General features: G+C 43.5%; 1 protein-coding gene across 1 annotated transcript; it reads right to left on the reverse strand.

The window, feature by feature from the left end:
• Window positions 1-36,693: 36,693 nt before the first annotated feature.
• GREB1 (growth regulating estrogen receptor binding 1) lies at window positions 36,694-115,261 on the reverse strand. Its single transcript, XM_066639924.1, has 33 exons — window positions 115,175-115,261; window positions 107,712-107,868; window positions 98,837-98,962; window positions 92,537-92,713; window positions 83,559-83,741; window positions 82,687-82,830; window positions 81,825-81,938; window positions 78,408-78,530; window positions 75,827-75,967; window positions 75,526-75,711; window positions 71,755-72,105; window positions 70,261-70,389; window positions 69,720-69,845; window positions 68,204-68,401; window positions 67,938-68,118; window positions 65,583-65,775; window positions 63,362-63,498; window positions 62,734-63,073; window positions 61,634-61,749; window positions 60,043-60,242; window positions 57,385-57,474; window positions 55,312-55,877; window positions 53,105-53,207; window positions 51,599-51,757; window positions 49,703-49,845; window positions 48,004-48,165; window positions 45,758-45,962; window positions 45,047-45,221; window positions 44,738-44,956; window positions 44,220-44,355; window positions 41,009-41,209; window positions 38,975-39,113; window positions 36,694-37,314 (listed from the first exon to the last, which is right to left on the reverse strand). Exons 2-33 carry the CDS (start codon window positions 107,866-107,868, stop codon window positions 37,151-37,153), a joined length of 5,784 nt encoding a protein of 1,927 aa, XP_066496021.1. The 5' UTR covers window positions 115,175-115,261; the 3' UTR covers window positions 36,694-37,150.
• Between the last annotated feature and the right edge of the window lie 28,918 nt (window positions 115,262-144,179).

Genomic DNA, 144,179 nt, shown 5'->3' on the forward strand with positions numbered 1-144,179 from the left:
AACAACAACAACAACAACAACAACAACAACAACAACAACAACAGTATTTATATACCGCTTTTCAACTAAAAGTTCACAAAGCGGTTTACAGAGAAAAATCAAATAACTAAATGGCTGTAAACCTTGGGTTCGCAGGAACTTTGTACAAATTATCTTACAGCCCAATCCTAGACATGTCTACTCACTTCTACGTCCCATTATTATTAAATGGGGATTACTTCCAGATAAGTATGCATAGGATTGCAGCCTTGGGCCATGGCTGGCCCATTCATGAATTGCTCTGATTCACTTCCTGCAGTAAGGGGGTAGGGAAGAAGATTGCCACTGCTGGGTGCCAAAAAAAGAACTGCACAGAGGGTGGTGATCTGGCCCCCTACCTCCTCACATCTCTTCTTCCTTGCTCGGGTCTTTTCAACTATACAGGAAGTGCAAGAGCTCCCAGCATGTCCCACCTTCCTTGTTTTACTGAAAAGGTTCATGTGATGAGGAAATAGGGACTGCATCACAGTCTTCAGCAGTGGTTTGGGGGGAGTATGGCACCAGGACCTTTGTGTTGAGCAGTGGATCACCTTGGGCCATCCCTACCCTGCACTCTGTACACTCTTATCTTGAAAGCAAGTTTCTTTGGGTAGTATTTTAACCATCCTGTGACAAGTTGGGTACGTTGCCAAGCGTTTGAGGGCACAGTTGAATGCAAGCTGTCACTCCTTCACCATGCAGTGTTATAAATAACATTCAAATGGCATAACAGATATAGAAACCAAATGGCCACATATAAACCCTGAGTATTACAGGGCATGACAGTGTTGGGATCAAGTACTGCCTCACATTTGTAAAGTGAGTCATCTGATGCTTTGAAGATTCATTAGAGAAAAACTGTAAGTAATGTGCATATCCACATTCAAACAGGCAGGCAGCCCAATCCTAATAGCCTGTATTGCTGGCGGGACTAGCATTCTGCCAGTAGGAACTGCCTTATGGCAGTCACAAAAGGCACCTTCCCACTGGTGCTCTGGCACTCATGTGCAGAGGTGCATGCTGCCAGAGCACCAGTGGGAAGGCTGCAGCCACCCTATGTGTGGCATTGGCTCCATCAGGATCCACTGACCAAAGTAAGTTGGTGGGCGAGGTGGGACAAGGTGGGAGGAGGGCAGAATAGGGAGACCATTGGTGCTGCAGGCAGGGAGCAGGTTGGCAGCAGGGGTGGCTGCCAGATCATAGTCCCCTTTCCTGGACTGGGTACATCTGGACCTTTGCAAGTAATTTTTCCTAACTCAGGTCCAAGTTCTCCCTATGCTGCAGAGACATACATAGTGGAATGTATGTTTCTTTACCTAGAGGAGACTGCCAGGACTGCCTCTCTCTCTCTCTCTCTCTCTCTCTCTCTCTCTCTCTCACACACACACACACACACACACACACACACACACACAGAATGTGGTGCAAACAATTTTGGCATGTCTACATCAGTGTGGGGAAGCATAGTATTGGACCTTAAGATACTTAAGTACGTTGTGAAATAAGCATATTTGAGGGCAATATAAAAAGATTTATTTTCACCTACAAGCAACAATGATCATGAACCTCCTATTCTCTACTGGCATGGTATGCATTAGGCAGTGATAGGGAGACAGGAAGGGCAGCATCCTGACAGCCATGCTGGTTGGTCAAAACCTTCAAGACTACTTTTAGTGGTCACCTGAAGATTGATGCTGATTTCAGGAAATTCCACGCCAAACCTGGAGGACTAATAATCTCTTAGTTGTATACGTTTTAATAACACAGTTTTTAAAAAAAAGTTTAACTCTGCTATTTTCAGAATTGTATTTGTTTCTAATGTAATTGTGATGAGGGGGGTGTTTTTGCACATAGTTTGGGGATAAGCTGCTCTGGGAGCCTTGTCTCTTGAATGCTGTGATGTGTACACGTCACAGTGGCTGTGTGTGCACAGTGTCTGTACACTGTGATGTGTACAGTCTACCTTTTGGAACCCCTGTGGACACCGAAACCAGTGGATAATTAAATCCGTTTGTGGGGGCAAGCATCTGCACCCATGAGGTGGTCTGAGGCCCCCAGAACGCCTTAAACAGTTTTTCTGAAAACCAGAAGTGCATTTCTAAGGCCTTCCAGGAGCCTTCAGAAGCCCTTTGAGGCCCAGAAAGGCCATGTGTGTCCTCTCCGGGCCTCAGACCACTTCCCAGTTGTAACCAGTAGACTTGTCTGGTTGTATCCAGGAAGTACAGGTTAACCTCCTGATCAGGACCCACAGTGGGTCAAATACGCAGGTCCCAAATCAGTGGATATAAAGGATCAATCTGTATATCTAATTATGTATGTATATAAAGTGAAGTCCACAGAAGCCTTGAAAAGCCACTTTTGATTTTCTGAAACCAGAAGTGGCTTTCCAAAAACCAGAAGTGGCTTTCCAAAAACTAGAAGTGACTTTCTGAGGCTTCTGCAGGCCATTCTGAGTCCCACAGAGGCCAGTAGAGTGGGTCACCAGCCTGGCACAACCTAGAAGAGGTTGAGTAGTTCCCACTGAGTAGTTCAGCTTCTGAAATGGCTCAAATTTTGAGCCAAACAGGAGCAACGATTGGTGGGAGGTCCCAGGTCATGACCCACAGCATGTGGCCTCATGACCCACCAGTGGGTCATGACCCGCAGTTTGGGAAACCCTTGTTTAATGTATCTTGACCGCCCCCCAGCCCCGATTTGATAGAAACTTGATAGCAACAACTGTTGAGCCTCTTACATAAGACTAATGTCACCATTCTAAGTGCAGTGTCAACAAATGGAATGCATACACGTCAAATAAGACGCAAATCTGAGAATGTTCTAGCAAAATGTATGGCAAGCAATGGTCTTGTGTTGTCAGTAGAAGGAGCTGGCCTACATGACACTTATGATTATTGATAAATTTCTGACAAAGCTGTTTTGTAGGGCTTTATGATGTTATACAGTCATTGGTTAATCCATTTCTACTGTTACAGCATATCCCATGAGCAATGCTGAAACACTGTGCCTTATTCATATCATGTAAACATGGCCATCACTGCACATGACATGACCCCTGCCAGTTCCTTGACATTCCATTGTCAAATTCTTTTTCAAGCTTTACCAGTCATACCTACTCATCTTTATGAGCTCCATGTAACATCCTCTCATAGGAGTGATTGAGTAAAAGAGCACACAGTGGCTTTTGTGGGACATTCCAGACACAAAATACTTAATAAAACTGCATCTTTAAGGAAAAGGAACACAGTGAGATGAAGTGAGACAGGAATGATAATACTGTAGTGGATCCAGCTATTATGTTTGAATTTTCAGTCTGAGAACAATTTAAGGTTAATATTCAGTGGTACCCCAGAAGGAGCCAGGAGATAGATCTGATGGAAGAGTTTGCAAATAATTTGTTTTTCTTCACTGTATTCTCACAAATATGAGCTTCGCAAATTGTGAACAAGGCTTTAAAAATCCAGCAAAGTTTGCGTGGCTTTCAGCCCAATCCTATTGGGCATTTATGACAGCAGAACTCATGTTCCATCATCATAATGCCTCTGCAGCACCATAAATAGTGTTCTGCTTCTGAGTGCATTGGACTTGCTGGTGCAAATGGCCAGCAGCTCTGTGTGTCCGCCTTCGGTAGACTCAGCCCTCTAGAGCAGGCAAGATGGCAGTGGGACAGGTTGTGGGTGGTTTGGGGGAGGTAGGAAGGGAAGAATCTTGGTGGCAATCACAGACACTGGAATTATCCCCCTTCCCAGGACCGGACCTGCCCCCTTCCTCTAATCAGACAAAATAGCTGGCATGGGTCTGAGGAGACCTATTGGTTATCAGGTGGCCTACCAGGAGATAAGTCAAAGTTAGTTTTATGTACCTCTCGCTGGTCATTTGATCATACCCCTACCACAGCATGCACTGTGCACTCTGTTGGCATGGCTGCATGCTACAGACTGTCAAAAGATAGGATTGAGCTGTTAGTGTCCTTAAAAGCACACCAGATTATGCTATGCTGTGGACAAGAGTTGAAATGTATATTCCTTTGGGGGTGAACAATCAATTAAACCTAAAGAAAGTAGAAGATACTTCCTCTAATCACAATTACAATGCATCTCCCTCCACAGGAGGTAACAACCTCCTATAGCTAGTTTTTCTGATATTTTAAAAGACTGAAGAGCGATTTAATTTAGAGATAGCCATATAAATATATAGTAATGGAAACTCTATAAATCCAGACTATTTTAGATTTGGTTGAAACAAAACATGGCTCTTGTTTTCTGGAAGACTCTAGTTCTATGCACATGTTTGAGTGTTTGGAGAAGAGGAAGTGGCAGGCCCCACTACTGGCTTAACTTACATCCAGTAAGCTGTCTGCACAGATCTCATCTGAATACAAACTGTATTGTTGGCTCACCCACATCAGAATCGGGGACTCCATGTTTTGTTTGAAAGTATCCTTTCATGAATTTTTTTGATTAAAAAAAAATATAGCATTCAAGTTGTTGGAGCCTAACACTCCTTGTTGTATTGAATCAAGAGCAACTGTTTATTGCTCTGTGCAGATGTTATTCTCTCATTGTTCACTGAATGCAGAGAAAGATGGATCTGAGTGAATGCAGGGAGTTGCAAATGGGAATGAACTGACTAGCCACCATTAAGCCCATGCCAACACGTTCTCTGACCACAACCCCAAAAGTCCCTGCATTCAGTGCTTGTCTCAATCCCTGTGAAAAAAATTAGGGGTGGGGCTTTGAGTGTACATCAATAGGATGCACTTCCCTCCCCTCTCCATGTTCTTCCACATGTTTTTTCTACAGATCATTGCTGGAACTCATTCTATAACTTTTAAGGGCCCACACTAAGGAAAACATCTATCAACTGGCTTAGGCACATATATACTGGTCAGACAAGTTTGACAACAGAGCTCACCCCAGGTCACCTGTCATGTTTACAAGCTTCAGAAAAGTCTGGGTTGTGAAAATACACACAGGATCTCCAGGCACCAACCAAGAGTGAGAAACAAAAAGCATTCATCACTGCAACGTCAATACTCATCATGTACTGTTCTCGGAACAAGCACAGTGAGTTGTTTGTTTCTGTCCACGTGCACTCTATGGTAAATTTGGCTATGAGTAGAGTACCAGAGAGTTCTGGAAGTGTTAGGACTGGGAGAGGCCCTTCTGATTGTTTTGTAATTGCAAACACAGCTTTATCAATGGTGTTGGGTGGAGAATGTATGATGGGAAAAAGTAAGCAAGGAGGAAGGGAAGGAAAAGAGGGAGACGGATCTGAAAGAGGCTTCAGTTCAAACACTGAAAACCTGAATAAGGGTATCGGACCTTACTGGTGTTTTAATTAGATGCACCTACATGTTTATAGCAACACAGCTATAAACATCACAGAAGCAAATGCAGTGTCTCACCCATTTTCTTATAGGCTTGAACATATGGAAATTGGCTTTAGGCAAACTGTCTAAATACAAATCAGTCCTGTGGTATTTGACAATGTCACTCAGAGAGCTCTGGTGAAGGATTGCAGGAGCAGAGCGAGGTGCCTCGGGCAAGGATAGCCGTGTTACAGCTGACTGGTGTCTAGCAACAGAGACAGGCCACTGTACAAAGCACTGGAGACAGCTGGAGATAAGGAAGTAATCCAGAAGAGTGCATTGCAGCAGTGTAATGAACTTTGTATGCAAATAGGATTTGTATGCAATCGACTAATGACTTGCCTTTTCTCAGTCACTTCTTCAGGACCCAGACACATCTTGTCAGTTTCACATTGAGCCAGTTGGCCTTAAATTATAATATAATTAGGTAGCATTTTGGTTACAGGTCAATTTGCATAAAGATGCTCATTATCCTCTTTTAATGGATTTGGCTGTTCAGATATGCACACCCTTTAATTAGCTGCCACCACCATTATTCCTGGGTGAACTTTTATATATACAGTGAACTTTTTATTATACAGTGAACTTTTTTAATGGACTAATGGGTGGAAGGGGTGTCCATAAATACCAAAATTCCATTAAATCTAACTTCATCAACGTCAAAGGAGGCACGCATGAGCAAAATGTATATTTAGTGAGCAGAAAACGTTGTTTCCCAAGGTTGTTAAATTGTCCAGTAAATTGAGGGTTTATGATATTATTCCACGGGGTGCTGGTTACTTAAAACCTTGTGCTTCATTAAAATTGGGAGAACAGAGAGGGCCCAGGAGAAGTGGAGTTAAAGGTAAGTAGCATCACCGATTAGTGCTGCATTTCATGTAACATGCAGTTTGGCCCCAACGAGATTAGCTAGGGCTTCATAGGAAAGATAGTTTTCAAGATGGTGTTTGAACTAAGGCAGAGAGGGGACCATGCAGGCGTTTGGGGAAGAAGCTATAGGCATAAAGGGCAGCAAGGGAGAATGTCTGCCACCTGCACTGTGTGGTTTCCCACTTCTGTGTGCAGCCATCTTACTGTGAAACTGCAGAATTACTTTGTGAGATTGCTCTGCCTTTCTCATCGTAGAGACTACAGCCAGCACATCCCAAAATCCACCACACATTCTTGGTGGTTCTGTCATTTGTCCCTCCTCCCACATCACCTGATTCTCACCTGTTGTTTACCTAAAGCTTTTATCTTACCCTCCCAGTATATTTTCTTTGGGCAACACTGAGAATCTTAACTATGCCTCTTTGTTTATTCATTTATTATTATTATTATTATTATTATTATTAAGTGTAATCTTACAGGAGTTTTCTCAGAAGCAAGTCCCAGTCTATTGGGTGGGGCTTACTCTCTAGTGATTATGTTTAGTATTGCAGCCTTAGTGTAGTTAGAAGACTCAAATTCACCAATAAATGATCATTTAGAGAGTGCTTGGACATGCGCAAAGTGCTGCCTTGAACACAGGACAACAAATATGGCTGTGTTGACAGACTGGGACTTGAATTTGGGACCCAGTTTGGTTGTGAGGGCTTCGCATTCCTCCAGGCAAAACCAACATGGCATGGCTACCTCACCCTAACTGAAATGGGGCCTGCATTTCCTCAAGTTCATCGATTGATCCATTTCACTCAATGAAACTGTGAAAAACAACCATGTGCACAGCTGTGCGGGGGGGGGGATATAAAGGGAATAGTTGGATGTTCTTCTCTCAGTCTTCTCAAAGCACCAAGGGAAGGACATCCAAACTAACCCCCTTTTTACTTTTCCAGGAGAAGTGTCTGGGTGCACACATGTGTCACAGAAGAATAGGGGCCCAATACAGGGATATGTCCCAGGACTTGGATTTCTCCCACATTCTGGCACTGGGCCTGACATGCAAGATGCACTGGTGTGTAGACTACATGTTCCTGAATAATTTTTCCTCAAAACGCATTGAGTATAATAATAAATATATTTGCAAAGTACCTCAGAGAGTCGGGTTCACTCCTGTTCTTTCAGTACTACTGTCTTCCTTCTTTTTCATCTCTCTGCCAAGCCTAAATGTAGATTTAGGGTCCAATCCTATCCAATTTTCCAGCACCAGTGCAACTGCATTGCAGCCCCGAGATAAGGGAACAAATGTTCCCATACCTTGAGGAGGCTGTTGTGACTGCCTCCCCTCCCTCCCCTTTGTGACTTGCACTTCCCACTGCAAGCACAGGATGCAGTGCTTGCCCCATTGGCACGGCTGCACCGGCACTGGAAAACTGGATAGAATTGGGCCCTTAGTGTGGTATAGAGCAATGTGGATGAGTGAGATTCAAATCCCTGCTCAGCCATGAAGCTTACTAGATCAATTTGGGACGGTTGTTCTCTCTGCCTAACCTACCTCACAGGGTTCTTGTGAGGATAAAACGAGGGGGTGAATCCTTTGCATGTAGAGGTTATGCAATTTAATTACTGTCTACCACACAGAAGATGTGGTAGACATTTCAGACGAAATGGAAGTCACGGGGGATCTGGGTCAGGACTATGGATTAAAGTTTGCCTCCTTCTCTTTCTCCTTTGCTGTGATCCCTCTAGCTAAGCAGTTTTCAACCACTGTGTTGTGGCACATTGGTGTGCCACGAACAGTCAGCAGGTGTGCCACTGGAGATTGAGGGAAGGTTATTTATTAATAAGGCCATTGGGGGATGTGAGCCCTCCCCACCAGTGGTGCAGGGTGCCTTGACTATTGTCGAAAAACAGGTGTGCCTTGACAATTTTAGCACCTTGCCAGTGTGCCCTGAGATGAAAAAGGTTGAAAATCGCGGCTCTAGCTACTATTTCAGTAAGAAAAAAAATTAAAAACACAAGCGTGCAGGCCCCTTCTTCATGTTATCCATGTGGACGTGTGTCCCTCGTATTTTAAGATGCAAAAACATCCTTTGCATGTTGTGTTTTGGCTACCGAATCCTGGGACAAAAGAGAATTCTAAGAAGCTGCCCAGCCATTTCCAGCACTTTCTGCCTTCTAAGATTCCACGGACCTCCCTACAGGCTGCGTTCAGAACAACTTCCAAGAAGTGGGAGGTGGACCGTCTGAACCAATCAACGCGCACCGCAGCTGTTTCGAACGTTCCAAGAGCCAGCCGAGCGGTCTCGGCCCCGCTGGGTGACACGCCTCTGTCGACGCCCGCTCGCACACAGCCCCTGCCCCTGCCTTCACCTCGCCTGTCAATATGTTTTGCATCCAAGCTATTTTCAAGAATCCAAGTACGTAGCTAAATGCTCTAAGCTGGGTTCACAAGGGCGTCTGTGATGCAAATTCTCCTCGTCCCAGAGGGCATACACTGTTTACACACTTCTGACATGATGATGCAGACCTGGCACAAGAGTTCTGCTCCCCAGGGTAGCTCACACAAACAGAGATGGTGTGATTTTTACACAAAGGGTGTGGGGGGGGGCCTTCTCTCTGGTGGCCTGGGCTGGAAAGCATGTGCTTTAAGAGTTCTGATTGCAGTGTGCATCTGATCCGAAGAGGAGCACGTAGGCATGCTTGCTTTGTTTTCATTTGCATGTATGACTGTGTGTGTCTGGTGTGTGACTTTTAAAAGCAAAACACTCCAAATAGCTCCCCCTAGTGAGAGAATTTACAGAATGTAAATGTGTGGGATTTACAGAATGCAGCATTGACTTTCTAAGACAACAAACTGCAAGGACCACCACCACCCAATGACAGAATGAAGCTTCACCCCAATCTGGACTGGATGCTTTCCATGGCATACCTTCACATTTGACTCAAGAAATCTAAACCCAATCCTATCCAACTTTCCAGCTGCAATGCAGCCTTGGGGTAAGCAAACAAATGTTCCCTTACCTAGAGGAGGCCTCCCTGACTGCCCCCCCCCCCCACTGCAGGAGGCAACACACACCCAGTTGGCATGATGGCTGCATTGTGGCTAGGAAGTTTTAAACTCTCCCTCCCTCCTTTCCCTTTAAGATTAGGGACTGGAATAAAAGAAACAAGCTCCCTGGAATTGAACTTGGTCCCTTTTTTTTCTAATTCTCTCTTCAGGCACAACAAAATACACACTGCAAACATGCATCCAGTAAAAGCCAGACATACACATACATTTGCATATGACCTGGTAATATCCAGTATTTTAACTCATCCTCTATCTCTTCCCCTCTCCCTTAGTCACAGAACACTTTTCCCAACTCAGCAGGATTTTCAGAAGGAAAAATGGGACAAAGGCATTGGCCTCATTCCATCCTACCTTGCAGATTGCAATGAGGCATGAGCAACTTCAGCTCTGTGTTTCTTTTTTTTGAAAGGAAACCTCCTTACACAATAATGATTTTATCACCAATATTGCACAGTACAGGAAATAGCAACTTGGAGAAAATATGTTGCAGGAGTCTGTGTCGATCACATGGTTTCCTGACGCGATGGTACTGCAATCATGCGTTTTGAACCGCTTGAACAATTTGTATCAGTTGTGAAAGCAATATAAGCCAATTGCCTTCCAAGTCTAGTTAAAGTTGATCTCTTAATTTTAAGGCTAAGTTGACACAAACCAGCAATAGACTAACTTAAGATGAGATGCCTTGCTCCTGCTTGCTAAAATTGTCCTTCTTTTGCAAGCATTTACATTTCATGGTTAATGATGGAAGAAGAATAGCAAATTACCAGGAAGCATGACTTCTACCACCTTGTTGCACATGTACCGTGAACACATTATTGAGAAAATGGAGGTATCCCAGATGACACCATCACACAGATGTCACTGTCTTGTATGTCTTTTACAGTCGCTGCACATAGGCACTAGTAATCAAGATGGCAGCCCCCATTTTGCCCACTTACCCTTAGCTCTGGACCACACTGAAAGAAAACAATCAGTGAGAGTTTATAGGGCACTTCAAAGTTGAGAATGAGAATATGAGCTGAGAGTTTAATTCAGAACTCTGTTTGGCAGCTTTCTGCCATTTCAGAACAGTGCCAGTTCTCCCTCATTAAATACCACCAAGTTCCCATCATTACAGCCAAAGGTGCAAGGAGCATACAGAAGCAAATATAGTTGCCCAGTCTTCACCTGGATATTATCCGTCATTTCAAAAGCTCTGCAAGGCACTGAGAAGGATGTGGCCTTTGCATCTCTAGCCACATTGATCCCTTTGCCAAGCATCTTCTCCTGTAGCAAGGCGGACTCCACTTTTGCCCCATAGCAGATGGGGGAGTAGACCAACACAACCGATGACTGTGCCAGTCCATAATCCATATATGGTAGCCCACCAGAGATGTGATAAACCTCCTAATTTGCCACCTGGCTGAAACTACATATAATCATCATTATTAGAGCGTTTGAAATTCAGAGCATTTTGCATGAATTATCTTCTTGTAATCCTCACAAGAAGCTTGCAAGATAAGTGAATATTCTTCTCATTTCCATATTGCAGATGAGGGTGCTTAGAGCTGAGAGAGAGAGAAAGACTTGCCTAAGACCACCTAGATGGCAGAGGGGAAATATGCCTTCCTGCATTCTAGCTCAGAATACAATCTGATGCTTGTCTACTTAGGAAAGTATTGCATAAGATTGCAAAAGCACCAGTCGCTTGACCACCATGCTACACTCACTCTCAGCAGGAATCCAGAAGGATTCTTAAACAGCTGGCAGATTACAATGCATGGGCTGTGTTGGGCTCAGAGGGTCACAAGTTGTACACACCTGTACAAAAGGGTGCATCCCAACAGCTAGATCTTCAAAGCACTCCTCAGATGCTGCCCCTCTGAACCAAACGGGAAGGAATTTGTGTTACTGATAAAGCAAATCTTAATCAGCAGTTTTGCCAGACAACTGCAAAGCTTTCTGAAGGTTGGAAATACAGTAATTAATGGACATAACATGATACCCAAGAACCTTAGAGCATTTACACTGAAACATTCACTTGATCCTCAGTGATAATGCCTTGAGTGTACAGTTAGTCCCCTTGCAGTGAGTCAGTAAAGCAGTCAGGTGACATACCTGCACTAGTCCTGGATATATCTAGTTTCAGTTAGAATGAGCCAATCTTTTTTTAAAGGTGCTTATGTGCCTTGGCATGTATCAAAAGGAGGGTCAGCCTAACCCAATAGTTGCCTAAGGTGTCTGCAGTTGCCTAAGCTGTCAGCGTGGAAGCAGTGCTGGGTTGCTGAGGGAATCATGCCCCCAACCTAGATACTTGGAACAAGAGGGTCTGAGGTAGGGGTAAGTATGTTTCATGGTTTCTCCAGGTGCAGACACATCTCCTTGCTCCATTCACTTATGAAAAAAAAGCAAAGAACATAATTTGATCATCAAGTAAGCCCTTGATGAGGGCACACAATAGGGCTGTTCACTGATTACCTTCATGTTGCACATTCAGGTCACATGTGGGATAGAGCTGAAACAACAATTCCCCTAGCAATTCCCCTCCCCCAGCATTGGAGCACACAGTAGCCATGCTCCCTGACATCTACACATTGGATATTTGTGTCTTGAAGAGGCAGTATGCCCATTGAGCTGCATTCCAATCCTGAATATATGGAGGAGTTCTACATCGTACAGCCCCTTCACGCCATTGTCCAAAATCTGGAGCATCAGGAGTGTGGCCAGTGGGTGTGTTCCTGTTGCCCCCTCATGTGTTCTCTGAGTACATGTGTGGAGGGGAAATGCATGAGCAGCCCTAATTCCTTTCCCAGCATACAGTCTGTTTCAGTCAGGCCTACCCAACGTACTTGGTACCCACAAGTCTGGTCCAAATATTGTGGATTGGCCTGTGCTTGGCAACTTCCTTGTTTTTCAGTCCCAAGCTAACAACACATACAGCTGGGATATCAAGGCCTTAACAAGGTTGCATTCTGATTGGTAGATCTCAAGTTGTGTGTGCCTGTCTTAAATTGACGTATCTATATCAGTCTCTGGTAGTGACATATTACCTGAACCTGGGAGATAAAATTACATTTCCCAGTAGTAAACACTGGAAACAGACACAAATATGAATTGGCCAAGGGTGGGATGTTTGCTTGAGTGATATGGTACATGTGCTTTCTATCCCATATCAATTCTGAACCCTAAGTGACCTAAAGACCCAAAAGTAGAGTGAAAAAGATAGTATGGAGTATCTGACAGCTCACTGACTACTGGCCTCAGCAAGGACAGTGTCAGAGACAAACACAGGCCATAACAGAAGCATGGAGCATATCCAAGACACTGATCCTGAGGTATGGAGGAAGGAATGCAGAGCACTTGGCTTCGGTTGCTCCCATAGAGGTGGAGTGGGAAAATATTTCTGTAACCCAGATATTCAACAATAGACCTCTGAATACTTCCTATTACTTTCATTTTGATGCAACTGTTAACTAGGACTCCTTAAATAAGAAGGCTGCAGAGCTTTGCACCCTTGCTATAGGGGAAGGTGCATAGCATGGTAGAGCACCTGTTTTGCATGCAGAAGGTCCCTGGTTAAATCCCTGGCAACTCCATCTAAGGCCAGGGATGAGTCCATTTGAAATCCTGGAGAGCCACTGTCAGTATCAACAATACTGAGTTAGACAGATGAATAGTCTGACTCACTATAAGGCAGTTTCTTATACTAGTGGGACTTTCTTATACACAATAAAACCTTTTATAATGTTAAATCTTTTTATACACATAGATTTCCCTTGGCAAAGAGCTTAATTCTAGTTCTGCACACATTGAGATTTGCCAACAAGTGACCTTTTGTTATGCTTGTCTGATCTCCCCAGTTCCCTTCCTTGGGATTCAGTTCCATTAAACCCACTGGGACTTTTGTTTTGAGGAAAGATGCCTGGAACCGGGCTGCAAGAGTATTCTCTTGCTGTGTACAACGCTGAGTATGTAGGACAAGTCGTTCTCCCCCTCCCCTTCTGACCTGTTACGTATTGAGCATGCGTCATTGGAGCTGAGCTAGAAACTTGATCTGATGTTGCTTTTGCAGCCTCATGAAATAATGGTACAGCATGTCTGCCGAATATCTATTAATAAACTAGTTTTCTGCCACAGGGCAGTGTCACAATCATGCAGACTCCCATCCAAGCCCTCCACACACCCCCTTTAATTTTTTACAGAGTTTCAGGGAATTACGGAGCTATGTTCTCTCAGCCACCTCCTGACTTATGAAACATATGATGTGTACTCCTGTCCACTGGAATTGTACAGGCTCAGAACTCACACATGCTTATTTCGATAAACATTAAGCACAGTTGTGACAGTTATCTACTCTGAAGGGGATATTTCTGGACTGGGAGCAAGTTCTGTCCCAACCTCTATTTTCCTGCATATTTGAAGAGCACACTGATTTATATAAACCCTAGACCAGTGTTTGTCAGCCTTGAGGGTTGGGACGCCAATGCGGTCAAGAGGTCTCAATTGTGGGTCACAGCAACTTATGGGAATGAAAAAGGTTGAGATTACTAGACTAGAGCACCACCAGGAAAAGGGGGATGCAGCTGGTGTACTCCTTTGGGTACCAGGAGATTGTGTCCCAGTCCTAATCAGGTTCTTAGCAATTGTGTAAAACAGCTTTTACTAGGCCCTGCCTTCATGGTAATGTTTTCTGTTCCCTCACAAATATTTGGTTACAGTGAACAGTGCTGGGAGGGCATAACAGGGATGGGGAGTGGGTTGTGACTTGGGTAGGTGTGGGGGGATAGGGTCCTGGATGGAGTAGGATCGACAGTGGGAACTCCAGTCTCATATTTTATTTATATATGGGTTGTGGCACAAAAAAGGTTGAAGACCACTGCCCTAGGCCAAGTCCTGCAACCCTGTTATGTGGTTTAATGCTATGCCCACATTCAACCTGGAAATGGTCTTAGATACAGCTGCTTGTATGATCAGCCCAATACTTTCACAAACTGTAATGAGTTACAAGCCAGTCTACCAGCACTCTTTGAGAAGCAGAATTATCTCTGGCAATGTCATTGCAGTACCTTCTCAGAGTCTGAATGAAAACACTCAGTGCATCTTGTGGGTGCTTTCTGCTAGGCAGAAAAATCTAAACTAATAACTCATACCTTGCAGCACTCAGAATGCCCCACTTGTAAAGCGTGATCCAAAATCAGCCAATGAGAGTAATGATGCACATCCTGGAGGTTTCCAATAGTAGTTCAAATCCAAATCAAACTGCAGAGTAATTACACTTGCAAAGCATGTGAGTCAGTTAAAATGTAGACTGCCATAGACATGACAGAAGCAGCATATCTTCAGGCTTTGTAGCACCATGCTGGAGTGCTGACACATCACAAATTCAGCAGCCCAGAGCAGCCTTACAAGGAAAGGGAGGGGAGCTTTAAAAATCATCCATCACTTCTCTCTCATTGGTCAGCTTCTGTCTCATTGTAAAGGTCTGCTTCAGTCTATGCACTGGGGTTAATACCTGCATTAGGCTTTGGGTCTACTGAATCTGGCATGAAGTTTAAACAAAATCTGTTTGGTTTAAGAGCTTGAAGGGTAGCTGGATACTGTCTAGTTAGACAGTATAGGCCTTTGGCACAGGCGGTTTGGACCCTCTGAATCTTCTCAGAGACACATTTTATTTTGTATCTGGAATCATGAACTTTACCTATATACCACATTTACTCTATTACAACCAGTTGTGTGAGTGTCATGGACACATTTTGAATATTAGAGATGCCAAATAAGTTATCTGGGTTTGGTTATCTTAACTAAGATATCTATAAGTTATCTTCAGGGGCACAGTAATACTCAATTCAGTTGAGAGGTGAATATCAGAACTCCCTAAATTCTTCTCTGACTCAGATTATATCTCCCTAGTGGAAGTCAATGGGTACATCTACTGAATTCAGAAAGAGGACAGAAAAAGGCTGCAAAAGCACCTGGTGAAGGACAAACAACAAACCACTGAACCAACATCTTGCCCCAAGGATGTTCAGAAGTGTAATTGTGTTCCCCCACTAGGTCCTCCCCTTGGCCTTAGAGTGGACATCTGTTGCAAATATTAAGGAAGGCTTGTAAGCCTCCGTGATCTCTAGCTAAAAATGACAGCTTTGGGCAGGGCCAGACAATCCACAAGTACAATCCAAGCAATCACCTCAGGCTAGCAAATTGATGGGGGAGACACCCAACTCTCTCTCTCTCTCTCTCTCTCTCTCTCTCTCTCTCTGCCTACTAGCTTCCACTGCTGCCGCTTCTCCTTCCACTTCTCAAACTGGAAGAGGGGGGCAGAGAGGAAGAGGAAATGTGGAGGGGAGGGGAGTGCTGAGCAGGAATATTGGAGAATGCAAAAAGCAGAGGCTAGCACTTCTTCAAGAAAGGAGGGCAGCATTTGGCATGCCACCTCCGGCATCAGGAGGTTTTAGGCCAGCCCTGGCTTTGGGGCTGGAACTGAGGTCCAAATTCAAATTGACTTGGAAAATAAGTCGAGCTATTGCCTAGCTATTGTTCTGGGGAGTAGCTCAGCTTGTTTCCATGCCAGTCCAGTGCAAGTCATTGGGGGGGCCAGCCCATCACTGATAAAGATCTGTATTAACATTTTTCAAAAAATGTTGGGCAGTGATACAAACATTCAGGGGTGTTGACTATTCTCTTGATTTTATAGGGTGCTGATGAGGCTCATATGATCATCTAATATCACCCTAGATGGTCTCTTACACTGTCCCTCGGATGTCATGGAGTAGCCCGTCAGAGGTAGGACACTGGATTGGATGAGTCTTATTACATGCCTCTTGGTGTCAAATGTTAACCTTCCAACATTTGACGCAATTAATAAAGTTAATAAAGTTAATAATAAAGTTAACCAAGTTAATAATGATCCTCTTGTTCACAGGATCAGTCATGAACCACTTATCCATCGCCCTTCAGCTTTGTCTTAACTCCTTGATCATGTGAGCAAATCAGAGGTTGACAGAAGTAAAGTGTTTGCTATATCTGAATACATGACCACGTGAACAGGTTCTAACCTTAATTGGAAAAATGCAATCCAGACGACGATGTGTCAACAGCCCAGAGACCTTGGGTGGCTTCCTGTGTTGTCTCACCTAGTGTCAGTCTCTAAAAATACCAATGATTTGTTGGTAGTGATAAGTCATGGTGGAGAAAATTTATTGGAAAGGACAGCTGAATATCTTCTTACTTTCCTTCTTCTTCCATCTGCCATTTACAGTCTTGGAATCATATTCAACTTGTCACATTTTTTACTTAAGCAGTTGCTATAGGTGGCAAGCAAATCTGGGAGTGGAGGTAACTATAGCCTAACCAGGGTTTCTCAAAGTGTAGGTCAGGACCCACTTGATGGATTGCAACCCAATGTTTGGTGGCTCCTGAGTTGGGCCCCCACCTACCCTTTCATCTTGGCTTCAAATTGGAGTCCTCCAGACACAATTGGAAGCTGCACCTGGTCTCTGCAGAACTCCAGAAGCAGCCAAAAAGTCACTTCTGGTTTATTTCCAGGTTAGTGAAAGTCAGAAAGTGACTTCTGGTTGCTTCCAGAGACCTGTGGAGATCCAGCACTGGAGAAAGTGTTGAACCATGACACCCTCCACTGTAGAGCAGGTGGGTGGAAATCTGAGAACCCCTGGCTAACCAACACAACTGAGTGCTTTGGTTATATACACTCTATATAGATAACTTTTCTTTTAAGGAGGACAGTTTATGGATAGTGGTCTGTGTTTCAGATTACATGTGGTTTTTCTTTAGGTAATGATTATTGTTCTAACCCATTAAATAGATCTATACACCTGTGTTGATCACAGTGGGGCTGCAATTCTATGCACACTCTCCCGGGAATAAGCTCCATTGCACAAAATGGAACTTACTTCTGAGTATACATACATAGGATTATATTCTGAACTAGATTAAAAAATTTCCTTTTTGCAAGAGAACGGCTTCTTCTCTGATAGGGCTCCTTTTGTTGCAGGAAGGAAATCTTGGGATCCAACCTATCGTTATAATAATTATTTTTTAAACCCCACTAAATGCTTTTAAAATACATTACCTTTCTGCTATTTAATCTTGTCGATATCCAAGAACGTGCTTTTGAATTTGAACTTTGCTGTAAAACGGACTTCCAAATATCTTTGCCCCACCTTCCTGAAACAGCATCCCTGTGTACAGTTGCTCAGTCATGAATAGCAAATATGCTTTGACACCTTCTTCTTTTTTTTTGCCATTTTAGTACAAAGAAAATACGTGACACTTGTCCTTCTCCTACACCAGGATTACTGTGGCTTTAAACATGTTCCTCTCGCTTTTCACTGTGGTCGAGGGTAAGAAGAGATCCTCTATTCCCACAAATTCTCAGCAGGGGATTTACTGATCCATCATAAAGGTTGCATTCATCACAGCTGAAGCAAGAGGAATTCAATCCAGCATTACCTTTCATGTCGTTCACTGGTGAGCCTTGTGCTGCCCACTTACCAACAACTGCTTTCTCAGCCTTAGTTCCTACAGGAACAAGTTAAACTTTCAACTTGTCTCATCATGTTAATACAAGAGCAACCAATCTTGTTTGATGGATAAAACATGAGCTTTGAGGTGGGTGGATTTATGAGGTTCTAATCCTTGTGGTGCTTGTGCTTCAAAGAGAAATGAAACTTAGTTCTTCATCATGTTTTGAAGAGATATTTTGTAAACCTCTCCATACATTGCAAGTCTTCTTTTTTTTTTACAGTAGTTTTGTTCAAAATGGTAGAAAAGAATATATGAAAATGGAAAATAGTCTTATACAGCAATTGATATATTTGAGAGTACTTCACTTCCACTGTAGTAAGCTTGAGGTCAGCAGGTGCTACAATGCTTACCAGTGCCAAGTTTGGGAGCAGTCATCTAAAGTGGGCAGAGGATGGAAGCCCTAACTTCTTCCTGTGTGGGCTGGATCAGCACAGCTTCTACATGATTAAGAATTGTCTTTCCCATGGCAGTACAACTGTCAAGAGACACAAAGGATGTTCAATTTCACTGTGACTGGATTGTAGACACTCTTTCTTACAACTCCAGTCTGGATAAAAGGGATGCATGTGCCAACAAGCAAGGCAAGGATGATTCACACTTACATTTCCTCACTTGAAGATTTCAACATCAAATGGGAATTTTCAGAGTGTGTATGAGATATTACAGACAATACACCACCCAGAGTATGTTAGTGTCACATCATCTTGAACACATGCAGGCAGTTGACACATTATATTTCACGTTAAACTGAGATTGCATATAACATAACCCTAATGGTACATCTTCACAAACACTGGTCTGGAACCCTGGTGGTGGGGATAATGGCTGGGAAGGGGAAGTGCAGGTAGAAAGCAGCAGGTAAGGAGGAAGGTTAAAAATCTTTCTTCCACCCAACTCTGCTGCAAACTGCCCCTTAATGACACTGCTGTGCACTGAAGAACACCAGAATCGTATTATAGCTATAACGTAACATACCATAGCCCATAATTGCAATGACTGTACTATAACTGAATACAGAATAATCAAGTGAAGAGAAATCTAGTGATCAAATTAAAGTTTGTGAACAGCATCTGAAGATTTAGGAGTACTGAAAAGAAGAAACCCAGCCTTGCCATAGGGAAGAAAGGCTGTAAAAGCAGTGTCTGGGCAGCTAGCTATGTTCTTCCTGGCTCCAGGGTGACTCATACTCTCATTCCCTGGCCAAGTCCTATGACTCCGCCCTAACATTGCCTAAAAAGTGGCATGCAAATAATTCAAATAAATAGTTATGTTTTTAATTCCCGAGAGTGTCAATTCTCACACACACACACGCACACACACACGTGTGTCTTAGGTAATCTCCAGTGGAGCCTCTGTGTGGATGTGAATTTGTGCATATGATATTGTAGAAGAACAGACAGGCTGTTGCTCTGTTAAGAGTTCTGTTAGAAGAAGGAGCCTGGTCTTGGAGCCAATAGACATGTGAGTCCAGATGGTGATTCAACACACGGCCACTCTGTCCTTTAATTCAAGCCTCATGTTACATTACCAACTCAAATGCCTTGGCCTTACTCCTTGACCAGAATGCAAAACAAGAAGCAAAAGGATTGGTGCTCCTGTTATTGGTGCTAAACAGAATGAAGTTATTGTGTTTCAGTCACTCCAGAATCATAAGTGAAATGAGAAAATGTAACGTAAGTCACTGGCTCCATCAATATTAATTTGAATTTCATTGGAAACTTCTGCACTATTGGTCATAACCCAGCACAACATTTTGTAATATGAAAAAAGTTCACTTTGGTTACCCTTTGAAACTATGTGTGCCGCTATTCCCCGAATGGACAGATTACTACCAGGTGCATGGGTCTAGGATTGCTGCTTCACAGCCCAATCCTATGCTGCCCAGGCACTGAAAATAACTGCCATGGCATCTTGAGTGCTAACCAGGCAGTGCTGGCGGCACCCTGGGAGAAGGGGACTTTTGTCCTCTTCCCCAGGTAAGTCAAGTAGCCCCACAATGGGGCTACTTGACTCTGGGCAACCCTTGGGCTGCTATAGAATCAAGAGCCTCCATGTTGGGCCTGCAGCCCAAGACAGAGGTTCGGGATGGGGTGAGCTCAGCTCTGCCATTCTTGCCTCCCTCCTACCCTGCTCCCTTGCCCCAGCACATCTCCCCACCCCCTCCCTGCCTCCCTCCATCCCGGAACACCTCCTCCCGCCTCCCCCCACACCTCCACTCACCTCTCTGCTGCCTGGCAGTGCATGTGACCACCAAGTGGTGGAATATCGGTGATCCACTAGCACTAGCCCTGCGCCAGCAGGCACTGAACTAGCACTGGCACTGGACCGGCACTGAGGGCCACAAACATGTTTATGGCACGTTTGCGACACTCACTGCTGGCAGTGCGAGCTCAGGATTGGGCTCTCAGTCTCCTATGTTTTTTTCACTTGCCTTGGGCCTCAGGATATTGCCGTTACAATTAGTGGCCCAATCCTCTCTGTCTTTTGTACTGGCAAAGTGCATGCTCTGCTGGTGAGCGCTGTCACAAGCATTAGTTCCAGCAGCTGGCTGTCAGAGATGCCCACTAGAGCAGGTAAGTCTGATGTAGGGGTGGGGGGAGGGCTAGGGAGGTGTGGAATGGGACAGGGTGGTGGTGATGGGGGTGGGGGTGGGTGGATTGGTCCCAGGAAGGATGTGGGATCAACAGTGCTGGGGTGCACCATATCCTAGCCATCTTTCTAGGCATGATCCACCAACACAGATCAACTCTTGCACAATTGGACTTGTACCAGCGATGTAGCTGATGCAGGTCCGAGTTAACCCACAGTAGCTGCTGTGGCTTACCTCGGGGCAAGAGGGCAAATGTCCCCTTACCCCAAAGGAGATCTCCAGCAGTCAAAGATCCCCTGTAGAATGCAGTGCAGTCCACACCAGCAATGCTGTATCATCGCATGGGAATTTAATTAGAATTGGGCTTTAAGTAGCCTTAAAAACATTTGTGTCATACTATTGCTAATTCTATATTCCCCATCTTCAGGGAAAATTCTATGTCTTGCATAATAAATATCTTAAACGTTCCATTAAGTTAATTTAATATTGCCCCCCAGGTATTTTATAGATAGGATGTTCTGGGAAGGAAAACAGATTTTTTTTGCCTGCTAGATTTTTTTTTAATATCCTCAAAAAGGACTAACATCTTTATGATTTTGTGGGGTGTCACCTTATGGAGAAAACATTTGCTTTGAATTATAGCATCTTTCAGTTCTACAAATTAGTGGGTTCCTTTATACAAACTTTGATGTCCTTCATTGTGTAATGCATTCTGCTGTATCTTCCAATAGTCTCCCCCACTACTAATTATATAAACTTTACCTCTTTATTTATCTCTTTGAACTTTAATTGCACCTTCAGGTCAGGCAGTAGCAAATTGTTTGAACATAAATGCAACATAGTCACCTTGACCCAGTTAACAGGGAATATGTGCAGGACGTTTTGTGCTGAAAGCCAGACACTTTCACACAGAAGCTCAGAGCTATTTTCTAGCAGTGCTGATCATCTGGTAGGTGTTGGTGGGGCGGGGGGGGGGATGAAACAGCTGGACTAAACCTGGGGTCCTTTAGCACTTTCACCCACAGAACAGCACAACCCTAATAAAACTAACCATCAATTGGGGGGGGGGGGAAGCAAGCAGAAAGTAGATTGGGACCTACTGGGAGATCTCTGGATGATTTGCTATACATCAAGGAGGACATTGGACTCCCAGTTGTGAAATGGAAACTTATTTGCTTGGTTTATTGGCAGGCTGGTCAATGACAGTTGTTTATCTCTGAGCATCAGTGTTTCCTATATTTTATTTTATTGATTGATTGATTGATGTATAATATTAACATATACATTCCACTTATATTTACATAATCATACATCAACAATCTTTTTTCTCCTTTTTTCCCCTCCCCCCCTTGAAGAGCAACCATTAAGTATTTATACCTGCAGCCATAAGCACACCTTTTGGATTTTATCCCTTATAACAGTATTGGCTCCCTCTTCCCTTACCCATCTTATATATCTCAACCATTTCTTTTTTATCTCGGATTTCTTATCTTCCCATGTCTTATCCTGTTTCAGTATTGATACTATGTCTGACTGTATCCATTCATATAAATACCAATTCCATTTTTCCACAGTCCATTTTGATGCATCCTTCCACCCATATGCAATAACTGCAAGGATAGCTAGAATCATAGCTTTGAATAAATCCTGATTATGTTTTTTTCTTTATTATTTCCCAAAACTCCCATAAATAACATTTTCCCAGAGAGCTCCAACTTAAGGTTACATAACTCCTCCACCTTTTCAAATATCAATTGCCAAAAATCAATTACCTTAGAACATTCCCACCAAAGATGGGCATAATAACCCTTTACCCTCCTACAGTGCCAACAATTTGAATTCCTTCCCTTAATCATATAAGCCAGCTGGACAGGTGTCCTATACCATTTCAATATTAATTTCATCTCCAGTTCCCTAAATTTTTCCATTCTAATCTCCAATACTCCTTTCATTAATCTGTCTATCTCCTGTACTGACATTCCCACCTCTCTTTCCCATTTAATTCGTATTAACCTAATCATATAGTCTTTATTCATTAAATTATATAGATTTTTTGCCATACCCTTTTTATTATCCTATTTAAGACTATATATTTTTTTTCAAATTGAGTATCCTCTTCATTTAAAACTTGGCAATATCTTTGTTTTAAAATATTATATAAAGCCAAAATCCTTAACTAGTATTTTCCTCCCACTTTCTCCAATAGTTCTTGTATAGGAGTCAATATCCCCTGAGGGTTATATAAATCCTTCACTCTAAAATAACCTTTTTCCTTTAACTTCTCCCAAAAATTTAAATTCCTCACTTAAAAATTCAAGTGGGGTCCATTTAGAAAATTTTGGCATCCAGTTGGGTTGCATTTTCCCCCAAACTTTTAATGCTGACTGTCTTGGGCCTATTGTAATTTTAATTTCCTTTTTCACTTTTTGTGTAAATATTCCAAAGTTACCTCCTCCTCTATTTATTGTATCTTCCCATCTCATCCATTTATCCAAATTTTTCGCATCTATATCCATCAACATCTTGATTTGGAAAGCTTCATAACTTTCCAAATGTGGCGTTCTCCATCCTAAATCTTCCTGTGGTGATATATAACCTTCCTTAAAATTCTAGCTTTCTTCTTCCCAAACACCCAATTTTTTATTTCTTGATCCCATATAACTAATTAGTTCCTGGGAATCCACTCTGGAAGCATCTGAAATAGATATAGCATCTTAGATAAAATAAACATTTTAATTGCCCTTATCTTCCCTAAAATACTTAAATATCTATTATTCCATTGATTTAAATTTTTTTTGTACCTTCCTCCATGTTGTTTTATAATTTGTCTCAACCAAGTTTTTGGAGTTCTTTGTTATTATTATTCCTAAATTCTCTTCACTCCTAATTTCATACCTGTTAACTTTGCTATTTCTTCTTGTTCTCTCAACGCTTCCAGAGGATTCCCAAGAACCAAAAGTATATCATCTGCTTTAATTTAATTTAATTTCCTCCTTCCCTAACCTATATCCTTGTATTCTATTACTATTCCTGGTTCTATCTAAGGTTCTAAGCTAAGGGCTCCATCGCTAAAACAAACAACATTGAGGATAAAGGGCATCCCTGACTTACTTCTCTCTGAATTCGTATTTCCTTAGTATGACCATCATTATCTTTAATCATGGCTTTGCCTTCCTTATAGATTTCTTTTAAAGCATTCAAAAAAACCCCTTCAAAACCAACTTTACTTAATACTTGAAATACAGTAAATACCCATGATCTAACTTATCAAATGCCTTATATACATCTAATTTCAAGAAGGCAAACCTTCCATCAATACTTCCATGATATAAAGTATCAATAACATTCCTTATAGGGTGTCCAATGTATCTTCCCTTTACAAAACCATATTGATCCTCTCCTATTAACCTTGGGAGCAGTCTCTCCAGTCTATTTGCTAAGATTTTTGCAAAAATTTTATAGTTCTGATTTGCCAGGCTAATAGGTCTATAAGAATTAGGATCCAGCGGGTCCCTCATTTGTTTCAAAATTACCATAATTTCAGTATTCCTCCAAGAATCTGGGGCTTTCCCTCCCCTCAATATCTTATATCTAGCCATTTTATAAAATTCTGCCGTCAATCCATCTAAATCTGGTGACTTCCTATTTTTTAACTTCTGTATAACACTCAAAATTTCTTGTTGTGTAATATCGTCATTTAATACTAACAAATCCTCTTCTTTAATTTTATTGACTGTCAAATTGTTTCCATTCCTCAGCTTTAAATAAATTACTATAAAATTTTTCAAAAGTCTCTCTTACCTGACTATCCTTTTAAACCTTCTTTCCCATTTCATTTTGCATGCACACTCTCTTTTGTCTTTCCTTTCTTTTCTTCAAATAATTTGCCAAAGTCCTCATCAAGCTTATATTTATTCTGATACTCATTCTTCACTAATAGAGCCTTTTTCCAGAGGGCAAATTTGTCTAATTCCTGCAATTCATCTTTCAACTTATTGAGCTTATCTTGAATATGCCTCTCTATCTTCCTTTGTAATCTGCTCTGTAATTCTGTTATCTCCTTTAATTTTTGTTCTCTTTTAATATTCATTTTCTTCCTAAAATATATTTCTTTAGTAATACATATTCCCCTAACGACTGTTTTTGCAGCATTCCATACTATATCTTCCTCTGCAGACCCTTTCCTCCCTGTCCTTCTGTTGCAAAGATATTTTAGGGTTAAACCTCCATCTTCTAGCCTTTCGTTCTTCCTCCAAACCAAACTCTATAATAATTGGTGCATGATCAGAAATCCATATAGGCCCTGTTTCCACTCTATTAATTTCCATCATTAGTTTTTTTTACTTAAATATGATCAATACAAGAAAAATTTTTATACCTTTTTGAAAAAAGTGGGCTGCTTTTCTTCCTGCAAAAACTAAATACCTCCTTCAGTCTCCATTTATCTAACTTCAGCTTCCTATTCTTCATAATATTATTATTAAAATCACCTACAACCATCAAATCACCTTCATAAAATGATCGTAACCTTTGGAAAGCTTGATTCAAAAAAGAAGTTTGACCTTTACTAGGTGCATAAATATTTGCCAAAGTATACTTCTTACCATTCATACTAAATTAAAAAAAAAAAATCTTCCCTATCTTTACATATCTCCAACATAGTTATATATTCATTCTAGAATGTATAAGGATAGCCACACCCCTTGCTCTCTTTGATTCTATTTGCAAACTCCAGAATGGATTATTCACCAATGGTTTCCTGAATACACAGCATATCAATCCCCAAATCCTTTGTCATCTTATTTATTCTATAACTTTTAAGGTCTGAGGCCAAACCATTTACATTTAAGGAGAGTAATTTAATCACCCTCCCCATTTTTTGTTTGTAACAAAAAATGGTGTGCTTTCTGGTCTATCATTTACTATTTTTTGCTGGTTGTTCTTCCCCCCATAACCCAAAAAAAACCCCCAAAAAACCCAAAACCAAAAAAAACCCATAACCTCAAACCCAAAAAAAACCTCAAACCCAAACCCAAAAAACCTCAAACCCCCCCAAAAAACCATAACCCAAAAAAACCCCTTCTTGAGGAGTTGGGTGGGGATTCAAAATCCCCCCCTCTTTTCGTTCCTTGATAAGAGATTCTGCCTTCCCCCTTCTCACCCCCCCTCTATATTTCAATTCTTTCAACCAACACAGACATAAAAAAGAAATTATTTTAAAACATTATATTATACTTCAGAAGATAATTTCTTTCTTATTCCTTATTCCTTATGCCTATAGCCTCAGTGTTTCCTAGCTATGAAATGGGGCTTTCTACTTGAGAAAGTGGACATAGATAACCATTCCTTAAAAATTGCAACAAAACATCACTGACTGGTCTTACACTGCTGAATTCTCAGACTCAGTGTGTTTTGCCTGGAAAACACAAATATTACCCGTCTTGCCTTTGCCCAGATCATTGTGCAGCTGGGCTGGACAGTTTTAGAGTTCTGTGTTGGAACTCCTGATCTGTAGTAACTCAGATGGAGATTTGAACTTGTTTATGCTGGTTATTAAGAACATAAGAACAGCCCCACTGGATCAGGGTATAGGCCCATCTAGTCCAACTTCCTGTATCTCACAGCGGCCCACCAAATGCCCCAGGGAGCACAACAGGTAACAAGAGACCTGCATCCTGGTGTCCTCCCTTGCATCTGGCCTTCTGACATAGCCCATTTCTAATATCAGGAGGTTGCACATACACGTCATGGCTTGTAACCCGTAATGGATTTTTCTTCCAGAAACTTGTCCAATCCCCTTTTAAAGGCATCCAGGCCAGACGCCATCATCACATCCTGTGGCAAGGAGTTCCACAGACCAACCACACACTGAGTAAAGAAATATTTTCTTTTGTCTGTTCTAACTCTCCCAACACTCAATTTTAGTGGATGCCCCCTGGTTCTGGTGTTATGTGAGAGTGCAAAGAGCATCTCTCTATCCACTTTATCCTTCCCATGCATAATTTTGTATGTCTCAATCATGTTCCCCCTCAGGTGTCTCTTTTCTAGGCTGAAGAGGCCCAAACGCCATAGCCTTTCCTCATAAGGAAGGTGCCCCAGCCCAGTAATCATCTTAGGACACAAGCCTAACCAGGACTACTCAGAAGTAAATCCTATTTTGTTCAATGGGGCTTAATCTCAGGAACATGTGGTTAGGATTGCAGCCTGAGTTGCTCTCTTTTATGCCTTCTCCATTTCCACTATGTCCTTTTTGAGATGTGGCGACCAGAACTGGATGCAATACTCCAGGTGTGGCCTTACCATCGATTTGTACAACGGCATTATAATATTAGCTGTTTTGTTCTCAATACCTTTTCCAATTATCCCAAGCATAGAATTGGCCTTCTTCACTGCCGCCGCACATTGGGTCAACACTTTCATCGACTTGTCCACCACCACCCCAAGATCTCTCTCCTGATCTGTCACAGATAGCTCAGAACCTGTTAGCCTATATGTGAAGTTTTGATTTTTTGCCCCAATGTGCATGACTTTACACTTACTTACATTGAAACGCATCTGCCATTTTGCTGCCCATTCTGCCAGTTTGGAGAGATCCTTCTGGAGCTCCTCACAATGGATGCTGGTCTTTACCACTCGGAAAAGCTTGGTGTCATCTGCAAACTTTGCCACCTCACTGCTCACCCCTGTCTCCAGGTCATTTATGAAGAGGTTGAAAAGCACTGGTGCCAGGACAGATCCTTGGGGCACACCGCTTTTCACCTCTCTCCATTGTGAAAATTGCCCATTGACACCCACTCTCTGTTTCCTGGTCTTCAACCAGTTTTCAAGCATGAGAGGACCTGTCCTCTAATTCCCTGATTGTGGAGTTTTTTCAGTAGCCTTTGGTGAGGGACCATATTCCAGTTTTATCATGGAACTCTAAGTAATTGAGTCCCTCCAGCCCTATTTTGTACTTTTGTGCTGCAGTTGGTGGACCTTGGGTGGTAGTATTTAAAAAAAAACAAAAACCTAAGGTAGATCCCACAAGTTGAACGTTTGCTTGACCCAAGGGCATATGCGCAGACAATACAGGAATGCTGTGTGCATACCCTGCATGCCTCTGTATGACAATTCCTTCTTACACACACACACACACACACACACACACACACAGCACCCTTTTGTGCACATGATAGGAAAGATTTATGAATGGAAGCCTGTTTCTTCTCACAGATCTTTCTCATTAATTAAAAACTAATTTCATGCTTTTTTCAGGTGTACACCTAAAATGTTTTAAGTGTATATCTAAAAAGCATCATACAAGTGTTTCCACCAGGGAGCTATGATTTGGCTGTATCTTTCTGATGAGGGTTTCTGTTGAGGGTTACACAGGTTTGCCTTGGTGTAATGTGTGATGTGGATTTAAACCAGGTCATTTGAAATAATCCTCCTATTGCTTACCACTAACTGCAAGATTAGGTCTTGCACAACTCACAACTATTTTCAAGCTAGGCCCCCTTCTGTCTCATATTGTGCTCTCTCTCTCTCTCTCTCTCACACACACACACACACAGAGAGAGAGAGAGAGAGCGCAATATGAGAGTTGTTTCACAACTATAGTGTGATCCATGCCACGGGGGAATGTGGGTGAAAACTGTGACCAAGTGCGTAGGTTCAGGTACCTGGATTTTCCCCATATCAATAGCCTACCAGAAGGGAAGGTATCAAGCAAGTGAAAAAGAGCTTGAATTATGTCTGAAAGACTAAAAAATGCGGACGCTGGAACACCTCTTACCATGCAGTCAAAGGCAGAAGCACATTTAGAAAAGGTACTGAAAGCAAGTCAGCATCATCCTGTTCACCTAAGAAATTAGTGTGAAATAGCTTTGAATGGATTGTTGCTTTTAGACGGCAGACAGAAGTCTGAGAGGTGTAGGCAGCACTGCAAGTTATATAGGTCATAAATAATACTTCTCGGTACAGTAGCTATGGTCCCATACAATTAAAAATTAGAAAGTTCTGTTATTCAGTTCTAACACATTCACATTTATATTCTGAATCATTGCCAAGCTCCTGACATCCCATAGCTACAGAACATATCCTGATGTCTTAAATATTTTTACATGTACGTAACTTTGTATCATAGATCTTCTCCAACCATGCTACAGAAATCACATCCTTTCCATACATACCACCAAGATGAATGAACTGGTCTCAAATAATTTTTCTTACTGTTAGACCACTTATTGATCCCATATTGGACCAACATATTGATCCTGAGGATCATAGATAGGTCTTTCGCCTTTGCTCTTTTACAAATATTTCCCTCATGAATAATATTAAAGTCGCATCTCCATAATCGGGAGTCTATCTAGTTTAACCTCAACCTTTATCATGTACCTTTCAAAAAAGACATGTCAACGGTATTGTTTTCATCACACCAAGACCATAACAAGAGCTCTGAAAATAGTGAGAACCATATATCTGCTTACCTTAGTTAAATAATAAGTGTAAAATTTTGTATGAGAGTGTAGAAACAAAATGAAAGTGGCTTATGGCATCCAAACTAAACAGTCCTATAGCTCTTTTTAAAAAAAAAATGATACACATACAAGAATAACTCTACTCTGTGGTAGAATATCTCTACATATGACTATGTAGAGGTAACCTTTCATGTCTCCCTAGCTTTTAACATTATTTTCACAAAATAAGGATAGGTTGCTTACCTGTAACAATAGTTCTTCGAGAGGTCATGTGGGCAGACACATATAGTGGAGTTTTGCACAATGCAGAGCCAAACCTGGAAGCTTCCAGAGCTTTGTTGAGCATCCTGTCCCTGCTCTTGAGCAGAGGAAACCCTATGTGCAAAGTGCACGTTTAGGGTGGAAAGAATTCCAATCTCTCAATCCCTTTGAGGACCACACCTTGATCACACCTTGCATTTGAAGATGGACCCCATATTTAGTGCTAGGCCTGCAGACACATTATATAAGACATGCTTATAAGGTCACAATCCTAACCAGGTCTACTCAGAAGTAAGTCCTATTTTGTTCAATGGGGCTTACTCTCAGGAAAGTGTGGTTAACATTGCAGCCGAAGACTTATAACAACACTTATGTCCAGGCCTTTGCTTCCTATTTCCTACATGAGTTTGAATGCCAAAAATCTTTTCTGGATAGATCGTATGTCAGCACTTTCTGTTCAGAACAAATTTTCATCTCAACATTACACAACCCACATAAGTCTGACAATCAGAATTGCAGTTCATTTCATGACTTTTTTTCCACTTATTAGATAAGATAGTATGCAGTAGATTCAGAGGATCACTGAGATGGAACATTTTTCCCAGCTTCCTGTTCCTCTTCCTTTCCTTATGTCAATAGGAGAGGAACAAAATAAAGAAAAAAAATCTGAGGTAAATAATAATAATAATACAGGTATTTATATACCGCCTTTCTTGGTCTTTATTCAGGACTTTATTCAAGGCGGTTTACATAGGCAGGCTAATTTAAATCCCCATAGGGATTTTTACAATTGAAAGAAGGCTCTATCTTTCAAGAGCCACAACAATTCAGATGTTTCGTTCTGATCTGGCCTCCATCCTGGCCTCCATCCTCCCACGCTCAGAGCAGATGGAAATAGCTCGGCTCAGCTTTTTTCTTTTTCTTTTTCCTTTTAAAGGTAGCTTGCTTGCCATAGGATGCAGCAGGGAACAATTAGACAAACACACACTGAAGTATTAACTGTAGAAAATTGAATAAATGTAAAAACTGAGGTAAACTTTATTGTTGCTGTTGAATAAGGTGAGGGAGAGGACAAGCTAGAAGCACTTCTTTAGCAAGGCTGCTGAGGCAGGTCAGGAAGAAATGGAAGGATTGAGTATTTTTCCTGCCCTCAATATGCATGTGGGAATGGCATTTCCATCACTCAGGCGAAGGGCCAAAATGTTTCACACAGCCCTGGAAGCTTCCCAGATTCTCTCTCCATATGTGCAGAACTCCATTACATGTGACTGCCCAGAGACCACAAAGAAGTATAATATTAATCCAAATCTGTGTGGTATGTTTCTTACAGCTCTCTCTCTCTCTCTCTTTTCCATAGTAAAGCGTACCTAGTAGAACAGCATCACAGGCTAAAGTGGAAGAAAACTCAACTAATTTCTTTTTTCTGACTACCGTACATCAAGCAGATCAAATGAGCAATGTTACTAGTAGTACCAGTACCCCACTCCTGCATTTAAACTATTCATTCTTCAGTCAGATAAGCAAGTCAGAAAACTGCAAAGAAAAAGTCAAGCCCAGCTGAGAAGAACTGATTTCTTAACACTCTCCCCCTGCTTCAGAATTGTATTTCAGTAGCTTTATCCCAGAAGAACTTACCCAGGACCATGGTGACTCAGTGTCTTCTGAAGGCATCTTGAGATGGCCATTTTCCTCCATTGCCATGGAATTGTGCTCCTAAGGATGTTATCACAGGTCTAAGCTTCCATCAGAAACAAAAATGCTACTGTAAAGTAATAAGTTGTTGACAACAAAGTTCCAGAGAAAATCATTTCCCTATGACCATGTTTGCTTGCTAATTTAGCCTGCTCAAGTTCTTGGAACCTCAGCCAGGACAGGAAATATGAGCTCAATAAGCTGATGCACACTTGCTCCACAACTGACTCCTCAAGTATCCCAGTTAAGTCATAAACCTCCCTGAAAACAGAGGTGTTTATACCCTGGGAAAAACAGCTTGCAGCAAGATGCATTTTGATTCCACAATTCAAATGATCACACTTATACTTGGGGTGGGGAAGTGGATAAAAGGTTCTGTCTTGAGCTCTCAACATCAAGGGCAGGTTTGCAAGTGGGGTTGCTCTTCAAGCAGACTTCTTGTTTTATAAACAGCCATTTGACACAGGACACCACCACAGACGCAGGTCTAAGTATACAGAGAGCTCCCTGCAATCACCATTCTCTGGCCAGTGTACCTGTACGAGACATCCTGTTTGCAAATACATGTTTGTCACACTCACAGTTTAATCACAGCAAATGTACACCTAAAGAATCTTAGGAGGCTTAAAGGTATCCTGGTTTTGCTGCTGGAGAGGAATCTTTACTCATTCCAACTTCTCACTATTTTTTCTGAGGGTAGGAGTAGTGACCCTCCCCCCACCATTTCTTGTGCTACACTCCATTTTGGCACCATGTACATTTACATGCAGCTCCGTTTTATTAATATAGGGGACAATATGACAATTGATTTAAATGGGAACAGGGCTGTTTTTGTGGCTCCTTTAACAGTGCAATTCTATGCATGTCTACTCAGAAGTAAGTTCCATTGAGCTCAGTGGGCTTACACTCAGGAAAGTATATATAAGATTGCAGCTTAATAGCCCAACACTATCCCCTGCCATGCTACAGCACAGAGCCATGGCAACAGAGTGCATCCTGCATGCTATGGGGGAGGTGACCAGAAGGCCAACAAGAAGTAAGTAAAACAATTTTTTACTTACTCCTTGTTAGGCATTCTGGCCATCTACGGGTCTCCTCAAACCTACTCGAGCTATGTAGCTGGCAGGGATGGGAAAATCCATTGGGGCTTGAGTGGAGTCTAGAGTCACTACTCCCTGCAACTTGGCCCCCAAAAAGTGTCACAACATGGGCCCTTTCTGAGCTGCCTAGTCACCCCTTTGCGACTCTAAAGGACTTGAGTCAAGTCCCCCCCCCCAACTTAAAAAGCCCACCATGGAAAAAAGGGCTGCTGCCTGGTGCGCGCTCTCTCTCTGTGGGGGTGTGTGTGTGTGAGAGAGAGAGAGTTCACTTTAAAGATTCCCCTGCTGCCCTATCTCATCTGTAAAGAGGGTGGGAGGGAGTGGGGGGGACAGCAAGATGGAGGAGGGTTTCACACACAGCAGCTGCAAGGCTTACTAAGATGACCCTATCCTTGGCAGCTCTACTCAGAAGTAATCCCACTGCAGCGGTCATTCAATGAGGCTTCCTCCAGCCAAGTAACAGCCATGCAGAGGAAAGTGTGATTGCTACAAACTGCCTCCCACCCCCCAACTTCCCTGCCTCCTTTCTATCCCTTCCTGGGGCTCTGCAGTAAATCCTAAGGCAAGCACCCCCTTGAGCTCCTCCTTCTGCATCCAATTATCATCCATTCCTTCCTTCCTTCCTATCAGAGATGGGGAAAAAGCCTGCTCCTGCTTCCCCCCCCCCCCAAAAAAGCAAACATTAACCCCTCCTGGCTGGAACCTCCCTGCTGCTTGCCCAAATGGCCCCATGAGGTTTTTCACGTCATGAAAACAGTAAGCAAGCACACCCAGACACAGGCAGACTCAAGTCAGCATGCATGAGGACGAGTGCCGAGTCAGGGGGTCCTTGACTCAAGTGTTTTTCAGTCTCACGCGAGCACAACTCACAAGCCAACGAGTCACCAAAAATGTGCATTTTTGCGACTCAAATCTGAGTCAATGACTCGAGTTCCCGTTCCTGGTAGCTGGTGTAAGGTGAGAGGAGGAAGGGGCCGGATAGGCTGGAAACTGGGGGATAGGATTCACCATGTGCTTTTGCTGAAAAGAAACATTCCCTCCAGCCCATTCCCTGCTCCAGCCACCCCCGTGCCCCCAATGTCCCCCAAACTGCCCATGGCCTGCTATAGTCTGTCCCTACTACCATCTTACCTGGCCAGTGGAATGTACTAGCAAGTGTGGTGCACATGTGTTGCTGCTGATCATTTCCACCATAGGCTCTGTCATGTGTGATGGCAGCACAGCTTTTGTACCACTGCACAAGGCCTACAGAAGTGGATCTTGAGATCTGCTGCCCGATCCTATGCATGTCTACTCAGAAGCTAGCCCCACTGGGGCTTACTCCCAGGAAAGTGCACATAGGATTGCAGCCTGAGGCCCTTAATAGGATTAACCTGTTAGTATAAGAGCTGGAATGATTATTAAACTGGATCACAATGCCAGGTGCTGATGTGTCCACCCTGCAACACTCCATTTTTCATAAATTATGAAGTTAAATCTAACAGTTTGTCTCTTTTGATTCATATTTTATTAATTCAACTTAGTCCCATATTAAATTACTGAAATTAAACAAATCAGGCTGCTGCACTAATTCTTATTGATACATCTGTTGTTCCATGTAAAGGATGCTAAATCTTTCCACCAAGTTATATAACTAACCTTACTATTTATAGCAAGCTTTTACAAGCTGATTCCATGAGTCAGTTTTGAGCAAATATAGTTAGTAAAGTTCAGTATTTAACCATAGCCATGCATTAAAAATGCATGTTTAGATTATACATATACTTTTGAAAAATGGAAATGTACTGTATAGCTATGCCAAGCCAGGTTGAATTTTTGCTATAAACTGGGGTGGGGAAAAATAAACAAATGTTTATGAGTTTTTTTTAAAAAATAAAACAAAATACACAATTTGACAATGATCGGTTAGCACAGGTGCAGTCAGATGTAGAGATTTTAGAACAATAGCATACACACATAACTCATCCAAGATATAAAAGTACTGATTTTGATATGCTGAGACTTAAAACTAGCGCACTAAAATTTGGCAAGGCTTAAGAGTCAGGGACAGAGAAATAGGGCAGGAGATGCGGTCTGGAGGCTGAGCTGTCACTGTGCCAGAAAAGCAAAGCAAGATCAGCTGCTTGGATGGAAAACTGAGAGGAGAGACTGAGAAGGTCACTGGCAAATCTCTATGGTGGAGTGGAGCGTAGAAGAGTCTGCTGGCCAAAAAAAAGATAGCAACTTTGAGAAACCAGTCTGAAGCTTCATGAAGCTGCCTGCAAGAGCTTGGAAAAGTGCAAGAGATGGTAGCCAGGATGACAACCGCACTATGAAGGAAACATCTGGAGAAATGCAGGATCTAGGAACGTTCTCATAGAATAATACTTATTAAAACCCCATTAAAAAATGGGGTTTATATTTAGCCTGCCTATATAAACTGCCTTGAGTCTAGGAGAATAAATACCATAATACATGGCATCATAGAAGCTGATCTATGTGGCAGCTGAGTACACATGCAAGAGCCCACGGAATGAAGACCACTGAGAAGCCCTCTCCCATGTGATGACATATTATGAGACATGACTCCCAGTTTCCCAGTGCCCCTGAGTGTTCCATTAAGAGAGAGTGGCACTGGCAGGGTCAATGATTAATTTAAGCCTCAAATGTAAGCATGTTATTAGATGTCACAGGGACTTAGGTTTACATGGCCATTTTTTAGGTGAAAGAATCATGCAAGTCATCGATACAAAAGTCTGTTGGTGTTAATGAATGATGTTGAGCCCTTAATGGTCCTCTGGTGCCAGATATCTCTAGATCAAGGAAACTCAAATGTTGTGAAAGCAAGCCTTTCCACATCAAAAACATGCTAATGTAAGAAAACATACAGGCTTCATTGTTAATTCAGGGCTATAGCACAGGTGACCACAGGATCAAGGGCATGTTCAAGCATTCTCAAGACAGAAAACCATATATCCCTTCCCCAAGACAGGGAAGTGTTCTGTTCTATCCATCTCCAGCACCTATAATACATTTGGAAGGCACAGAAGGATAAAATATGAGTATGGGGAATGAGAATCATTGAGGGGAAGCTCATGACTTCTCTGGCAATATATCTGACAGGAAGACCTGTTTGTATGGGAAGAACCTGGACAATATTCTAACAATCCTAGCAACCGCCTAATTTAAGCTTTCTGAGACCTTTACTATCTGAGCAGTCATACAAGCTTTGACTATCTGAAGAGTCATGGCATTGTGCCTTTGCAGCTTCTTTTCACAGGATCTAAAAGGTTATGAAACAAAAAGCTAAGAATCAAAGTCAGTGAATCCATGAAAATCACCTTGAATGGAGGATAAATGTTTGAATCATGTATGTCAGAAAGGAACAGTGGGAGCAGAACAGGAGCCTCCACAGTACAGAAATTAAACAGATATGTAAAGGCATGACATCTTTCTACAGAGGGCCCTACTTACAATTTTGTAGCTATCACTAAAGTTCTTGAAAGCCTGTCTATGTAGGGCCACCACTTAAAATTAATTTCCTGCTTTGTAAAACTACCACATTTTCTTTTCTTCTGCACCCTGCTTTACAGACCTTTGAGGAGATTCAAACAACTGTTGGCATTTATATTTTCACAATTGGAACTGGCATTTCTTTTGTCTCTGTAGCTCTTGGTGGAACGTGAAATCAGGCCTGAGGAGAGGGGGAGTAGGGGGAGGGTTAAAATTCCCAGGGCCCTAGCTTCCAGGGGCCCAGGCCATGACAAAACAAACTACATAGTACAAAACAAATTTGCATACCTCAATCTCAGGCTATCCAGGGTTGCATTTCCACTACAGCTTAAATTCACTTTTGGTGCCTGTCTATGTATTTAGGAAGGGGATACCCAGTCAGGCTTCTTGCCCCGGGCCCAATGCCAGCTCTCAGTGGCCCTCCCTGAAATCCATTTCACACTCAGAATGATCTCATCTAATTAAGTCTGGTGCACACTTTATTTTTCTTTTGTTTAATATCCAGTCTGAAGAAAGGTTCTGGGAAATCTGAAAGATTGCTACCCACGTTGTGTCATTTGAGTTGGTCCTAATAAAGTATTATTCCAGCTATTTCTGGATTTGTTTTAATGGACCAACATGTCTACCTGCAAATTTTGTGTCTTTTCAAAAGATGCAACTCTGCCCCTGGCTTGGCCTTCCAAATACCAAAGCAAGTGGCAACTTTAACAGGGACTTTAGGGTCAGATAACTTGTAAATTAAGCTTCATGTTTTATACTTATTTGCATAGTGAATCTAATGAAGTCTTAAAATGTGCAACAAAATTCAGCTGTAATGGAGACCATCTGTTTATTTAACAATAATGTGCCTGTTACATTTTATTAAGCACCAATTAATTTAGACTTAATCCTAGCTATTGAAATGTTCAGTCTTAACAATTCAGTCTGTTCTCTTTTAAGGTTCTCAAGAAATCAGAAAAGGTCACTATCATTACATTTCTGCATCTTAAAAATGTCTGCATCTTAAAAATTACGCAGGGTGAACACTGGTTCTGAGGTTAGGTTGGAAAGCCAGCTTTCATTATGATAGAAATATAAAATAAAATCCACTGGAACGTTTTCTTGCAGCTGCCCCACTGAAATGAATGCAAGTTCTCGTACACTTCCCATTTTTGTTAATGGGGCTTGCACATGAGAACTCCCTATGGATTTTGCTGGCAGCTCTCAGCATGAAGCAACTCCACATAGCTATATTTTTATTTAGCAGTCAGTAGCAATATACTAAGAATACAAAAAAATTTTATATTCTGGCTTTCAGAGTAAAAAAAAGAGTTGAGAAGTCTACTTCTAAAATCCATACCTGAACAATATCCACAAGTGTTTCGGTTCGAAGCAATTTGTATAATATATACAATAAGAAAAAAACAGTTCAACCATACTGAGCAGTAGCAAAGCATGTTCCGATATATCTAACATTACTTTCTCAGACTTATTAAATTACAAAAGTTACGAACAGTGTTTGGAACTGTGAACATAAATTGCTCAAATACAATAAACATTTAATACAAATATTTCCAAAAGGCCCAAGTTCTGTGCCTAGAGGACACAAAAGAAATTGCACTTTTTGCAACTTCGTGTGAGTGTTTCAGTTCTTTCTATCTCTTTTGGGCAGACTATGTATTTGGTCAGAAAGAAGACTGCTTCCTATGCCACATTAATGTCTCTGGTATCCCATCAAATATGTCGTCCAGTCAGGAAGAAGAGGGGCTTGTCTTCTTTGGCATTGGCTGTTTGGAATTCGTCTCTCAGTCGGAACTGCCACTCATCTTCCAGTTCTAGTCGGACAACAGTCTGGCGTAAAGAGTTCCTGTCTTGGCAAATGACATACAAAGTGGCACCTGTGGGAATTGTTATTGTTGTTATTATTTTCATTTATATACCATTTCTGAGTCAAAAAATATTGACTCTCAAAATAGCTTGCAATCATCAGACACATAAAGCTGAAAAAAATTGCAATAAAAAACAAGTTAACACACAAAATCAATATAGGCAGTAACATTGGATTAAAATGCCAGCACTCGAGTCATTGGTTAAGACAAGAGGTGTCAATCAAGGAACAAAGGTGAAGAAGCGCTACTATTCTCTGCAAGAATCCCAGTGGCCAGCAGGCACGTACCAGATGGAAACTGGCCACTGGCCCAACTTCTGCCAATGCCTGCCACAGGGTTCTATCATAATTTTTTCCCAAACATCAACATAATTACTCTAATTAACTTCCTTTGTTAAGTAAAATATGATGAATAATCTTTGTAAAATCACAGAGCTCTAGCTTAGCAATTAGGCTGGGCCACTTCAGAAACAGGTACTGGGGCAATATGTCACTCCTTACTCATGCCAAACATTTTCTTTCTCCTTAGGAGATATTTCCTTCTAGCACTGAACAGCTTCCCGCCCAGATTTTATCCAAAAAGTGCCTAGCAAATTTGTCAAAGCAAGTAACCGTACACTTCTCCTCCATCTGTTGAGGAGCCAGATGGAGAAGGCCCTGACTACACAGAGAAGCTCAGCTGGATGGGACTCTGAGAATGTGATGATGGCTGAGAAAAAAAGCCTTCTTTGCTGCCATCACCACCACAAAACAGGCTTTAATATGAACTTGAAGCTATGTTTGGTCAGTTTTGTTGCAAGTCTTCCTCTATTGCAGTGATTTTCAACTTTTTCCATCTCACGGCATACTGACAAGGTACTAAAATCATCAAGGCACACCACCTGTTTTTTAACAATTGACAAGGCACACCACATTGATAGCAGGGGCTCACACACACACCCAGTGGCTCCACTAACAAATCACTCTTCTCCAAACTCTTGTGGCACACCTGCACACCATCCGTGGCACACCAGTGTGCCACGGCACAGTGGTTGAAAATGGCTGCTCTATTGCCTGGTATATTCCTTGGTCTTTTTGATGCATGACCCAAGTCTTTTTCCCTTGGTTATTTGGTTGTAACATTTAATGGAATACAGACAATTCAACATGGTTTGCTTCATTACATTCTGCATTAGAGTACCTATTGGATGATTTTGTCATATATGGGGAAGTGTCAAAAATTTATGGGTCCCAGTTGTCAAATGACCTAGCCACGCCTCTAGACATTATCATTGTAGTTTGTAGTCCATGCAGCCTAGCTACACCTCTAGACATTACCACTGTAGTCCTGAGCTATGCAGGACTGGCCCAAAACCACAATGGTAATGTAAGAATCAACTCTTATTTGTACAAGAAGGAGACAGGAACACGTGAGCAATTGACAAGCAGCCATATAAATAATACAAGTATCCCCAGTTGTTGTTTCTAAGTTGTGATAGGAAGTGATGGGGAGCACATATACATCAAACTACCCACTTTATGACTTCAGAATATTTTCAGTAACTGGAAACAGCCCAGTCAAGCATAGCTACAGATGGGGACAAATGCTATGAACGCAGGAAGGACAATTCTTCCTTACGGCAGTCAAAACTGAGACATAGCTTGATGTTGTCAGCCATACTCCTTCTTACCTTTCAGAAACTGGAACTTTTTCAAGAAACTGGCTACCACAAAGGAGTCACAGAGGTACAGCAGGAGTCCGCTGAATATCATACCGGAATAGCTCACATTCAGAGAATGAGGTCGAGAGCTCACATAAGAAACTGCAATCTGGTGGAAGAGCAGATTGGGGGAGAGCTAGGAATTATTTTCCTCTCAATACAGAGCATAATTAATGTTTAGAACAGGGATCTTCAAACCCCAGCCTGCAGGCCACATCTGGCCCTCAACACCATGTTAAAATATATGATGTGGCCCTGGGCTGAAAAGCTTAGAGACCCCTGGTTTAGAACATCTGCAATTCTTTCAGACTTTGCTGGACATCAAAGGACACTTTCATAGCTATGCGTTTATTTAAGTTCAGCATTTTTATCCCCCTTTTGTAACAGATACAAGCTAGCAAACAAAAATTAAAATTTGTAAAATGCAATAAGAACACAACTACTCAACTGAAAACAATCCCAAAGTAGGTATGGTTTCACATATCATCAAAGTGAACTTTTAAAAATTGCTTTGCACTGCTGGCCTAGACCACCAAGGCTGTGGCTCACAGCAGCGACATGAAGGAACAACCCAGCTTTTTATCTCCCTTCAGTATTCCTACATTGGTGCTTCCTCACTGTCTCCCCATGGCAAACATGATGTGCTTCCCCACTTAAAAATATGTATGTGTCAGTAGAGGAGCACCCAATATGTGAGGGCTTGCCAGGAATACAGCCCTTGACCTGTGACATATATAAAAAGCATGTTTATCAATATTTTTCTTGCTGCTATATTTTTAGTGGCCCAATGCTATTAGGGCAGGCTGGCAGCAGAACGCTGACTACTGCTGACAAAGTGCCGTAAAGTGTTTTGCAGTAGCAAACTGAACAGCACATTGCTGGGATGCCAGTGGAAAGGCCAGAGCCTGCCCATGCATGCTGCTGGCTCTGCCACAGCCCACCGGAGCAGTGGGAGAGATGTGAGAAAGATGGAACAGGGGCAGGGGTCAAAATTAGGTGTGGAGGGTTCATAACAGGGGCAAAGAGGCTGTGGGAGGGGTGGATCTGGTGGCACACCAGATCCTATCTCACTTTCCTGCAGCCTCTTTGCCCCTTCTCTCTTCGGACTTGTGCCAGTTAAATCGCGAGCGGGAGGCCTGCACTACCAAAATTGTGGAGCAGGAAGTTTACAGAGGTGTAAGGAAATTTAAATCTCCTTTTGCCTTTGAAGACTCCCAATCCCCCCTCCCCCTCTGGATACAGCATACCCTTTTTTCATGGCTACAACAGTGGGGGGAGGAGGATAGGATTGGGCTGTAGAATGAGTCCAACCATCATCCTGAAATTCTTATGTAGTAATCAGGGTTGTTATAAAATATTAAATGGGAACATACCTAAACACTGTGACCATGACATAATTCCATGTGCTTGTTTGGCTATGCCCCACGGAAACAGCATCACTAGCATCAATCAGCTGTATGCCAGGGAGGGGCTAAAATAGATCCAGCCCCCCTGCCCTGCTCCATAGCTGACTGGTGCTTTTGTGAACACCTGGCCAAAACTATGCAGCCACAGTGTACAGAGTTCTCAGTCCCTGTGTTTGCATCTTTAACAGGGCAATCATGTGCATGTTGTTGGCAGGGAAGAAAGAACCACCGCTTTCAACATGACTTACTTCAGGGTAACATGCATAAGATTTCAGCCTTAAAGAAACACCATTCATTTGCCTTCTCAAACAATTTAGCAGCATTGGACTGGTTGACACATGAACCTGGCTGGCTGGCTGATGGTCCCTACAGCCAGCTGGTGAGTCCCAGCCCAGCTCACTCAGCAGCGGCACCACTGGGGCCACCACTCACCTGTGTGGCAGCACTGAACTTCTGTGGGTCACAGACAGAGGAGACAAGGATGCTGATAGCTCATATCAGAGTGCACATGTGGTATGGTTAGCCAAAGGCCTCTGTTTATGGAGGTCTAAATCACTGGCTCTTATGTGAGCTACAGTGCATCATTTAGGTTCATTACCTGAGGTCCTAAGTTAAGGTAACAGTCTACAGATAGCACAGGGTGGCTGTAATTCTTCAGCGACAGAGGGAAGAAGCGGTGGCTGTGATACTGGAGGTATTTTTCAAGCAGCAGCTGAGCAGGAGCAGCCAAGAATGTATGCTTGCTGTCAGGAGCACATATGTATTGCGCTGGGGCAATAGAAACTGGATTATCTGACACCTAAAAGGAAGACATTTCTGCATGTCAGAGATGACTATCGTTCACCCAAACCACAAATAACATCTTGTCCCTTATGTCCACAGTACATACACAACTCAAAACCAATTGACACAAAAGATGTTTCACAGTTGAGGAGTAATACCACTATGAAGCACAGGTACGGCTTTTAACTTCTTAAATGAGTACCAACGTTTTCCTGATGGTGAAATGAAAGGAGAAATCCTAAAGTCACACACCAGTAATGACAAATTTGCTGAGTCAGTCTTATGTGGTGGATCTGCAAAGAAGACTGCTTTCTCTGAACTGAGAGAAAGTTAATTAGATTTGTCAGTCGCTCATTTACTATGACTTCATAGGAAAATGATTGTTGACAAACTTGATTCTGTTGCTTCAGGCTTCCAGAAAGACAACTTACAAATGGCACAGGAGTGTTTAATTAAGGAATTTCATGGGAACAATGCATTCCAGAAGCAGAACCTACACTCTGAGGCTTGGTATAAGGGCTGCAGCTAATTAGACATTATATTTTGTTATGTCAGAGCTGGCCCAAGGGCAATTTCACTGACTTGGCCAAATCAGGCCCCATGCTTGGGGGAGGGGCACACTGGGGTAGTGAGTGGAGTGTCCTCAGCCACCACCACACTCTGCAGCCGATGCTCTGGCATGGAAGATTCCATGCTGAGAAGTCACAAGGAAAGCACAGTAAGCAGAGCAGAGCTGCTGTGTCACCGTCCTATCGACCCCTGGGTCCAACTGACCGAAAATTGGACCCCCAGAAACAGTTGGCAGTGATGTCATTCATCACCACCACCGACTTCTGGGTGCCACACTTTGCACAGGGAGCCATCAGCCCCAGCCTCACTGCTGCCATTTGTCCTGATAAGTGGGGGGGGGGGGACGACACATGCAGGGCCCTCCTGCAAAAAAGTCCTGCATTGAGTCCCTCAGCTGCTACAGCCAGCCCTGTGTTATGTCATTTCCCAGTCCCCACTGCACAACACAGGCTGCTGCTATAAACTGAAGAAACAACACGGGGAAGCTTGGGTAAATGTTGCAGAAAAAGAAGACCCAGGACTGCCATTGAGCATCATGCATTGTTCTACCTCAACAGCCCACTTTAGCTATAGTGTATATGCAGGTGGCATCCACATCAAATCTCTTTTGTGCACCACTTGACCTAATATTGACTTCCCTCTTCAGATATGCAAGCCCTGCCCCTGAGCATACATGCTTTCTATCCCCTCCCCACTCTCCCCAGGTACAGCATTTCTTTGCAGAGTCAAATTTTGTTCCCTGAGAGAGATCCTCCAGTGATCTGGAACACAGGGCATCCAGAATTACAGGGAGGATCTCTCCCTGCTTACAGAGTTTGCTTCTGCAGGCAGATGCAGGGAAAGCAGGGTGGCAAGGCTAAGGAGCATGTTGATGCAAAGCGCAGGGCTTTCTTGCACACTCCTGTCCATGGTTACAGCATGTTTGAAGAGAACATAAGAACATAAGAACAGCCCCACTGGATCAGGCCATAAGCCCATCTAGTCCAGCTTCCTGTATCTCACGGCGGCCCACCAAATGCCCCGGGGAACACACCAGATAACAAGAGACCTCATCCTGGTGCCCTCCCTTGCATCTGGCATTCTGACATAACCCATTTCTAAAATCAGGAGATTGTGCATACACATCATGGCTTGTACCCCGTAATGGATTTTTCCTCCAGAAACTTGTCCAATCCCCTTTTAAAGGCATCCAGGCCAGTCGCCATCACCACATCCTGTGGCAAAGAGTTCTACAGACCGACCACATGCTGAGTAAAGAAATATTTTCTTTTGTCTGTCCTAACCCGCCCAACACTCAATTTTAGCGGATGTCCCCTGGTTCTGGTATTATGTGAGAGTGAAAAGAGCATCTCCCTATCCACTCTGTCCATCCCCTGCATAATTTTGTATGTCTCAATCATGTCCCCCCTCAGGCGCCTCTTTTCTAGGCTGAAGAGGCCCAAACGCCGTAGCCTTTCCTCATAAGGAAGGTGCCCCAGCCCCGTAATCATCTTAGTCGTTCTCTTTTGCACCTTTTCCATTTCCACTATGTCTTTTTTGAGATGTGGCGACCAGAACTGGACATAATACTCCAGGTGTGGCCTTACCATAGATTTGTACAACGGCATTATAATATTAGCCGTTTTGTTCTCAATACCTTTCCTAATGATCCCAAGCAAAGAATTGGCCTTCTTCACTGCTGCCGCACATTGGGTCGACACTTTCATCGACCTGTCCACCACCACCCCAAGATCTCTCTCCTGATCTGTCACAGACAGCTCAGAACCCATCAGCTTATATCTAAAGTTTTGATTTAGATATAGAGGGCTAATAATAGATTAGGTGATGGACAAAAGGACTTGTATCAGTTAACCCAACTGCTCAATCTCAGAAATTACTGAATACAGGTGACCCCCCCCCCCAGTTTATTTGACAGTTTAGGGACTGGAGCAGTGGTGAAAAGCGGAAATGGTTAAAAAGCAGAACCTGGCCTATTTTAGTTTACAAATGTTGCTTCTTTGCTTTTTTAGTCAGCAAATTGCAATGCCTTTTTTATCTTGCAAATTCCTGCTGTAAGGAAAAGTTTTCTTTAAATGCGCTCTAATGCCTTTGGGAATAAGAAGAGACCTGGAACTAAAGCTGGCACGCTCTCGCTCTCTCTCTCTCTCTCTTTCACACACACACACACACACACACACACACACACACACACACACACACACACACACACACACACACCCCAAAACAGTTTGAAACACCATACCATAGGCAAATCAACATGGGAGAGCAATTTTAGCATTTAGATCAGCAGGTTGAAAGAGCAGAGCATGCATTGAACGAATGACTTCTGGGTCTAATTGAAATGTGTTGAAAGAGCAGACCATCAAAAAATGAAGCATAAGAAAGCGGGGGATACCTGTATACAAAACAGGTTTCTTAGCCAAGAGCAGCAACCAAACATGTCTCTGAGCCCTCACCTTAGACTTAATATGAAAGGACCTTTGCCCTCCCACTGCAATTTGCTTCTTCATGACACTGAATCGATTGAACCGGCAGATCAGTAGGCCTGCGCTATGGGCACGCAGATTAAAGTCCACATCATCACACGTAAACCTGGTTAGAATTTAAGGAACATTGTACAGTCATTGGTCAAAATATCTCAAATTACTTGCACTTCACCATGGTGGGGAGAGAATAAAAATGAAGACTGTAGCTCAAATTGCACTAACAGCAAAAGAAATAGGTCAACTGATATAGAAGAAACTAGACAGGCATCAATTTGGAGTTCTGACATCATTGCTATGAACCTAGAACATCACAGAATGCTATGGCATCCAGTAAGTGAACACATTTATTGTGGCAGACATGTTCAGAAGCAAAGGTGTACTTCAATAGAGGCTCTCACTTGTCTAATAAAGCTCTAGCTCTATGACTGCTCTTTGCTGGCGCTTTCACAAAATGTGAAAAGCAGCCCTTTCTGTTCAGATTAGCTCACCTGTTCTGGTTATATTGCACATTCTGTGTCAGGTCCACATTCAGCATGACGAAGTCATGAACATGGCAACAAGAGAACGGCTCCTTGATTTCTCCACTCTTAGTTTTACTTGACCACTTCCTCATCCCAATCAAAGCATAGTGGGTGACATTAGGAGTAGATTCAATATGTTGCAGAATTTGCTTCAGGGAAATATTCCTTTCAGCCCATGTGTATTCACTGCAAAGGGTTGTCAAAATAGTTAAGAAGTGGATTGTGAAAAATACGAATCAACAATATATCATCCCGCCAACCTAAACTAGCCTTTACCTTTTTCTGTCACCAGAGCAATCAATTTCGACAGCGTTCCACATAACGCAAGAGTCATCTGAAATGACAATGAAAGGCCAGATATCTTGGGGCTTGATTCCTAGTTCCTCTTGCCGATTTCGCTCAAGCTCCAAGTTATGGTAAGAAAGCTCTTTTATTAGGAAGTGAGCAGCACCTAAAATCAGACCAAACAGACCATACATTGTACTGGCAAAACTGGAAACTTTATTTTTCTAGACTTTTACTATAGGAATCTCTCTCTTCACTGCAATCAAGGTCTGGTAAACTAATTTTAAAAATAGTTTATTAACCACCAAATTTGTAATAGATTCATCAACTAATCAACACATTAAATTTGAATAGGTACCCTTTTGAGATTCTAAAGGAAGCAGGAGATAAATTACAATTTAACAAACAGAAGCTACTACTCATTTTTAGAAGGAAAGGTCACTTCCAATATATTATTTTTCACTCACTATAACTGAAATGTAGTAATTCACTATATTAACTCAATATACGAGTAATAACTCACTATAACTGAATAGAATAAAAATTAATGACTACCCCCCTAAACTCTCAACCAACCTAAAATACACCTTCACTATTAAAAATGGGCATCTGCCAAAGCTTTAGTTCATCATCTTATTAAGCTAATTGAAGCATGCCATCCTATTTCATTCACACAAACAACTCTTTTGAGTGTATACCTACCCACTCCAGCACTGTTGAAAATACTCGGCAAAACAAGCATGATGTGATTGGGCCAGTATTTTTTATATATTGCCATTTCATATTCTTTGACGACTAGGATGTGTAAGTGGCTCGCTCCATCCATTGCATGATAAAGGTTAAAGAGTCCATGTTCATGACGTCCCGTAGTGGGAGTAAAAGTTGGGCTCTTTATGTAATCCTGGCTCTGTAAAATTAGGAATTTCTGTGTTACTGCGGTGAATAGCACGAAAAGGTTTAGTAGAGTGGGGGTTCAACCACTAATGACTGCTCCACTGAAAAAGCAATTTACACTAAATTTGGCCTGCTATCTGAAGTTGGCAAAACAAACTTGAGAAACTTTTATCAGAGTGGCAGTGTTGATGACCTATTAACTGAAGAAGAAAAATGCCCAGCTCACTTGATTGATTTATAAGAGTAACAACTGCAACCACTGCAGTTCTTGGTCATTACAATTCCCTGGAAGGCCAGAGAAAAAGCTGAAACTATAGAACATAAGAACAGCCCCACTGGATCAGGCTATAGGCCCATCTAGTCCAGCTTCCTGTATCTCACAGCGGCCCACCAAATGCCCCAGGGAGCATACCAGATAACAAGAGACCTCATCCTGGTGCCCTCCCTAGAAGATTAACAATAACATCACAAACGTTATTTGATTTGGGGGGGGGGGATCCACAAGTGGATAACCCAGGGCAAATCCAGCCCTTTACAGAGTACATAGTTGGCTCATTAGCTACCAATCAAGGGACAAAAGAAGTGTGTGGCAGAAGCAGTGGTGATGGCAATGGAAGTTGCTGGAGATCTCTTGGGAGGACTGTGGAAGGGGGCTGGTCCATCAGATTATGGTTAAGATATATAATGCATACAATACAGAGATCTCTGTCTCCTTGGTGACCTAGAATATGACCACAGAAATTAGAAGGGTTGGCTATCTTTTTCCATTCTAGCTAGATTCACAGAGCCCTTGTGAATCAGCCAAGGGCCCATCTAGTCCAGCTTCCTTTATCTCACAGTGGCCCAACAGATGCCTCAGTCTTATGCCTGTAGGTTGTCTCCCTGTGCTGCAGAGAAGTGATACAGAAATGAAGCAATCCACCTTCAATTTCAATATCAACTGGCAACAGAAACAAAACATCGAATATGACTCATGGTCTAACCTTGTCACATGAATATGCTCTGTATATGTATTGAGTATCAGCAATAAGCAGATGACACCCAGATCTGTCTCTCTTTTCCACCAGTTTCTAAGGAGGCTGTTGAAGTTCTGGGGCACTGTCTGGAAGTGGTAGGGGCCTGGATAAATTGAAATTATATCTGGACAAGACAGAGGTCTTCCTAATCCAGAGGATTGCTATGTGGATTCTAGATCCACAACTTGCTCTGGATGGGGTAGCACTCCTCTGAAAGAGCAGGTTTGCAGCCTGGGAGTCTCCTGGATCGCAGCTGACCCTGGATGCTCAGGTGGCATCTGTGGCCAAAGAAGCTTTTGCCCAGCTTCAGCTGGTACACCTGCTGAGGCTGTATCCGAATCAGTCAGATCCAGCAACAGTGGCCTGTGCCCTAGTGAAATCTTGCTTAGACAACTGTAATGAACTCTACATGGGGCTACCCTTGAAAACAGTTCAAAATCAGCTGGCATCAGTTCAGAAGCTGCAGTTAGCACAGAATATGGTAACTTGGTTTGGTCACCCGGGCTCAGAGTGCTGAATTTGCTATCCTGTTGCTTCAACAGCTATACTGGCTGCCATTCCTTTCAGAGCCCTGGTGGTGATGAACTTTAAAGCCCTGTACAACATAGGATCAAGATACCTCAAGGACCACCTTCCCCCAAATAAGCCGGCAAATCTCCTACATTAATCACATACGGCCCTGCTTAGGATACTACCGCCATCTGAAACCAAAAGCATGGTGGCAAAGTGAAGGCCTTTTATATTATGGTACCACATTAATGGAGTCAGTTACCAGAAGACTTGAGGGCAGCCCTCTCGTTACATGGTTTCTGGTGGGGTTTAAAGATTTGTTTCGCTTGGCCTTTGAGAATGAACCTCCTAGGAACCCCTTTTCAATTCCTGTTGCTGCTTTTATGTCACAGTATGTTGTTTATCTTCAGTATGTTTTACTTCTATGTTACACTGTGCTTTGAGTACCAGAAAAGCAGTATATAAATCTTTTAAATAAATAAATAAATAAATAAATAGAGCAAGTAAGCCTGACTATTGTTTACCTACCTTATCTGTGACAAGTGGCAATCTCATGCTTTCTAGCTGTCTTCCTGGATGGCTAAAGACAAAATGGTGCTCCTTTGACTTGGGGATGATGAAGTGAAGCTGGATCTCTTCTCCAAGCATAGAATAGGAAAAGGCAAAAGCATGCAAGGTAGATTCGTAAAGCTGCAGAGGACGAACGACACAAGCGTAACTCAGTGTGCAGTACAGTAAGGTCTCTTTTACCAACTAGAACTGATGCACATCTAGTAGCAACAATTAAAACAGCAATGAAAGAATAACTGCATTCTGTAAACAAGGTACATCTCCCAATATAAATGTTGTGCCAGCTTTACAGTCAGGCCCACAAAAAACCTAAATAGGTCCAGAAGCAAACATTTATGGTCATTTATGGTGATACATGTAGGGTATATCAAGAAGAATAACATCTGCCACTGTTGTGCTGGATACTTATGGTGAGTGTTCCTGATTCTTCTACAGCTCTGCAGATCTAAAAAATTATTGAATTTGGGATGATTTTAAGTGTATATTGAAATTTGAAATCCAAAAGATACATTAGGGTCAAAATTGAAACTTGCACTGGTTTTTCATAGCCAAGGGGGTGTAGCATATAGATGACCGGACTTGAACTGGAGAGCCCAGAGTTCAAATCTCTGTTCATTGGTGAAGCTCATAAGACAAACAGTAATGAAGCAATCCATCATCACCACCATCAATCCACCATCTTTTAGCCTAATGTAACCCAAACGGCTGCTTTGAAGAAAATCGGCAGGAGGAGGACACCATATATACACTGGTAGTGGCAGAAGTGCAGAATAAAAATAATAAAATACATGCTCCATGGTGGTCAGGCTGCAACTCAAGACTCTTCACAAAGACTTCTTTGTTATAATGATGACAACAAAGGGGAACTCTGGTTTAGCACAGATGAAGAAAAGAGGTAATTGACCAATTTCCTCCCAACTTCAGCAAGAAAAAGATGACTCCCAGACAGCATGGAACAAGTGTAACCAGCCTTGTCTTTGTTGTACCACTCAGGCTGAGCAACCAACCCTCCCTGTCTCCAAGCATATCAGTACAGCACAGATTCTGGGCTGGTGATACAGCATAGGGAGGGGAGATCTGAGATCTGCTCCCACCAGAGGGCTTTGGGCATGTACAGGATGGTTGGGAGGGGGGTTCTGTGTGTTTTGGCTTTACCAGCAGCATTTTTCTCCATACCTGAGGAGCCCCCCTCCTCAAGTTGGCAGAAGCCTCTACATGGCCTGTAGGTGGCACAATTTCACTGCTTTATTGTTCAGTACAGGGCTACCACCCTATTAAAAGGAATGCTGTAAAGGTCATTAACTTAGAAATGCTTTCTATTTTCTGGACTCTCTAAGAGTTGTGGAGCAATTGGGAATGATTCCTTACGGTTGGTTACTGGGAGATGAGTTTACCTTTGTTTTGTTTTGAGTATTTGTCAGTTATCTGCTTTCAGCCTTGGAAAGACAGGGGAGACATATTTTGAATAAACAAATTAATAAAACAACACAGGTTGCCCAACGTTCTGAAATTGCCAGATCACACTTACGTAATGTGCAAGGAAGGTAAGATCTAGAAGGTTGCTCCTCACATTTCATACACATTTTAACTTAACGCATGCTTCTGGGTTTTCTGTTATAGTCAAACTTTTGTCCTTAAAAAGCTAGATCAGTCTCACCTGGTACCTGGGGTTGAAGCCCATATATTGGTGACACTGTTCACAGTGGTGGTAGGTGTTGTAAGCAGCATATTTGGACAACCTCATTCGAGTCGTCTGGCGGCGCATGTACAAATCTTCTTGCTTTCTGTTTGCTGATCTATCTGTACAAAATTATTTTGACTGATTCAGTTCAGGGTGCACTGACCAGCACAAAGGAATGAATACAGCATGTATTCTGAGCATTTGTTCTAAAATTATAGACATTTCTCAAAAATGTGTGCACTTGCACCCTCTAGTGTCTTTATTAAGCCTTTCAAAATGTTATAAGCTTGTTTTTAAATCAGTGGTCCCAACTTTTCCCAGAAGATAAGGGAACCACTGAGTTGTTGCAGGGCCGGCCGTTACAGGGGGTGGTGATTCAGCAGTGATGGCACTTCTGGGTTTGCACTACTAATTTAAAAAGGGGTTTCTGGATTTACCCATCTGCTGTGGCAAAGAGAACCTGGGATTTGTGGCATCTCCATCCACTGCCACAGACAGATAAATCCCCAAACCCCCTTTTTTATTTAGCGGCAGTGTGAACCCAGAAATGCCACTGTCAAGTTGCCACTCTCCTTAAAGAGGAAAGCATTGTTTCCCGTTGCCCAGGGGGGTTGCAACCCTCCAGGTTGGGAAATACTGATCTAAATGGTGTCACATCTTCATTAAGATTATAGCACGTGACCAATGGTTCAGCAGCTACATGCAGTTTGTGAACATGTCAAATGTATTTTTTAGCTACATAGAACCTTGCCACTGATCTCTCCTTCCTTAGTACCAGCCATATGCTAAAGGGATTAGGTCACAGGAAGATAAGAGTGTGAGTGAAAGTGGAAGGTGATAAATAGAAGCTTTAGGAGTTGTGTGACTGCAGTCAGGGTTGGCCAGGTTAGGAACTCACTAAAGGTCCAAACCCATTAGAGGGCACTTCTGGCTGAGCCAAACCATCGACAATTAGTACTTGTGGCATCCAACGCCACATCAGGAGGTCGGTGAGGTGATGCCAAGTGTGCAAACGTTTGTCCCAGGGTCCTAAGCAACTTGGTGCTGATACTGACCGCAATGCACAGACCCACAGGGATTAGGGGCCACACGGAACATATGAAAGAACTAGATGTGGCCTCGTTAGCAATCAATATTTTTTCTCAAGTTCATAATGGGTTTAAAATGGGCATAATGGGCATTAAAATCTCCAGTTTATAATGATGAATGGTCTGGCACCACCACCACCCCCCCCACACACACACACTTCTTCTCTGGTGTGGAATGTAAAACAGGATTCTGAGCTGCACATTCTAACTATACCCCCTTATTATATGAAAGATAAGGCAAAAATAAGAGCCCAGTCCTATCTCATGCCATGCTACAGCAAGCAGCCATGCCAAAAAGACATGTGCTAAATGCTGTGTGTGTGTGTGTGTGTGTGTGTGTGTGTGTGTGTGTGTGTGGAGGGGGGGGTTGACATGAAGGCAAACAGGAGGTTAGTAAAAAACATTTTTACTTACCTCCAACGTGAGCACTCAGGCCACTTTTGGGTCTCCTTGGACATACAGCACCCATTTTGGTGGCATATGTCCAAGGAGAGAAAAGGGGTGGGGAGGTTTTAATAAGATCCAGCCTATGCAACTGCAGCTAGCTCCACTCTCTCCCAACCCCTTGGTTCCTCCTCCAAAACGCTCTGTTCCTCTACCTCCCTGCCCATGCCCTGCTCCCACTACTAACTTCACCGCATGTTTCCAGCTGCAGTTGAGAAGTGCATGACAGCATTTTGCATTCTGCAATGCAGTAAGTCCAGGCTGTACTGTGAATTCTGGCAGTCCAGCCCAATGACAGGGCCATAAGTCTGCCTTTTTAAAAATTGGTAAGAACGCTGACCTTCACTGTTCATGTTCTGGATCCTTGAACAAATGAGACTTGCATCTTCATATTTGGGATCATGGATAGTGTAGTCAAAAGGCATTTTTTTTAATGTTTCCAGATCTGGCCATGCATCCTCTGGCTGCTGGTAATATTGCTCAGATTCTTCTTTGAGATCTGTATCAATCAGAATAAAAGAGAAGTTGACAAAATACAAAGGGATAAAAATGTTCATGTAGCAAAGTGTTGTAGTTGGCTGAATTCATGTGCAATCACAGGAACACATATTTGTGCCATGCACACTGTCACATTTTTTGCAGAATACAATAAGTCTGGAATGCAATATTTGATGTGGAAGGGGCAGTAGGAAGGATTGTCTGAGGTTACTAATACACTGATGAATACAGAGGGCTGTTCATATCAGCAGGTTTAGCACCTGCAGATTTGATCAATCACGGATTGAAAACTTGTTTTTTGTGTTTTTTTTTAATTCACATACCCTGCCTGCCATTTCACAGCACTTGGCTTGCACCTGCTTTGTACCTTGCCTCTCAGGTTAAACAAAATCAATTAACATATCCTGCCATTTCAATCACTATCTCAATTGTCTGCAATTTATGGACTCACACCTCAGTATAAACAAAAGCAATTCACAGACCCTATCATTAAAGTCACTGACCCACGTTTAGGCAATTTACTTATGTATCAGGCAATTTAGCTTAATGAAGCTGTGAAAATAAATAAGCTTAGGCAACTTCTAATTCTCTTAGGCAAGTTCTGTATGAGTCTGGTAATTAGCACAAGTTCAGGCAATGTACACAATTTGTGCAAATTATCACAATTTATGCATACAGTATTTTAGCCATTTTGTCAGCAAGGCTTGACCATCCGCCAAATTTCCTGAACCCCAAATCTGCATGGGGTTCTGGAACCAAACCCATGTGGATACAAAAGGCCGACTGTACACTTAACAAGGCAAAGTTGCCTATGATGGGCAGTTCTAAAGTAGAAGATGTGATGAAACTGCCTGTTTTGAACTGGATCACACTCTCTCCTAAAAGAGGAAGTTCATAGCTTGGTACTGCTCCTGGATCTTCTCTTTGATAGTGAGGTGGAGGCTGGGACCTCCTCACAAGAGCTTTGGCTGACATGCCACTATGCATTTTCCTGGAGTGACCTTGCCATTTCTGTGCCTAATGTGGTAAACTCTTGACGAGACTACTGCCATGTGCTGTATGTGAGATTGCCTTGAAGGCAGTTTGGAAATTTGAGTTGATCCAGAATACAACAGCCAGATTGGTTGCAGCATTAGCTGCCAACTGCTCAAAATTTCACTGTCACAAAATGCTAAACTGTGAGAAGATGACTTTTTAAAAAAGGAATGTTAATTAATATATTTTAATTAAAATAAAAATAAATTAACCTGGGGGAATTAAGAATATAACAATAAAACCAACAACCGGTAATTAACAGGAGAATTATAAACTGTTCCCCAAAGCAAAAGATTCTAGACAAAGAACATACCAGTATTGATTTCTGCTTCATCATAAACATCCACTTCTGTCAATCGAATCAGCATTCTGGACAAAATACTGAGGAACTGCAGATAGGCACCTGTTTTTCCTATCTGTAAATATACATACAGGCAAATAAGAAACCAGCCTGCTGTTAATCTTGAGCATCATATTTTGGATACCTCAAAGTTAAATGACCGATACAGCCCAATTCAGTGGTTCTCAAATTGCGGCTCCAGAACTCACCAGTGGGTCATGACCCACTTTCTGGTGGTTTGTGAAACTGACAGGGCAGATTATGCTATGCACATCAATTGTTAAACAAGCTGCTATTTGGAGCAGGAGAGGGGGGAGAGGACTGCTGCCTAATTACCATTATAGCCACACCTCTTAGCATTTATAAATCAGGTAGTAGCCTCTAGGGCCTCTAAAAAGTTTGAGAACTACTGGTCTAATTCAAAATCCACAGGGCTTGTTTGAATGATTCTTTGATCCCAAATGCCCCACATAATTCAAGATGTGTGTACTCATGTCTACGTCCATCCCTGCCAATTAGTTTCCCTGAGGAGGGGTGTCATCTGAACAATCCCTTTACAAGCTCTTTAGGTTGAGCCGTATGGGGCTGTTCAGGATAAAAAGTTATTACCTGAATCAACACACATATGACATTTCCTTTACATCCGTGTTTCCCAAACTGTGGGTCAGGACCTGATTGTTGGGTCGTGAAACTGAAAAGCTAATAGCTGACAAAGAAAATGTATTGAGTCCTATGGAAACTGAAACTGAGTTGTAATGTGCATTTTCTCAAGAGTAGGTGAACATGACTCCATCTACTTTGAAGGCCAAGAGGAGTGCAATGCCACCTGAATGGTCCTAATCCAAAGAACACAGGTCCCAAAAAACACTGGAGAAGGAAGTCCCTCCTCTTCAAGTTGACAAGGAAAAATGTATGGAGGCCTATGAAAAGTGAAACTGAATTGCACATGTGTGTTTTTCTCATGAGTAGGCCTTTCTTATTGAAGGCCAGGTGAAGGGAATCCAAGGCCACCAGAATGGTCCTGATCTGATGAACCTGGAGTTCAACAAATGCTCCAGAAGAATGTCAGTGGCTTGAAAAGCCAGCTTCAATGGAAAGATTAACACTTTGACCATTGCTATTCTTCTCCACCTGGAAGAGTCTCCTGAATCTCTTTCCCTTCTCATTACTCAGTGGTCCAAAACAGCATTAAGCAGCAACAGAGTGGGGAAATTTTTCCCCTTCTCTATTGTTTTTATTTTCCTGGTGAACTGCAAGCTGCACACGAGAAAAACCTATGGGGGGGGGGGCTAGGAGCTTTTTTTTTTCCTTTCTCCCCCCCACCACTTCTTTGTCTCAGAAAGCTACTCCTTAGCATCCCAGGATAACTGGAAATTCACAATGTCTTGTCAGCAACTACAGCAATTGTTGCTTGTGATCCTTTTTATGGCAGGATCCAAATTTTGGCATGATTTATGTCATGCAGCCGGGGCTTGCACAGCAGTAAAACTCTGGTGAACAGAGTTTTCATATGAAAATCATATGAAAATCATATGAAAATTAGCATAGTGAATGCTTGATGGAAAATTGCTTAATAAGCTTCAATTGAGAGAGGATACCGACCAAACAAAAGATGGCAAGAAACTATTTGTAACTTACAGAACTGCATCAAGATGTAGTGATGGCCACTACCATAGAGGTTTTGGGAGTTAGTAAGAGTGGACAAAAGCATGAAGGATAGTTCATGAATTAGCCATCATGATACCTAAAATGGAATTTTCATGATCAGAGGAATCCCCCATTACTAACTAAGGACCAAATCCTATCCAACTTTCCAGTGCTGGTGCAGCCGTGCCTATGGGGCATGCACTGCATCCTGTGGTAGGGAGCAGCCACTGAGACCTCCTCCAGGTAAGGGAATGTTTGTTCCCTTTCCTTGGGGCTTCATTGTGGCTGCATCGGCACTAGACAGTTGGATAGGACTGGGTCCTAAATGCTGGGACATGGAACAAGGGTGGCTGTCCCTATGGTGGTGTGCTTGTGAGCTTCCAAATACAAGCACTGTGGTTGCCGAAAACAAAATGCTGACTGAGACAGGACCTTTGGTTCAACATGGAAAGGCAATTCTTTTGCTTCTATGAGAGAGTGAGGCACAATTAGAATGAAATGGGGAGAGTAATTACCCTGCTCTTCTTACACACCTGTGGTGGCCCACTCAGCAAGAGCCTCCTTGGGTGGAAGGTATCCATTCTGCCTTCATTCCGATTGTTGTAGTCCATGTGGATTGGTTTAGGGACTGTCCACTGGCGATAATATAGAGACTGCTCTGTGCAGGTCATCATCTTGCTCATGAGTGGGCGGAAAGAACTTGCCCACATCACAGAATGGTAAGGCAAGAGAGACGATGATTTAGGAAGTCCTGTGCTGTCTGCAGAAGTAACGATGTCATACACCAATTTTGGCAGGTAAACTATGGGGGGCTGCTGGGACGCTTTAGTCATGGAACACTGCGATGCCTGCAGGACAAAAGAGCTGTGGGTAGGAGCAGAAGACGCGGAGGAAGACGAGAAAGGGGAGGGCGACGATGAAGTGATGGAAGCCTGCGCAGTTTTAGCAGCTGACTTGGAATCCTTTTCCACTTTCAGTCTTTGCCTTTCCGTGTTATGCACGCCCTCTTCGGTACTGCTGCTAAATACCTGATGGGGTGATTTTCCTACCTCCCCTCTAGTTGCTAAAAGAGGAGGTGTTTCTGTGCAGAATGCTGTGCCTGTGAACAAAATCCAGGTTACAACAGAGGGCCGTGTTCAACAGACCGCCTTTCCTGCCCCCTCCCAGTTCCCGATTTCTCTGCAATAACTAAAGCAGACCTGCAGACTCATCGTTGACACCAATGCACTGAAAGCTTCCATATGAAACCAAAAGAACTGGGTCTCTCATTGTGTATCATAATAAACCTTCTCTAGAAGTCAAGCAAAAGCTATGGGACAATTAATAAAATCATTTAAAATGCAGCAAAATGCAGGTTTCTTGATGCACACTGAATTTTAATGCATCTGTGTTGTGGCCCACTAGGCATCCTATGAGGGAAGCTCAATGTCTGCTCTCGCAGAGGACACCACAGTTTGGCAACTCTCTCCTTTTATCTTCCTCCCATTCCCTGGGCCATTTCAGCTCTATCAGATTCAGGTGCTTTTGCTTGGGTTGCACTGCAACTGGGGCCTCTGACAAATTTATGCTGACAAGGGGGTGTGGCCAGCAAACTGGGACCAGTGCTTAGCTGACCAACCACCACCATTGGTCATTTGGAGGAGTCTCAAGAGGTTGTTCTCCCCAGCACCTCACAATCTGTTTGCTTCAAACATGCCTAGATTGCAACTGTCTTTTCCATCTTGCTTACCCCCCCCCAAGCATTGCCCACTCACCCCCATACAGATACAGTACACTGTTAATACTATTTTGTTCTATAACACCATGGCCACAATCAACACACATTTTGCTTCCTTAAACGTTACACCAATTCCTGGGTATATTTGGGGTGCCGATTCAAAAAATGGCATCCGTTTTCCCCTATTACATCTAGTTTTGGAGACACGGCATAGCCTCTTTAGTGAATGGTTCAAGCAGTTCTCTCATGGCTTCCTCATGAGGAAGCTGCTTGAACCATTCACTAATGAGGCTATACTATATCTCCAAAGCAAGACGTGATAGGGCAAAACGGATGCCATTTTTTGAATCGGCACCGCAAATTCATATCAAACCACCATCAAGTTTGGGAAAAACTTTTCTGACCCTCAATTTTGTAGGCCTGTGTTATTACTGCTTAAATTCTTTAAAAAAATGTATACTGCTGGCCCGCATTATCCGTGGGAGTTTCATTCCCAGAACTCCTGTGAATAAGAAAACTGCAGGTATTCAAACTTGCGGTTTTCAGGTCCCTCCCCCCACCCTCCAAACCCAACCAGAGCTGAGGTCAGGTACAGAAGGTCTTCTGAGGTCCACAGAGACAGCACAGCTCCAGTTAAGTTCAGAGGCTGGGGGGGGGGGCATTTGGTATCCATAGATGATGAAATCCACGGAAGCCAAACCTGCCGATAACATGGCCCCTGTATTTGCCTTTATAACATAAATATTTATCCATTTATTCATTTTTTTCTTTCCAAACCATTGGGTTACGATAGATGTGGGTTAACAATACAGGTTAAGTTATCATAATGTCCATATTCCAAAGCAATACTGGAACAGGGTTATGGTGAAGACAACAGCTGATGTCTTACTTGATGTTTTAGAAGAGACAGATGATGCTGCAGAATCATGGGAGCCTGATCTTTCTCTTTTGACAGGGCTTCTTTTTTCTGAAGCTGAGCCTGTTCCGTGTTTGAGGGAAAATGAACGTGTTACAATTTCGTGAAATGACTAATCAGATCTAATTTAAATATGCAAAAAGGTTAACTAAAGTGAAATTTACAGGTTAAAACAGGGGTGTCAAACGTATGGCCTGCAGGCCGCATAAGGCCCGCGGAGCCTTTATGGGTGGCCCGCGTGCTCCTGGGGGAGTTCCAGGGCCACCTCATCCCCGCCTGTTCCGACTGCGACCAACACTCTGCCACATCCAGAGGAGAATTCTGGGGGTCGTAGATGCTGTGCTCGGCAACCCTGGCCCTCAGACTGATGTTCTGAGGCCTTGGAAGGCCTTAATGTCACTCCCTCCTTTGCTGCTGCTTCCAGCAGTAGCAGCGAAGGAATACCAGCCTTGTGCAGGGGCTTTTATAGGCTTTGAGCTTATGAGAGACCTTCTGGTCTCGTGTGAGCTCAAGGTCTATAAAAGGCGTTGTGCAAGTATGAGGTAGGCTTTCTTGCACTGCAGCTGAGGTGTTTGGGTGTTCAGCTCTGCGCTCCAGCCTTGCTCCTCTTAGAGCTTTGCCCCCGCATCAGTGCTCCTGCCTTGGGGCTTTGCAGCCACCAGCAGGTGCTCCTCCATGGGGCTTCTCCCGCCCCCACACTAGAGCTCGTGCCTCGCTCCTCTTGAGGTTTTGCAGCCACCAGCAAGTGCTCCTGCATCACCCCCCTTGGAGTTCCTGCGCCCACCAGTCAGCACACCTTGTGTGCTTCAGATGTTTGGGTTGCCTCCAAGCACTCTCCGCTACTTCATTAAGGAGAAAGGTGAATCTGCCAGCAGCTACCTGCCGTTTTCCCCCTGCTCTTTTTTCTGCAAAATCACTTTCTTAGCCATGTGCATGTGTGCCTGCCCCAATTTCTGCAAAATCACTTTCTTGGGCTGCAATCCTAACCACACTTTCCTGAGAGTAAGCCCCATTGAACAAAATAGGACTTACCTCTGAGTAGACTTGGTTAGGATTGGGCCCTTACTCTTGTTAACTGCTGTTTTCTGTATTCATATGAATAAGCCAAAGTATTGTTCTCAGCTCAGTTTGAAGGCTGTTTTGAAGGTTGCATGTAGCAACGTAAATAAATAGCAATCACATCATGGTACAACAGTGATGCTTTTTATTTATTTCTATTGTTTCAAAATTGTTCAGTTGTCAGTAACAGCACTATAGGAGTAAGTTGATATAGCTAATAACATACAATGGTTGTGAATAGTGATTACCTGCTCTACAGCCAGTGTCTATTATACCAGGGGTGTCTAAACTTTTTGGCAGGAGGGCCACATCATCTCTCTGACACTGTGTTGGGGGCCAAATTAATTTACGTTTCAAATTTCAATAAATTTACATAAATGAATATATTAGAGATTGAATGTATATGAACCTATGAAAGGCCTTGCACAAAGCAAGGCTGGCCTTTCCCTCGCTGCCACTGCTGCATCACAGACATGAAAACAGCAAGCAGTGGAGGGAGCGCTCGTCCCACAGCTCACCCAAGAGGTCAAAGAGTCACCTTCACGCTGAGAGCAGTTGCATCGGGCCAGCGTGGGCTCCAGCAAGTCTCTGGAGAGCCAGAGGCTTATTGGAGACTGGGACTCCCCGCAGGCCGGACTGTGAGTCCCCAAGGGCCGCAAGTGGCCCCCGGGCCGGGGCTTGGGCACCCCTGTGTTATACTAATATGATGTGCAATACCGGCCCTCAGCAGGTGCCATGAATCCAATGTGGCCCCCAGGATGAAATGAGTTTGACACCCCTGTATTAGCCCACTAAAAGTGTGGTGAAGTTTGTTCATCCAATGCCATCTATAATAGTATACAGCAGCATTTCTCAAACTTTGAGGAAGTTTTACTCCCTCAGTAAGTTCTTGCAGGGAAGGGGCTAGGGCAGCGACATGATCCCCAGGATCGCATCACTAAGGGGGGTGAGGGGGGATGCTTTGCACTTACTTCAAGAAGGCAGGGCTGCAGCAGGCTGCAGGAGGTGCGGGGAGCCCTGCGCAGCCCTGCACTCCCAGAGGCTTGGAACTTTCACTAAAAGTGGGCACAAAGCACTTCCGTTTTGCAGGAGATGCTTTGCGACGTTAATGCCTCCCTCCCCTTCCTCTTAAAGGGACAGGGGAAGTGTTACATGAACTGGTGGGTTGCGACCCACCCGTTTGAGAACCTCTGGCATACAGTGTAAGTGCATTAACTGTAGCCCAGCAGCTCATTTTGAACTACAAGGATGCATTTTAATTTATGTGAGAAGTAAACAGGGGGGGACTGCAATTTGGAGCATGCAAAAGATTAAGCTTCCTTGCTGTTTTTGCACCCAGTTACTATTATACTCATGTCTACGTAAAAACTCATTTGGACCTAAGGGGGACATGGTGGAACCACAAGCAGCACCAAGTCAAGTGGGAGGGACTAAGTATTACTCAATGCAAAGACAGGAACTTGTTTCAGAGTACCAGAGTTGTACCCATGCCAGGATCTTAAAATCAATGGTTTCTAGCCAGATGTTTCACAGACATTTTTTAGCACAATTGAGTCATGGATGGCCCTTTACCTTCTGTTACTGTTTCTTCATCTTCATTATCAGTACTGCTTAGCTTCTCTGGGTCACTCTCCAGGACATCATTCACTACCACTTTCTCCATGGAGATTTCAGAACTTACAAAATAGGCCGCCAAGCCAAGTTCTTGCTCCAAGGCTGTTCTTACCAAGCAAGAAGAATTTATCAAACGCAGGTCACAATATCTTAAGGACCTTGGAAAGAGAGACAGACAAGGCACGATGAAAGGAAAGAAGGAAGGAAGAAAGAAAAGCTGAAGTAGTTCTACAATTGCCTGCTATCTGTATGCTTAACTGGGAGTAAGCCTCAATGAGCACAACAGGACTTACTTCTGAGGAATAATACATAGGATTTTGCTGTAACTGAAGGGGTTTTCCAGTCATTTCCTACCCATTTGAAATGTTATACAAAGTTAAATAGTCATGTCCTGTTGTAATCAAGAAGATAAGATTTGATGCAATAACTGAAATCAACACTGACTGCAAACCAGCAAGGGCAGCAAAGACGCTTGGGCTGATAAGAGCATGTGCAAAAGACAGATGAATCCTCGGTTCTGAGCACACAATCTCTCACACCCAAAACGCATCCCAGCTCCAGGCTGGGAAATGCATGCAGAGTTCTGACCAGCTGCTCAGGAGATGGAGTGAGGAGCTGAATCCAGTTCCCCCTTTCCTTCCTGTCAGGAGGTAGGAGGAACTGGGGAACCTGAATTTAGACATCCCAACATCCTGATGGACACTTTCAAAGATGACAGATGATTTTCACAGCAACAAAATACTGTGACCTGAGTGCTGGGAAAATACAGTATCCAAACAACAGAAGTTTTTGTCTTGGGTGAAAATGTCTGGATTGCCTACAGCAAGGAACTGACAACTATAGTTCTACTGTTCTTCCACCCCATCAGTGGCCTCAATATGCTCATGTTGTCAGGATCTCAGTTTGCCTTTGAAAAACTGGAAGCAATGTATGTCAACTGACCTCATGATCACAAAAATATGGCTTTAATAGGGCCTAGAGTATCAAAACTAAGGAAAAATGAAGAAGTTGGAGTTAAAAGGTATGTGCAATGAATAAAAAGAAGCTGAGGCTTTCTCTTGGGGGGTATTGTTCCAAAGGTTGGGTGTGAAACTCTGAAGACGTTCTAACAAAGTAAGAAGTTCATTTCCAGAACTTTGGACTCTCATTGATCAAAGACAAGGTAATCAGACTAGTGGGCCAATCCTATCCAGGATTGGTCCAGCACCTGTGGAGGCTGATGACAGGGCAACAGAGGTTCATTTTTGTAAAATGGAACAGGATGGAACAGGGCAGGGAGGAGAGGAATGGGGGACATCCTGGGCAGGGCGGAGAGCGGGGAGGCAGACTGGAGGCAATATAGCAACACTCACATGTGCCAATATCCTACACCACCTGTCGCTCTTACTGTTGCCATTACACACCTTGGATTGGCACCCGCTAGGGCTGTGCCATGCAGTGGGTTTCATATTACTGGAACTAGCTTGTGATCATAGGGCAAAAGGAGGTTATAGACATGAAGGACCATATTGTATTTCAAGAAACGACTTGCCAATAACACATATATTACCTCGGTAGTGACTCCCCCTGAGGGTCCATTCCACTAAAGATCAATATGCACGGGAGACCTTCCAGTTCCAAATAGGTCTGTGGCCTCCATTCAGCATCTTCGATCTTCTGCCAGATCTATTACAATATGTGAAAGACACCAGTCAGCTTATATCAGTGACAATCTAAAAGATGAAAAACAGCAATTGCAATTTGGAGTTGGTGCAGTGTAGATGTGAAAAATAGGAATGACATGCCAGGAAGTCTCTAATTCAAGTCTCAGCTCAACTGTGAGCCTGCTAAAGCAAGCCACTCTCATTCAACCCATATTCTATAATATAGACAGGAGAAAAATACTCTGCTTTATCTTACAGTATTGCTAATGCAGTGGGGTGTAGTGGTTAGAGAAAGGATGTCAAACACATTTCATACAGAGGGCCAAAGTTAGCATTCATGGTTCCTGCTGAGAGCTGGAAGTGACATCATTAAGCAGATGATGGCCAGAAACAAGCATTGTGTTCTCATTAGAATATATAATATTAATAATATATTAATATAGAAACTCATTGGCTGCAAACGACAGAGGAGAAAATGTGCAAATCTTGTTCATGATTTCAAGATATGAGATAGCTCAATTATCATGCTGGGAGAATCCAGTTATAATGGGGACTGGATAAATTGTTTCAGGGGGTCGCGTTCAGCATGCAGGGCTTATGTTTGACACCCCTGGGTTAGAGTGTTAGACAAGGGAAACCTAGGTTGACATCCTGGTCATCAACTTTCAGCCTAGCTTACCTCACAAAGTTATTGTGAGAATAAAATGGGAGGGGAACCATGTGTGCCACTATGACCTCCTGGATGGAAAGGTAGGGTAGAAATGTAACAAGTAAATAGAGATTACAGATGTCTGGATTTTGATTTCACTGTTTTGTTGTGAATTTTGTAAACTGTTCTGGAAATACACACAGAAGGGCAAGGGATGGAGGGAGGGATATATATATATATATATATATATATATATATATATATATATATATATATATATATATATATATATATATAAGAGAGAGAGAGAGAGAGAGAGAAACGCTCCTGCAGGAGTTTTGCTACTTGACCCAGTACCTTCAGCTGCTCCACAAAATGTTTCCCAACAGTGATCCCAGAGTTGGGATTCCCCAAAATGATTTCAAAATGGTCTTCAAGCGCTAGTCTTTCCCGGACATGGTGGAGGCGTTCATAAGCCACCGCTGCCAAAGGAATGCAGGGGATCCTTAAGACCACCATAAGCCCGTGTCCACTGGGGCACTGCCTTGAAGAACTGATGAGGTTCTGAGTAATTTCCAAAGTTTCAACTGTTGTGTAGTTCTTCATTTGCGATAACCCACACACAGCCATCATGGCTGCAGAGTAGTGCTGCACGAGAACAAACGTCCTTATCACCGCACTGTGCAATCTAGGAAACCTGAAGCAAAACAGAAATAGGAAGAATTTTCTGAGGTACTCTTATGAGACAGCATGATTAATCCCCATCAAGGTTATTGTGATGCACACATGTAACTATTTCTCTCTAACTGCTAATTTCCTGTCTGGTTACACACACTGGAAATCTCCTGTTTTTATTAAAAAGTGGGTGACAAATACAAAAAACAAACATATTTGATCAGGGGCACCGAGCACACCAGGGCCCCAAATCACCAGTTTCCCAGGATGCTGTCAAAATGTTAATCATGCTGTGAGCCATACAATGTACCTTTTTCCCAGAGCCATGACCATTGCTTCAAACGAGCTGTCATAACGAAGCAACGGAAGGCTGTGTCCAGAAAGGGTGGATTCAATAAATTCAGACAAGCCATAATACTTCTTGTTTTCATGGTATAAGTCTGCTCCCTAGAATAAAAAAGTCCTGATAAATTGAAAGGATAGTCCATGATCATTCTTTCACCAATCTAATCACTACATTACCACAAATATACGCATAGGACTGTGACTAGCATCTTGTCCCTTCTCCAACAGAAGTATAGGTTGAGTCTTGTTATTTGCAATGGTTCCATTCCCAGAACGCACATGGATGGCAAAAATCGCATTAAAGCAAATTCATTTTTAAAAGTGTCCCTTTTCTAGGCAATTTAAAAACAGCCTTGCTGACCTTTGCGATGTGAGACAGAGTCATTGGGCAGACAATCCATCAATCAGTCTCTCTCCAGGTACTTAGAAAGGCTTTACTCCAAGTCAGCAACCCCTCCCTTCACCTAGAGCAGGGGTGCCCAAACCCTAGCCCTGGGGCCACTTGCGGCCCTCAAGAACTCCCAATGTGGCCCTCAGGGAGCCCCCAGTCTCCAATGAGCCTCTGGCCCTCCAGAGACTTGCTGGAGCCCGCACTGGCCCGACGCAACTGCTCTCAGTGTGAGGGCGACTGTTTGACCTCTCGCATAAGCTGTGGGATGAGGGCCCCCTCCACCGCTTGCTGTTTCACGTCTGTGATGCAGTAGTAGCAGCATAGGAAAGGCCAGCCTTGCTTTGTGCAAGGCCTTTTATAGGCAAGACCTTCATTTATTCATACAAGTTCATCTTTAATATATTCATTTATGTAAACGTATGTAAATTTATTCAAATTTTAAATGTAAATTAATTCTTTTTTTCCCTGGCCCCTGACACAGTGTCAGAGAGATGATGTGGCCCTCCTGCCAAAAACTTTGGACAACCCTGACCTAGAGCAAAGTGACTTTCTTTCACGTGCTCAGGGGGAAGGGAGGGGTTGCTTGCCTTGGAGTAAAGCTATTCTAAGTGCCTGGAGAGAGAATGACTGATGGTTTGTCAGCTGGCTGCCCTCTCTCACGTTAATGAGGCTATTGTTAAATGACTTTTTTCCTTTAATTTAAAGGGCCCTTCTCATCATGTTGTGATAGAACTTCACGTAAAAAAATCCATGGATAATTAGTTTATACCTGTATATCTCCTTGCCTATATTTCTCATTGGTTCCCATTTTAGTCTGACTTTACTACACACACCGTTTAGGCAACCACCCATGAGAGCACAATTCACAGAATGCATGTCGTGCTGGAAACAGTGGAAGGTCAAGTCTCATCAGTTGTTTCTTGTCTGGCCAGCCAACATTTACTGAGGGTGCACTGCAGAATGCCACTTCTATGGCATCCCAGGGGTACTAGGACATACAGTTGAAATGAAATGTTTTCAATAAACATGACACTGGTTAAGTTTTCCATTTTGGCAAAATTTCTAAACCACCTTTCTATCTGAGTCACATAACAAAAATATAAAATCAACCACAAATAAATCTAAAAGCCAATCTGTAAAATACAAAAACATCAAAAAGAGTAGAACAAGAAATAAGAAGAAATAGTAACTTAACAGAAATAATTATATAGGGAGCCTCACGCCAAGGAAAAGCTCAGCAGACAAGAACTTGAATTTAATTATCTTCCTTAAAACAGAGCTCCAAGGGCCAGTGATGCCTCACAAAGGAGGGAATTTCATAACCTGGACACAGCCACCAAGACAGCTCTGTCCTGAGCACCCAGAAACTTCTCTTCAGATGGGGTCGAATCTGGAGCAGGGCTATTCTACATGACCTTTACAGTAGGCAGACTCATTAAGGAGTCAGTAAGTCAGTCCTTCTGGTAGCCAGGGCCCAAACCAGTTAGAGACTACTTACTTTTTTGCCCCTCAATAAATGGACACAATGATTAATTTATAGTTCTCGAAAACACTAAGCTCAATTTGTAGATGCCGCCCCTTCACTAGGAATTGAGTACGGCTGAGAGAATCAAGGCAAAGGGGAAGCTATAAAGGGATTGGGAAAGCATGAGAGATAGTTTCTGGGGAGTGGAGGATGGAAGGTAGCTCCATTATCTGGCAAAAAGTCTTTGTCACAGCACAGAACAGCATAAGTATTACAGCCAAACCAGGTGCAAAAAACAGTTCACATAGATCCTAAGCATATTCTTCTTACATTGTTGTATAATGAAGGCCAGTGGATTTCATTATATGGGCTAATGCGAGTGTGTTGTGTCTGGAGAGCGTAGGGGAAGGAAGTCACATGAAGCGTCACAATATTGGGAGCCTCTTTCACCTCTCTACAGTTTAGCAGTCTGTCCACAAGCCCCACAGCTGGATCTGATTGAGGATAAAGGCTGTGAACAGCACTATAAGAAAGAGAATGCAAGTTTCCAAGGTTTAGCATTATAAATGTATTCATGAAATAACACAGATGAACATCCAACAGTTTTTTAAACTCATAAAGAGCACTTTCTGGTCCAATACTGCAGTCAAACATGAATCTAATCAACATTTAATTAAAACAACAAGGTGTATTTGACTATTAAAACATTGAATTGTACTGAGGGTCTTTGGCAATAGTATACTATACAGGAAACTGTAATGACCACTAGTTAATTCATATGGCATCTCCCAGATTTCATATGCTTTGCTCTGTACCTCTTTCCTTCAACTCACAGAGGTACAAATAATAATAAAAGATTGTGAATGCTCAACTCCTTCTTATTGGTTTGGCTTGATCAACAGCATAAAGTAGTTGTTAAATTAGACTTTACAATTTGTTGGGAGTCAATTAGATTCCTTTTGATCTCTCAGTATCTTGAATTTCATTTTCAAGATGCACTGGAATTCAAACAGGATTTGTCTTCCCCCTTTGCTTTAACTGAAATCTAAAGCTACAACCTAAAGCTATGCAACACTTACTTGGGAGTAAGTACCATTGACTACAGCAAGACTTACGGCCAAGTAAACACACACACGAACAGACAATTAATCCCATAATGCCATTTAAACAATACTTTCAAAAATTACTTTCAAATTTAAGAAAACACAGAAGAACCCCTTTGCTATAGGAAAATGCATGGAGCATAACGGAATAACTGATTGACAAATGGGTGGGCAGGTAGGTGAGACATGTGCTCGCTCGCTCGCTCACTCGCGCGCGCTCTCTTCTTGTATGTGTTACATCTGGAATTTGGGCCAAAATATATGGCCTTATTCCATTCAATAAAATTGCTCTTGAATATTCTCAAAACTCCTGGTTGCACTATTGTATATTAGGTCTGCTTTTCTAGTGGCTCAGCACTATTCGTCAAGGACCAGAAACCTGAAAGGGACCTTCAAATGAGGAAGCAGATCAGAGAGGTGTCAAGGAAGGATAGGGCTGTAATCATGGGGAACTTCAATTATCCTCATATCGACTGGGTCAATTGGTGCTCTGGTCATGAAAGAGAGACCAGATTTCTTGACATGCTAAATGACTGTGCTTTAGAGCAACTAGTCATGGAGCCCTCCAGAGGACAGGCAACTCTGAATTTAATATTGAGTGGCACTCAGGACCTGGTTAGGGAGGTAAATGTTACTGAGCCATTGGGGAACAGTGACCATGCTGTGATTAGTTTCACCAAGCATGTCGGGGAGAGAGTGCCAAAAAAATCTGATACAAAAACCATTGTCTTCCAAAGGGCGGACTTCCCTCAAATGAGGAGGCTAGTTAGGAAGCAGTTGAAAAGGAAGGTAAAGAGCATCCAATCTCTCGAGAGTGCATGGAAGCTGTTTAAAACAACAGTAATGAGGTCCAGTGGAAGTGTATACTGCAAAGGAGGAAGGATTCGATTAAGTCTAAGAGGATGCCAGCATGGATAACATGCCAAGTTAGAGAGGCTGTTCAGGGCAAGGAAGCTTCCTTCTGTCAATGGAAGTCTTGCCCGAATGAGGAGAATTGAAAAAGAACGTAAACTGTGATTGCCAGATGCAGAGGAGGGCACCAGGATGCAGGTTGTGTCTGTTGTCTTGTGTGCTCCCTGAAGCATTTGGTGGGCCTGTGAGATACAGGAAGCTGGACTAGATGGGCCTTTGGCCTGATCCAGTGGGGTTCTTCCTATGCTCAGAAGGAGCATAATTGTCCAAAGGATTCAGAAGGGCACATTGTCCTATTGTGAGCTTCCAGCTATCATATGATCATTTCAAAACCAAAGCATCAATAAGTGAAGATGAGGAAAATCAGCAAAGAAAACCAGCTGCTGGCACTGGAATGAAGAAGAAACTTTTGCTCTGTGTTGTTCCTACCATGCTATAATAACTAACAGCACAAATGAGCATGGTGGAAAACATAAATAAAATTTAAGTACTGCCACAGGCCAGACACCTAAGTTTACTTGGCGTGTCCGACAGATACGGAGAAAGGAACCAAAACTGATCTTTAGAGATGTGCTTCTGAACAGTGTGAAAGCCTACAATACAATACAACTGTGTTGTCCGATAACAGTCTCACTTCTAATATTATGCCCTTCAGCTAAAGCATTCTTACCTCACTAGGTCCCAGTGAGCATGGTCGTGGATCAGAACAAAGAGTGTGTGTGGATTCTGCATAGAGTTTTGCAAAAAGGCTTTAAACTTGGTCTGGGCTTCTGCATCAAGTTTGACTACATATTGCTCCACTCTCTGCTTTGTAAGATGCTCCTTCTCCAAGCCCAGCTCTAATAAAACACCTACAAGAAATACAATGACTGTCAGTTAGGCCTCCAAAGTCAAGCAATGGTCTGTTATTTTGAACACATTTGTGGAAATAAGTACCTGAATGCCAGAGGTGGAACAATGTTTGCTGATACGTCACTTCCGAAGGGGGGACACAAATCAGAAAATCAACTTTCTCAAAGGAACCCAGGTCAAGGTTTTGGGTGCTGGAGTCTGCAATGGAGCAAATGTGGGAAAGCAATTTTTGAGCCACTGCGAGCTGGAAGGGACGGATTTGATGCCGCTCAAAGTTGTAGCCTGGAGGAAAAATCAAACATGAAACGAGAGACAGAGACAGGGGGAGGGAGAGAGAGATTAACCTTACTTAAATATTTACAGGTTTTGTGTATTTTCTTATCTAGTGTATGAACAGCTAGGTAAGCATCTAGAACTACAGTTTGGTCTGGCTTCTCTTAAATAGCCAGATTAGATGTGCCAATAAACATGCTTTTATGAGCCTTGAAACACCTCTTTTTCACTAAGAACAGTTGTGAAGGGCAAATTGGATTGAAACCATAGCACATGGAGAGAGGGAGGTTCACTCCTCTCATACCAATTTCCTAATAAAAGCCCCCCCCCCTCCCCACTAAAGTGTTTGATAAAACAACCACTTCAGGAGCAAACAGCTCTGAGGGTGGTGTCAGGAACATAGCATGAGTGGTGGTAACCTTCCCCTCCCGACATACTGCAGTTCCGAGCAAGAACAGCCCCTCTGCTCACGGCTGCTTTTGGTGATAAGCACCCCTCTTAAAAGCAAGTTCAGGGGTACATCTGTTTTGTCCCCCAGCAAGTTCTGACAGTGCAAGGCCCATATAGGATTGCCATAACTTACTGAGACAGTTTATCAAGATTCCAGTCAAGGTGAAGCTCTCAGAAGTGCTCTTCTGTAGTTAGGCCACATGTTACATTAACTGCATATTCTAGCCCTGCATGTGTGTGTGGTTTTTTAAAAGTATTTTATCCAAATAGGAGCCAAGGGGAATGGTTAATTAACCATTCTCTTCCTTAAAGAAACGGTCTTCCTCCTTAAAGCTATTAACCTGGAGAAGAGAACTCTCACTGTATAAGGGCCAGTGTTCAGATCCCTGTCGGCTTATGGGGTCGAAGTAGGCATCACTATTTCTCCACCTTATGAGTCTAAAATATCACTGTGAACCTGTGATGATAACAAGAAATAGGGCCTTCTTGGTGGTGGCACCCCATCTGTGGAATAACTTCCCCCTGGAATTGAGAACAGCTCCCTCTTTGAAGTCCTTTCAGTGGGGCCTCAAAACATTTTTTTTTTTAATTTAGGGAAGCTTTTAAACATTGGGGGGGCTGGCACTTTTTATGAAATATTTTAAGTGTGATCCAACTGACCTTATTGTGTCTTATTGTTTTAATTGCTTTAATTATTTTTACATTAATGATTTAGCATTGCTTTATTCATTATTGTATTGACATTATTTTGTAAGCTGCCTTGAGAGCCCTTAAGTGGGGTTGAAAAGTGGGGTATCAACCAATGAAAACCCTCTAGGGGAGGATGCAAATGTGAAAAAGGAGAAGTCCTCATCCAGTGCATGTACACATGGCTTACTTGTACACACAGCTGTTCCAGTGACATCCAGCGCTGTGGATTTATTCACTGAAGGAGAGAGCGATGATGAAATGTGCGCTCGATTTTCTTGATGAAATTTATCCAACAAAGCTTCAGTGTCACCATCTAGCAAAAATGAAAGAAAAATGGCCATTGTTCTTTGTGTGTCAAACCAGGAAATCACACTATCATCCATCCATACTCCAGTCATGATGCCTGTGAAAATACCATCTATTTCCTCTAGAGCTGTCACAAAAATTCTCCTGAAAGTAATATTGATGACATGTGAGGGTTTGAGGGTAGAGAAATAAGACAGAAGACATTTCAAGAATGAGTAAGGAATTCTGGTGATGCTTTGTAGAAGGGGGTTTACTGCTGCCTCCTGGTGACATCTGTAGGTGTTATGTTTCTTTTTCTCATTATGCTGTGCTTTTGCAGGTGGCAGCAGAGAGACTCTGAGTAAAGATCAGAATCTCTAACCATGATAGTTCTCAGAAAGCCTTCAAAATAGCTGCCTCTGTGGAGATACCTCATGATATACCTGGGCAGAGAGTACTGAAGAAGGCCCCTAGAGCCTCTACTTTCCAAGTAACTAGTTCGTAATTGACTTCTTTCTGGTATTCCGCAGGACTGAGCATGCTCTCCGATAGTATTCTCGCTTGGTACTTCCCTAAGAAATACAAACAGATGAAAGGGGCTGTTATATGCAATTCCATGAAAATGCAAAAGTGACACAAAACAACCCATCCACTGATAAGAAATTTGTAGCAGCCTTGCTGAAAGCTAAGCACAGAAACAAGCTGGGAACCCTACCTACATTGTCTTGAGCTCCCTGAAAGAAAGCTGGGGCATAAAGCCATTAGATAACTCTAGCTACCCAGAATCAGCCCTTTTAAAATTCAAATTCAGGGTGGTACTATGGCTCCACTCATTCTATCGAGAACATCACATAATATGTCAATATCGCTAGCACGGATCTAAAAAGAGTTTTCAGCCCAATCCTATCCTGCACCACCAGTGCCAATGCAACCACAGCTATCTGATAGGCTAACTTCTTTCAGAAGCTGGTTGTGAGGCTAAAATGCTGCTCTGGACTCCTTAGAGGAAGGACAAGATACAACTGTTAGAAATAAAAAAAACATGCACTTCAGCAACAGGCCAATGTAGTAACAGAAACTTCTACTACCATGAGTAATAAAAACAGAGGACTATATTCTGTGTGGCCACTGCTTTAAAACATTTTCTCATGTTCCCTTGTGGAAATGCATGGGGGCGAGAGGCCATAGAGCTTAACACTGTGCATGCACTGCAAAAATTTAATGTGCTACATCAGAGCTACTCAGGCTGTGGCGACATGATGCCCCAGCCTGAAAAGCTCTGATCCTGCACCCTTAAGGGGCAGGGTGACCTTGATAGTAATACTGGTGCTCTTGCAATCGCACCAGTGCTGGGGTCAGCAGGCATAATTTTAGGCTTACCAAGGCCCATGGATGCCCTCTGGAGGGTGGGGGAAGTCTGCAGGGCCTTTGGCAAGCCTCCCTGCACTTGAATTGTTGAAAAATGCTCACGTTGAAAAATGCCCACTTCCTGTTTTGCAACGAAAACTGGAAGTGGGTCTTGCGAGAATTTTCCAACAATTTTAAGGTGATGGGAGGCTTGCTGAGGGCCACTCAGGGTTTCCCCACCCTCTAAATGGCATCCACGGGCCTTGGTAAGCCTAAAATTATCCCCAATGTCCCCAGCACTGATGCAATTGCAAGAGTGCCAGCACCACCCCCTTCCTTCCCCCACAAGGAATTACAGTGGCCCCAACTCTCCCAGGGAGTTTGGGAACTGCTGTGCTATTTGAATGCATCTGATCCTGAAGAAAGTCCAAGAAGATACACAAAATTCTGCCTTGTATGCACCAAGAGGTAGAATGTACTATACTGCCCGTTATACTGGCTAACTATTGGCCCCAGATGGGGCAAAAAGCAACAAATGATTCGGTAACAAAGATGCTAGAATGTTCCATGATTTTTTCTTAGCAGCTCACCTGTTACAGCAATGCAAGAATCAATGGTTCTGTTTCTACAAGCACATATGATCACCACATAGTTGGTCTTCACTAGCTTTCCCTCAACGAGCATCTTAAACATCTCAGAGAGCCCCTCAGCTAAAGAATAGTTGCACTCAATGATGTGAACGCTGTCATTACACGAGCTGGCTGCCAGTCCTGCTAGCCACGGTAGTTGAGCTGATGTCACTGGTGTGATTTGGCCGGAAACCTGAGGAAAAGCTTGCGGAATGGCCTGTTGATACTGACGGATTTCAGAAAGATGAGACTCCCGCCATGAACGCATGAAGATCTGTTCCAAGTCCTCAATCAAAGGAACCTGGTCTGAAGCTATGGAAACATCAACATGGCATCAAAAGCAGGCAAATATCAGGAATTAATCTGATAACCAAACTAGCCTTTAGTGTTCCGAGCAAGTCAGCTAACAGAAAGGTCATTTTCAAGGTCAGATTGCTTTGTTTTTGCACATAGCATGTCCCAGAGTTTCTTAAGGTTACAACTATTATAGCTGAAGGAGTGTGTTGCTCCTTGTATCTGACAAGAAAGAAGTGGATGATTTCTGCAAAGTGATAGAACCATCAGCAAAACCAGAATACACTCAGTTTCAGTCCTTCCTTGATTTATTTCTTTAGAGTTGAAAATTGTGGGTGAATTGGGTAAGATATAGGAATTATATGGGAATTAAAAATGGAATTCAGGGCTATTCTCTTAAGTAACTTAGGGTACAATCCTAACTTGCGCTGGAGCAGGCGGGCCAGCTTTGCAAGGTTTGCATCTTTCTCATTAGGGATCTCATTTCATGTCACATTTATCCTCAAAATTTCCTAGTAATTGCTGCTTTTAGATTCAGAATAAAAAGTACACTGCCTACCTGCTGTGGGCTGATGTTCATCATGTTCATGGATGTTAAATGCTACACATATTAATTACTGCAGATACTGGTCTATAAGTCGATCCCACAGATAAGTCGAGGGTAGGCTTTGATTAAAAAATCATGGGATTTTATATGACCTCGGATAAGTCGGGGTTAAACTTAGGGGGGTGTCTGAGTCTGACTAATTTTGTCTGATTTTACCAGAGCCAGATCCTGAAAAATAACCTACCAGTAATTGTTACCTAAGAATTGTACAGTCACTAATTTATTAAAAACATAGTATTAAAAACACAGTATATATACATAGTATGTATACATCTATACATACATAGTATGTATACATACATACACTATTTTTAATACTGTTTTGTATACATAGTATAGCAAAAACAGTATTAAAAATAGTCTAATTTATTAAAAACTATGATCTGTCTCATAGATCATAAGATACATGTTTATTCACTAATTTTTAAAATTGTACTCTTAACCATTTGTAAACACTATCAGAGTAAGGCCACAATCCCATCCACTTTCCTGGAAGTAAGCCTCATTGACTTTAATGGGACTTACATCTGAGTAGAGAAGCCTAGGATTGGGCTCCAAGTACGCTGGAAACAGCATATCAGTAGAACTATTAATGAAATCCTCCTTTAAAGTGCCTGGTGCCTTAAGTAGAGCACACAACATAGCACACACAACTGGGAGTGTGCAGTGCAGTTCGCAGCAGAGAGACAAGCAACAAGGAGTGACTGAGCAAGTGCAGCTGCACATAGTTGCACCTGATTTACTTGGAAGTAGACCCTCTGTGGAGGAAGTGCAGCGGGGATTCATGTGGAGTTCCTGGCAGCTACACCTCCTGCCAGCCTGCACCCAGCCGCTCCCCTCATTGTTCCTGGAGCTGGAGGAGCCAGGGTATGCGGGGCAGTCACCCAGGCAGACGGAGGGGGCCATTTGCACCAGGGTGGGGGGGACTTAGTAGGAGGATGGGCAGCTGTGCCTCCCCCCAGCCTGCACCCTGCCGGTTGCGCCTGGAGCCTCAGAGGAGCCCTGGAGGGGACAGGGCATGTGAGGGCAGCCTACCAGCAATGCTCCTTCAGCTCTCACAGCCCTCCGTCTGCACTCCCTGCCACAGTCCCGCTGCCTGCAGGGGCAGGGTGCGGAGCGGACGTGTCCTGGCTACTGCTGCTGCTCGCTGGACCAATGGAGAGCAGGGAGCACTCGGGGAATGACCTGCGCTGTCCTGCGGCTGCAGCCAGCAGGGATGGAGGCACCAGGAAGCATCTGGCAGGTAGTAGGACAATCCCCGCATGCTCCCTGTCCTCCATTGGTCTGGCAGTGGCAGCTAGGGCGCCCCTGTTCTGCTCCCTGCCCCTGCAGGTAGCAGGACCGTGGCGGGGTGTGCACGTGTAGGGCTCTGAGAGGGTGTGGGGGAGCACCAGTGGGCAGGCTGACCCCCATGCCCTGCCTCCTCCCAGGTTCCAGGCACGACAGGTAGGGTGCAGGCTGGGGGGAGGCACAGCTGCCCATCCTCCTATCAAGCCCCCCTCCCGTGCAAATGGCCCCCTCGCCCGCTCCATCCACTGGGCGACTGCGGAGATAAGACAAGGGGGCGATTCTCCCGTGAGTTTGGGGCACAAATTTATCGCTGTATAGGTGAGTATCTACGGTACCTCATTTCTGTACTTAAGCAAATTAGATGAAAGTTACCAGCTTATATGCTACCCATATGACCCTAAAAGCCGAACTTATTTCACTGGTTAGATTTGCTATTCAATTACATTTCTAACCATTATTAGTCTATCCCATGATTTCAAGGAATATTACAACATTTGGAAGCCAAAACTATATAAAATGGCAAGGGGTGGGCTCAGTAAGGGCCCTCATCTATAGATAATTTGTGTACATGCACCAGCCAATTAGATCACTATTACTGTCAGCTTTTACTAGGCCAAGCAGCAGAATGGGGACAGGAGGGCTAGACTGAGCTCCCCACACACACACTCCAAATATGTGATTGAACTGACAATGCTGTTCCTTGTGGGCACACCAATGTTTGTGCACCATATAGGTGTAGCAAAGTCTTATGCATTGAACATACTTGTAGAGATTGAATGCATTGGACATCATCTGGAGAGTGATCCATCAATGGAAACATCGAGATATGTGTTTTGTTTATATTGCACATTAGTTACAAAATCATACACAAAAACTGTGGAATTCTCAGAGTGACAAATTTGACTCCCTCGCCCACCCCGCCACCCAGGTCTCACACCAAAAACCCATCACTTCAATGTCAACAGAACAATTGTCCCCATCTATGAATGGCAAAGAAGGCTCAGCCAACATATAACACAAACCATGGCTTGGTGCTATGGGAACAAGTCCTGTCCTCACTTTGTCGCCCCCCTGGTTTTGCACACACCCTGGTTTTTCAGGACAAGTGCAACTATAGCACTTTAGAAGTAATGTAAAACAAAAGTAAAAACTTAAGTGGTGAACAGGAGGGCAGAAGGAACTGCAGGAGGCCCAGGCTCAGTCACGTAACACACAACCATAGGGTTTGGTTTCACAAGTGAAACTACTTTGAGTCTTCATAATCAAACAATGAAAAGTCCAAAGATCAAATTGGTACAAAATGGATGCAATTTTTTCCCCCAGAATTGTAATTCTTTCTCTTGTGTCTCTAAAATCTGCATTTTACTATTTCCTCAATATTTTGGAGACACAGTTTATCCCATTCTTCATTATCAATGTAGGAAAAGTCTAATATATCCACTGATGTCTTAAAAGCCTCTTTTCCAGTGGCCATTGACAGATTTACTGATTCATACCAAAATCTTTGAGGTGTGCTGTGGGGCTGAAAGGGCAAAACTCACCAAGTTGAACAAGGTAATAGACTGTTAGTAAGAGCTGCATTTCCTCTGAAATTGGCTGTATTGTGGAGGCTCCATATTGTTCATAAGCCCTAGAGAGAGACTGTGCGTTCTTGTAACACGTATATAAAAGGGGGCTCACTATGACATCATTAAGGTTCCCACAAAGATAAGGGAAGTTTCCATGCCCTGTGAAACAAAGCACAACATACCGGATTCCATCTGTTCAGTGTAAGAGAAGTGAATACGTTGTAGGGTAAAACAGTAAGCCACACTTGTTTTGCAGCGTTTGTTCTTGTGTTACCTTTAAATATGACTGGCTTTGCCTTGTATATTTTCAGCAAGTTGTCAGGAACTGAAACTGGCTCTCCAGAGGCCATGACTGGAGAAGATACTGGTCCCACCATGGCAGCATGAGGTAAGCAGAGCATTCCTCCTCCTCCATCTGTAAATCGGTTCAGAGAATTTGACCAGAAATAAATGTTTGCAATAACAAAGAAGCAAACTAAAATGACATGACTGCTAAAATGTTGACTCAAGGAAGAAGAAATACACCAGTTTAATTAACAGTATTTATATACCGCTTTTCAACTGAACGTTCACAAAGCGGTTTACAGAGAAAAATCAAATAACTAAATGGCTCCCTGTCCCAAAAGGGCTCACAATCTAAAAAGATGCCAAGGAATGCCAGTTCAGAGTCAAATTATATGTGAAGACAGTTGCCAAAGACAGAGCCTAAGCACTGATGGCTCCTGTCACTACTGTTTTTCTCCATACAAGAGCTCACCCCTTGACTGCTTCTGCCAACGTGACACTTCCTCAGCTTCTCTACTTCTCCCTCCTTCTTGTCACTACAACAACACTGCTACGAGCCCTACCTCCCAAGTCAACAAACTGCACATTTTCTCCCCCCAAGCCTATATCATAATCCCTGATGAGCCTGTAGCTTGGGGTTAGTCTTCATTTCTCTGTGTTGCAATACAAACCCAGTTGGGAAGAGAACTGGGAACAGACAAGGACTAGTTATTTTCTAGACTATTTCTCATGTGGACAGTCTGGGAGCCATATTGGCACACAGTTTGCTGCACACAGTGCTCATACTACATCTCTCCCTCTGTACCTCCTATATTCAAATGGAAAGGCAATTAATAAATTGTATCAATACATAAACTAACAGCCTAATTCTATCAAATCTCCCCCTGCCAATGCTGCCACACCACTGGAGTGAGCTCTGCATCCTGCCGGGGGGAGGCGGGGGGAAGTCTTGGAAGTCTCCTCCAGATAAGGGAACATTTGTTCTCTTGCCCAGGGGTAAGTATCAGCTGCCCAAATGGGTCTCCTCAGACATGCACCAGAAATTTAGCTGGAGCAAATCCAAGTGAGTCCATCAAGGTGAATGAGGCCAGGAAGGGGGACAGGATATTGGCAGTGCTGCTGCCACCAATGCCACCCCAGCCTCAATCTGGCCTTCTCCTTACCCTGCGCTAGTTTTTGCCCTGCCCAATGGGGAAGAAGGGGAAAGCAGAAAACCGAACCTCCTGTGACCTCCCTGCCCCACCCACTTTCTACAACAGAGTAGCAAAGGATACAGACTACATTTGGCAACCAATCACAAGTACTAAAGCCCCTGCCAGGAAACCTACAGCTCAGATGAGAAGACGCACATTGTGGGGTTATATGGTCTCTCAAATGGGAACTTGGATGAGGGGAACATTTGTGAACAGACACTTGGTGCACAAATAGAGCACAGCACACAAACATCTTGCCCTTTATAAAATGTATGGCAACAAATTTGTTTAACTCCTGTCTTCTCCATATTCTTATTGCAGCTATTCTGCACCAGGAGGACTCCATGCACAAACACCCAACTGGAATCTCTATCTCATCACCCCAACAGGGGGAAGCAAGGGCAGTGCACCCCAAACAGGTACACAAGGAGAAGAAGGGGATGCCATGCAACCACTGTCTCAGGTCTCAACTCCCTCCCTTGACCCTTCAGGATTATCAAACGTGCACCTGCATCTTCCTGCTCACATCTTCATGTCTCCCACCAATGGCTGATGAACGTAAGGCAGTGTGAGAGGCAGGAAGGATTGTGGGAGGGCGGAACAGGGGTGGAGGGGGGTGAAATGGGGCTGGAGAGAGCAGGTAGGGGGGTGATTGGATTTAGGGCCCAGGGAGCAGTAGAATCAGCAGCGCTGGTGTTGCCAATAATCTAACCCCCTTTCCAGACCAGATCATGCAGCAGGGGAGCCCACAGACCTGCGTCGGTTATTTAGCTGTCGCAGTTCCAAGTAGAGCCCTGCCCCACAGAAGCTTACCTTCAGGTAAGGGAAAAATGTTCCCTAACCTTATTATTATTATTTAATGAATCTATATCCTGCCTTTCACCCACACATTTGGGGCATCAAGAAGGTTAAATAGAAGAAACTTCCGCAACTCACCCCCCCCAATAGGATGCAGCGGTCACCATTTTGGTGTGGCTGCATTGATGGGGTGGTGGTGGTATAGGGGATAGGACTGGACCCTTAATTTCAGAACCAAAAGCTAGTAGAGCAAACTTCATCCAAGTTTTTTCTGAACCAGGGCCCCATGACTAAAAAGACTTTTATTTCAGCCATTACCTACTTAACGACTGAAAGGTGGCACAGCCCACAGCAAGGCCTCTGACACAAATTCTTAAAGATCAAGACCATTCAAACATTTGTTCACATTCAAGGCTTGATGTATTTCGGTCACATCTGTTATTTACATAATATACAGGGGCAGAAGAATGGTGTTTTCTGGAGGAGGTATACAGAAACGATTAGTCTGCTGGTTATCAGCACACATACAATCAGAGCCCACTTTTTACAAAGGTATTTAAATAAAAACATCTTACTTACCATTTTTATTTCTGTTTGTGACTTGGAGGCTGGGCTGCAAATTCCAAGCTTCATTGGACGACAGAGACTCTGGTGACCATCCTTTGTGACGTTTTTTAGGAGGCCCTGAATTTGTTAAAGTGCCTAGATAAAATTAAGAAACCAGAAAATATTATGTTTAAAGGATCCATTTTTTTTCCTTTGTGTAATTGTATGCCTGCATGCTTTACCCTATGAAGCCAAAAGTAGTTTGGGGGAGATTTACAACACAAGACAACACATGTCTACTCAGACGTACGTCTTGCTGTTTTCAATAGGTCTTACTCCCAGGATTGCAGCCTTAGATTGGAGAAATGACTGGAAAAGAAAGGATTAAAGACCCCCCCCCCAACTCCACTTTCTTGATCCTCAGAGCAGTCATGTGGGATTATGAGTTAATTAAAAAAACTACTAAAGGTCCTGATCATAAATCTTCTGGGTCAAGGTTGGCCAGGTGTGCAAGTTTTATAGGAGCCATCACAGAGATTCCTTTTTATTTATTTTGCAGTTCTACTGCATAATGGCAGCACACAGTCATTTGTGTTCTGGTTAGGCCTTTCATTTTTTTTCCTCCCTCACTCTACTAAGTCCATAGAGAGAAGTCCCACTCCTGTCACAGGAATCCCTTTGACAGTCTTGGGATGACCTATTAAAACAACAATTGCCTGCTTGGAAAAAGTGCTGAAATCAATTGCCAAATAAGCCAAGTGCTTGGTTCTGCCCAAAGGTTCAGCAAAGGTGGCCCTGGCTGAACAGGTACAGAAAGCAACCCTTTGCAGGACTGTCCTGTCCAGCAAAGATTGCACGAATGTTTACTGTCCTGTATTTGTACTATGAGTAGAGAACTTTGATTCCTCATGCTGTGTTCCCAGTTCGGAGAACAGGCACAGCAAAAGCAATGCTGCTGTTCCTTGTCTGGTTTTCTGAATACTACATCCACCAAAGCATAAAACGTTCTGATTATACTTGTCATGTAAAACTAACCGGTGTACTTGCTTCTAGTGACCCAGAGCACACAATAATTCGCAGGGAGAAAAACAAATTCAGAATTGCTCAGCTAGAGTCATTTGTTGAGAAGCTCAGTTCCATTGATTTCAAGGAAAGAATACACAAGCAACTGCTATAAATAACAGTGTGTGTTTGTTCACTGTAAACAATTACATCCTGCATTTTTCTCCCATTCTCTGAATGGAAGAAAACAGTTTATAACAGCTCCCAAACAAAAAAAAAACTAATCAAACCAAAAGATGCAGAAACTAAATCAAGAGAATCCAGGGAAAGTCTACTGGAAGAGCCAAATTTTTGCTTTCCAGTGAAAAGAAAGTTAAATGTTTAGGATGGTATTCTTTGAGTTCCTATTGTAACAATGCTTATTTCACATAACACAAAATTAGTACTGTGTTTCCCCAAAAATAAGACCTACCCCAAAAATAAGACCTAGTGTGTTTTTTGAGAATGGCTGAAATACAAGACCTACCCCGAAAATAAGAAGTAGCTGTCATCAGGGCCGGGGCGCGGGCGGAAGGGGTCCTCGGGTGGGGGCAGATGGACAACGTGACCAGGAACGCTGCACTCCCGTGCGCGCCACCTAGAAAGCGCCTGCTGTGCTGCCTTGAGCAGAGGATGCTGAGGAGGAGCTGAAGCGGGAAGCAGCAAGCGAGGCAACCCTGCCTACCGGGCTCTAAGGCTCTCCACACTTTCCAGGGAGTAAGTCCCATTAACTATAAAGGGACTGACTTCTGAGTAGACAGGCAGGCAAGCATCCTCCTGGGCATTGAGGGGATACCCTTTCCACACCTTCCAGGGAGTAAATCCCATTAACTATAAAGGGACTGACTTCTGAAAAAAAATAAGAACTACCCTGAAAATAAGACCTAGTGTGGTTTTTTGAGCCAAAAAAAATGACAGTGTCTTATTTTCAGGGAAACACAGTATACGTCTTGTAGACTAAAATCCAATCAGTCATTCTGAACTTAAATGTGAACATGTTTACTCATGGGATTCATTCATGGGATTCCAAGCCCACATGCAGGCATTTCTTTGTGTGAAGTAATCCTGTCTTTCCCACTGCCATGGTCACTAGCCTCAGTTTAGCTTCAGTACCTTGATAACCCATAGCAACACAGAGAAGTAGAAAGGAAGCCATGCAGAAGGGAAAAACATTTGCTCAGAATGGGAATCCATATTGGCCCTCTTCAGATGTTTTCTGAATACACCAAAGGGCCCTGAGAAAGTACTCCTTAGTTCTGTCCCTACTATCCCTGTCATGATAAAACCCTGCTCCAGGGCTGGTTGAAGACCTCCTGACACCTGAAGCAGCAGGTCAAATGCTGCCTTCCTTACCCAAGGATGTACCGGCCTCTGCTCTTCCCACTCTCCAAAATTCTAGCTCAGCACTCTCCTCCCTGCCACATTTCCTCTTCCTGTCTTCCTCTTTTCCAGTTCAGGGAATGGAGAAGGAGCAGCAGCAGTGGAGGCAAATTGGTGAACAGATTGGCCCACCAATCTGCTGCTTGACATGACTGCTTCCGTTGGCCTCATGAGCCCTGCACTGCCCCACACTCTCTGTGATTAGCATTTGTTTGCAACGAAAAATATTGATCATGGGAAAGGCTAAGGAAGGGATCATCATTATCACACCGGTGGGTATGGTGCTAAGTGGCACACTTGCTCCCTTCCCACACATTCCAGAACTCATGGGGGGAAATGTTTGATGAGGGCTACTGAATCAATAAAACAGATAAATGCTTTTGAAAATGGAGAGTGCACTCTAGGTGAGCAATCATGCATTTGTGAAGATTTGCATCCATCTTTTCATATGTTAAAACGTTTTAAAAATTTAAATCCGTTCTAAAAACTACTGCTGGTATGATTAATATGTCAGTCTTGTGTCTTACTTGTCACTGGCGCTATTTGACAGGTGCCTGCAAAAGTAATTCTAAAATGTACATTCATTAGTTGCAGCAACATGCACTACTATTTCAGATGAGGATAGTTTCAGCTGAAATAGTAACCCCCTCTACACAAGCAGGAATGCCTTTCGCTCATGCAGCAGGATCTTTAGATCCAAGCCATTATGTGTAGGACTGAGCTAGAGACATTAAAACCAATGGGATTAAGGGCCAGAAAACATAATTCTGGTGTTTCTGTGTACACACCTATACACTGTATGTCAGCTGTGGTATTTCCTGAGAAAATCATGTCTGCTTTTTTGTACCATATATTAAGTCCATATAATACTGTACAGGGACTCAAGAACAAATTCAGATCTTGATGACATGTACGTGCAGTGTACATACATACCACTAGTAATGCCATTTATATCGTATACAGCTGTGCACCTGCTTTTATAATGTGCAAAGCACATGGTGTGTGGGTATTACTGTTCATTCAAGATACCTAATACTGATGGTCTTGCCATGGAAGATAAATTGCTTTTCACAGAGTGCTGCTGTGGAGAATCTTTGCCATTGTAAACTGGGGGGCACACGGTTGACGGGAGATGATCAGATGCTGTGTTGGTCACAAGGAAAGAAAAAAGGAAATTGTTATTTTACAGATGTTGTATGGCTTACTGGATGGGATGTAGTGGATTCAAATGGGCCTTTAGTGTCCAGTGGTGCACCTCTACTGAACTCACTAGAGCTATTTCTGCAAAATAACCACTTAAAACCCAGATACTCTGGTCAACATTACATATCTTAGCTAGGGAGCTTTAAGGGATGGGGGCTGTGCTGCCCAGTAAAATGGCAATACACTTTGCCCTTCTGGTAATTTTAAAAAGTGACAATCACTGCCCATGCATCATCTTGTACCATGCATGTGTGAGCCTTTACATTCAAAGCGATGCTTTCTCAAGGGTGGCATTTACATGATATATGATTGAATGCCAAAATACCCCCCATGCTCATTTTCAGTCCACATTGCTCTTGTGCATGTTTGAATTGACTGGAATCAGCAAAGCAAAGGCAGAGGGCACCAATTTAACAGTGGCAGGAGTCTCATTGGGGTTCTCCCATGTCACAATGCTCTTACCTTCCAGGTTCTAGTTTTCATGTAGCTGCTTCAAGCAACCAAGGCTGAAGCAGAAACCTGAGACTCCCCCATTTACTATAAATCTTTACTGTTCTTTTACAATATTGTCTCCCAGCAAAATCATTGCATTGGTATACTGGTATACAATAGATCCATCTAAGCAGTTGATTGACATGCACAGAAAGAACACTCCGGCATGTGATATCCTAGGGAAGGACTTATTTACCCATCTGATGCATCTCAGCTTGAATGACTGGATGTGCTGCTAGAACTGGCTCATTTGTGACAGCTACTGAGGAACCTGAATTCTCTGGAGGCTGGAACAATGGGTTGGAACAAGTGCTGGATGAGGACTGGCAGCTTCTGAACTCTGGAAAAAAAAGCAAGGTGCTTTTGGTCCAAGGAGAATTGTTCAAGTCACGTTATGTCTTCGGCAAATCATTGGTACGAAGTTGCACTTTTACACATTTAGCACTGGCATACGCAGATACATTATTACTTCATTAGGAAAAGCCATTATTCGTACCAGATAAATGATCTATTACATACATTCTTCCATTTCGTTTTACTGATTGGTATTTCACTCTTTTTCCAAGATGTTCAGAGCAACTGTTTAGCTTCACAACTCAAATTAAGTTGGATTTTCCTATCTGTACCTTTGCTTCACCAGCATCTACTGTGACAAACCCTAATAGGTGCAACAGCAAAGTTGCTTGCTAAAGAAAGTGTGAATTGGTAGCCAAGTAATAAACCTAGATTTCGCACCACAAAATCCAACACTCTCACCCTGTACAGTAGTGGACAGTCGGTTTCTAAGCCCACTTGATACAGCCCTCCCCCCTATTCACAGAAAATTTGCCCAACCCCCTCCTCCTCAAAAAAGGAGATAAAATGATCGGCATGTATGGCTGCATAATTCACTTATTGTAGCATGGTGAGACTATGCTGTGGTTTGCACTTCACTACACCACCTACTGAGAGGCTGTGTTCATGTGTCCCCCTCCATCTCAGATTTATTTCTGAAGAGTCCTACATCTGTGGTATCTAAACATGCCAGAAGAATTCCAGAGCTCTAATGGGACAGTTTCATTATCTCACCTGCTCCCTTCCAGCAGATTGCAGAGCCTTTGGTAAGAATTCCCTGCGCATTCCTGATCAGATAATACTTTAAGTGTTTCTGTTTCTTGGGCTGAATGGTCAGTTTAAGATTGATGTGATTGGAAAACTCAGTGAAGTAGCAGAACCCTTTCTTGCCGCAGCCAACGCAATTGCCAGAGAAACCTGATGAAATAAACAATAGACTAAGATGAGAGGAGATAAACAGCCCAGAAATAGCACTTCAAGATATTTGGAGTGGCTGCAAAGAATGTACTCAATTTCTCTCTCTCTCTCTCTCTCTCTCTCTCTCTCTCTCTCTCTCTCTCTCTCTCTCTCTCTCTCTCACACACACACACACACACACACACACACACACAAATGTTGCTTGAGTGCCACTTTTTTCTAAATAAATGCCCACATTTAATAACTATCCTGTCTCTTTAATTTATAATTTTAGTGACATCTTGGAGAGGTTTGAAAATTCCATATCTCTCTGTTAAGACTAACAAACAGATCAATAGAATGATGGCAATGGGAAAGAATGACAAGTGAATATCACAGAGGCTACAGAATGGCCACCAGCTTGGTTACACATTTTAGTTTTTATTAGTGGTAACAGCCAGAACAATTCAAGACCTCAGCATGGGACTGGGTCCCCCAAATTGGTTTCTAGCTGCTTCAGCCTCTGACCTGTCACTCCTATGTATCCACAAGGATTAGACTTTGGGGACACCAGTAAATATTGCTTCTCACACATTTGCACAAGGATGTGTCAAAAGCTGAATCTTGCACTGGATGGTGGATTCACCCAGCCAGCTCACCACATACTGAAGTGGCTTAAGTATATAAATATTCTTTGTAATAATAAATAATTTTGCAGTGTAAATAATTAATTATTACTATAACTATTTAATGAATTTTTACCCCACCTTTTTTACTGCTGCCACCCAATGGAGCACCAAGGCGGCTGAAGAATGTAACACTGAATGGGTTCTAATGTACAGAGTGTCCACAAAAACACTCCCTGATTTCAAACAGGTATAACATGCAAATCAGGGAGCGTTTTTGTGGACACCCTGTATACTTGCCAGATTGTCGTGTGCAGAGCAAGTGTTCCTAGCTGAACAAATATATTCTTAACAAATAATACTCATGACCAGTATCTCTTGCCCCACCCTTTTTGAAACTCACAATGTTAGTGTCTTACAGCTAACTTCACTATTCCCTGATTTCTTGGTCGTAACCCAGTGACAAAAAACAGGTCTATCAGTTGCAACTACCTGTGTTCTAAGCGCTGAACCTACCTTCCATCAACTAGATGAGATTACCATGCCCATCCTTTAACGGCATTCCCATGTTAGTTAGGGACTAAACACAGTGATGCACCACAAAGCATTCTTTTAAGACAAGATGCTATGAAGCTACATCCAACTACAAATGGAGCTTCACTTGCCCTCTTATTAGAATAGCTGAAGGATTCCGAAAGCATTTTATCTTTGAGAAGCTGAGGCTGCTGCATTCTAATAAGCAAAGCAACTTACATGGAGAAAAACTAATATTCCAGGACAGAGAGCACAATCCTCTATATGTCTACTCAGAAGTAAATCCCATTGTGTTCAATGAAATGGACTGTTGGTCTGCAATGAATATAGGACATTCTAAATACTGGTTTGGGTTAAGAAATAGTTTGGGCTGCAATCCTAACCTCACTTTCCTGGAAGGAAGTCCCATTCAACACAATAGGACTTACTTCTGAGTAGAACTGCTTATGATTGTGTCCTTGGTTACTCCCAAGAAAGTGTGTATGGGATTGCAACTTTAGATTCAGCCAGAAGAACAAGGAGGTTTACCATGCACTCCCCAAATAAATACAGCCGACAACAGGTATGGAATTAAAATGGGCCACTTTATTGAATTACAACAAGACAGCAACAAGACAACAACAGGGTAAACAAATCCCATCCCAAGTGCGGGGTTCTAAGTGGGGGAAATGGCCCTAGCAGTCTACGTCCCCCAATCTCATAGGGCGTCCACCAGACTCCAGGCGTAGCTCAATTGTTATTAAGCCCGACTTTCACCGTCGCTCAAAGAGGGTAAGTCAGCCAAACTGCTATGCCTTCAGGTCACCCCTGCAAGGCCCCCAAGTTCAGACAAGGGGCTAGCCAGCCTGCCTCCTTGAACTGGCCCAGCATCATAGGAGCTGTTCTGGTTCACCCCTGTCCTTGCTGACTTAGACTGGACACCAAGAAGGTCTTCTGCCTACCCACCCCGCACTTCTACCACCAGTGACCAGGGCATTAAAGAGATATACTGCAAACCTAAACGCGCTCCATAGCCAGTCTGAGGTGGGCGAAAACAAACACCATCATAGGGTCAATCAGATGGTGATTAAAAAATTCCTACCCAGTCCTCCAGAGAGCGACCAGCTAATCCCAGACTAGCTACAGGGCGGGCGGGCAGGGGTCGCTTCCGAGGAACGGACTGAGCTGGCATGCTAGAAACAGCTCAGTCGTCCCGCCCCCTAAGGCAAGCTAGCCAATCAGCTGGCAGCAAAGCCCTGCTGCTGGCTGATGGGAGGGGAGGCATGGCAATCATTGCTAGCGTGCCACAGAGGCACGCTAGCAGCCTTTCTTTTTAGCTCTATACATGTATTACAAGTTGGGATGGGGAAAGAATTCAGATCTGAACTATGACAGGACAAAGGGAGGGACAAAGGCAAATTCTTGTGCCCCATTGCATCCAATCTGATCTCACCCATCCCCCCGCATTTGTTATTTAGGCTTAAAAAAAACAAGCACACAAAGGCCAATAATTTCAACAATGAACAGAAAATGAATGACAAAAGTAAGCAAGAGGAGTTGTGAAACTCCCCTTCCCCCCTAGCAGAACTCCTTGCACCCTGAACATTTTCACAGGTAAGAATTCAGTTCAGCTATAATATTCTATATGGATACAGCTAGGGTCAAAACACCACGTTAATCTTACCAGCAACTCAATACGTGGATGCTTATTCTATGCCACGCCTCAGTTACACGCAAACATCTGGACACAGCAAATGATAAGGAAGGCTGATCATTTTGTAAGCAAACTAAATAAAACAGTTTTCCATATACATTGTAGATAAGGCAAAGGTCAGGGAGCAGAGCCAACCAGAAGGTGTTCCCATTTATCTCTGTCATAAGGCTGAGTCCACGGGATGGCAAGAGATCAATATTCGTAGTCTAACGGATAAAGACCTTTCACCTCTAGGTCATCCGTTCAAAACCAGCCCACATCAATAGTGACCGAAGGTTGTTACAATCTGATGAGTATTCAGTGGTCTATGTTAATTACATTTGGTTGACTCCATTGGACCACTTCTGAGAGATTAGTACTCACGCACACACGGCTCTATGACACTTGGAGAAGGGAGGCCAAAGAGGGAAAAATGAAAAACCTGACTGAGCTCTTTTTTTAAAGATATGGCCCATGTCAGGCCTATTTCATTTCCATGCACAGGTTTTGCAAATATTTAAAAATAGCTATACCCATAAGACATGCATGGACTTTATTTCATACAAAGGTGTGTGTGATTCAGCCATGTTCTGGATAGTTAATCTTACATGTGTAATTGAGTACAGAATGTACAGAGAGTAAGGTTGTCTACTTCGTTGCCTTTAATGGAAATCTGATCTGAAGACATTACCAGAGGATAATGTTTATCTCCATGATCTGAAAAGGTGAACCTGCTTATTTCTGTATGTCTGGTGACAGACTCAACTGCACCACGCAGACCGCTTGTCTTTACCCCTGCTTCTGGTCTAGTACCTCCAGGCTTGGCTCCAAGTGATGTCAGAAGCAACAGGAACTGCACAGGGCAAATGGCACAGCTCCAATGACTACAGCAAGCATCTCCATTGGCACAGAGAAGGAGATGCTTGGAGGTACTCCCAAGACTGGGAGGAGAAGGGAAGGACTGGGAGGGCAAGTGTGGAGAGCAACAGGGTTTATAAGCCCTGCCACTGGCTCATGATGAGGCCAATGGCCATGAGCCGGAGTGAAGGACTGTGATAGTCAGGCTCCTCCCTACAGAGAAGCCCCTCCCCACACTTCTCTGACGAGGCAGGGAGACTGCTGCCTATGCTTCACACCCCAGACGGGCACTTGGAGTCATCTTCCCTTCAATGTCCTGGCAAGCCATGCCTCTTTGCACATGCCTCCTCTCACTGAGAAGAACCTGCAGTTAAAGGCACAGAAGCAGGTCAGACCATCTCTGGCACCCCTACATATCAGAGGTGGTGCTCACATGGGGCAACTGCAGAAATCATCAAGTGATGCAAGAAAGAGTAAGCTCAAAGGTCCAAGCTCTTTTGTATGGTGCGCAGAGACATCCCTGCCCTGATTGCAAATGCTTGGATTAGTTTCAGTTGTTGATTCCTGAGGGAGTTGATGAAGAGCTTGGAGAAATACAGCCAGCCTTCTGCATGGTTCTCAGCATGCTCTGTTCCTGTTCATTCAAAACAAGAGTGACACAGAGGAGGGTGGGTGCTTACTGAGCTCCAGGCAACAGGGGACCAAATGGGTACATCTGCGGGCCAGACAAAAGGGGATGAGCACAGAGATAATGGGAATGGGGAAAAGATGATAAGAAAAACTAGTTGTGCTATTTGAGAAAAAGATGATGAGAAAAAGATGAAGAATGGGAAAAAGATGATAAGAGACACAAGTTGTGCTGTTTGCACCCACAGGGCCGTCTCAAGGGAGGATGAGTAGAAATTAAAATAAGCAGATCTTCCAGGGAAGAAAGGTAAGGAAACTAAGGGAAATTATTCCATGTAGCCTCTGAGGGACAGCCTTTTCAATGTTGCTCCTGTGGCTTATGGTATGGGCTCCTTGGAAATAAGGGAGATGCCTACATCAACCTCATTCAGACTCCAGCCAATTTCACGTACAAATTTTCCGGATTAAAACTGTTCTTTTCATGACGGCTTTTAATGGTTATAGTAGTTGATTTTCAGCTGCCCTGATGGTAAATTTGTACAGTATATTGGCTGCTTTATTGTTCCATTGTTCCTGTCTCCCCCCCCTTGTTTTATGATTGTATTAATCATAAAACTGTTTAAATCATAAAACTGTTTGAAAACAGTGTATGATTTTTTTAAGGATTTTTTTACTTAGTGCAGCAACTGTTACCCTGCAGATGCCTGGTCTTGTCTGATCTCAGAAGCAAAGCAGGGTCAGGCCTGGTTAGTACTTGGATGGGAGACCGCCTGGGAATGCCAGGTGCTGTAGGCTTATACCATAGTCTTTCGATACTGAAGGTTGCCAACCACCACTTTTTACTTAGTGTTCCCTGACTGACAGTTTGGTGTACAAATTACCTTTCCTATCTTATTACACATAAATATTTGCATTCAGTGGTGGTGCACACACATGAAACTAGAGTTTTTGCACTAGAATTTTAGACAGAAAAGAAAGTTAAATCTCTAAATGAACACTGAGATGGCAAGCTGGAAGTGCAAAGCAACCTTTTAAACAAAATCAATAAACAAAACCTATTCATGCCCCACAGGCTCATCATTGGCTTGTCATGAATCTGAGGCAGAAGTCAAAGGGCTACCCAGGAAATTACTAAACTGGCTCTCAGACATGTTTCCTTCTGAGCCTACCGATGGCCCCCTTCTGGGCATATCCACAGACGGTCACCAGCGCCAGCTTAGAAAGCTCACAAAACTATTTAAGAAACTTTTGGATAGGGTATGTGTTCCTCTTGTGAACAGAATCCTTAATGGTTTCAATCAATACAAGAAAATATGTGGCATGTATGATCCCTTTAGAAAAGTGTGCATGTGTGTAAATATTTTTCAAAAACCATACCTGGGTACATACTTAAAATGTGATTCCAGGTCACAAATGTGACTGGACACTACAGATGTACAGACAATTTATCTGAAGGTAGGACTTGATCACCCACCAACTTCCCCATCCAAAAGTGTGTTCAGTGTTTTCCCAATCATTTCTAAACTGGCTCTGCACTATCTGCAGATGTGCCTTTAAGAAATATATAGGCTCAGAATTCAACAGGAGATTTCACTGCAAGTGCTCAGCTCTGTAATGCCCAAAGTGGTGATGAGTGCCTCTTAGCATATCCTTATGAAAATTCAGAATATATTTTCCTTATCAGTGACTAATCACAGCCCATGCACAGGTTTGATACATAGCCACCCTCTTTTTAAAACTTTACTATCTTAAAACACAAAGTGTTTCAACCGACATACACTCATGAGATAACAATGGAGTACTTTGTACTGAGGGACAGTTTTGGACTACAGTTTCACACATGTATCATCACCTGACAGACAGTCCATGGGCGATCTTTATCTTTGTTGTATTTGTGTTCCTCAACTGCAGTTGCTTGCAGGGACAAGAGGAATTACTCTCCCTCAGCCACCCTATAAAAGTGCTGCTTCAAGTATTTACAAAAGTGGCTGTTATTCCTATGGCTTTACAGCCAGAAGTAGACTGAAAGTTGCTCAATACTCTCCCCCCTGCCATGTCCTTGCCTGCCCCCACACACTACCACCAGCAGCAGCAGTAGCAATTTGACCCAAAGGGACAATTTCCACAATAGCTAGGTTTGGCCCTTAAAGCATCACCTGTTTCAGTAACTAAGGTTACAATCCTAACCACACTTTCCTGAGAGTAAGCCCTATTGAACAAAAGAGAACTTAATTCTGAGTAGACCTGGTTAGGATTGTGCCCTAACAGCATAGTCCCACAAACAGGTAACCAGGAATTCTACCAGCACATTGGGAACTCTGTGTCAGTCCCTAGTATTCAAGCATGATTACAATGTTTTCAAATATGCATTAAAAGTAGATTGAAGAAAATAAAGCAAAGGTATTAACTGGCTTTCTCCATAACACCACAGCTAGTTTTGAATGACTTGATCCTCTTTGAAAATGTGCTGGCTTATGATGTTACATTACATGAAGTATTGAAACTGTATATCTGTAATCCATAACACAGTTTTGCCGTTTAATATATTTATAACATTGCTTACGTAGTTAAAAAGTAATAAGAATATGTTTAAAATTCTTATGTGAGTACATGGGTTAACATAAAGAAGAAGTACAACCTGAGTTTATGCCTATTTATTTAGTAGCAAGCACCAAAATACGATTTCCCCCCAAGCAAATGTGCTCAGAATTGTAGCCTTAGTTAATATTACCAAATGTTCCTTTCTAACCTTTTCTCTTCTAGTTTAGCATGCAATTAACACATATACTACTTCCTCTGTGTTAACAACCTTAGGAACCTTAAACTGTTAATAGTGCTAGCAGTGAATGGACTGAGTAGTACAACATTACTGCCTGTATCTTTAAAATGACAACACACAGCTGATTTACAGCTCTTTAAATTCCTTTACAATCACAGGCCAATTGTATTGTGACCCATCAAAGTCAGCAAGATCTTGCAGCAGAGCAAGTATTGTTAGATGAAGCTATATACTCTGTAACTTCACACAAAGTTGGCTGTAAACCCAAATTTATTGGGACTGGGTTTGCATTGTATTCTTTGGATTTTTTTTTTATTGGCAGATGTCAGTCAATCCTTGTTCTCTAGCAATATTGCTAACAGTAATCCTAAGTGCAACAACATTTAGATGGCAATCCTATGGACATTTACCTGGGAGAAAATCCCACTGAACTTAATAGATCTTACTTCGAAGTAGATACCCAGGCTCACACTACACCTCTCTGATATATAAGAATGTGGTGTTACAGAAAACTGTTTCTGCATTTGACAGAGTACATATGAAGTGCATGGAGCCATGTTAGTTTCTTCGAAGTTAAATACAAGTCCCAACAGTTAAGTTTGAAAGATCTTATTCCATCACCTTGTTCACAGCTATTCAAGACTCTTTCAGTGTATTCACTGTAGACTTGTGCCACTAAAAAGCCTAATTCTAATGCAGAGGCCAGCCACCCATTTTTCTATCCACCCAACATAACTGTATCCCACCTTTTTTCCAGAGAACTTTGGGTGATGTACAGAAGGTTTATCCCATGTTATTCTCACAACTATCATGTAACGGAACTGAAAGAGAGAGACTGAGACTCAAGGTCACTCTTCAAAACCTGTATCCTGAGTCCAAGTCCAAGTGTGTTTAGCCCATACTAACTTTAAACAGATTGACTTACCTTCAAATGGGCATGCACAGAATTGCAGTCTCACAGGTTTTATTCATGACAAGAAAAATATTTTCTTTTGATCCATAGCAAACATTTTCTTTGTTATGGGAAAAAAAGTTCTCCAACACTACACACTTATTTGAATGTAAGCTCACTGAACTCAGTGGGGCTCATTTTCAAGTAAATATGTATAATTTAGTGCTGCAATAAAGCACTAAACCCTTTACTTGGAAGTAAGTTTCATTGAAACAAACGGAACCTACCTCCTAGCAAATGTATGGGTTTTAAGAAATAAAGTCCTTCTGGGGTTATCAGCCAACGTACAGACACATAACATAAAGAAAGTTTAGACGGCATGATTTCAAGACAAGAAGGACCCCTTAGTTTTTATGAATTTCATAACTAGCTATACCAGTAGATTGCTAGTACTGACTGCACTGTGGAAAAAGAAATTGTCATCTATCAGCATAAAATGAGATAAGAGCAGCTGGTGGTGGAAATGGGCAGAAATAATCCAGTAATTCAAGGTGTAGTTCAGGCAACTGTAATGCAAACTGACCTGACAATGACTTTAACCTTGGACTAGAGTCAAGGCATTCACACAGGATAAGCTGTAATGTAGCATTTGCAACACACTCTGTACTTTTTCCAGTAGAAGTTCTGCCAATTGCAGAAGGTTAGGTTGTTCAGAAACACGCGCAAGTCTACAAGTGATCAAAATGAGATCTGCTATTGTGGCTCTTTCCCCTTACAGCAAAACACAGCCCTGCATATCTTCTGCTTGATAGGATCACCACCACTTACCTAACAGGGCATTGCGTCCATGGTCATCCGGCAAGAATCGCTTGTCTACGGCACACACTAAAAGGTGATCAGGCAAATTTGGGGATTTAGCTCCAACAAGTAAAAATCCAGAAGGCACTTCAATTTGTTCGTTAGAAATGGATACTAGTCTCAGATCTTTCCCAGCCTGACAGAAACCTGAAGGAAGGAAACACACAACAGTTAATCGAGAAGAGTAAAATGGTTGTTCTTACAAAGCGCATTTAGCACTACACATTTTTGTTTTTTAATGGAACGACACACATTTCAAGGCCACTGGCAGCATCCAGAGAGATCGCGCTGCATGCACAAGCAGGCTTCCACCTCGCCAACTGTATACAGATGGGGATGCACAACTCCATCTAAGGTCATTAGTTGTTGAACATCACTAGTTACATGTGTCTGGAGCTGGTGTGGGGCCTTTGTATGGAAAGTTAACTGTTGAAGACAAAAGGACAGACATTTAGGGCCAAGTGTCATGTGATGCTAAATGTGTCAGCATGGAATTGAGGTTTAAGCCTACTGACCTGCAACAGCCACATAGAACTACAATCTGGATCAGGACCACCTACACAGAGGTAGGGGGTGTTTAGCTCTTTACCTCCACATGCTGTCTTCCGACTGAACATCACCTCTCCAAAGAAGATATTAGGTGCAGTGCCATTTTTAAGGTTAAATAGCAGTTTCCTAGAGATGCCTTTCAGTGGACAGACACCACATAGAGGCAAAGAGCTGAACACTGTCTATCTCCCTATGGTGGTCCTGCTCCAAACTGCCAACCTGTACTACAGCTATACCAAAGAAAAATTGTCTGCAGTTGCACTGTTGCAATTAGCTTGACCCTTAGGATCTTCTCCTGTGAATGATACTGCACAGACTGAAGTTCATCTGTGAGGTAATTCAGGAGCAGTATCACTGAGAAGTGATATTTGCCCTCAATGTTCACTTGATAAAGTGGATACCATTAAAGCATTCCTCGCATGGCAAAGTCATTATCATGTGCTGAACACAACTCAGAAACACACTCTGATCTTGGCCCAGGCCCTTTTCCACTGTCAGAGTTACCTCACAGAGTTGAGATAGGCAGAGTTTATGCTATTCTGGGTTCCACAGGTTGGGAATACTAATTTTCCCAGTTGAGGTAACTTGCTTACCATGTGTGAGTGCTTTTGTAACACTATGTCCCCTATTAATACTGCAGAAAAGGTCATTTTGTAGTGACCTTTCCACCTAGCAATAAAGGGTATTTTGGGTTCAGCAATTTTTGTTGCATTCATTTTACTTCAAGTTGATCTCTTGAATGTCCTCCTTTTCTCAGTACTAACCTTCATGACTTGTGCACTGCAAATCTATGAAGGCAAAGAATTGAACACTGTACCTCTGTGCAGTGGTAGACACCACTATTCCTCAAGATCGTAAGCTCAAAGGCCACAAATAACTAAGGACCCACTATTATTTATTTATTTATTTATTTATTTATACAGTAAAAGTTCACAAAGCGGCTTACACAAAAAAATCAAGTAACTCGGTGGCTCCCTGTCATAAAAGGGCACCCACGTTATCCATGTTAATCTAGTGCAGTGCTTAATTGTGTTGGTGTGGTTATATATATATATATATATATATATATATATATATATGCATGAGATTACAAGGGAGACTGACACTGCAAACCTATGTATGTTGGCTCCAAAGTAAGTCTCCGTTATTGTGCTTATGGCTGACTCCCAAGAACTGCAATATGAGATATGCAACTTCAAAAACAGCCACTACAAAATAAAACAGCAGAAGGAATGAAGACAAACAGCTAGATGATATTTGCACATGGAATTTGTAAATCACTTTAAAACGAGGAAAGTTCCAATAATGAAGAAGGGGGTGAAAAAATTGGCATGAGCCAAACCATTTAAACAGAGAGAAAAAAGACACTGATAACTCCAGTGGAGGGGTAGCTATAAGACCAATCGGCCAAAAATAACTTTTGTTAATCTTTTTTCAAAAAATTTCTGCACCATCTTTCTCGGGTGAATCACCCAATACGGTTCTTAGAGCATTAAGGAGGAAGAGGTGACTGAATAGATAGGAACATGTTCTGCTTTTTTTTTAAAAAAAAAAAAAGGGGGGGGCAAGGGAAAACAAGCTCCTGTAAAAGCACACTGGAGGAACAATGACAAGGCAGAGCAACAGCAAGAGACATTTGTCCAAACATAAGCCAGAAACATCACAAGAATGTTAGTACCTCCTTAACGAGGTCCGAAATTTCACATGGAGAAACAGGAAAGGGAGCAGTGATCAGAGACAATAAGTGGTGAGACACCAGAATATGGTAGGAGTCTCTCTTCAATGACTGGTCACTGCACACAAATGAGCAAGCAGAGATGTGCACTGAGCCACATTTCTTTTAAAAAATATATTTTTTACTACTCAGAGATGCTAAAAATTCTAAAGAAATAGCAAAGCACAACTTCAGAATGGGACCTTAGTAGGATAACTAGTTTCATGATGGCAGCCATTGAAAGTTCTAGAAATAGCTTTTCTAACGGCCCAATACTATGTCCTGTCAGGCAATAGTATGCAGTGCTGCTGACAGGGCATGCCCTGTACTATTGGGGGGGGCACTAGGCACCCCAGGAGAGGCAAGTGAAAAAGCCTTCCTGTAGGCTGCCTGGCGTCCAGTGTCTGAGAGCTACACCAGCTAGTTTTCCGGTGTAAGTTCAAGGAACATCAGAGGCCATGTTGGGCTGCAAAAAGGGGAATAGGATCATGGCATGCACTGCTGCTGCTGAGATCCTCCCCTCCATCCCTCGTTTTGGCCCAGGCCCTGCCCCATGTAAGCAGGTCTCCGTTACTGTGCTCAGTATGACTGATTCCAAAGAAAGTTTGTAAAGGATTGCAGCACGAGATGTGCATGTTCAAAAACAGCCTCTGCAAAATAAAATAGCAGAAAGAGCAAAATAGCATTCCCTGAACCACCTCCACTGCCACCTTACCTGCTCTGGCGGGATATCTGGGAGCCACTGATACATGTGCAGGGCCTCCAGCCATTTGCACCAGGAACTCCAAAGCACAGAACAGCAAAATGCCTTTTGCACCCTGGAACAGAGCTTAGACTGACAGATTCCAAGATCCATCAGCATAAGCCCAGTATTGGATTGGGTTAACTGTTATTTTCCAGTAAAAACTGAAGACACTGAATTGATCAGTATAAAAGGAAAAGAAAGAACATCACTTCCACTTCATATCAAACAATTTTGACATGCAGTTGCTCATTTAACACTAATAACTTACTATTTGAAATAACCTGTTATATTTATATCATTCATAAATAAACTGAAACAAGTCATTTTGATGGACATTTACACTAAGGTACTTACAACTGCACCACAGTATTTCCCCCCCCCCCCCCGGACTAGAATCTTTTAGATTAGAATTTTCCTAGGAATGTCAGTTCAAATTAATTAAAAAGAAAGTTGTAAGACCAATTAATGAAGATGACACTTTGCTTGCTCCATAAAGACTGAGAAACAACACAAATGAAAAATGATCCAAAATGTCTTTTTGGAATGTTGTGATTTTAAAGCTAATCCAGTATACACAACCATGTTGACCACTAACATGATACAGCAATACCTCCCATAAAGCAGGTCCTTTTAATGCTGACTCTTTACAGTGCTCTTTGTCCCACCCTGATTGACCACCATTCCAGCCAATGGGAGCAGTGCCCATTTTCTGCCTATTACATCAACTATGTATCCTGTAGTGCTGTTTTGTGCTGTGCACTCGACTTTCAGGTTACATATCACCCACTCTGTTGTAGATATTGCTGACTTTGAAACACCAATGCCTGGGCTACACCACTTCAGTCTGCAAGGGAGGGTCACATGATTGAGTGTATCTTCATATAAACTATTCACCTAGAAAACTATAATGTGATTAGACTAGAACCATCCTACCTGATATCTAGGTTTCTGAGTGGAAGGATTTTTTTTAAATACACAGAGGAGCATTCCGTCACATCAGTCCACACTTTGAGGCAAAGTAGCACAGCCTAGTTGCAATTTACTATCTCAATGTCAACTAGGCCTGAATCCCACTAAAACAGTAGAATGGGATTTGGTTCCAATTAACTTAGGGCCAAATCCTATCCACGTTTCCAGCACTGCATACACTGCATCCTGTGGTAGGGTGGCAATCTTGGAGGCCTCCTCCAGGTAAGAGAAGATTTGTTCCCTTTTCTCAGGGTTGCATTGCGGCTGCACCAGCACTGGAAAGTTGGGTAGGATTGGGTCCTTAATTGCAGTGGAATTTAGTGATGTGCATGGTGAAGCAACTGCCTCTGGTGATGGGTTACTGGGGCAGCAAAATCCAGCCCTGCCGCACCATTCCTATCCTTGTGATCTTACCCAGCCTGACTCTCCAAGGGTTGGGGCAGAACTGACTGACAGCCTGAACATTGCCAGCCTACCTCCATGCTCAGTTGCCGACCTCACCCGCGCATGCACCTTAATAGCATACTACGCATATGAATCACACTGACACAACAGTGTACTGAGGGTGAGGGAATATGTCTGCTGCTCCAGCTCCATGTCTCTCTCCATCTCTCCCTCCCCCACTCCTGACTCTTCTCGTGGCTTCTACAATCTTCTCGATCTCCTCATAGCTCCCTCTCTCTTCCCCAGCCTCCTCCTCCCATGTCCACCAACTCTTCTGTTAGCAACCTCAGTGTCTCTCTTTCTGCCCCTGACTTGCTCACAGCTCATTCAAGCTATGCATGCTATGCATGCTATGTTCTAAATTCACTGGACTTACTCAAAGGCAAGTGCCTAAGATTGCAGCTTTTGTCTCTTCTCCTTTCCCTCTGCCTCCAAACTGTTCCCAGGGGCAGTAGCCATTAGGCTTCAACTCGGGCTTCAAGCTCAGCTGAGCAGCAACAGACCTAGAGCCAGAGGAACAGGGGAGCCTGACCTCCTCCTCCTCATGCTGTGAGTGTGGGTATCCTTTGCAAAAGCCTGGGGTATGGCTAACCTAGGCTGCAGTTCTGTGCACACTGTGTGGGTGCGCACGCATGTCTTGCTAGACTGAATTCTACCTTGGCCTACAACTGTATTTTAAGATGCCTTTTTTGTGACAAAGGCAAATGCTTAAAGGGGAGGTGGGAGAATTAAACAGAAAAGTTCATCACGCCCATGAAGCAGAGAGCTACAGAGTGAAACAAAGCTTATCTGTAGCAAAGTTGCAAACTTCATCTGTCTCCAGTGTACGTGAGTATTGAAAAGCCTTTGGTACTTGTTAATGAAGTAGACTGTAAACTCTCTGCTATTTTTGCTGCCAAAAGGCTATTACAGTTCCCCCTCTGTAAATTGTTAATTCCCAGTTTGGCAAGCAACTTCTGTGCTGCAGTTAGGGTCAGAAATGTACTCACCACAGGAACCATGCTTCTTGTCTCTAGCAAACATGTGTGCTACTGAACACCAAGGCACCATGCAGACCAAGGCCTGCCATTTTAATAGTGAGGCTGATTTTGAGCTGTTAGTGAGATTATGTAGGAGGATCACGTTTAGTCATCACAAAAACACAGTAGCCATGCTGTTGTCACTAAAGTCACTATCTTTGAATTCTGGATGTAAGAGTTTTGCCATAGTGCTGTTGGTAGCATTACAGGTTGAGTATCACTCATCCGGACGGCATGAGACGAGAAAGTGTCTGGATTTCGGATTTGTCTGGATTTTGGAAATTAATGACAAATGCTCCCTCTTGCTATTTTCACTGTTACCCATATCGATGTTTGCTGGCCTCTGACATTTTTCAGCAATGTCTGTACAGATACACACCACAGAGCAGAGAACAGAACTTATAGCTTGTATCTGCACCGTATGTGGGAATGAGCACAAGACCTTCTCGTGTTCATACTACAGAAATTTTTTTATTTTTTTTAAATCTTGGACAAAAATGTCTGGATTTTGGAATCGTCTGGATTTCAGATGTCTGGATAAGGAGTAATCTATCTGTATTTCCAAACACAATTTTCAGAAGTGTTTCACTCAGAGACAAAAGACACAGAGTGCCACAGGAGGCCCACTGCAGGGTTTTCCTCCAGAAACTCCAGCACCCTGGCACCATCTTGCCCTTTGCCTGAGGCAGCAAACTGTTTGGACCAGCCCTGGGCCTTACTCTTAGTGGACTACACTTTGGGGGCCCCTTTTGTTCTGAAGAAACACCTCCCAAACATGTAACCAAAGAGAGATCTTTGCCTGTGGATTCCAAGCTGTATGTATTACTTACCATCAGTAGTACAACAGCCCTCAGGAGGTGGCTTCATTTGATAAATGGTGGGGGGACTACTTGATTCTGAACCTTCCTCTTCTTCCTCTTCTTCCTCCTCTTCCTCATTATCCCCTCTACCACCTGCTAAAAGGTATCACAAGCACAGAGAGCAGATAATTGCACGTTCCAGTTATAGCGACTGCTTTGGCTTTGTCAGTAACAGCCGCCCCACTCTTTTCCTGTTACAGTTGTCAAACAGTACACATAGGAATGTGGATTGTTCTCTATTTTACCCCATGAGCTGCTAAACCACAAACCTGAAGCCAATCAGGGAAAGGAAGGGAGCATATACAGTTTGTGTAGTTACCTCATCACTCAATAACATAATTCAACTCACACCTGAATATGTGGACCATCTGCCTCAAACCATGTGAGATTATGTAAAGCATGTGAGATTATGATGTTTGAATAGGGACATTTATTTCCACATGCAGGCAATCACTTGAATCCAGTGGTATTCAAACTGGGGCGTCGGGTCCTGGTCCCTTTCCCCTTAAGGGGCAGGGGCAGCCAGGAGGCAGGGAGGAGGCAGTGGCGCAATCCCCAGGATCACACCGCTCAGGGGGGCTGCAGGGGCTTGGTGCACTTGCCCAAGCCCCCTACGGCCCCCTGGGGGTGCGGGGAGCCCTACGTGACCTTCAGCAGGGCTCCCCAGGTCAGGGAAGGTGACAGTGGAGCGATCGCGCCCCGCTTTGCTAAACTGGAAGCAGTGCGCCATTGCCCCACTCTCACTTTCCGTGAACTGGGGAGCCCTGCAGGCGCTCACGCCCGGCTCCCCGCAGCCAGGGACAGCTGCTGCAGGGACTGGAGGGTGCACCCCAGTCCGTGCAGCCCGGTCAAAAGGGGAAGTGGGGCAATCCCGCACCGCTTCTGGTTTAGCGAAGCAGGGTGCAATCGCTCCACTGTCACCTTCCCTGACCCGGGGAGCCCTGCTGAAGGTTGCGCAGGGCTTCCCGCACCCCCGGGGGGCTGCAGGGGGCTCGGGCAAATGCACCAAGCCCCTGCAGCCCCCCTGAGCAGCGCAATCCTGGGGATCGTGCCGCTGCCTCCCCCCCCCCCCGCAATGACTTACTGTGGGATTCCAACTCCCTGCGAGTTTGAAAACCGCAGACTTGAAGCTATTGTCACTGAGTGAGAAACATGCTTCTGGGAACTCAACCTCCAGTAGAGTTTTTAAAAATATCTATAATCACTGATTGCCTACCTAGAGTTATGTGGACTGGTCCTACATTTCTGTCCTGTGAGATTATGGCTAAAGTAATCACACCCTAAAGATTGTAATATACACACTAACCATCACCACCAAAAGCAATTTTGAAAAAAATTAAAGGACTGATCCAGTGGAGCACAGGGCTCAACAGAGCCCAGTTTCCCCAGGCTTCAAGCAAATATGAGCACATAAGTACACGCAAAAGCATTGGTGTGAGGAGGCCTCCTGTACACCCCTGTGTGCCATACAAAGAACTCATGAGTGGATAAGTGGAGGACACAGGATGTATATAGGAACCTTTCATGCCTTTGTACTGTCTACCCATACACACCCTGTACTCATGCTAATGGATGAATGGGAAAATTGTACTCAAGCAAATCAGAGCCCCCACCCCTCACCCCAGTGCCCCCAGCCAACAATCCGTAACAAGTATGTTTTTGAGAAGCCTCCCATGTCTTCTTATTTGGGCTCGTCAGGCCTCTGAAAGCACATGCAGAACCCTTTAAAAGCAAACCATTACAAAACCAAGATTTAACAAAATCAAAATTTGCATCACATTTTACATGACTGGAACAATCAAGATAATTTTGTGTTGTTTTTTTTTTAAATGAGGGTCAAAAGCAGAGAACAAAGAAGACATTAACTTACAGCTGTTGTGGAACCAGAGTTTGAATTAACCATAAGCCATACCTTAAACATGAATTAAACAAACATTCAACATAAATTAATGGAAGAGTATATAGTTAACTTGATAGAAAGCAGTTACCATAAATTATGAATAGGCCAAAGAAATCAATGAAAAGAAAACCACTGCAAAGAAAAAAATCAATGCACAATCTAAAAAAAAATCTAAACCATTAATGTTTAAAAACAGTTGTTTTACTGAATGATGTAGCAAGATATCTGCAGATTACTAAGTATGTGTCCTTTTGCTCCCAAGGAATTTTCTAAAAAGCTCCAGCAAATAAGGAAAATTTAAATTCCTTCTGTGACAAAGTTGAGAAACATGGCAAACATAAACATTTTCAAACATGAATACATTTTGTTATTGTTCTTTCAACTCACAATCATATCAATTAAAAAGACAGACTGCTGAGGAAATTGTAGGGAAGGGCTGAAGGGCTATAAGTCCACACTGTGTCTTTGTCAACTGCCCTGTTTTTAAGACCTTCTTGGTAGGGGGGATTAGTTACCACAACATCAGGAAGGAGTGAAGATGGATTATGAGACAGGCCCAGGAGACAATTAATGGTGCCGTCGGGGTGTAGACTGCACAAGCAGAAATGCAGCCATTTGCAAGGAGCAAGAGAACAATTTCCTCTTCTGCCTGTGAAGTGAGGTTGCCAACTGACCAGGAAAAAACACACACCAACTCTGTCTCAGTCTTTTTTCCCCTTTACACATTTCAGCCTTTACAAGTTAAATGAAGGCACAGATTTTTATGCTGGTTCCAAGTCTGCTACTAAATCTGCCCAAAACGCCTCAATTCACCCCAATTCCATTCCGAGGTCTGCTTTGGTTGCCACCTCCTAACCCAGAGTTTCTGTTCCCTGGCACTGCCTGATTTTTATTTATTTCAAGCAATGGCAAAGTTGCTGTGATACAGGTGGCAAGCCGGGTCTTCACCTCTTTTCTGGCAAGGCTTTAGTCAGTGGAGTTATTTAGGGAGTATCAGCAGGGCAGCTGTAGTTTCCACTTTGGTTTCAGGCCACATTTGATTATTCTTCATATGCACTTATAATTTGGTATTATTATGAGGTACAACACAATAACCATAGTACAAGTTCCTAAAATGCACTTATTTTTACAACTTAAACTTGACTATGTCCAGTATATTCTTGGCTCCTTGGATCCTGGATCCTTGCAGTGGGTCTTGCATTGCCCCTCACTGCTCCCTTCCTATATCGCCTATCACACCCTGCCTCTGAATCCTGTAATGCAGTGGTTCTCAAACTGGTGGGTCGTGACCCACCAGTTTGTGTAACACTTCCCCGGCCCTTTAAGGGGCGGGGGAAGGGGAGGGAGGCAGCAATGTGATCCTCAGGATTGCGTCACTAAGGGGGGCGAGGGGTGTGCTTTGCACTTACTTTTTACAATGTAGGGCTGCTGCAGGAGGTGCAGGGAGCCCTGTGCAGCCCTCCACAGCGCTGCCAACGCTTGGAACCTGCAATCAAAGTGGGTGCAAAGCACTTCCATTTTGAAGGGTGTACTTTGCACCCGCTTTGATTGCAGGTTCCAAGTGTCAGGGAGCGCTGCGTAGGGCTCCCCACACCTCCTGCAGCCTGCTGAAGCCTACATTGTATAAAGTGCAAAACACCCCCCTCACCCCCCCTTAGAAATGTTATCCTGGGGGTCGCGTCACTGCCCTAGCCCCTCCCCTGCAAGAACTTACTGAGGGAGTAATGCTCCCTCAAAGTCTGAGAACCACTGCTGTAATGGTTGCTCTGCCTTTTTAAGATGCGTAACCGAAGTTTTGCTGTGATGAGAAATCACGTTAGACACATAAATTCTCCCAGAAAGCGCCGCAGGCTTGGCCACAGTGAAGAAGGAAACTTGGGGACAGCACTATGAAGAAATCTCCCCAGAGGAATTCTGTACCTGAGAGGAAAGGAGGTGAAGCTGAGTGAACCGGTGCAGCTCTCCTGACACCCATTATCCAGACAAGTGATGGTGGGCTGGTTCAGACAATATTTTTAACAACCACCTGGCCCCACATGCTAAGAGGTGAGCACGCCTAAAGTAGGTAAGTAGCATGGGGAGGCTTGGTTCAGATGACCCCCCCCATACAATTAGAAAGACTCACTGGGGAAATAGAGGGAGCAAGAGGAGGGAATGTGGACAATAAAAAAGCCAAGTGGACAATAAAAGCATCATTCAAACCAGCCCTATGATCTGATTCCAGTGCTTGTCTCTGATCACCCAAACAGGCTAACTGCATCCACACAAGCACAAAAGAAGTGACCACTACAGTCAAAACTTCACACTACTGGATAGTGCCTCTCTCCCCAGGTAATTCTTCCCCCACTTCCTGTTTACGACTATCGTGCAAAAACAACCATAGTAGAAGATACTAGCTGGATGTCTGTTCATAGCAATGAGCATCTTATTTCTTTATTTTCTTGATTAGTATCTAAAAATCTTTCCTCAAGGAAGAACTTCAGTTGGGGAAATCACATCTCTCCTCGCACAGACTGCAACTATATTTGAAAATGCAATTTTTACCCAGGAAGGTAGGCCACTGTAACTTTCTGTGTGGAAAGTTACATGAGTGTTATGATGCCCATTCACTGGATAAGGTCCATGACATTACTAATAATGAGCAATGCAACTCCTCTCCACTTCTATCCATCAGAGCAGACCATACTTTTTACCTTTTAAAAATTTTTTATTATATTTGCATGATGAAACGCTAGGCTTTTTAAAATCCCATTGATTTTAATGCGTTAATGCATAAAACATATACTTCAATTTTCCTTCACAAACTGGAATTTAAAATTTAAAATAAGGGAAATGTTGGGTTTTTTTAAAATACGAGATAAATCTTCATTTAGTGTTCACTGGACCTCAAGAGAAGAAAGATTGGGCCATAATGATTTGTTAAATACTTTGAGACTGAAAAGAACTACACAACTGTAAAATGTTTCTTGATGATTGGGCAAAATTACCATGTTCCTACAATGTTGTTGTTTTTGTTTTTCCCAATCTGATGTCATAATTCACTTTTGTGACATTAGGCTTTGTTGCTGGGGAAAAGTCTGCAAAATCTCAGGCATTCCATACAGGGAACAAACAGTGGAAGCAGACAGACAAAGGTTATGCTTTTCTTTCAAATGTGTATGTTTTTATTCAGCACTAATGAACAGAAAGAACAAATTACCGTATGCATACAGTTATAATGTTCCAAAATTAGATTTTAATATGTAGGGCAAATGAATTATTTTTCAACACTCAAGGCTGCCATAGATCCATTAATGAGTCCTTCCACACCAACAGATGGCTTTGAAAGGATGTGGGCACAGTGGCATCACTAGGGAGGTGCAAGGGGTGTGGGCCACACCAGGCAACGCGCACTGGGGGGGTGACATGCTAAAATTGCAGTGGTTATAAGGAGTAACCCATTCATATTATATACCGTTGGATGCAGAATTTCGAGTGGAAGGCAATGCAAAAAACCAGAGTGAAATACCTCCTTTCTATCAAAAGTTATGGCCAAAAAACCAGAGAACGAAAAATGCATGGAGCCCTATAGAAAGTGAGCCGTATTGCGCATTTACTCGTGAGTAGGCAAACTTGCCTTAGTCTGTCAGAAAGGGCAGGCTGAGAGGAATCCAACGACACTAGAATGATCCTGATCCAATGAATACAGCCCCCATAACTGAAAAGGAAGTTCCTCCCTCCAAGCAGATGAATGTATTGAGCCCTATGGAAAGTAAAACTAAGTGTCACGGTCGCATTTACTCGTGAGTAAGCAAACATGCCTTGGAAGATCAGGTGAAGGAGAGTGCAAGATTACCAAAATGGTCCTGATCCTATGCACCTGGAGCTAAACAAGTGCTCCAGAAGGCAGCCTCCCGTCCCCAGTCCCCCCACTAGAAAGGATCAAAACAGAGGCTTCAGCTGATAAGGTGAACTTTTTTGAGACTTGCAAAGTCAGGTGGATCCTGACAGTGATCTGGTTTAAATAGAAGCTCTTAAATTGAACTGGGCACTGGGTAGGGCTGAAAACGTTACTGGTTTTGGTGGGGGGGGGTGTTATTGCAGGCAGGCTACAGAGGAAATTCACTTGGTGAACAGGGCTGGCTTCTGCTTATTTAATTATTTGTTTTACTTTAATTATTTATCCTTATTTATTTTAATTTGCCTGATGATGTCCCTTCCACCATGACATCACTTCCGGTGGGTCATGGACAGATTGTCATTCTTAAAAGTGGTCCCAGTGCTAAAAGTTTGAGAACTGCTGCAATAAGGTGTTAGTAAGTTAACACCCTGGGGGGGGGGTGTGTGACACTACTAGTGACTAAAATCACAGTTGGAGGAAAAATTTCATCATGTTATATATCAATCAATGCGTAATTTCATGCAGCATGTGTTCTATCTTTGTTCTATCAAAAGGTACAGCCAAAAAACCAGTGGGGGCGGAGTGATGATACATCACCACGCCCACCACCTGGGGTGTTGCCCCGCCCACTGCATGGGGGGTGACACGCTGGCATCCCGCACCAGGTGACGCGAACCCTAGTGACGCCACTGCATGGGCACATATCAAAAGGATATAAAGAAGCACTACCCAAGCTGATAAAGAGAAACAATCAATTTGTAGGAGGAAACAGTTTCACCAGGAGGATAATGATGCCTGCAAACTGTCAGATTCACTGAAGTTTCTGAAGTTCAGCAGTAAAAGTTTACTTGGTGCTTCAGGAAAGAACCTAATGACTATGCTGGGAGAATCTGAACATTGGGCTTATACACTTTAACCTCTCAGGAAGTAATATAAATGGGGGGAATCAACAAAGACTGACTATAAAATAAAAGAATCACAATGAAACACTAAGTTCTCTCTCTCTCTCTCTCTCTCTCTCTCTCTCTCTCTATATATATATATATATATATATATATATATATATATATGTATGTATGTATGTATGTATGTATGTATGTATGTATACGTATATGGACACACACCTCATGAACAGGCTTTTTAACAAAATAATGCAATCTGAAGCATTAGCAAGAAAGTTCTGTTGAAATACAGTATTGTCTAAAATGTTTTACAGCCCAATCCTGAGCTGCCCAGGGCCCCCAGGCTTGGCGGCACCAAGGAGGGCTGCCACCGAATCCAGCGCCTCCCGCACTACCACGGGAGGTGCCTCAGGAGAAGGGGATGTTTGTCCCCTTCCCCCAAGTAAGGTAAACAGCCCCGCAATGGGGCTACTCACTTTACCGCCGAACTTGGTTGGCAGTAAGGTAAAGGCGCTCGTGTAGGGTGCACAGTCCTATATGAGTGCCTTGGATCCTGCATACCGGGGCTCCATGGATCCACCTCCCATCCCTCCCCCAGGCACACCTCCTGCCTACCCCCTCCCCACGTCACACCTCCCCATCACTCCTCCTCCCCACTCTCTCACCACCCCCGCTGGTCTCCCCCCTCCCTGGAACGTCTCCTCCCCGCCCCTGCCCCTGCCCCCACCTACCATTCTGCAGTTTGGCAGTCCGGGAGACTGCCGAGCTGCGGGAGCTGGGCGACCGCCCCACACTAGCCGGGCTAGCACGGGCAGGAGCCCGGCGATGAGACCTGCGAACGTGCCTTACAGCATGTTCGCGACTGTGCTCGGCAGCACGGTCTGTGCCACCGAACACAGGATTGGGCTCTTAGTCAGTGCCCAAATCAAGGCTAACTACAAACATTGAATAGTCAGCACTACAATTCTAAGGCTGCAATGTTATGCATGCTTAATGGGGAGTAAGTTTCACTGAACTTAACAGGGCTTACTTTCAAGTAAATATGGACAAGATTGCTTTGTAAGGGTTGCGTTCTGTTTGCACAAAGAGGGGTGGAGCAATTTTTGCTGGTTTCTCTTTCTGCTGCTCCCTATGTCACTTGAATATCTGCTTTTGAAGATCCTGTAATTATCAGCCACACATTTTGAGGGGGGGCAGCATGAGAGAAGAGGAAGTGGGAGAAAATCACTTCTTCGTCCGCTTGTGCAAATGGAGCTTCTTCCACTCATTGAAGAAGTTCTTAGGATGCAACTTTACATTAGAGAATGTTTCAATTTTACAAGCAGAAAAACGACTGGGTAGAGAATACAAGATCCTGAAACACGGTTACATACATTGAGAAAGTATTGTCAGTCACAAGCATAGAGCAGCAGCTCGAGTCTGGTATGTAAGTCTATTACATTAGATACAATCCCATTCATTTCAGTGCAGTTTTTTGTGCCCTAACTGAGTGGAAGGCTATTACAATTATTGATCTTTTTCCAAGATACTCGTAAGATAAGGCAACTACAAGAAAGTGCAGCTTTAGATTGCAGTTACTACAGATGTTCAACAGGACTCCTGTTAACAACAGAGCCTAACAATACAAGTGGTACATTCAAGTACCACTGAACACAGTGTAATTTACTTCTGAGTAAGCATGCACAGGGTAGCACTGTAAGGCTATGATCTTAGGTGCACTTATTCAAGAATAAGCCCATTGACATAACTGAGATGCAGATCTAATTATACACACAAGTTGGAGATTACTCCTTCTTGAGTTGAAATCCCTATTACCCTCTCCCAAGTTCAAAAAGTACATAAACGCAGAAAAACAACACATATAGGCAAAATTCTCACTGAGGCAATAAACTAGTGTCTGGGCTGCATCACTTCAAACTGCAGGTTGGAAGGGTTCACACTACTTAATGATCAGGTTTGCCACTTCAGTGAGACCCAGGCCATACTTCTGTTTCTTCTAAAGTAAATGTGACAACCAGAAACCAGCACTGAATTAGACTTGTGAATCTAAAACTGTATTGTGATATTAAATATGCATGATGTGACTAACACACTCCTTGACTAACATACAAGGAGCAGGTTCAGAGTCTCTTTGAATGAAATTATCAAAGCAACATTTCTTACCTTCTAGGGACGAAATCTGCTGTTCAGCTTCCAAATACAGCTGTGAAAAAACTGGCCTGGGGACAAGATTGTTTGACCGGAGAGAGGCCTCAATAGAGTTATGCAGTACTTCTTCAAAGCGGGTTGTCTTGAGCTGCCCAGCATAAGAATTGCCCATCTTCTTGAGACAAAAGTGGTTGCGATGTGGTGTTGTTTTAGCCCACATAAAGTGAGAGAAAGAGAGGAGAGAGAAAGGGAAAAGAATCAAAAATTTTGTGCTCACAAACCAAGGAAACACCAAAACAGAACACCAAAAAAGCATTTCTCATGAGACTGTGATTGACACTGTCCTTGACAGGGCAAGGAGGATGGAAAGTGGATAGATCACTGCACAGATGCTGCATTGAGATGAGAGGAAGTTACAATAAGAGATTTTTGCCATATTATCTTTTTCAGGGGTTCCTAACCCTTTTAATTTGTATATTATATACACTGAGGGAACTGATTGCCTGTCAAGGTCTGTTGTTTTTTCAAGCAAAGGAGCAGGAGACTCCAGCAGAGATAACCCCTGTTTTCATGCTCTGTCAACAGGTCGAGGGGAATCAGCTCATTCAAGCTAACCTTATCCTCCACCAACATGTTGCCCTGACTTCGGATTTGTAGGGCAGATTAGAAGAGTAGGCCCAGTGCTGTTGCAAATGCCATCATGTTATACATCAGTCAATGCATAATTTCATGCTGAATGCAATGAAACAAACCATATTGAAATATCTCTATTCTATCAAAAGTAACCAACAAGTGTGGGGTGATGGTACATCACCATGTCCACCACCTGGGGCATTGCCACGCCCATAGCAAGGGAAGATGTTTATCATAGGGGTGAGGCACTTGCCTCCTGGATTAGGTGACACAAACCCTAGTGACACCAATGAGTAGGCCCTACATGAGTACAGGTATGTGCACAAGGCCAGTATACGAGTGAAAAGGAACAGTGCAGTGCAGATACCGACTGTGTACACATATGACCTGTCCAGTGCACATATATGTTCTGTCCAGTGCACAGAGGTCAGGGAGAGGCTGGTCACTGTACACTAGTTGGAGTGGGTTTAGCTGGGACAACCCCCTTCCACTATACACAGACTGACTGTGTGGAGGAGAGCATGAGAAGGGAGATGGTGTTAATCAGCAATGTCAAAATCCCCCATTTCTGTCCATATTATTTATTTCCTTGTTTATTTAGTAAATGAGGGGGTTGCTTCCATTAAACCATGTAAACTCCCAGCCTGAAAACCACTGCAAATTTGTGACAACTCTTGTAGCCAAACTTGAGAGACTGGGAGCAGGGCAATACATGTTGGTGACCCTGAATGTGCTTGCTGAGTAATAAAATAACACCAGGAAATTTGACATGCTGAGGCCTCATTTTCTTGCGCTGTTGAACTCTGTGTTATCTCCTGCACAGATTTATGCCTTTCCGTTTCTCTCAAGCACAAGTGGGTGGCACAGGGTGAGGTTTTAAATGCTTGTGAAATTCCAAAAGATGATCAGAAGCTGGCTGGCTGGCTCCAGGACGTGGGGCCAATGGCTACTCTGACAGTATCACTACTGATGAATCAAAGGAAACACTGCCACTCAGGGTGGAAAGAATCCTGAGAAATTATTCAAAAGAAGACCCTGAAGAGCAATTTAAATCCAAGTGATGAAAATAAAGGGGGTAATAGAGTTCACACTGGAGCTGATCAGCAACAAACAATATGCCTACCCTTTAAAAAGCAGATAAAAAATGATTGCTCACACAGTGCAGCTTTGCACAGTAAAAGAAAACCTTCTTCTTCTTCCTTTTACTACAAAAATAAAAACTACATAGAGAAGAGTGGCCAGTGCAGATCCTCTGCAATCTCCAGTGAAGCAGAATCAGATTCCAACCTAGACTCCACTTTCACAACATTCAACAGTGCTCTCGAGGCACCTGCTTGCCTTGTTTTGATGGATTCATTTCAATATAGTCAACCTGAGGATGTGGGCAGATTCCTTGGAGACCTGGTTGAACCTTGCCCATCTTGGTTGCTTAAAGCAACCAGGGGGGCTGTCTATTTCAGTGCCAAAGAGGGTAATTGCCTCATTCTGGGAGAGCAGTTTACCATCAGCCATCAAGGAGGCTAATGTTTGACCACTCTCAAGAAATAACAACAAAAAAGCCCTCTTTGACACGGCTATTCTAGGCCATCATAGGTCTGTGAACAACTTGCCCTTCTTAGGCAAGGTAAGCGAGTGGGTTGGTGTGACTGAGTTCCACATTTTTCTGGATAATGCTGGTTATCTTGATTTTTTTCCACTCCGATTTCAGGCCTCTGTATTGTAAAACAACCTTGGTTGCCCTGGTTGACTATCTACACTGGGAACTAGGTGGAGGAGTAGGTCTCTATTGGTTCTGCCAGTCCTCTCAGGGATGTTCAGTACCATTGATCATCATATTGTTTTGTTCCATCTTGCAGGAATGGTGTTGGGAGGCGCAATGCTAAGGTGATTCTGCTCCTACCAGAAGGTAGGCTAAGGGATTGCTGCTTGAGTTCTTGGCCCTTGGCCCCAGCAATTCCATAGGGTTTCATCTTGTCCCCCGTGCTATTTAATGTCTATATGAAACTGGCAGAGGTCATTGGGGGTTTGGAGTGTGATGCCATCAATATGCTGGTGACACCCCACGCTACCTCACATTTCCACTTGGCACTACTAAGATTCTGGAGGACCTGAACAGTATCTGGCAGCTGCGAAGGACTGAATGTGGGTTAATAAACTGATATTCAATGCTATTCCCCTTAAATGCTGTTCCCCCTATAATCCTATACACGTTTGCTTAGATGTCAGTACCGCTGTGATCAGCTAGGCTACTGTTTCTGTATTTATGAATGGAATTTATGAATGCAAATAGGAGGGTATTAGAATGCCTCAGAATGTCTATCTATGACTGTACTCCAAAGAAAATACTTGAAGTACATATTCTGAAAGAAAGACATTCTCTCTCTCTCTCTCTCTCTCTCTCTCTCTCTCTCTCTCTCTCTCTCTCTCTCTCTCTCTCTCTGTGCGTGTGCACACTGGTAACAATGAAAAACCCAATCTCCACATAATGTAGCAAGGAAATCTTTCACGGCAGAGGTAGCCGATATAAACCTGAAACACAGAGTTGCCAGATGAAATTCACAGACTGAAGGAACACTCTGGACACATGAAATGTCCCTGAAAAAGGAGACATTTCTTCTCATGTTTCTGATACGGAAAAAGCAATAATGAAGAATGCCCCTTAAAAGGCAAGCTGTTTACCAATCTCCTGGAAAGCCTCAGCAACAGATAATAGTCAAAAAAGAAGTCAGAAATAACTACCTCGTTGTCTGGGACTAAAATAGCAACAAGGTTCCAGATTAGCGTCCAAATGAAATTAGCTTTCTAGCAGCGGAAGAGTTCAAAGTGGAAGCGCCACTTATTGCGACTCACAACTTTTGCCTTGAAACGAGGACTGTCAATTCCCAGACACTCAGGCATGGTGTTTGCTTTTTATGTCATCCCTTGAGCCCCACAGAACAGCTCCCAAATCAATTGGTTAGAAGTCTGGGACTGAAACAACGCTGCAGGCTGAAGCCAAATATATGAGATGGCAATAAATACATTAGTCGCTAGAGTTGTATCCTGGAAGTGGTCTGCCATTCCTCCCCTCCAGGAAACGCTGCATTCTAATGCAGATTTCTTGGGTTTCCCTACAGGATCTCATAAACTCTGCAGGTGTTGCCTTGGAAAGAAAATGACTTTTGTGCCTCTGGCAGGCTGTTTCTCATCCAATGTATTTTACCTAGTTCAGATCCCAGAGCCTGTAGATTGCCATCCAAAGTTCATTTCTCTCCCCACCCCTGCCTCCCTTCCATTCAACTACTCTGCATATTTTGGAAGAACATTGCGCTTCTGGCTTTAAAGACCACTGTCAAATTCTCTTTGAAAGAATTATAAGTTCTAAACAAACAGAGCTTGTGAAGCAACAGGGAAAAACTAAGCGGGACTTGCGGCAGACTAAAACAAGGATAGATCACTGCAGACATAAGACTGAGTGGAGTGAAAATTGGCTTCCTGAATAAACTCCTCGGTATTCTAGTCACGGGTCTGCAATTCCGTTGGGTTGAGCCTTGAGACTGTTTTCGTAAGTGATGATTTAAATGGTTTTGTCATTTCCGTCATTTGAAAGATGAATGTAAAACCTATGTTTTATAGCATGCACCTGTATTATGAATCAACTCTTTTTCCATAGTACTTAAAGCTTCCTAGCCCACACTAACAAGATTAATATTTTAGCACTTGTGAAAATGCTCAGCACTTTCATACCCCACGTTAACTCTCCCAATGAAATCAAATGAACTTAAATGCGATATGACCTGACTGGGTTGTGCCCAGTGGTTTAGATTTATGTTTAAATATCATGGTTCTTCACAACCTTAGAACACTTGAAATTGTAGTTCCATGAGGTAGGCCTGGGCAGGACTGGTGCACTGGCTGGGTCTAATCAGCCTGCATGGATCAACATAGTTATAGAGCTGGCGCAGGTCCATGTTGACCTGTTGTGACTGCTGGGGCTTACCTCAGGGCAAGGAGGACAAATGTCCCCTTACCCCAAAGAAATCTTCAGCAACCAAAATTCTCCCACAGGGTGCAGTGTAGCCCATGCCACTACCACTGCATTGGCATGGGGGAAATTAGTTAGGATTGGGTTGCCCACAAGGCAAAGTTATTATTTTTCTGGCCCATACAACATCCCAGGTCCTCATCCCTTGCACTGGTAAACTTCATTTGGAAGAGGGATGGTGCCACAATTTTAATTTATACCTGACAGGTTTGTTGCCATGAATTGGAACATACATTTAAAGGTCTCCTCTGCATTAAGTTGACTGTGACATCCAGCAAGTCCCTCTCAACTTGGAGTCCTTAAATTGTACACATGGAAGTAATGAGAATGACCTGCCTCACACAGCTGTTGTGAGAGTGAAGTCTGTAAAGCCCTTTGCACACAAGGGTGCACTCTGTAAATGATCAGACTTGCAGAGTGAGTCTTACGTAGCTGTGACCCATGATGGAATAGAGACTCAGGGCCCAATCCTATCTTACCCCAGCACTGGTGCTGAGTGTTGCAAACATGCTGTAAGGCACGTCTGTGACACCCAGAAAGTAGTGAGCGCCAGTCAGCACTGAGCCCAACGCCAGACTGATGCTGGCTGGAGCATGTTAAGAGCTCCGGGAAACAATAAGGGCCTTAGGGAGACGTTCCAAAGTGGGGGGGGTGAGCGAGGTGGGGGCAGGAACTGGGGTGAAAGGAGGGTGGGAATGGCGGAGTCCTGCTCCGCCATATCCTATCCACTGTGTTGGGCTGCAAAGCCCAACATGGAGGCTCTCAAGTCTGTGCCGACAAAATAGCCAGCGCAGACTTGAGAAGCCCTATTGTGGGGCTGGGGCTTCCCCCGAGGAGACCTCTGGTGGTGCCACTGGGCATAGGATTGGGTTGCCCACAGGCTTTATAAAATCAATCTGCTTAATGGTAAAAGCAGTATTCAAAATGCAGTTGCTTCCCCCCTTCAATTTTTTAAAGTTAAAATGTGGAGCTTTCTCACAGCACATGAGACTATTCATGACTATACATGACTATTCAGAAGTAAGCCCCATTGAGTTCAATAGAATTTAATCCCATTGATAAGTGTGTATAGGATTGCAAGCTCAATTATCTTTTTTGCTTCTAAATCCATGTGGCATTTGCAACTAGCTTTCACACCTTTCCCTTTAGCTATGTAGGCTAGAACTTGAGAAACCCTGAAAACAGTCATTGTAGCATGCAGGTTTTTTGGCAAAAAAAAAACCCCAGGGAACCATCTGCAACTATTGCAATGAAATAAAACTTCCTGAGGATGCTCTCCTAGACACTTAATCCGGACTTAAGCAAACTTCACAGTGCTCTGGTTTGTGTGCCATTTAGTCTTCTGTGCTTATTTTTATCTCACTCCTTCTCTCTCCCCCCAAAAGGAATTTAAAATGATGAAATTAGAGTTTCATTTTTACAAATTAATAGTAGCATTTCGAGCACTGCCAGTATTACTGATTATGTATTTAGCATCAAGTAACACACTAAAATTCTAACATTCTCAAAGATTCCTATGTACAGCAAATGTGACTTTGTGTATTCGTTTCTCTAGCCAGTGTCTTAAACAGAGAGAGAGAGAGAGAGAGAGAGAGAGAGAGAGAGTCAATACAAGAAAGGTATGCCTGTTTTAACTTGGTTTAGCTGTCATGTTCTCAAATAGTTTTGGGAACTATAATTTTGTGAGATGGTTGAGAATTCTGGGCTAGAGGCACCTGTTAAAACTACCATTTGCTAGAAAATGAGGTGAAGGGAAGGGAAAGAGAATTCCAACTAACCTATTTTAATTCTGTGATGTAGGCATATTCTCAGACTCAAAATGTGAAGATCCAGGACTTACAGTCTTGAAGTCCTTCATGAAAATGAAGCTTTAAAGGTAAAAAAAAAAAAAAATTCCAAAATACCACCAGTTTGGGTAAATGGGAAAGGAAATAAAACCTCCAGGCAAAATTTTATACTGCCTAGTTGGCACTTCTCTCAGTGACCTATTGCCTGAGTTTATACACATCAAAATGCAGTAAATTTTGGAGTAAAAGTAGAGTTAAATGTAAAAAAAAAAAAAAAAAAAAAGATTATTCTATAAGAAGCCTGTAACAGAGGCAATAATTTCCAATCATGTGTATTTCAATTCTTTTAAAACTTCCCTTAGCATTCAGTCATTTAAAATTCATTTGCTTTTTGTTCATGTTATTTTAAACAGAATAAGAAAGCAACTAATATTTCTGCAAGCAATGATAAATGGGTACTGTATTGGTGGAAAAAGTACATCTTTAAATGATCTTTCAGTGCACCAAATGTATGCTGATTCTTGTATTGTTACAACAAGGCACAGGTGCGAGTTTGGATTTATTAACTCTAATCCTGTTATCAATTTGAGAGTTGCCACGCTAGATCTTACAGCGAAGCTGGGATGGACAGAAGTCACTTGCTTTCCACTGATGGACCACTGGACAATTCCCAGGGGACCACCTAATGTCTGCTGCTTGCTAGGATGAATGCAAAGAATGCTGGACAGGGGGGACTTTGATCCCACCAAGCACTTGGTAAATTCAAAGTAAGAATGCCAACATGGAACACAGATGACTGATGCCTTAACTCTTAAGAAATCCTGAGCAACATCTCTTGCTTTGCAGATTCAAAACACAGCAGGGACACTCTAGGAAAGAAAAAAACAAAACAAAATGCAAACCATGCAAAACTGAACTCAGCCCACACCTGAATGAGATTGTGTAGTCTTTTGGTAGATTCTCATCTGAAAAACCTCAGTGACACAGAGGAAAAAAACTAAATCCATATGTCCACATCACAAAGTATACTTTACCTTACAGAGATGAGGAGTGTAGGCTCCCAAATTACACCCTGTAAGTCAGTCCAGTGCTTTGAATCATTGCGAACCGAACAGTGCTGCCAGACTTGCAAAGGTGGCGAATAGCTGCCAACTCTGGCTTCACTCTGAGTTTGCCTCCCTTTGATTAAGAAGAGAGGCTGTCAGCCTGGCTGAGTAACCCTCTGGAAACAGCGCAGTCTGTGCAACTGAACACTTGGTCAGGTCATCATGACACCAACATTCTTCTGTGACAGCAGAACAGAGGAAGGATTCAAAGCGATCTCTGTTATGTTCTGCGGCCCCGACGGAAACAAAATAAGGGCTACAGCATAACCCGGCAAGCTGTTCTCTAATTTGTGTGCCCCTTGGGCTAGATGATGAATTGTACAACTTTTTTTTTCCTAATGTCTTATTAATACTGAAGTGTTGTGCTGGGTCACCTTGTTCCTAGCCAAGTACTTGCCGGTCTGTCAGTCTAAGGTATTATTAATGTCAATAACTCCCCCCTCCCCACTGCCACTTCCCCTTTAGAAGAAAAGACACATTTTTAAAAGAATTATTTTTGAAGATTGTTTAAGAATATTTGTGTGTGCCTGTGTGTGTTTAATCATTATCTTCTTACAACACAGAAGGGAGGATTCACACACAAACAGAAGACATGAAACTAGTGACTCCAAAGTGAAGGTGCTGCTTGTCCAGCCAGTGGCATAGCTAAGGGGGGCAGGGGCAGAACCAATAAGGTAGGAATTATCAAACTTCCTTGGAGTTTGAGCCCGAGGTAAGTCTTTGCAGGGCTGGCGAAAATGGCAGCAATGCGATCTCCAGGATTGAGACACTGTGGAGACAGAGGGAACTTTTTCTAATATTCCCTACCTGCTGCTGGGGTTTCAAGGATGTGGGGAGCCCTACAGAGCCCTCTCCAGGCTTCCCACAACTTGTAAAAAACAAAAAAATGATCACGACCCACTTCCTGGTTGCAATTGCAAAACCAGAAGTGGGTTGCAAGCTGTATTTTTACTGTTTACAAGCCACAGGGAGCCCTGCTGAGGGCTCTGTGGGCTCCCCACACTGCGGCAGCAGGTAAGGCACATTAGGACAAAGCCCCCTCTGCTCCCGCAATGGTGTGTTCCTGGGGATTGCGTCTCTGCCTTCCACCTTCCCCCATCATTTAAGAGGCCACAGATTGAGGTCATCAGGCTGGGGCATCAAGACTCAGTTTGAAAACCTCAGCATGAAGTTAGTATGAGACAGCTCTCATTTCCATGTATCAGAGCTTGTATTAGAACCTTTGATCAATTGTGTGAATGCCATCAAGTTGGCCACTTTTTTTGGTTGGTTAATGATTTTTTGGGTGACCTGTACTGTTATATAGTAAAATAAATGAATAAAGTTAATGGGGGTGACACCACGAGTTACGGCACTGGGTGACACCAACCTTAATGGTGTCACTGGTGGGAAGTTTGAGTGTTGTTGTTCACTGGCTTAGATGACTTTTAAAGTGGACCTGTCACCTTGGCCCAGCCCCAGTGGCCGGGGTCTCCTCGAAAGCAGGGGTCTCCTCAGGTGTAGGGGTCTCCTCAGGTGTAGGGGCCTCCTTGGGAGTAAGTTCCAAGTACTGCCAGGACTGGGCCCCCAGGCAGAGCATCTCCCAGGGAGTAGGGCCCAAGGCCTCCTGGGATCCCCAGACAGCCAGTGGCCGGAAAGGGTGGGGCTGGCCAAGCCAGCTGCAGGCCTCATAATGAGCCTGGGTGGCATAGAGGGAGGTCACTCCTCTCCAGGCAGCAGCAGCAGTGCTGGAGGGACAGCATTCCCCAGTCTTACTCTGCCTGTCCCTCATCTGAAAGTGGTCTTCACAGCCCAGGAAGGAGGGAACCAGGACTGGGAGCCCCCAGGACTGGGACCAGCCTGGGCTTCCTGGGTCCCCAGGGTGACCCCCTGGGAAGCAAGGCCTCAGGCTTGAGGATGCTCAGCCAACTCTCCCCAATGCTGGCCAGTTGATTGGGGCCAAAACACCAAGGTGCCTAGGCCCCCCCCCAGGACATCTGAACTGACACAGGACCGAAGTGCAGCAGTTGATCAACCCCCTTGGAATCCATTTCCTGGGGCATCAGGCACCTGCTGGAGAGCTCCACCTGGGACTTCAGGGGGCCAGGAAGGGTCGGGGAGTGATCCTGGGGGCACCAGCGGCACAACTCGTAATCAGGAGGCCCTGTGATGTTACAGGCCCCATGAATGTCAAGAGTCTGATGCTAGTAAATCGATTGTGCAAAGCGACTGTGTCTGTCTCCCATCCTCTCACCGCTGACAACCACATATCATCACCAGGGTAAGCCCCCCCCCAGTGCCGGTCGCACCCAAGGGGGTGGGGTCTACGCCCACTATGGACATTACAGGACCTCAACCTAGTGGGGGAGTGGGATCATGTAGAGGGGAACATATGGGGGGCTAATATTGGGTTGCTGGTCAGATGTTTCTTATGTTGGAAGAAGAATTACTATTGGAGGTTATTAAGTGAATTGTAAATTCTGTTGGGAATGGGGCCTGGGAATAGGAGAAGGATGTTAGAATAACTATGAAAAGTTTATAATCATAGCAGAAAACGTGTTCTCATGGGTTTTGCTTGTATGCAAAGTCTTTCAAGTCACAAAAAATTCCTGCAGCTTATTGAATAGGAGGAGGGGGTTGGAGGTTAAAGTGGGAGGGGTTGGGTGTTGTTGGTAACTGGCTCAGATGACCTTAAAAGTGGATTCTAAACATTCAGGGTGGACTATAGGTCTATCAGTGGTTATTAACCATGATGGCTACACTGAACCTCCAGGTGCAGGGGCAGTATGTACTACATGCAGGGGAGCAATAGAAGGGGAGGGCACTGACTTTCATCCCCTGCTTGTGGAGAAATGGTCACTGCATTTATTTTCTGGCCATTATTATTATTCACTTCATGTCATGACTAGTACCGAAAATAATTTTGTCATATATGGGGGAGGGAGCAGTGTGTCAAAATTTATGGGCCCCACATGTCAAATGACTTAGCTCTGTGTCCAGCATCTGGTATAAGAGAGGGAGAGCAAAGAGCCAAAGAATGGCTTTTAATTTTGAGGGAAGGGTGGTGTTTCAGGCACTGACAGGGTTCACTATGGAACTGCTACTAACTCCTCCTCCTCCTCCCATCTGTGAGTGTGGGGCTTAGTTTCAGGAAGAAGACTTAACTGGATGAAGGGAGTGGGAAGCAAGGAATGGATGGATTGGGGATGGGGGAGCTGGTCCCTTGAGGATAAGGGTGAGATTTTCTGGCACCATCCTTGCCACCGACCAGTCGGAATTACTTTGGGGCATGGGGATACAAGGCGTATTTTTTCTATTTGGTCTTCCTTGGCTCTGAGCAATTTAGCCCAGGTAGTAGTCAAAGATCTGTAATGTAAGAACATAAGAACAGCCCTGCTGGATCAGGCCATAGGCCCATCTAGTCCAGCTTCCTGTATCTCACAGTGGCCCACCAAATGCCCCAGGGAGCACACCAGCTAACAAGAGACCTCATTCTGGTGCCCTCCCTTGCATCTGGCATAGCCCATTTCTAAAATCAGGAGGTTGCACATACACATCATGGCTTGCAACCCATAATGGATTTTTCCTCCAGAAACTTGTCCAATCCCTTTTTAAAGGCATCCAGGTCAGATGCCGTCACCATATCCTGTGTCAAGGAGTTCCACAGACCAACCACACGCTGAGTAAAGAAATATTTTCGTTTGTCTGTCCTAACTCTCCCAACACTCAATTTTAGTGGGTGTCCCCTGGTTCTGGTGTTATGCGAGATTGTAAAGAGCACCTCTCTATCCACTCTATCCTTCCCTTGCATAATTTTGTATGTCTCAATCATGTCCCCCATCAGGCACCTCTTTTCTAGGCTGAAGAGGCCCAAACGCCATAGCCTTTCCTCATAAGGAAGGTGCCCCAGCCCAGTAATCATCTTAGTCGCTCTCTTTTGCACCTTTTCCATTCCCACTATGTCCTTTTTGACATGTGGTGAGCAGAACTGTATCACTGAGTCCCCTGCTAATTGGGCAAGAGATACAATTTAAAGTGGTGCTTCTCTTATTTTTAGCAAGGGAAAGTAACTGTTTCTTTTCATCCCAGCACAGTGGCTTTTCCAGTGGCTGTTTGCTGGTTTTTCTTCTGTTTCTTTCTAGATTGTGAGCCATTTTGGGACAGGGGGCCATTTCATTATTTGATTTTGTAAACAATTTTGTGAATTTTTTTGTTGAAAAGCAGTATATGAATACTGGTGGTGGGTGATGATGCTGTTAACAATAAGAACATAAGAAGAGCCCTGCTGGATCAGGCCAAAGGCCCATCTAGTCCAGCTTCCTGTATCTCACAGTGGCCCACCAAATACCCCAGGCAGCACACAAGACAACAGACACAATCTACATCCTGGTGCCCTCTCCTGCATCTGGCAATCAGAGGCAGCTTGCCTCTAAAACCAAGAGCTTGCACATATCTACTATGACTTGTAACCCATAATGAACTTTTCCTCCAGTAACACTTTATAATACAATAACATTTTATAAAACAAATCAAAGTGGCCAGCATCCATGGATCGAAAACACAAAATGTATTCCCAACATGAAAGTTCTCCCTGGGTATTTTAATTCCTGAATAGCCCTAGGAGCCAACGGCTATTGATGTTGCAAGAGGATCTGGTTTCAATTTCCCCTTGCAATGTCATGTGAAGTGTTGTGCTTTGGAGTGTTCAAGGAAATTCATAGGTTGCAGATCTATTAGAATACTAGTAAAAAAAATAGTTTTCCTTCTGCCAGGAAGATACGTCATGGGCTTCTCTTAGAAACTGCCCCTCCATCACAATGGGTAGATTGTTAAAGTGAATGCAAAAGAATTGACTATCATTGTTAAAAGTATATACATAGTAGCCTGCTAAAAGTACAGATCTGTAACCTGTCCCCAAATGTAGTCACATACCATGGTAGCATCAAGTCTAATATATTAAAAATAAAAGACACATTGAAATGAATGGGGACCCACCTGAAACTGGAGGCCTTTAAAACAGAGGCTGGATAGCTACCTATTGGGGATATTGATTTGACAGGGGGTTGTACTCCATGATCTTGTAGGTCCCTTCCAACTCTGTGAGTCTATTATTCAGCCTACTTACTTTGAATCAAAGACAAAGAAGCCTGAAGTATGCTAGAATGGATGGGCAGGTGGCAGCACAGTTAATTCATTGTGATATAAATTAATTTCAAATGAGAAGTAACAATCTGATTTTCCCCCTCATGTCTATTTTTTTTATAAATTGTGTGCTGTCTACATAGATGAGATCTGCCTCCTACTTTTGTAAACTTTTATAGTCTAAATTTATTTTAGGTAAACTAACCACTGTTTGTTAGTTAATTTAGCAACTGTTAGTATAGCTAAAAACCATTTCAAAATTTCAAAACACGTTATAGCAGTGTTTCTCAAACTGTGGGTCGGGACCCACTAGGTGGGTCGTAAGCCCATTTCAGGTGGGTCCCCATTCATTTCAATGTTTTATTTTTAATATATTGTTGCTACCATGGTATGTGACTGCATTTGGGGAAATGTTGCAGACCTGTACCTTTAACAAGCTTACTATGTATATTCTCTTAACAACAATAGTAAATGAGAATAACTCCTGGGTAACGGTGGGTAGGATTGTGAAAAATTTTCCTGCTTGATTATGTCACTTCCAGTCATGACATCACTTCCAGTGGGTCCTGACAGATTCTCATTCTAAAAAGTGTGTCCCGGTGATAAATGTGTGAGAACCACTGTGTTATAGCATATGTTTTATGTTATAGCAACTGATTTTATGTAATAATGAAAGTAATTCCATTTACATAAATATGTATATTGGAAAACTACAGTTGAAAGTACTGTTTTTAGGGATTTTGAAATTCAGAAGATGGCACAGAAAGTGTGTTCTACAAATGAACTCGAACCCACTCCCATTCTTTCTTACAGGTCTGACAGACTTGGGAATGTGATGTTATAAATTTAATGTATGGTATGATTTCAAGATGATGGCCCTATTTCAAAATGGCAGCCAACAATAGTTTCCTCCCAACTTCTGGGACCAAGATCTCAGAAAATCATGATGATAGACCCTTGGGGAAAAAAAAACTGAATAAAAGCTGATGTCTGTGAGTATTTTAGGTTGCAATCCTACCCACATTTACCTGAAAGCAAGCCCCATTGACTATATTGGGACTTACTTCTAAGTAGACATCCATAGGATTGGGCTGTTAATGACATAGAGGTGGAATACCTAGCAGTGGGAGGAAAGTAACTGTTCAAATTTACTAGTTATTGACAGCATAACTTTTCCAAGTCTATGAGATCCATAAAACATGAATCAGAATGGACAGCTCTGGTACACTTTTTGCACATGGCTTCTATGCCAGTAACCCATTCAAAAGCTACAAGGAAATTTCATCTTTAATATACTCTTAAAATCGAAGAGTATTATAGTAACACCTAAGTTCTGGCTAAAAAAGAAGTTCAAGTTCACCAGTGCTATGGAAGATCTAGATGCAAAATTGGTTTTGACAAATATTTCAGCTGTACATTATTTCTTTCAGTATCCCACAGTTCTATTTGTCTGACCCATCCTGAAAGAAAACTAGCTTTGGATGATAATGGAATGAAAGTCACAGTAAAAGGACATTGCTGTTTTTAGGTAAAAAGCTAAAAGGTGCTAAAAGTTGGGAATTGGGGAAAACCTTGGTTCACCTCTAAGATAAACCTTAATTTTTTTTAGTCCCCCTCCCCCCATCAATATGGGGATAATACTGACCTCCTTCAAGGGTTATGTTTGGTTATGTTTGGAGCAAATGAGCTACAGTTCTATATATATATACGTACTAGGAAGTAAGTCCCATTGAACACAATGAAACATACTTCTGAGTACGTTTAGGATTGTGCTATAGATACTTCTGAGTATGTTTAGGATTGTGCTATAGATAAGGTGACATGCTTTGAGTGTGTGAAATGCTTCTTAAATGCTCCTATTCTAACTATGTATTCCAATCCACAGGATCATTGCTTGTTGACCTTACCTATTACTGAGGGAGAGAGAAAATTTTAATGGGCAATGAAAACTTTGGCTAATTGACTTTTTAGTAGATGAATTGGTGCAGAGGGGAAAAAAAGACCCATTGAAGAAATGAAAATAACATGGGCTATTACATACTGGATGTGAATTAGATGTGTGTCTGTTGCTAAACCCATTTTTGAAAACTCACAGTGAATACAAAAGTGATTTAAAAAATTATAAAAAAAGCAAGGTCAGTCTGACCCAGAAGCAAGGGGGGGAAAAAACAACTTATAATTACCATAACAGACAATGATGAATCATGCCAAAGCAAACCCTCCCATTCCTTTTCAAAAGAATGCATTATTAAAAAGATTGTTTTACAAATGGTACAGTCTTTGCCAAGAAGTTAGTGTGTTTTGATATTAAAACACCTTAAGGAGGTCAGGCAGAGCAAGGCTCACATCATGCAGAATGTTCTTGCATGGGGTGAGTCTGTGCACATGGAGATCTGTCTCAGAAATGCTGATAGAGGAGTGGGAGGAGCCAGCAGGCACAAGCTGACTTTGCCGCAGCCGCCACCACATTCTTTGTACATGGCATGTTTCCCAAACAAGGTGAGAAGCTTTGGCAATGGTGTGTGGTGCACATAACGCTAATCAATATAAAAATCATTTCAAATCATCATCGTTATGTATATTGAATGTGCCTAACGACCCAATCCTCACTAACCCTCACTGCCAATGCAGCCATGCCAATGGAGCATGCATGGCATCTTCCAGTAAGGGGCAGTCACAGAGGTCTCCTCATGGTAAAGGAACTTTACATTACCAAATAGGTTATTGGCCCAACACAGTATGAAAAAGCTTTTTATGTTACACAGTAATTAGCCTGAAAGGAGCACATTATCCCCTATTTGTAGCATTTCCAAAAGGAAGCTCCTCATTCGCTTCTCAGTTCCTGCCTCTGGGAAACCCAAGCTCTTTTGCACCGGACACAGTTTGCCTGCAAGGGATTCCTTAATTAATATCCTTAGAGGGAACAAACTTCAGAGAGAATTTAACTCCATGCCCTCTCTCAGAAACATTTCTGGCTGTCCCATTTAACATTGTATCTTTCACCCAGAGGTGGTGTAGCTAAGAATGAAAGAATCTTAAGCTGAGAATCAGGACGCCCATAGTTTGAATTTTGCCTCCACCATGAGCCCATCTTAGGAAAACCACTCTCTCTTAGGCTAACCTCCCCAGCTGCAACATTAGGATGAAACAACTGTTGTATGTGCTTGTCTCACGTCTCCAAGCAGCTCCATCAGCTACACCACAACCTGGCTTCAAGCTTCCTTTCATGTAGATCAGTGATTTTCAACCTCTCTCGTCTCACAGCACACTGACAAGGTACTTAAATTTTCAAGCACACCATCAGTTTTTTTGGCAATTGACAAGGCACACCGGACTGTTGGTGGGGAGCTCACAACCCCATTGGCCCTATTAACAAATGACCCTCCCCCAAACTCTCGCGGCACACCTGCATACCATTTGCAGCACACCAGTGTTACAAAGGCACAGTGGTTGAAAATGGCTGATGTAGATGGTCGTGAGGGTCCTGATGGAGGCGCCCTCTCCATGAGTTTCTTGGGCCATTAATATTTGCTAACCCTCTTCTGTTAATTTCCGACAAACTGACTAAGCATTGCCTTGGGGCCCTGCTGTAGTGCCATGCTCATTCACAATATCCAAGTCCAGTCTCACAACAATACTTATTGTACAGAGTTCCTGGGAGAACCACAGGAACTTGGTAACTCATGTGAAGTAGAATTCATGTGAAGTAGTTTTCACAGCCAAAAAACAACAAACAAAAAGCACCACTATACAAATGGTGAGGAATATGACTACATCCAGCCTGGAGAAGAATTCTGTGTAACTCAAAAGCTCTGTTCACAAAGTGACACCAATGTGAACTTCTTTTTATAGGGGGAAAAAAAGTTTGCAGTGGAAGAATCTGGTCTGGGATTGTGGGAGGTGGAAGAAGGTTAAAACCCCCTTCTTCCCCATGCCATGATCCCAACCTATGGGGAACTGGCTGCTGCTTACGTAAGAAAAAAATGTAGTTTGATCAAGCTGGTCCTAATAAAGCTATGATTTCACCATCTCCTTTTCTTTCAAACAAACTGAATACCTTACAGGGTTGGAATGGTAACCAGAGGTAATTTAATTCTACCCCTAGCACTGAAGCATAATGTTCCTGTCCATCATTCTTACCAGATCAGGCCACAGATAGCAATGGCAAAGGTTTCAAGGCACAAGGAAAGCTTAGAAGTAAATAAGCTACACCAGAGCCAGGGACTGTGAATGTTGCACAACTGTGTACAACTATAGGGAAAATATGGAATGTGAAATTGGATATAAATACACTGAAGATCTCATTTTCTTTCTTTCTTGCCAACAAAGTAGCTATTATGGTTGCAATGATAGCCTTTGCAAGTGAGAGAGGCATGCTTGCTGATTTTTCAGAACCTAGAAAAGGACCAAATAAGATATCTAGCTTTCAGGGGTAAGACTTCAATGTCCTTTGTTACTGCTTGTCCTTTCCCATTAACTATTTATGCAAAATAATCAAGTTAGGCAAAAAGATATGCATAATTTTTATAGGTTAAATTTAAAGAATGCAGCAGGATTTTGACCAATTGAGCAACCCAGTGCTAAATCACAGCCCTAACCAAAACAGATCAGGCACCTGTACGAAAACACAATCATTAAACACACTCATCTTTTATTTGCTCTTTAAGCAAATGCTTAATAAGTAACATAGTCACGAAAGATAGCACTTTGTACTGACATGCCCTTCCTTAATTACTTCCAAAGGAATGTATTAAGGTTAATTAGGTAACAATTAAAAAAAGACCTGATTTAACTCCAGAGCATTTTAACCAGAGCTTTTGATGACAGGCATTTATTTATGGCCCAAACCTATGGTGGCCTTATGCTGATGGTTCTTGGCCACCATTACATGAGCCACTCCAACAGTGGGCAGCTCACTAACAATGTGTGGGAGCAGGAAAGCCCAGCATCAGCAAGCTGCTGAACCCACGTTGGAGCAGACAGGTCGGTGGTGGGGTGGTTTGGGAGAGGATTGTGGGTGGTTTGGGGTGGGACTGGGTCAGGCTAGAGGCTGAAGGGGGAGGATCTTGATGGCAACAGTGCATGCTGAGATCCAATCCTCCATTTGAATTGTCTTTGGCATACCAAAGGGAGGGATGAGGAGAAGTCAATGTCCTATATCCTAATCTCTCGTCAGACAACAGACATGCCCCTGGCACACTAAACCAACAACAGAGCTGATGTAAAGCAGGTGTAACTCCAAAATGAACAATAAGGGGAAAAAGCAGAAAATTGCACCTCCTGCCACCCCCTGCTCTTTCCTACTGCAGAGCATAGGATACAGGCAACATTTGACAGCCAATCGCAGCAGACCAACCCCAGTACTTAAACCCCTGCCAGAGAGGCTACAGTTCAGATGAGGTGTGCGGCATGCAGCTATACCTCTATGGTCCCTCAAAGGGGAATTTTGATTATGGGATCCCTGGTGAAAGGGCACACTTTGCACAATTCCCTTATGTCACATATGGCAAGATTTGTCTTCTCAGTGAATAATCTTAGCTGGACTGGGGCCTAAATGTACCTAACATTTCTTGGTATACCTTGCTTTTCCTCCACCATTTCAAATAATGCACTGAGAGATCCTGTCAGCCTCACTGGATGGTCACCAAAACTACCTCTCCATGTGTGGCTTTGTGGTACAAAGTTAGCACTTGTGTGGCATTCTTGGTAATACCACAACAGGATACAGGGATGCAGCAGGCTTTTAGGCAGACTGGGCACAAGCTGCCGAGAGTTTTGTGGGCTAAAACCAAAACCCTGAACTGTGTCCAGAAGGCTACAGAAAGCCAGAAGAGACCCTGGTCAACAGGTCCAATGACTCAATCCCCACTCTGAGTCATTCCCCATGAAAAGAAACAGATTTGGGGTAAACACACACACACAGAGAAGCCCAAAAATATTTTTCTAAAAATGATAAAAGGGTGCACTGTTCAATCACATCTCCTGCAATACAGTGGAAAGGACTTGGTGACCTGTAGTGGTTAAGCATACTGATTGTGGCTTTTGAGGTTAGCCTGTGATTGCCTGTTTACTTATGGAATGCTTAGCTCATTAAAAAAGCAACAGGATTCAAGACAAAAATCAAAAGCCATGAAAGGATCTCATCTTTAAATAACACTTGCAGTTTATTAAAGCTGAATGGATGCATTGTTTATGAGTGGGCAGGAGGTCTGGTCTAGAGGGTAGAGCCTCCGTTAGCCCAAAGATAACATCAGAAGGTCACCAGTTCGAGGACACTGGCAGCTCCCTGAATGGCTGAGAATGGCAAGACCTTGAAGCAGCTGACAAGCCCAGCTGAGTGATTCCACCTGCTCTTGGTGTGAGCAAGAAGCGTCTTGGCTGCCCTCTATGTGAGAGATGGAGCTGCTTGTCAGCCTATTATGTGAAGGTTCCATGTCAGTGAAATGTATCAAATGGTATCTAACCATGAACGTTCCCATAATGTGTGAATCCTTGCAGAACAACTTCTGCAATGTCTGACAAGGAACTTGGACTAAACACTTGAACTGCATTTGCAGAATTGCAAGCCCCAGGCCTGAGTTCCTTGCCTCATCTTTTTTGTTCCTGATGCTTGAAGTGCCTGTTGTCTTGGTTACACTCTCGGATTCTTTAAGTAGCTGGAGGGATTGGGGGCGGGGTCAGGACCTCCTATAAGTACCACACACATTATAATGTCTTCACTGTTGTCTCTTATGGAAGTTTTTTGTTACCTAGAAACATGCAAGGAGAGAACAATCTCCTGGGAACAAGTCAGGGGCTTTCAAACGACAAGCAACAATTATGCAAACACAGGAAAGGACGAAACAGCATTCTGAAGAGACAGCATGTCCAGCACAGCATGTTGCCTCACACACCACTGGCTTGGCACCTTGTACTGTCCACTAGAAACAGTACTGGCCACAGAGTTCCAGCATTCAGCTCAGAACAAAAATACAGTTCTGAATGGAGTCATTGCTCAGCATGGGCCAAAAGGAAACTATGCCATAAATGTACATACTACAATCAGGCATGTCAGAGGCACTCGTTGTCTGAGGAAAAAGTCTTTTTGGATAAGCCATACAAAAAGCTTTGTAACACACATTTTTGTCAAGCAAAAACAAAAACCTTAAATGAAATATTTAAAATCCATCACATACAATGAAAAAAAATTCATACTCCTAGACAAAATCCAAATTTAAGCACTTTTAAGTGCTATTGACTGTCTAAAGCTGGAATCCTCTGCACGTTTGAGAATAATTGATCGTTACAACTCAGGGGGATCTGCTTCAGAATAAACATGTATAGATCTGGGATGCCTAAGTGCTTTACTCTCCCACTGCATGTCCAACAGTGGTGTAGCTAAGGGATCTGGCACCCACAGACACAAAAGTTTTTAACACCCCTGGGAGGCCAGATTCCCAGAACACCCCTTGGAGGTGTCCAGGAGATGGTCTGCCTCAGAAGACCTCAGCCATACGCAGTCTCCCTGTGATTCAAAACTCTTCCCAGATGATTTTGGATCCACCATCAGGGGTGAGCGTTGCCTCCGCCTCAAGGCATGGTATCCGGGGCAATGTACCCTCTTCCCCCCTTAGTTACACCACTGCAGTCCAAAACTATCTGGCAAATGAGGCAGCAGGCTAAATGCTGGCACACTTTGAGGAAACATTAGACCTAGACCAGGGGTACCCAAACCCCGGCCCTGGGGCCACTTGCAGCCCTCAAGGCCTCTCAATGCGGCCCTCAGGGAGTCTCCAAGGAACCTCTGGCCCTCCGGAGATTTGTTGGAGCCCACACTGGCCCAACGCAACTGCTCTCAGCGTGAGAGCGACTGTTTGACCTCTTGCGTGATCTGTGGGATGAGGGCTCCCTCCAAAGCTTGTTGTTTCATTTCTGTGATGCAGTAGCGGCAGCAAAGGAAGGGCCAGCCTTGCTTTGTGCAAGGCCTTTTATAGGCCTTGAGCTATTTCAAAACCTTCATTCATTCAAATAAGTTCATCTTTAATATATTCATTTATGTAAACTTATATAAATTTATTCAAATTTTAAATGTGAATTCTTTTTTCCCCTGGCCCCTGACTCAGTGTCAGAGAGACGATGTGGCCCTCCTGCCAAAAACTTTGGACACCCCTGCTCTAGACCATCACTCTCCTTCACACTTCTTCTTGCACTCTACTCCCCCTCTCCCTTTCCTAGTTCAGACAGTGAAAGGAACAGGAAGAAGAGAGTGGAGGTGATTGGGCAGGTGAAGGTGGGTACTTCCGTCAATCCGCTGCCTGAGGCAAATACATCACACAGTCTCACGGATAGGCTGACCTTGATGGTCCTTGCAATTGGTTAGGGATCTGTGAAGGATGTAGAGAAAAAAACCAAGGAGGTCTTTCAATAATTCTGATCACCTCCAAAGCTTAGTGTGCAATGAGAGAATGACCACTGACCAAGTCCCATGGCACTCAGGTGAAAGGAAGGGTAATTCACCCACCATTTTTGTAAGTCTTTGGAAATAACAAGAGAAATGTTTATCACTGCTGAAGTTACCACTTCTGAGAGGCCGATCCCCAAATCCTCTTTATATGCTAGAGGACTTCTGGAAAAGGTTGAGATTACCATGGATAATAACTAGGTACCAAGACCCACCAAAATATATAGACTGCTGCTAACACACATGTGCAAATGGTAAACAAGACCAGTACATGATCTCCATAATGGCTGTATATACTTTTTCCTATTCCACCCCCCCCCCCCCAATGTAGAGAAAACATCAAGTATGAAGTAACCTTCAGTAGAATGGCTTAAAAAGGATTGAGATACGAGGTCAGCCATCTGTTGGTCTGGAGACTAACACCCCATAACTGTCTACACTGCTGGCAACACTGACATTACATCATATGTTGTGGTGCAGTACTGCCAGCAGAAAATGCATCTTGTCAAAAGCACATTGTCAAATATGACTTTTCTGTGCTGAGGCAACAACTTGGAAGTTCAGTCATAAGATTTCTGATGTATGTTCCAACCATGATACGAGCCTACCACTGCCACTACTAGGATGACACTCTCTTCCAGTTCTTGCAGAATTTCTCCGTGACCTGGAACGTAAAGTTTTATTCAGGAAGAGGGACATAGAAGACGAGATGTTGCTTGCCATAACCCATGAGCAAGATCTCAAGTGCCATCAGATCAGCCCAGTGCGCCCAGTACCTGTACAAGGCTTCACCGGTAATTTAGCCTTTGTTAAACTGAAATACATTTCAGTTGTTTAAATGGGAAGAAGAGGAAAGCTGTGCGGTTTCTCTAGCTTCCTTGCCACCTTAGCATGCCACTTGAGCTGGAGTGGTGCAAACTGCCATTAGTTTACAAATGGAGGAGTTTCACATTTGGAGGGGGTGTTAAAATACTATCACTGTTTCTTGAAAAAGTGATGTTGAGTATATAGCCTCCCCTCTGCTTATGGTTGTATCAACCAAGAGACTGTTTATAGGTTAACATAAATGCTATTCATCTACTCCAGGGGTGTCAAACATAAGGCCCGGGGGCCGGATGTGGCCCGCGGAAGCTTTTTCTACAGCCCTCAGGCTTTCAGTTGCTGAGTAGCGCTGAGGTGTTACTGCTATAAGGACAGCCCACATGAAAATTGAGGTCTCCTATACCTTGAAATATGATCAAGGTTCATATATTTTCTCTTTTGTTATTTGCAGCTAATGAGTGCCTAAGTGAGAAAAAAGTGTTTATTTTTGGTTATGGCCTGTTTAATGACATCACTTCTTGCCTAATGACATCACTTCTGGCCCTCAGCAGGCATCATGAATGCTATGTGGCCCTCCATATGAAATGAGTTGGACACCCCTAATCTACTCTTATAAAGTTAAAAGCACAATAACACATTCAAACTTAGCTTTCTCAGCTTCCCCAATGGTTTTTTTTCTGAAAAGAGGCCAATTACATCGCAGGGGGTGAAGGATGGGGGGTTAGATAACACTGTTTAGCTGTGCTTTGATGTCCACAGGCATCATCCTCAGCGCCTGACCAGTGAAAACAAAAGAGACCTCTCAGGCTGCTGGAAAACCCAGCCATTCTTCTCACCCCCTTTTGATATCCCAAAGGGTTCTAAACCCTGACCTCTGCACTCTGACACAAAGATCTTGGTAGAAGGATCGCTGGCCATGTCAAAAAATGCTTTCCAAATTTAGCTACTCAGCAAAAGATTTCTTTGCCTTTCCCACAATGCTGTTGTCTCTTAATATTCGAAACACACTCTTCTGGTCATTTAAACATTTTCTTAAGAGGAAATGAAGGAGAGAAACTTTTTTCTTTATATAATCAAACATTGTTGGAAAGTTTGCCTGTGAGTTCCTAATTTATGCAGTCTTTCTTTTTTTGTTTTTGTTTTTTACTGATATATTCATTCACTATGCCTGTCTTCTGGGTTACAGCCTTCCCCTTCCCTTCCCAAGCACTGGGAGCACATAATACCATCTCATTATCTGGTATTGGTTTCCTCCATTTGTCCTGATCATCTACAGGTTATTTTCAACTGCACACCAAAACATTTTTCAGAGAAGGGTAACACTCATATGAGAAACAGCTAGATCACTAGCGTGGAACAAAGAAGCAAAATTGCATGGCAATCCACCGTGACAAACGCATATGAAATGGTGGCTTTGCATCTTGACTTTTTAAACAAACTACTTGTAATTGTACACACTGTAGCCAGGAAAGAGCAGGGGCTGACTTGGGAAGAGAGTTAAGTGGGGGGGGGGGAGATCTCAGTTACGCTCTGAAGGGCCTTCCTGCAGAGGAGCCAAGGATGTTGCTGGAAGACAAAAGGAAGGTCAAGTTAACCTTGACCTTGAGAGCTAGTGGAGTGTGTTGTACTTGGAGCAGAGACACCTGGGCTGAGTCCTCTCTCTGCTTGCTGGGTGACCTTGGACTGGGCACAAACTCTTGGGGCTGTTCAGAGGATAAAATATGATATCCTCATGTATACAGCCTTGAGCTTCTTGTAAGAAGAGACTAATAAGCAGCCTTCCAAGACCCTTTGAATCAGGCAACCTAATTCTTGAGGGGTGCAGTTTCAATCAGGGAAGCAGAACAAGGGGTAGATTCACAGCCCAATCCTAAGCTCCCCTGTGCCAACGCAGTGGTGCCAGCACAGCTTCCACTGCATCCTGCAGGGGAATTTAGCAGGCTTCTGAAAGTCTCTTCAGGGTAAAGGGATATTTGTCTCTTTGCCCTGGGGAAAGCCCCAGCAGCTGCTATGAGTCTACTTGAACCCATGCCAGCAATATTGCTGGTACAAGTCAGAGTTGATCCAAGTTGGATTAGGCCTGGGAAGGGGGATAGGATACAGTGCCTCCCAGCAGCACTGATCCCACCTCCCTCCAGGGACCAATATGCCCACCCCCTGCCTCCATGGCTGTCCCCCGCCCCATAAACCCCCACCCTCCCCCACCTTTCCACTACTCAGTGCGAGAGTTACCTGCTTTGGCAGATGCTCTTCCTGGCACTGGCAGGAAGGTTCTGGCCTTCCAACTGCTGCTCCTAACTGGTGCACTGTCACAACATGCTTTTTGGTACATTTGCGACAACTGCTCTGACAAGTGCATGTGCCATCGGCACAAACAGAACTTAGAATTGTGCCATAAATTACCCTACCACTAGCACAGTAGTTCTGATTAGAATTCCACCACTGTCCTTGCCATTGTTGCTATTAAAGCCATTCCTGCCCAACATTTCATATACACAACAGGGACTAAATGTGTACACCTGTGAACTGGGCAAAAATGGGTTAACATCAAACACACACATGCATGGAAATTTATAGAACTTCTGCATCATGTCTGGATTGCTCTTTAGTGATTCTGAATTGGCCACATAGGGCTAGAGTTGTTCAATTTTTCATTTCTTTCCCCTCCCTACTTCATGATTTAAGTCTACAGTTCAGAATTAAGACTCTGTCTTCATTTTTTAAAGTATCAAATACCAGTGATGCTTAAACCAAATCCCACATTAATTTTTGACACAGTAAAATCACTGTAGCGTGAATGCTCCCTGACATGCTTACATGGCAATCCTCTCATCTCAATACACCCCCATGTGGAAACATCTGAGATTTATAGTGACTAAGCGATCTGTCAAAGCTGGAGTTCGCTGAGGATTAATAATGACCCGCAAAGCCTCACTTTTGTGTAGCTTGGGTTACTTGATACATTTCTAAGCCGTAACTTTTTAATATTTTGAATAGTCTGAATAGCTATTTGTGAAAGGGCAGAGTTTGAAGAATAGAGTTAAATAATAAGAAAGTCTGGAGTTACAGAAAGGTCCAAAGATATTTTTCATTTCTAGAGCTAATGGGATGTAACTGTAAGAAAGTATCAGATGCATTTCACAGATCCATTACTCTTCTAAGAACTTGCTTAAGAAATTATGGGCATTCATAGACATTAAGAAAATACGGGCAAGTATTCTTCCCAATCAATTTTTTCCATATAAAGTTGCTACTAAATTTCAGGTGAACTTCAAATTCACACTGGATTTCAGGGTATCACAGAGGCCAAATCAAAAGGATTTCACAAAGGTCATTGAAATCTGCTGAAATCTCCATCAAATCTCCAGATCTCCTGAAATGTCCATCATGTATCAGTAGACACCTTCTCTTTTCCATTCCCACTATATTCAGGTACCAGCACACACCAATTACATCATCAATAGATAATGCCTGAACAAAGCAAATCAGGCAGGACCAAACTGCACAATTAGGCTTATGGTCCAATCCTATTGCCTCTTTATACCAGCGGGACACATGTTCCACCAGCATAAATAGCTTTGAAGCTGTTGCAAACATGCCAGCACTAATGCACATGGCCTTGCTACTGCAAGCATCAAGCAGCCAAATCTGCACAAAGATGTATGCTGGATACCTGCTGGAGAAAGTAGAGCAGTGAGAGGTCAGGAGGTGGGGAAGGATGGAATGGGGCTGGGGGGCGGAATGAGGAGGAGGTGGAGATCAGGCAAGCAGGAGGGCAGATCAGGCCAGGAAATGTAAGGGGAAAATACAACTGGGGCTCCAATACAACTTTGGGGGCAAAATCAACATGACGTTAAAAATGTCACAATCTCCTGCTGGAATTTTTTACTCCTTTTAAATGGCACTCATCAGGGGATTTTGTTTCCGTCTGCGACATCGGTAGAGGGGGTATGAAATCCTTTGCATCTCTGCCAATGTACTGCTGAAAATTGCCTATTCACAGCCCAAGGGTGCCATTTTCTGCAGTGATACCTTTGGGAGAAAACAGCTGCTGGAAAGTGGTTTGCAACAAGAAAACCATGTGAAAGACCAAGGGTTAAAGCCTCCCTAAATACCATAGTGCTGATCTAGATCCCCTTCAGTTGCTATTTTAAAGGGGGAAAGCCTATACAGGAGATAACATATTGACTGCCCAATCCTAACCGCCTTTTCAGGGCTGACACAGCCACAGTGCAGCATTGAGGCAAGGGAACAAATGTTCTCTTATCTTGAGGAGACTTTTGTGATTGCTCTTACCATCTCAAGATGCAGCAAGTGACCCATTAGGATGGCTGCATTTGCACTGAAAAGTTAGTTAGGACTGGGCTATGAATGTCTCATCTATTTTTGCCCTGAATGTACCGCTCATGCACTGGAACATGGGACTCTGTACAGCATGGGGGTCAAAAGTTGGCCTTCTGACTTTGTCAAAAGTTGAGTTTTTGACTTCTCAGTGCCAGAATAGTCTGTGTAAATGCCAGGCATTTTGGCTATTATCAGGTCTTTTCAATAACACCCAGATTTTTTGAGCAAATGTCGGAAGCAGCATTTTCATGTAGTGCTCATACCTGAATGGCGGGGCCTACACATTTCTGGTGAACTGCGAGATCATTGAACTGAGCCCAACTGACACAATCAGATCATTGAACTGAGCTCAAGGACACAATTTCACATATACTTCTATATCTAACTTGCAACTATTCTCAGGAGACTCAAGCAGGATCTGCTCCACCCCTGTTGTCTTGCAGCCCAATCCTATCCAACTCTCCAGCACCAGTGCAACTGCAATGCAGCCACGGGGTAAGGGAACCCTCCCTTTCCAAACCACAGGAGGCCTCTGTGACTGCACCCCCAACATAGGAAGCAGTGTTTCCCCCATACGCACAGCAGCACCAGCACTGGAAAATTGGATAGGATTGGGCTGTGAGTTGCTTGGGCTGGAGAGGGAGGGGATTGGTGCTGGGCTCATTATGCCCTCTCCAACCCATGCTACAACTGCAGCACAGGCTTAGGCCATTGTGCCTGTCACAACTCCCACACAAAAGTGCACTGGGATCCATCTGACCCACCAGAATCTGCCGGGCTCAGCTCCTTCTCTGGTTCCTCCCTCCTGACTCTGCCTGGGGACCAAATTGTTGTTCTTTCTTAAATCAGAAATTGGAACTAGAATGCACAGTTTGCTGCCTGCAGGGCACAAATCAGTCCCTCCTTGCCCAATTCTTGCTCTGCTGGATGCTTTCTTGGTGGCAGTGGCGAGAGCTCCATTTATGTAAATATACTGGCTGACTGATTGCTTGATTTGCCTTTGGAGTATGCACCTGGAATACGGTATGTGAAAGTGACCAAGTTAGAAGCTCATACCCCTATCCCAATATCGTGCCCCCTAGGCTGTGCATAAAACACTGCATAAGCAGCTATGAGAAGATTGCACAGGGTGAAACAGCGCAGGTGAGGTGAGCTATGCAAGACGATGTGGATACGTTCTTACTCTACTTTTTTCATAATGAGGATTCTACTATTATTTAAAGCAGGGGTCTCCAAACTTTTTGACCAGAGGGCTGCATCAAATATCTGGCATGGTGTTGAGGGCCGGAAAAAAATTTAAATCTAAAATTTAAATAAATAAATTAGATGGAACTTAGATGAGTGAATAAATGGGCTCATTCATTCAATCTGTCTGGCCCTCAGAACACCCTCCAGACAAAATCAGAGCACAGTTCTGGTCATGTTCAGTTGACTGGCCCAGAGGCTTTCAGGGGACAAGAGGCTGATCGCGGGCCAGATAGAAGCTTGCCACGGGCCACATCTGGCCCTTGGGCCAGGGTTTGGAGACCCCTGATTTAAAGCAAGCAGACTGTTACAACCCGTGGTCTTTTCCCTAGGTCTTTGAGATGTAATTAGGATTGCCTCCAGTCAGTTTTAAACTGATCTAAGTCATATTGCTACCCACCATATTTTGTTGAAATCACCTTCAGTTTCAGTAAACAGGCAGTTTGTAAGCAGCATGTAAGGCAGTGGTTTTCAACCTGTGTGCTGTGAGGCTGCCTCAGGTGTGCTGCGGGGCCAAGGAGTTGTTTTGCCAAATCCCAATCCACTGGGCCTTGCAAGCCAGTCCAATCAGAGTTGCCAATAAGCCAAGTTCCAGTCCAATGGTCAGGTTCCAGGTAGGTCAGTCCAATCCGTCAGGGTATCCAAATCAGAATCCAAAGTCAGTAAGCCAAGTCACAGTCCAGTCTTTCCCAATTCCATAAACCAAGTCACCTCACCACATTCACTCCTCCTACAACCCACCAACCCTTTCTGCCTCAGGTGCTCCTTATATCCCTGAGGGCCTTATTACCTTCCAGTGGCTCCAGCTGTGCAGCACACTCTGCTGGATGCCCAGGTCTTATCCTTAAAGGGGCCACTGCTGACACCACATCTACCTCCTCGCCAGTTCTTCCGCAATTCCAATACATTCCACCCCTTGGTGTCACAGTGGTCCCCTTTATCAATTGTCCATTGATTTCTTTCTTGGGCCATCCACCCCTTGGTCTGCCTCATCTTTTCCATGCTGGTTGCTGAAGCTCCCATATAGTCAAGTCCCATTCTATCCATCTCTGATCCCAATCTGTCCAGGTCATGCCCCATCCCAGAGGGGAGCTTATCAATTCCAGTGGTCCTGCAGTTAAGTCCAGAGGCCATCCTATTAATTGCAGGCATGCTGGCTCCTCCACCTCCATCTGTTTCTCTCTCTAGGGCATCCCCAAAACTATGAAGCATTCCCATTCCATTTCTTGGGGAGTCTCTTTCAAACCCACCTCCAGTGGCAAAGCCCATTTTATTCATCCTGCCAAGCCCCATTCTAGGAGGATAATGGCCCAAACTCTCCATGCCATGGAAAGGGCCTTCCATTCCTCCCATTTTATTCATCCTAAAATCCAAGCCTTCTATACCCATTGTTCCAGGTCCCAAGTTGCCTATCCCCAGGCCCTTGGTCAAGTGGTTTGCATTAATAGGTATCCCTCCTGGTCCCAGCCCCATACCAATGCCCCCAAGTCCATGAGGAAGCTGCTGGGGTTGCTTTGGAGGGGAGCAGTCTCTGTTTGGTAAGGCTCGTACATCCATCTTCACCTGCATCTGTCTACCAAACAGCAACTGTCCATTGAACATGGAGATGGCCTGGACAGCTTCAATTACTTGCTCAAAAGTCACAGTGCCGATCCCTCGACTTCTGCCATCTTTGTCTTTAAAAATGTCTGCACGGACAACCACACCGGCCATGCTGAACACATCCTTCAGTTTCTTCCAGCCAACTTTGTACTTCAAATTGGCCACAAACACAGTGCTTCCCAATCTACCAGTCTGAAAAGAGTCAAAGAGGCCCTCTTTGCTGCTCCTGCAGCCCCACCCCTTTATCTCTAGTCCAGACCGGCACTTCAGTTCAACCAGGCGTCCTGCCTGTGCCTTATACAGGCTCTCTGCAGCCTTTATATCTTTCTGGGCATTTGCAAAGGCCTTCACATATGTGAGATTCTTCTCTCTTTCAATGCAAATTAGCCCTTTTAACTTGGCAACTTCCTCCCTCAGAATTCTCTTTTCCACATCCTCCCCACCTGACCCCCTGAGCCTTTTCAGGGAAAGGATGCCATATTTAATGAGTCCACCCATATACTGCACCAGCTGGAAAATGGTCCAAAGAATGCTCAAAGTAGCCCAGACATTCCATAATAGGGCAGGAGCATTTGCTTTCCATATAGCAAGGTCCAGGGCCTCCCAGATCTGCCAGAGATCCATTTGCTTGCTCTCTTGTTAGACAAGGGAATACTACTTGCCTTGGGCTTGTACCCCACTCCTGGTACCAATTGTTTTGCCAAATCCCAATCCACTGGGCCTTGCAAGCCAGTCCAATCAGAGTTGCCAATAAGCCAAGTTCCAGTCCAATGGTCAGGTTCCAGGTAGGTCAGTCCAATCCGTCAGGGTATCCAAATCAGAATCCAAAGTCAGTAAGCCAAGTCACAGTCCAGTCTTTCCCAATTCCATAAACCAAGTCACCTCACCACATTCACTCCTCCTACAACCCACCAACCCTTTCTGCCTCAGGTGCTCCTTATATCCCTGAGGGCCTTATTACCTTCCAGTGGCTCCAGCTGTGCAGCACACTCTGCTGGATGCCCAGGTCTTATCCTTAAAGGGGCCACTGCTGACACCACATCTACCTCCTCGCCAGTTCTTCCGCAATTCCAATACAGGAGTCAGGCAGCAGCAGCTGCTGCTGCGCGCAGGAGAAGCGGCTGCTTGGAGCCTCGAGCAGCAGCAGGAGAGAAAGGGGCACTCGCGCAGGGGCTTGGACGCTCCTGCTGTTGCTGGTGCCTGCCCCGCGTGCTGATTGGGCAGGCAGCCAGAGGAGCCTGGAAGAGCTCCCAGCAGGCGGAACGTGGTGAGGGCAAGCAGCGAAAGGGAGTGAGAGCCAGCCTGAAGGTGGAAGCAGGTAGGAGCCAGAAGCAGCTGGCTGGCAAGGATCCTGGAGAGACCCTTTTCCTTGCCAGCAATGCCCCAAAGTAACCCTCCCTGCATTGCCTCCCCTGGCAAGGCTTTGGCAGGAAGGGGGCTGGGCCACAATCCTATCCACACTTACCTAGGAGTAAGCCCCATTGACTATAAAGGGGCTTACTTCTGAGTAGATGTACAGAGGCTTGGTCGCACTCTTTCTTGAATACATAAGCAGGCAAGTGATGCTTTTCTTCCCCCCACCTCCTCCCCTCCTGCACACACATCCCCCATCATAACTGCAGTTAACCCCTTTTTCTGCCCCTCCCCTCCCTCTTCACCACCTTCCAAAGTTCAAATCCAGTTGCCTCCCATTCTCTTTCTCTCTCCCCCCCCACCCTAGTGAATCCTGCACTTGTTTCGGCCACATCTCCTCACTGCCCCTCCCCCCCCGTTTCTCCAGTATGCTCAGTCTCATCTCTCTTTGCCAGCACCTCCTGGCATATCAGAGCATATCAACTGATAACAGTTTGAACAGACCTGCTTCAAAACATTATTCTTCCTTTCCAGAACCACATACACCTCCCTCTCCAAGCTTCTTGGGAATTTCTTTCATTGTCATGTAATGATCTAAGGCTGCAATCCTAACCACACTTTCCTGAGAGTAAGCCCCATTGAACAAAATAGGACTTACTTCTGAGTAGACCTGGTGAGGACTGTGCCCTTATTTATATTAATTAAATTAATTGTAACATACTAATGTAATTAAAAACTAATAGTGTGCCTTTACAACTTTAGTGCCTTGTCAGTGTGCTGTGAGCTGAAAAAGGTTGAAGATGGTTGATGTAAGGGAATGAGTTATAAGTTCATAAGTGGCATTTGAACTTGGGAAGGCATTAACATTCCACTGTGACTGTCTGCAGATGAGTTCATCCCTACATACCGTCACCAGCCCTATACTTCCCAAATGAACTGGCTTTGCTGCTAAAACAGACCATTGAGGCATGAATGGCACCCGATGCACGAATGCCCCATGCCACCCGCATGAATGCCCCCTGCATAAATGACACAAGCCAGCAGCAGCCTGGGTTGGAAAGAATGTTTTCTTCCCAGGTGAAAATTTCTGAGCTTCTCTGTCAGCTTAAAAGCCTTTGTACTACATCTTTTAAAATGTTTGAGCTGACAAGAGATTTACAGTTTCCTGAGTGAAAGAATGGCTACAACCCATTGCACAGTTATGCACAGTTAAGTCCCATGGATTAAGAACAGATAACTGCATTAAGGTACAGTTTAGGTGCAGATTAGAAAACCTCTGTCTGTTTTCTCTTAATTTGATGTTATCTCACAACTTTAATCAGTTGCTTCCTTCACTTATCCAACACTATGTCTTGGCAAGTAATTTAGGCTTTCCTTATTGAAAGAGCTAATGATTGAAAACTAGCCACATCAACAGCATAATCCTATGCTTGTCTACTCAGATGTAAGTCCCACTGAGTTATTCCCAGGTGAGTGTATAATGGAATATAGAATAGCAATGGTAATAAGTTCCACTGAACTCAACTGGACTGACCTGAATAGGCATGCATAGGATCATGGTTTAAGTCTGCTGCAACACAAACAGTGAAAAGTCTTGAGGCATTTTGAAAGTGCATACATGGGATTAAAACTCCTACTATAATAACTGTCCGTCTCAGGGCACAATCCTACCCTGAGCTGGAACAGGCAAGCCAAGAGCCTTGTGCTGTATCCAGCACAGGACAGGGGTCCAAGGTGGCTCAGCCAGAGGCAAGGGGGAATATTTCCCCTTACCCCTGGGTAAAGAGTCCTTGCCCCAATGGGTCTCCTCAGACTTGCACCACCTCCTGCGATGGCACAAGTCCAAGGAGCGGCTTCAAGCTGCTCCAATCTCCCCAAGAACGGGGGTTGGGATCCAGCATAACTTCCGAATCCCACCCCACCTCCCGCTCCCCACCTGCCCGCTCTCCCCCCATCCAGGAATGCCTCACTCCCGCCCACCCTAGAGCCTTGCATCGGCACACCTGGGCCGACACAAGATGCACAGAGGAAGCCACCATGGAGGCTGAATTTAGTCTCCGTTGTTGGCGCACCTCTGTGAGCTGACGCGGTTTACTCCAGAGGAGGCGCAAACATGCCTTACTGCACATTTGCTATCCTCCTGGGCCAGCATGAGGGATTTGTGCTGGCCCAAGTGAAGGGCAGGATTGCACCCTAAAGGTAACACAGGTAGGGGCCAGTCCTGTCCCTCACCAGTCCAAAGCACCCAGCACTACTGATGGGGTATGCGTTGCTTGCTATGGAGGGGGGCACAACCAGATGGCCCAAGACAAGTAAGTAAAACATTTTCTTACTTACCTTCCTTTAGGCCACCTGGCTTCCAAATAGTCACCTTTGCACAAGCTATTTTGTTGGCATACGTCCAAGAAGGCTTGGTGGTAGTTCAAGCTGGACAAAGGGGGATAGGATCTCAAGTGCACCATTGCTGCCAAGATCCTTTGCAACCCCACCCCACCCCCTGCTCAGCCCATTCCCCACTCCGAACCACCCACAATGCTCCCCCAAACCACCCTCATTACAGACCTACCTTCTCTGGCAGGGCATCTGGGAGCCGCTGTCATACGTGCAGGGCCTCTGGCCATTTGCATTGACAGCCCCAAAGCACACAACAGTAGTGTAGCTTTCACACCACCAGTCTGGGGCTTATGATGGTGGATCACAACATCTGCCACTGTAAATCCTGGATAGGATTGGGCTGCTAGTTGTTTTTTCCTTTAGAAAGGGGTTCTGTTCTGGTATACATTTTGCTGTGAGCAGTGCCAGACAAGATTATGGTTTTAAATTGTTGCTTAATTTTTGTTTAAGACTGTGGTTCATAAAGTTGGCTTTTTTGCACTTTTTTATATGCAACATCAAAAACAAACACTAAAGAAATACATTAGCAACCAGGCTAGAGTAGTCCCAAAGCTATAGTAATTTCACAGTTGGGAAATGCATCAATAGAAGTGGACATAGAATCATCTATCAGCATAGTCAAAGGTATTATCTTCTAATCTAAACAAAATTTACTAAACAGTGGAATGGCCAGCTATGAACTCAAGAGAAAACTGAACGCCTATCCAAAAACTAGGAACGCAGTCCACAGAAAATTCTCCGTGTAAGCCCCACTGAAATAATGGAAGGTGTGCAGTACAGCATAATGTCCTTGTGCAGCTCCTCTTCGAACTTCGACTGGAACTTGCATTGGAGAACAACTTGGTGAATTGCTTTCTCAAAGAAACAATCAAGAATTGCCTTCAAGTAAAACATCTGGCATGTTTAAGTAAGATGTATTAGTTCCATTTGTACTTGGAAGTCATCATCTGAACAACAACAAAAAGGCAAAGGATTTATTTATGTCCTGGATCTCGAATACCCTGTTCTGTGGGTGTGCCCTTGCTCCACTTGTTTAAAGAAATAGGAGTGACTAGGAATGCATGGGAAAGGAGCACTGTCTTTTTTTGTGTTAGTACCTAAATTCTAGATTCTGCTCCTAAGAAGCCCTGCCAGCCTCCCATTTAGCTCTTTCCACTATCAAGTTAACAAATTTTATTTCAAAGAGCTTGAAATCATTGCTAAGATTGATTCTGCCTTTTGCTTTTATAACTTCAGACTGTATTTTTCTGAAATATTGTTCATACTGATTTAAAACTATTGTTGCATATGTATGCCACTTTTCACATAATTCTTAAGAAAAGCAAATAAATAAATAAATAAAACTAATGTTACAGATTCTTGGAGTAACTCTCCAAGATTACAATATTAATCTCAGAAATAGTGTCCTACAATATAAAATGGATAGGATGAATCTTCTGAAAGTATAAATTATAGACCTACAGGTTTACCTTTCTTCTACAAATATGTGTTCATCTGAACACGGACTTATCCAATGAAACAAAAGGAAAGCTCTTTAGCAGGCCAACAGCAACAAAGTAAAATGTGTCCATTGGTTTCACAAATGCTTGGTTCAAACCTGATCACAGCCTGATCCATAAACTAGTTAAAGTTGCAGTTCTATTATATATGATTACCAGGAGTAGGTCCCACAAAACTTAATGAGGCTTCTTTCTGCCTTATGCATAGGATTGGGCTGTGTGTTTGGGTTTAAACCAGGGGTGTCCAAAGTTTTTGGCAGGAGGGCCACATCAGCTCTCTGACACTGTGTCGGGGGCCGGGGGGAAAAAGGAATTAATTTACATTTAAAATTTGAATAGATTTGCATAAGTTTATATAAATGAATATATTAAAGATGAACTTATATGAATGATTGAAGGTCTTGCAATAGCTCAAGGCCTATAAAAGGCCTTGCACAAAGCAAGGCCAGCCTTTCCTTCACTGCCACTGCTGCATCACTGATGTGTAAGAGCAAGCAGTGGAGGGAGCTCTCATCTCACAGCTCACATGAGAGGTCAAACAGTCGCCCTCACACTGAGAGAAGTTGCGTTGGACCAGTGCGGGCTTCAACAAATCTCCAGAGGGCCAGAGGCTCATTGCAGACTGGGGACTCCCTGAGGGCCGCATTGAGAGGCCTTGAGGGCCGCAAGTGGCCCCCGGGCCGGGGTTTGGGCACCCCTGGTTTAAACCAAAACATTCCAAGCATCCCATGCAAAAAAAGCCAATAGGGTGGAATGGATCAGACTGGGGAGACCCGAGTTCAAATCTCTTTTCTCAGCCATTAAGCTCACATTGGGTCTGTCTCTACTTCTTAGCTTAAAATGCATCACAGTATCGTTATGAGGATAAAATAAGATAAGCCCTGTGTACATGGAAAGGATAGGAAACAAATGTGATAAACCGTTGTGACCCACATCATTGAAACAATAGGACTTAGGGTCAAATCCTATCCAATTTTCCAGTGCCGGTGCAGCTGCAATGCAGCCCTGAGGAAAGGGAACAAATAATTCCTTTATCTGGAGGAGGCTTCTGTGACTGCTCCCCTACTACTGGATGCAGCGCATGCCTCATTGGCACAGCTGCACCAGTGCTGGAAAACTGGATAGGATTTGGCCCTAAGTGTCAGAGAAAGACTAGGAGGCCTGTTCCCTCTATTTCATTCTACTTTTATACTTCAGTGTATGTGCACAATTGCAAGAAAAATAAGTGAACGAGACAGGAAAAGAAAGCAAGAACCAGGGAATGCCCTTTGTTGTGAAGTGAGTGCAACAACCACCCAAAAAACTCTGATTCCTGTATTAACTTGGAACAACCTCAAAGACTAGGAGTGTTTGGGTTTGAAGTCAACATTTAGGATTTGGCAATGGTGTCACAAGGATTCGAGTCACCCAGTGCGGGAGGCCTGTGCGTCACCTCATGTAGTGGGCGGGGCAACACCCCAGGTGGGTGTGGTGATGTACCATCGCCCCGCCCCCACTGTTTTTTTGGCTGTACCTTTTGTTATAACACAGATATTTCAATGTGGTTTGTTTCATTGCATTCTGCATGAAAGTACGCACTGATTGATATATAACATGATGGTCTTACTTCTCCAAATTCTGATTTTAGTGATTTTGAAAACTTGTAGAGTCTCTCTCATGCACACACCTCAGCCCTCCCAGTGCCCAGTTTAAAGTTCTTCTGTTTCAGGCACATCAATACAAAGAACCTCCTGGCTTCACAAGTGCAAAGTAGAAAACTTTCCCCTTTCCATTCAAGCCTCTTTTTTGTTCTTTTTAGGGGGGGGAGGCTGCCTTCTGGAGCAGCTCCATCGGATCAGAACCCATCTGGTGTCCTCACATTCCCCTTTGCCTGGGCTGACCACCAGCCAAGGCACGTCTGCCTACTCGCGAGTAAACGTGACGGTGAGGCTGCTTTGCTTTCCATAGGGCTTCATAGACTGGGAGGGAGGCAGCTGGGAGGGAGGAACCTCCTTCTCCAGTGTTTTTGGGGGCTGCGCTCATTGGATGAGGACCATTCTGATGTCCTTGGAGCCTGCAAGTCCGCCTACTCGCGAGCAAACGCGGCCACGTGGCTTCGTTTCTGGCTCAGACC

This window comes from Tiliqua scincoides, chromosome 1 (genome assembly GCF_035046505.1).
Source record: "Tiliqua scincoides isolate rTilSci1 chromosome 1, rTilSci1.hap2, whole genome shotgun sequence".
In the NCBI taxonomy this organism is placed as follows: Eukaryota; Metazoa; Chordata; class Lepidosauria; order Squamata; family Scincidae; genus Tiliqua; species Tiliqua scincoides.

Bases quoted from the DNA above. Each gene is read 5' to 3' on its own strand.
- GREB1 (XM_066639924.1), bottom strand. From the start codon at position 107,868: ATGGGCAATTCTTATGCTGGGCAGCTCAAGACAACCCGCTTTGAAGAA. The intron at 75,968-78,407 runs GTAAGTAAGATG...ACCGATTTACAG, and splicing joins CACAAACAGAAATAAAAATG to ATGGAGGAGGAGGAATGCTC. The intron at 44,957-45,046 runs GTAAAGGCTAGT...AACCCTTTGCAG, and splicing joins TGCTCTGGTGACAGAAAAAG to TGAATACACATGGGCTGAAA.